General features: G+C 31.6%; 4 protein-coding genes across 6 annotated transcripts; 2 read left to right on the top strand and 2 right to left on the bottom strand.

The window, feature by feature from the left end:
* Window positions 1–1804: 1804 nt before the first annotated feature.
* On the bottom strand, window positions 1805–11907 carry LOC132737773 (kinetochore protein Spc25-like). 2 transcript variants are annotated; one of them, XM_060725117.1, is made up of 7 exons: window positions 11145–11174; window positions 10155–10317; window positions 8617–8682; window positions 4521–4667; window positions 3840–3941; window positions 3107–3208; window positions 1805–2083 (listed from the first exon to the last, which is right to left on the bottom strand). In XM_060725117.1, exons 1-7 carry the CDS (start codon window positions 11157–11159, stop codon window positions 1956–1958), a joined length of 723 nt encoding a protein of 240 aa, XP_060581100.1. In that variant the 5' UTR covers window positions 11160–11174; the 3' UTR covers window positions 1805–1955. The 2 variants fall into 2 exon arrangements, with proteins under 2 accessions (XP_060581100.1, XP_060581102.1); XM_060725119.1 differs by lacking the exon at window positions 11145–11174 and adding an exon at window positions 11768–11907 and having other exon boundaries at window positions 1808–2083.
* Window positions 11908–11910: 3 nt separating this feature from the next.
* LOC132737774 (ras-related protein Rab-18A-like) lies at window positions 11911–19629 on the top strand. The gene is made up of 7 exons (XM_060725120.1): window positions 11911–12076; window positions 13364–13419; window positions 13952–14013; window positions 16255–16327; window positions 17997–18115; window positions 18987–19112; window positions 19464–19629. The coding sequence occupies exons 1-7, from the start codon at window positions 12006–12008 to the stop codon at window positions 19572–19574; spliced, it is 618 nt and encodes a 205-aa protein (XP_060581103.1). The 5' UTR covers window positions 11911–12005; the 3' UTR covers window positions 19575–19629.
* A 10314-nt stretch (window positions 19630–29943) lies between these two features.
* On the bottom strand, window positions 29944–33375 carry LOC132737772 (cytochrome c, somatic A). The gene is made up of 3 exons (XM_060725116.1): window positions 33281–33375; window positions 31330–31498; window positions 29944–30517 (listed from the first exon to the last, which is right to left on the bottom strand). The coding sequence occupies exons 2-3, from the start codon at window positions 31496–31498 to the stop codon at window positions 30372–30374; spliced, it is 315 nt and encodes a 104-aa protein (XP_060581099.1). The 5' UTR covers window positions 33281–33375; the 3' UTR covers window positions 29944–30371.
* Window positions 33376–38398: 5023 nt separating this feature from the next.
* LOC132737777 (disintegrin and metalloproteinase domain-containing protein unc-71-like) lies at window positions 38399–109541 on the top strand. Of its 2 annotated transcripts, XM_060725123.1 has the most exons (25): window positions 38399–38583; window positions 45374–45522; window positions 45994–46076; window positions 59192–59258; window positions 71266–71348; window positions 81627–81693; window positions 84424–84564; window positions 85387–85458; window positions 85803–85874; window positions 86447–86613; window positions 88510–88591; window positions 88945–89032; window positions 90064–90090; window positions 97516–97567; window positions 98507–98612; window positions 98973–99044; window positions 99484–99579; window positions 100462–100657; window positions 101314–101425; window positions 101891–102007; window positions 102887–103055; window positions 103394–103625; window positions 103914–104016; window positions 104593–104718; window positions 105956–109541. In XM_060725123.1, the coding sequence occupies exons 1-25, from the start codon at window positions 38508–38510 to the stop codon at window positions 107808–107810; spliced, it is 4410 nt and encodes a 1469-aa protein (XP_060581106.1). In that variant the 5' UTR covers window positions 38399–38507; the 3' UTR covers window positions 107811–109541. The 2 variants fall into 2 exon arrangements, with proteins under 2 accessions (XP_060581106.1, XP_060581107.1); XM_060725124.1 differs by lacking the exon at window positions 90064–90090 and having other exon boundaries at window positions 38400–38583; window positions 105956–109540.
* Window positions 109542–120299: the final 10758 nt, after the last annotated feature.

Here is a 120299-nt window from a genome sequence, read left to right as displayed (position 1 = left end):
TGCAAAATGGTATTTAATTTGGGCTCTTATGTCTTTAATTATTCAATTACGTTCTAATATATAGTTATCAAAAAATAATCTGTACATCAACTTTTTTCTCTTAACCAGATGAATAATGTGTATAATGGACTGGCCCTGATGCTGGAACAATCCATTTGAATTTTAAGGGATTTCAATACCCAAATTATGCTAAACCAACAGTAGTCTAGCCAGACAGCACCAAGTGCCTCTATGCAGGTAATAAAAGCTAATCACTTTCAGTTCACACAGGATTAGAGTTAAACTGATAGTTAATTTAAGGAAGTATTAACAAAATCCAAAAAGAATCATGTTTATCTCACAATCTGAGTAAAATCAGCTATAAACAAGGCTCCGCTTTGAGATCCGAGCATGACCAATTCCAGTTATTTTATAGTGACCTTTCACACTGCCAATCATCGGTTACTTTCATAATTTTGAAAGCGATGCAGTTTCTAATAAACCAATACTGAGAAGGTAATTTTCACAATTTCGAGAACATACATGGCGTTGTTCATACTGCTGACAGGCAAACTGGCGAAACAATCTTGCCAATTTAAAATTGACTCCATTATTTCGAGTTAATTTGTTAAAAATTACTGCAAACATTTTTTTTTCTAACAAAAATCAACAATTTCTTCAACTTCCACGGATAACGATATTTTGATACTTCTTCTAATGCCTTTGCAAAAACTTGTTTGATGCACGACCAAAAACAGCTTTATTGGGAAATCTGAATATTAAAGAAGGCAAACATATATGGTCGTCATAAGATTTACATGAAAGAAATAAGTAGATCTGATCTATAGTCAGACTGGTTTATCTCATAATGGGTTTACAATCTATCGGAATTATAGAAATATTAACTTCAGAAAACTTTTTCTCCATGTCTAAATATGATCTTGACCTTTGCCAAAGCAATAAGGTTTTTATTTTGCATGGGACAAATAAACAGGATGACATTTTGTTAATACAACTGTAGTCATTTCTTGAATCAATTTTGGACAGGACAGCTCTTTTAATGTTACAAGTAAAAATAAAAATACAACAAACAACATCCTATTCCCATTTTGTTAGATTTATTTTCTTTTACATTATTTCATTACCTTTCATTCAACATACACAAGTTTACAGTGCAGCAATCATACTCTCATAATAGTGGTCATAATATATTGTTGGAACATTAACCCTTCACCTGCTGATCTTGTGCAATGAATTTCTCCTGCTTTGAATTTTGTACAGCCAATTTTCAATGTTACAGGAATTTAAATATCAAAATACAAATATAGAAAGAGTGTTATCAGATGGCATGGATGTGCAGGTTGGCCAGGCTTTACACTGGTGGTAAAGGCTAATCAATTTATGCCTTGGCAGGTTATGGGTAAAATGCTTTTCTGTTCATTTTACTTTCTCAATCGGTAAATTAATATCTGCAACAGGGTAGGTAACTCTTTAAATAGTTGGACTTACAGTACTATTTACTCCATTTTGAAAAATAAGTGATTCAGCAATTTTTATATGTTAGTTGATGAAAAACAATATATGTTTTCATAAAATAATAAACAATTTAAATAAATTGCATCTCACTAGTGAAACCCAGTGTTTTATTTCTTTGAATGCAAATCAAAGAAGGACACATGTAATTATTATTTGACAGTGATGATATACAGCGCAAATACTACATTAATTTTATTTTATATACAGTGTAATTCTCAATTAAATTTTTCCAATTTATTTTTTCAAAATATAACAGCCAGCTTTTCTACCTTACATCATTTGAAGCGAATAAAATTTGACCAATCCATCAATCCTATAAATTTATGATTTTTTTCCTTCATTGAACCTTGATTAAAAAAAATGTTCATAACAAGTTCATATCCACTAACAAGAGAAATACAGAATATACATAGATAAATAACAAGATAATAACATCACATTCAGCTAATTTTTACTGTAGCTTTAAATTTGCTTCTCATTTCCAACATAAAACGTCTCAAATTATTTGTTTTGTTCAACTCTGTTACCAGTTCTTCAACCCCATCAACTGATGGTTCAACATCACTTACTGGAAAATAATGATATACAAAATTGTTAAACATTTTTATCCTGTTATTTAATGATTTAAGACCATTGATACCCTAATCTGCTGAAATTTTTAAAAGAACAATTCTAGAGTCCTTTTTGGGGCCCTTCTTAGGTCAAAACAATTATTCCTGCTTAGATCCAGGAAGTACACTCAAAGGTGGTTCAAATAGGTTCAAAGCTTTCATAACAATTGAACTTATAATATTATAAAGGATATTAAAGTTGGCTCAATACAAATTTTTTAAATCATATTTTGCAAGCCTCTGGCAAGCATAATGTTGTTTTATTTAACAAATTCAATAAATTTAGTGTTTAACTAATCTATTTATCACATATCCAAATAAGAATAGATACAGACAAGAAATAGTCATTTTTTTTATTAATGCACCTACAGCATAATGCTTATAATTTTTATAAGTGTACCTTTATGCTATGTTTTATACACAATAATTTGTGTATTAAGAATAAATAATACTTTAAGTATGAGTAACTAAATGCATCTTTTCAGACAACATTTTTCTGTGTGCAAAAGTCAGCAGTTACAGTCTTTCAGTTATATACTAGAAACATGTTAATCAAAGCAGTGTTTTACTCTAACTTTTGTGAGCTGGCAGGAAATTTAGAAACTGTTAATTTATTTTAAGCATGTGAATACAACAAAAACAACATTTTTTTTATATCAGCAACAAAAGAACATTTGATGTCCTTCACTTTTAAGTTACCACTGAAATCACTGTTACAAATGTTCTTGGATTCTGTACCAATACTTTTCGTATTGTTTACATTTTGTAACTGCCAAACATTGCCACATGTATCATTAGCAACAGCAGGGGTTAATAAATGATATCAAACATGTAACAAATGTATTGTGAAACAAATTGACACTACTAAGAATTTAAAAAATACATTTGTAGACCAACTCAAGAGACTTAGTTCATGATATCTGTAAACCACACAAGACCTGTCTTACATGATGATTTGAAGATGTCAAAGTTATACATACCAACATATTTCCTACTAGGACCTTGAATTTGAAGGAAGAAATAAAAAGCCATCAGTGGATCTTTTTCATCAATATGAGTGAAAATAACTTGAATTCTACCACCTGAAGATAAAATCATAGATATATAAGTACCTACTGACAGACTAAGCACTACACACCTTACTCCAAATACTAGCATGTACACATCAAAGAGACATTTCCACTCAGGCAAACATTTTACCATTGAAGTTCAATATGACACATATGATATTAGGTTATTTGTGCATTTGGTCAACTTTAAAGCCTCTGGCAGATGACTTTTGAGTCTTTTAAGAATCATTATCTGCACATGTAATATAAATCTTGACAACCTTTAATTTATTTACATTAAAAAGTTTTCTATTTAATTTCTTTTGTTAGTTTTAGGAAACAAAAAACAACTGTTGGTATAAACTTTAAAGCTTTTACTGATGGAGGAAGACAACAGAATGATGGCCTTACATGCATTACTTCAAACACAGACAGATACCTGGGTAAAAATATTGACTCCATGCAAGCTTAATATCTTTCAGCAGTGAATCTACAGAATCCTGGTGAGATTCAAATCCAACAGCAACAACAGACAAACCTTTAATAGTCTGACAGTGTATTAAACCATATGGTCATAGACAGCCTATCTAAATTATATAAATTCTGAAAATAATACAAATGTGATGTGAAGATAGTATTTTCACAATGATGTGACTTAACCTACCATGTGTTTTCTTGAAGGACAATCCCAACATACTGCTGAATACATCACTTGCTTTATTCAGGTAATTTAACTCTTGTTTAGCTTGTGTTGGAGCATCTATGTCTGTAAAATCATCAACTTTTCATTATGATGTGTTCAAAATACAGCATCATCCCTACTTTTCATTTAACTTTAAGATGATGTGCAAAAAAGTGATACAGAACTAGTATATACAAGTAGAAACATTTAGTTTTAAATTTTGGTCTTGTGCTTTGAAATGGTTAAATATTATGCTCATTTTCCTATATTCATGTGCAATCAATATTTGATCAATATTTAGCCTAACACTCTTTTCCCTATATTTAAATGAGATTAATTTTCAGCCTAACAATCTGATCCTGCATAATGTATATTCAGATATTCATTTTACAGCCCAACCCACACCCCCCCTCCCCCTCCTATAGCAGGGGCCATTCACGGGTGTTTACCTAGGACTTTGTGCAGTTCTTTTTATTTTTATTATATTTCTTTTCTTTTTTCATATAAATCTAATGATGTAATGGTAAATTGCAATAAAATATGGATCTTAGTCACTGTATGTTTTTTTTTTTTTTTTTTTTTTTTTTAATTTTCAGTTGCCATTGGTGATAGTACCAAATGTAAACTGTATTAAATGTATATAAGATTATAATGGTGAGTTACCTTTCTTGATCTGCTCAATATCTGTTATCACTGACCTATTTTCTGCCTCATATTTAGCTTTTGTAGTATGCAGCTCTTGTGATATTGTGTAGAGCTTCTCAAGTTCTGTCTTCAAACTCTCCAACTGGGCACATTTCTCTTCCAATTCTGACAATAACAGATACCATTCTAGTTATATCTATAGAAAAATTCTCTTTTTTAACTTCCTGTTATTATATGATGATGGACAGTATTCCTAGATGTTATAGTTGTACATGTACTAAGCGGACAGTATTCCTTGATGTTATAGTTGTACATGTACTAAGCGGACAGTATTCCTAGATGTTATAGTTGTACATGTACTAAGCGGACAGTATTCCTATGTGTTATAGTTGTACATGTACTAAGCGGACAGTATTCCTAGATGTTATAGTTGTACATGTACTAAGCGGACAGTATTCCTAGATGTTATAGTTGTACATGTACTAAGCGGACAGTATTCCTAGATGTTATAGTTGTACATGTACTAAGCGGACAGTATTCCTAGATGTTATAGTTGTACATGTACTAAGCGGACAGTATTCCTAGATGTTATTGTTGAGCATGTACTAAGCTGACAGTATTCCTAGATGTTATAGTTGTACATGTACTAAGCGGACAGTATTCCTAGATGTTATAGTTGTACATGTACTAAGCGGACAGTATTCCTAGATGTTATAGTTGTACATGTACTAAGCGGACAGTATTCCTAGATGTTATAGTTGTACATGTACTAAGCGGACAGTATTCCTAGATGTTATAGTTGTACATGTACTAAGCGGACAGTATTCCTAGATGTTATAGTTGTACATGTACTAAGCGGACAGTATTCCTAGATATTATAGTTGTACATGTACTAAGCGGACAATATTCCTAGATGTTATTGTTGTACATGTACTAAGCGGACAGTATTCCTAGTAGGGATGGCAACGAATACAAAAATCAATACTCGAGTACTCGGTCATTTTTCCGATCGAGTACTCGGTTACTCGGATGATTTCCAGTGATCTTCAAAGTTTATCTCACAGTATCAACACCGTCCGCATGCTACTTTCGTTTTCTATTTAAATTCATAGAATTCGTAACTATAAATAGAATTGCACGGGAGACAAATTAATTAAAATTAATTCAACAACATTATATTTTACAACGTTTTAATTAATGCAATATCAAGTTTAAACATGTATCACAGTTCATATATATTTTTTCGTCTTGAAATAATATAGACTGATCGGCGGCAAGAAAAGTTTAAAAGGGGTCTAACATTCATAATAGCAATCGGCCCTTTGTTGTTTTCAAAACTGTTACTTCCGCTACAAACTGTTACACAATTAAAGGTAATTGAATATCATAAAAGCTGGATGACATAAGCGACACAGGTGCGCGTGTCAAACTGTTGATCGCCTCGTTAAATTTATGATATACTTTTCGCACCTCTGCAAGGATGTTTTGATTGCATTGAACAGGTATTATGAAGATATCTGCACATTTCCCAATTTCTGAACTAATTGGACACACCAATCTTTCTAAATCGTTAAAAATATAAATAATATAATTTCCGAGTAATCGAATATCAATTTTGTTAACCGATATTCGGACGTTCGATCGAGTACTCGGTTAACCGGTTACTCGTTGCCATCCCTAATTCCTAGATATTATAGTTGTACATGTACTAAGCGGACAGTATTCCTAGATGTTATAGTTGTACATGTACTAAGCGGACAGTATTCCTAGATGTTATAGTTGTACATGTACTAAGCGGACAGTATTCCTAGATATTATTGTTGTACATGTACTAAGCGGACAGTATTCCTAGATGTTATTGTTGTACATGTACTAAGCGGACAGTATTCCTAGATGTTATAGTTGTACATGTACTAAGCGGACAGTATTCCTAGATATTATTGTTGTACATGTACTAAGCGGACAGTATTCCTAGATGTTATAGTTGTACATGTACTAAGCGGACAGTATTCCTAGATATTATTGTTGTACATGTACTAAGCGGACAGTATTCCTAGATGTTATAGTTGTACATGTACTAAGCGGACAGTATTCCTAGATATTATTGTTGTACATGTACTAAGCGGACAGTATTCCTAGATGTTATAGTTGTACATGTACTAAGCGGACAGTATTCCTAGATGTTATTGTTGTACATGTACTAAGCGGACAGTATTCCTAGATGTTATAGTTGTACATGTACTAAGCGGACAGTATTCCTAGATATTATTGTTGTACATGTACTAAGCGGACAGTATTCCTAGATGTTATAGTTGTACATGTACTAACCTATTCATTATTTTCTAGTGTCAGACATATTGTTTTTAATAAAATCATATTGGAAAAACTCACAGGTGTGGAGTCCTCCAACTAAAGATGACAGATGGAGAATAAAACTAGTAGCATGATTATTTCATTTGGGCAACACCATGAAGACATTGACAAAACACTTTTTATTCAGATGATTCATTCTGCTTCCTAAACAAAGTATCCAGTAGAAGTGATACTGATAAATGAAGAAACCTGGTTTTGACACAAATAAGTCGAGAACCAAATATCTCCCAATATAAAAAATGGCTGCAAAATGATTATACTAACTTAAATAATAATAATTATTGATAATTATATATGCACTATTGCTCTACAGTTAAAAACAATACAAAGGTCACAAAATTGCACTTATTTATCAAGATTCCATAGATAGTGATAGGGAAAAATATATCTATTATATAAGGAGACAACTTTTAAAACAAGCAATTATCATAGTATTGCAAGCAATCCATAAGTCCCCACCGGTTAGAACCCCATCAACATTCTGAAGGGCCATTGGCCATTCACTAATGTTTCAATTTTTCTCTATTTTAAGTAAATTTGTTGGAAAAGTTCTTTAAAAGTGATCACAGGAAACAGTTTTTATGAACAGACAGACGGACTGAAGGACACTCTAAAGTTAATATTTGAAACATCCCTGTTACCAAAATATAACATTTTAAAAGCAAAAATTCTTAAAGAGGAGATAACTCTTGAATTAAAGATGCAATTTCATAAAAATTTTCAGCTCTTTTTGACTAATCACAAACATTGTTATATTTGCCATGTTTTAAGCCTATTTGTTGCCAAGGCAACTGATATTTTATCAAAATAGGAAGAACGGATAAGACATGCATAATCTCAAGACTGCTATCTACCCATATGTCAAGTTTCATAAAAATATTTCCAGTACTTTTTGAGTTATAACTGGATTCAGTTTATGTGTAAAATTTGCCATATTTTCAGTCTATGTGTTGCCATAGCAACCAGAATTTTCAACATAGGAAGAAAAGAAAAAGACATGCATAATCTCAAAACTGCCATCTACCCATACGTCAAGTTTCATAAAAATATTTCCAGTACTTTTTGCGTTATCACTGGATCCAGTTTATGTGTAAAATTTGCCATATTTTCAGCCTATTTGTTGCCATAGCAACCAGAATTTTCAACATAGGAAGAAAAGAAAAAGACGTGCATAATCTCCATACTGCCATCTATCCATATACCAAGTTTCATAAAAATATTTTCAGTACTTTTCAAGTTATCGCAAGATCCAGTTTATGTGTAAAATTTGCCATATTTTCAGCCTATTTGTTGCCATAGCAACCAGAATTTTCAACATAGGAAGAAAAGAAAAAGACGTGCATAATCTCCATACTGCCATCTATCCATATACCAAGTTTCATAAAAATATTTTCAGTACTTTTCAAGTAATCGTGGGATCCAGTTTTGTGGACGGACGGACTGACAGACGGACGGACGGACGTTCTCACAGGACAGTAATTATGTGGCTACTCTATTGTTCTCTCTATTGTTCTTTTAGCCACGCAAAAGAAAAATAGCCACATAAAAGCATTACGGAATGAATGACATCAAAGAGAACCTATTGTCCCTCTAGCCACATAATTACTCTCCTGTGAGTGCGGACGGACGGAAGGAGGGTAAACCTAAAGTCCCCTCCGGTAAACCGGTAGGGGACTAATAAACCAATACCATTGGTTGATAACTCCTAAGAATCAGTATTTTCTAAAAACAAAAAACTTACTTTTATCAGTTATAATATTCTCTTTTAGTTTGCTGGACATGATGTGCTCATATTTCTCCTTTTGATCTGAAATAATAAAAATATCAATACCAAAACAAAACTGTGTTGACAACCTTTCTCAACATACAAAAGTGAAGTTGATTGGATATATTCATCTCTACTAATGAAGAGAACTACAAAATAGAAGAATCAAAACTAGACAAACAATATTGGTAATAATTAAATTAATAGTATCAATTAATTTTGGAAATGGTCTCATGCCATGTACAGCTTAATTTAATGTCACTTGTCCATGCATAAATCTTCCAGTTTACATGTCTTTAATCAGAAGTGGAAAGAAACAAGAGGGCCATGATGGCCCTGAAATTGCTCACCTGTATATAGGCCCCTGGGCCATGGAAATTTTAAACCAGGGGCTTTTATTTGAACATATTTGGTAGACACCCACTAGAAGATTTTTCATGATAAATATCTAAGCTCTAGCTCTTTGGGATTTTTATGAGATGTTTTAAAGTTTTTAATACATACATATAGGGAAAAACAATGCCCCCCTTGGAGGGGCCAATTTTAACCCCATGTTTTTTATTTGAAAAAACTTGGTAGACACTCACTAGAAGATATTTCATGCTTAGTATCTAAACTCTAGCTCTTTGGGTTTTTTATAAGAAGATTTTTTAAGTGTTTACTATACACATTATGACATATAAGGGGCGGGGCCAATTTTAACCCAAGGGCCCTTATTTGAACAAACTTGGTAGACATCCATTAGAAGATGTTTCATGCTAAATATCTTAGCTCTTTGGGGATTTTAAAAGAAGATTTTTTAAGTTTTTACTATATACATAGAGGGAAAAACAATGACCCCCTGGGGCAAGCCAATTTTTACCCAAGGGCTTTTATTTGAACAAACTTGGTAGACCCCAACAAGAAGATGTTTCATGCTTAATATCTAAGCTCTAGCAATTTTGTTTTTTTAAAAGAGGACTTTTTAAAGTTTTTACTATATATACAAATAAGGAAAATCAATGACCCCCTGGGTCTGGGCAAATTTTTACCCCAGGGCTTTTATTTTAACAAACTTGGTAGACACCCACTAGAGGATGTTTCATGCCTAATATCTAAGCTCTAGCTATTTGGGTTTTTTAAAACAAGATTTCAGGGCATTTATTTGAACAAACTAGGTGGACACTGACTAGATGATGTTTCATGAAAAATATTTAAGCTCTAGCTTTTTCGGTTTTCTAAAAGAAGATATTTTATGTTTTTTCTTTCGGTTGCCATGGCAACCAGAGTTCTGCTTGGAATTAAATTCTTTGAACAATTTTTAAAGTTGACTACCAAAGGAACATTCCTGCGAAGTTTGGATGAAACTGGCTTAGCAGTTTATGAGGAGATGTTGTTTAAAGTAAATGTTTACGGATGGACACCGGACCGACGCTGGACAAAAAGCGATCACAAAAGCTCAACATGTCACTTTGTGACAGGTGAGCTAAATATAACCATTTACTGATTTACCATTGATTTATAACAGAAATTACCATTCAGGTCTTTAAGCACTTGTTCATGTTTGATACTTTGATTGGCAGCAAGTTGTTTGATTTCCTCCTTCATCCAAAAGTCTGTTTTATCTTGAGCCTGTTTCAATCTGACTTGTAACGTTTGTAGCTCATCATCTAGATCTGCAGCACCTGCCATCACTATCTGCAATTAGTTCATACACATGTTGAATTTAAACATAATATTAATTCAGCACAATGTTGTAGGCAAATTTCTAAACCACATTTAACTTTTTCATAACATCACAACCGATTGACAAAAATATGATTCACACTTTCAAAATTTTGTTCTATACTTGTGATTTAATTAAGAAATAATATATCCCCAACCGAGTGACTTTGCACTGCCAATTCTAAGATGCGAGAAATTATATCACGGTTATAGCTACGCATCCAAACAACAGTGATTTTATTCAGAAATTATTTCCTAAATAGGGGAAATTCGGGTTGTGTTATTAGAATATCATATAACGCAAGCAACTACCAACATGTGTCTGATAAAAACAAATTTTCATAAATATTCTAAGTTAAAATGGGGAATGACCAGTGACTTTTTTCCAAATTTCAGAACAATCTGTGGCTTTCTGAGAGGGGAAATATAGCGCAATAAATGAGAAAAAGGGGAACATCGGAAATCAAATTCCAAAAACTGAGAATGGAATTTACCCACACATTTTATAAAATTTTCTGTTTCTGAATCAATTAAATTTAACATCCATTTTACATAGCAATGGCTATCTATAGGGACAGCTTTCTGTCTTCTAGCTGATGCAAGTTACATGCTGTAAGTCATGGTTCTGGTGAAAAAGTGTGTGGGGCATTTAAGGGGAAAATATTAGCATTTATAGGGGAAAATATACCTATTTTGGGCTAGGGGAAACAGCCTTTATTCGGCTGTAAAATATAGGAATAAAATCACTGATAACTCATAAAACATTGATAACAGGATAATTCCCCTTGTCCTAGTCTTACTTTGTTCCTTGTCATTCTGCAAATTTCATGTTGATAACTTTGATAATTTGGAAATCATCCCATCATTTAGTATTAGATCTACCAATATTTTATAAATGTGACCCATGCCGAGTTTGTGTAGGGCTAAAATGAGTATGGGCAAATTACATATGATAATGAGGGTCAAACCAAAGATATTCTACTGTTCATTTACATTTGTGGAGCTCACTCCAATTAAGCATGAACAGTCCAACCCAATTATAGACAGTTAGGCTAAATCATAAAATCAATATTCAATTCCGTCAAACTAGTGTTGAAAAAGACTCAAAAATATGTTGAGAATTCTCTTTTTACCATTCTAAATCAAATTTTTAGTTGGAAGTCGGATTAATCCCGATTGTATGTCCAATAGTTACATGAATAATTTGTATAAATAATATGTTTTTATATATTGATCAGTCGAATTTGACATAGCCGAACACCATAACAGAAGATAATTAGTACATCATTAGCTTTTTTTACCCTGCGTCCAATATATTTGACATACACGAAAAGTATCTATAAATTCTAATACACCTTAAAAATCGCTGTACTTAATTGAAAATCTTAATAACATAAAAAGTCAGTTTTATATAGATTCTTACTAATTTTGTTTTTCAAAACAACCGCTCTTTGCAAAAACACACACCTTCCTGTAGTCGTCTCTTATACGGAAACTAACGGAAAGATACGAGTTCAATCATTAGTTGACCAATCAAAAGTCTCGTAGATGGGGAATACCATTGTGACGTCATTGTTGTATTCTCCATTTCCAGTCTGGAATGACAACAATACAACTTTTACGCAGCTGATAAAATAAACATATTCTGAGTTGTGGAAAGGATGGGAGACCCTGATGTGCTGACAACTTTAAAGATACTGATCATTGGAGAGAGTGGAGTTGGAAAATCCAGGTAAAGAATGGACCATTTTTGGACAATATCATGCCAGAAAAAGAAAGTAGGCCAAATTTTGGATTTTGGCAGATCTATCACAATCAGATAATGGTTCTAAATTAATGAATGATAAATCTGAGTATGAATACTGTAATGTAGAATCTTGTCTTAACTTATATGCAAACATGAAGTTTAGCGGACTCAAGAAGATAAATATTATTTAGCACACAAGTTTGCTTATGACAAATCAGCTTTAAGTTATATTTACTCTAACTCTATATTATCGGCGCAACTCTATTATCGACGTACACTCAGTATTTTGTCATGTGTCGTCATGTATACATAGAAATTAAAAAAAAATTGACCTCATTCAATAAAAAATGTAATGATTAGTTGAATTTGTACTGCTTTACACAGAATATGGATTATTAAACTCATCAATGAAATTGAATGCAGACATATAGGAAAAGTTAAGTACGCCGATAATACGGAGTCCCATGCTAACAACATAGCTACTATAAATATGAAGTAAAGTAATTGAAATGCCCTATTTGATTTTAGAAAATACTGCTAGAAAATGTAGAAAGGAATTGATCACGTATTTAAAATGAAACAAACAAAAAATCCCTACATTGGTAAAATTGTGGCTCAGCTTATTGAATAGCCCAACAAATTGTGCCCTTTAGGGCTTTTTATTATATAGACGATGCTCGCCCTAAAGACAGACATCTATGAAATATCAGATTATAAAATCAGTCTGTCTTGCAGTCGAATATTGAGACTACTTGTAAAAGCTACCTAGTCAAAAAAATTGACGTGCCAAAGCTTTATTCTGAGAGCAGAATCTCGCTTATAGCATGTCAGACTCCTAAGTCAGGGTAATGGTTTCTAATATCACAAGTGTTGATATTCTCTTGGTATGATTTAGATAAGTGGTTATGATACCTGTAAAGTGACTTAAAGCACATGTCTAAATTCCCAAAATGAGGTTTGACATTAATGAGAGGGGGATGTAATTCGCTTTGTCCAATAAAAAGGTCCTGAACTACTTTTGTTTGCTTTGTTCAATATTATATGGATCTTCACCTATGTCTTGTTAAAAATGTGATGTCGTGTAAATGTTTAACAATGATAAAAAACAACATATAGATTGTTGTAGGCCATTAACAGCAAATAGGTTACTACATACATGTACCAAGAATACCATTTAGATTTTTCTCAGCTAAATTGCTTACACCAGCAAAGTCTGGGTATTTAAATATATGGATTAATATATTTAAACAAATATGCTATGATGTTTTTCAGTCTGTTATTGAGATTTACAGATGATACATTTGACCCTGAACAATCTGCCACAATTGGTAAGATAATATTTATTTTGATTATATATCTTAGGTGTAGATTTTAAAAGCAACTTTATTTTTCTTCTCATTCTTATCCTGTTTTTGATGCCAGCAGATCATATTATTTTAATATTATATACCCTTTAGTGACTAAATTGATCGTTGGTGTCAGATGACTTCTCATCACTAAAATCAATAAATTTCATGTATGAAAATACCTGATATTCAGCTGGTTGTAGATAGGTTTTAGAAAAAGCTAGTGTTTCAATTTAGGTATTAGCCTGAAATAGTTCTTGGAGAGGCATCTTGGTCTTTAGATACCTAGTATGTTGCACTGTGACTACAACAATTATGATGTGAGTCTAAACTGGCTACCAACATGGGATGATATTATTATGAATAAAAAATCTTAACAACATAAATGCAATAAAATGTATATAATTATCAAGGTTATGCACAGTTATTGCAATTTTTAAATACACACCAATGTAAGACTTGTTTCTTTAATATTTGAGATGTAAAACTTTAATTACCTGTTTCTTTTATTTAGGTGTTGATTTTAAAGTGAAGAATTTGACAGTAGATGGAAACAAAACTAAGCTTGCAATATGGGTGAGTTTGATATTTCTCTGTCCCCAACAACTCAACTCTTTTATTTCATAGTTAAAGGCCTCCGGCCCAAAATATATATCAAACAATATAGCAGCATTTGTAACAGGTTATGTCAATATAGTATCAGTATTTATGACATTGTCTATTAACTTCAATATAATAGCAGCATTTAATGATTTATGACATTGTCTATTAACTTCAATATAATAGCAGTATTTATGACATTGTCTATTAACTTCAATATAATATCTGTATTTATGATATTGTCTATTAACTTCAATATAGTAGCAGTATTTATGATATTGTCTATTAACTTCAATATAATATCTGTATTTATGATATTGTCTATTAACTTCAATATAATAGCAGTATTTATGACATTGTCTACTAACTTCAATATAATAGCAGTATTTATGACATTGTCTACTAACTTCAATATAATAGCAGTATTTATGACATTGTCTATTAACTTCAATATAATAGCAGCATTTATGACATTGTCTATTAACTTCAATATAATAGCAATATATTATATGACATTGCCTACTAACTTCAATATAATAGCAGTATTTATGACATTGTCTACTAACTTCAATATAATAGCAGTATTTATGACATTGTCTACTAACTTCAATATAATAGCAGTATTTATGACATTGTCTACTAACTTCAATATAATAGCAGTATTTATGACATTGTCTACTAACTTCAATATAATAGCAGTATTTATGACATTGTCTATTAACTTCAATATAATAGCAGTATTTATGACATTGTCTACTAACTTCAATATAATAGCAGTATTTATGACATTGTCTACTAACTTCAATATAATAGCAGTATTTATGACATTGTCTATTAACTTCAATATAATAGCAGCATTTATGACATTGTCTATTAACTTCAATATAATAGCAATATATTATATGACATTGCCTACTAACTTCAATATAATAGCAGCATTTATGACATTGTCTAATAACTTCAATATAATAGCAGTATTTATGACATTGTCTAATAACTTCAATATAATAGCAGTATTTATGACATTGCCTACTAACTTCAATATAATAGCAGTAATTATGACATTGTCTATTAACTTCAATATAATAGCAATATATTATATGACATTGCCTACTAACTTCAATATAATAGCAGCATTTATGACATTGTCTATTAACTTCAATATAATAGCAATATATTATATGACATTGCCTACTAACTTCAATATAATAGCAGTATTTATGACATTGTCTACTAACTTCAATATAATAGCAGTATTTATGACATTGTCTACTGACGCCAATATAATAGCAGTATTTATGACAAATGTATACACAATAGCAGATGATAGGTTGTCCAAATTGCCCACCATATTTCTGTCTTTCTGCCTACAAATTATGTGATCACATGGTTTATGAATAAATAATCAACAACATGTAGATAAAATATGTCACATTATTTTCTCTATTGAATTGATGTGTCTATTATCATAACCTATATTATTTTCCTTCATATAAGTTTGAAATTTTGTTCAGAAAATTCAGACTTGTATAAAATAGATTTTTGGTATTTTACGTATATTTTACCAAGCTTGTGAAAAAGTACCAGTTCCTTCCACTGTTTCTAAACTATTCACAAACTTTTGAATGCAAAATCTTTACTTACAAACTACTTTTTGTATGGGTACATGGTGTTATGTTTTACCAGATAAATGTGACATAATAATGAATAATAATATATGTAATAATAAAGTCTTTTATTTTAAGAAGCTACACAGTTGCAACAAAGGCAATCTACCATGTGAGCCTCATAAAATTTACATATTTACAATCATGTTGTTTAGAATCTAATGGTTATCATATATATAAAACACTATTGCAGAAAGTTAATGCAAAATATATAGACTGTCAAAATGTTTTTGATTTAAGACAAAAAGTGCACAGACTATATTAAAGGAAATAAGTATCAAGAATTGCTCTCCCAATAGATCTAACCATCAATAATCTAAATTTTATCATTGATAATTGTTCTTTAAATGATATACATTGAACATTGTGTAATGAATATTTGGATAAAATATTATTAATGTTTTTTTTTTCAGTTAACTAATTGCTAGCAAATGCTATTAAGTTTAATTTGCTTTAAAGTTAAATTATCTTCTATAAGTTGTTAATACATACAATTTAATGGGGAATAAAATATGTACATATATTTTATGTTATGTTTTAACATGTGCAGGATACTGCCGGACAAGAGAGGTTTCGTACATTGACACCAAGTTACTACAGAGGTGCCCAGGGTGTTATCTTAGGTATGACTATAGTTGTCTTATACATCTGTACATTAGGTATAAATATAGTTGTCCTATACATCTGTACATTAGGTATAACTAAAGTTGTCTTATACAGCTGTACATTAGGAATAACTATAGTTATCTTATACATCTGTACATTAGGTATAAATATAGTTGTCTTATATATCTGTACATTAGGTATAACTATAGTTGTCTAATACATCTGTACATTAGGTATAACTATAGTTGTCTTATACATCTGTACATTAGGTATAACTATAGTTGTCTTATACATCTGTACATTAGGTATAACTATAGTTGTCTTATACATCTGTACATTAGGTATAACTGTAGTTGTCTTATACATCTGTACATTAGGTATAACTATAGTTGTCTTATACATCTGTACATTAGGTATAACTATAGTTGTCTAATGCGTCTGTACATTAGGTATAACTAAAGTTGTCTTATACGTCTGTACATTAGGTATAACTATAGTTGTCTAATGCGTCTGTACATTAGGTATAACTAAAGTTGTCTTATACGTCTGTACATTAGGTATAACTATAGTTGTCTTATACGTCTGTACATTAGGTATAACTATAGTTGTTTATACATCTGTACATTAGGTATAACTATAGTTGTCTAATGCGTCTGTACATTAGGTATAACTAAAGTTGTCTTATACGTCTGTACATTAGGTATAACTATAGTTGTCTAATGCGTCTGTACATTAGGTATAACTAAAGTTGTCTTATACGTCTGTACATTAGGTATAACTATAGTTGTCTTATACGTCTGTACATTAGGTATAACTATAGTTGTCTTATACATCTGTACATTAGGTACAACTATAGTTGTCTAATGCGTCTGTACATTAGGTATAACTAAAGTTGTCTTATACGTCTGTACATTAGGTATAACTAAAGTTGTCTTATACGTCTGTACATTAGGATAACTATAGTTGTCTAATACGTCTGTACATTAGGTATAACTATAGTTGTCTTATACATCTGTACATTAGGTATAACTTTAGTTGTCTTATACATCTGTACATTAGGTAATTAGGTTCAATGAAAGACAGAACTGTTGTGCATTCCAAAGGTCACAATTTAGAGGTGGCTTATGGTTAAGGTATCTGCCAGTTCACCCACAGATTTATGATTAAAGCCTGTCTGAGCTCACATGCATGTTTCTTGATACAACTCCATTTAGTTCCAGAGAAAAGACTTAAGTGAATTGAATAAGCTAAAAACTTTCTTAAGTTAATAACTTGAATAAAATGTAGCATTCTGTGTTTCACATTACATCATGTACAAAACATGTATTGGAAAATGCTTTATTTAGCATGAGTCTGTGAGGTAAGAAATATTATATGTCTGACTAACAGAGTTAAAGCATCTCTTGTTACATGTTACTTGTTACATGTTTTAACATGCTTATACATTGAGGGTGCATTAATTATTGATGTTTACATGCATTAACATACATACTCTTAAAAGAACCAAAAAAGTAGTATAAAAGACCATGAGGGGAAAAGTTTAATCTCTATGAAGAGAAAAAACAGAAATAATTTAAAGAAAAAATGCCAAGAATGTTTTGTGTCAAGCAAAAATATAAAAATTGGTAAGAAAACTAGTCTTGAAAATATAAAATTATAAGAATGTTTACTTATTTTATTTGACAGTGTATGATGTATGCAGCAAAAGTTCTTTCAACAAATTAGAGGCCTGGTTAAATGAGCTGGAAACCTTCTCAACCAAACACGATCTCATCAAAATGTTAGTGGGCAATAAAATTGACCAGGTAACTATTAACAGTAAACTATTGTACATTTATTCTTAGTTTGAAATATTCATTTATTGCTTTTCAATCAGATTTCAGTCACTCCTTACATAGTAAAACTATAACTTTTTGGCATTCTTCAGTGAAAAGGATTTTCCGAATTTAAAAAGTGATTTTGTGAAGATATGATTTAAATTCACCTTAAGTTTAAAAATCATAATGAATCAAATGCTCTAAAGAACAAATACTTCATTGATGTATATGAGCCTCAAATTTATTCAGTTACATTGTATCAAGTGTGGTAAATAAACAATTAAACATTAAAGGGAAGCTATAGTGTGTTAAATGACTAAATGATGAGTGATCCACTGTGTCTGGTCACTTGCATGTTTCCTAATTGACAACATTGTTTGTAATACAATGTATGATATATTATCTTGGTTATGATTAGTTTCAAATAACCGCCTCCGTGGTCGAGGGGTTAGAGTCGATGACTTCTAATCCAGTTACCTCTCTGGTGTGGGTTCGATCCCCGGGAGATGTTTTGGTAGTTTAGCGCGGAGGAAGGTAGTCCAGTACTGGTGTAACTCTCCAGGAACGATGGTTAGGAAACTACCCGCCTATATGACTGAAATACTGTTGGGAAAAGGCGTAAAATGAAACAAACAAACAAACAAGTTTTAAATAATTAAAGTGGCAAGAACTTTTTTCACAATATTGAATAAAGTTTGAATAATATATGTTAGAAATGACAGGCATAAAATATTTTGTTTAAAAAAAGCATTTAATAGTTTCTTTGAATATTTGTTGTCAAATCATAGGTTGAAAGAGGTATGCATGACATTTTGAGGTAGATCGGTATCACATTTTTCTGTCTGTCTTGTTTATTTAGCCAAAACGTGAAGTTAGTAAAGAAGATGGTTTAAAGTTTGCCAGAAAACACCAAATGTTGTTCATAGAAGCCAGTGCTAAAACAAAAGAAGGAGTACAATGTGCCTTTGAAGAATTGGTTGAAAAGGTAAATTACATTTTACTTATATAAAAACTTAAACTGTGCTTTTATTTGGCTTACAAAATCCATACTTTAACACAGTATGAAAGTATGTTTTGACAAAGTGTTCTGTAAATTTATAACATAGCATTATTATCTCTCTGAATGACAAAATTTAAAGAAAAAAATACAAGTGTAAAATTGATTTGAAACAGGCATATGCGTCAAATTCAGTCAAGCTTATCATTTTTGAATATATAAGGAGAACTTTTGTTTCTTATCTGTCTAATATTTTTGTTGTAACTTAAGAAGCAAAAAAATTATGTGAATTTGTATGGCAGCAAAGGAATAGCAAAATAATTTTATTCTATTTCACAGATTATACAAACTCCTGGTCTCTGGGAAACAGACACTAGACAGGGCTTTAACTTGGCAGGGAACCAGGGAGAGGCAGGTGCTGGGGCATGTGGGGGATATTGTGTCATATGATATGTCACATGCTTATAAATGGACCAATCATCATTAAGAATAATATAAAATAAAACAATAGATGTGGATATATTTTAGCAGAATTTGCTTACATTGTGTAAAAAGAAAGAATTTGGTGTTTTAAAGAAATTTGGAATAGTGGTTTTAAACTTATCATGGCATGAAGTGGTTATGTTTAGAGTGTGTTAAAAAAGCAAAAACAATTCTGATACATTTGAAATGCAATATTTGTTGAAACTATGGTAGATTATGTATATATTAGGTAAAAGATACAGTACAGTATACAATTTTAAAAATGATTGGAATTAACTGGAAAATATAATGATGAAAGAAGGGTAGTCTTACCATCAGGTATTTGCTATTGGAACAAATCTTTACCTACATTAATATGATTTTATTTCTTCTTATAATCAGCGATGGTGTATTAACATTTTTTCAGTTGATAGGAAGCAAAAACCTTTTCATTAAACATTTTGACCAAAAGTTCAGCAAAAATCTATAAATAGATATTTATTACTACATTTAGAATTATTTTGAAATTTGCTTGCATACAAAGATATATATTAAACTTGTACATAATGTTATAACAGCTAGCAACATAATTGAAATCGTATTTAGTGGACCAAAGCATGCACCCAAAAAATGCTGCACATTTTAAAATTGTAAGAATAGCGAAGAATAATGATAATATAGCACAATGTAATAATGATTTATAAAGAAAAATTATTTCATTGCATTGATATTACACTCACAGTAATATGGCACACTGGTGTAAGACAATTATTTTCTTGATTAATGGACTAATGGAATAAATTGGTTTGTTAGTACCAAAACTATAACGGCATCGGTCTTGATATATCTTAGATATATCTTATATAGTTGAATGTATATGATAAGCTCTGTCTCATCATGTTTGAAAAGTACTACTGTTGAGCTAGTCTTGACGTCATGGTTTTTATGTCATACAGTTTCATGATGTCATACATGACATCATGATGGTTTGACAACTATTGTTCCTTAAGATCATGATTAAGTGAAGGGTAACCTAAACCCTAGACACACTAGATAATCTTAAATGGATTTGTCTATCCCTCAAGCTGGACAAAACCAGTCATCGTTTGTAAGCGAAAAATTCAAAATAAATGCTGACAGACTTATGTGCTGGCTGTTAATTGTCTGCACTAGTGGCATGAATGAAGGTTTATGAGAGATTAGTAAGTAAGTAAGTAAGTAAGTAGCGACTTTATTTAATGAGGCTAGCACATTTGGTTTCCCGATCTTCCATGTGGGTCTCAAGCTGAACTATTGTAAACAGAGGAGGAAAGTGAAATACATGTATGTAAGACTATGATAGAATTTCTGGATGTAAAATAGCGAAATATAAGAGAAACTCTTGCTATAAGATGATTACTATTAGTGCTCGAGTGATTGTAATGTTTAGAAGAGACCGGTGATGGTTTGGGGCAGTGTAATTTCCTTTTATGTCAAAAGGAGTTATCACAGTCTGGCACCAATCCCTAGGTGCACACATTTATTATAATGACCTATCTGTACTTAAGATTGGGTGTAAATACCTATACCATACCATGCATTCTCATATTACCAATATGTTTTATGCTTTACAGGAATGATATTTCTGTGGAGATTTTAATCTGTGAAGGTGTAATTGTTGTACATAATTTTTATTTTATCACAAAGTTTTACTTTTTAAATGTATTCACAAAGTTTTACTTTTTAAATGTATGGGTAGGAAAAGAGAGATATAGTTCTTTTTGTAAATTATTTTTATTATATTGGAATAGATTCTATAGTTTGGAAACAGTTATGTTAAGTGCATATAGTTATAAAAGTAGTGCTTTGTTGATCATAGCCATGTAGCATTTCCATGATATATGTGACATCAGTTTAACTCTCTGATAATGAATGTTTAAATTAAAATCATCTACAACATGTACATGTAAACATCTGATCAGTTTTAAGATCTATTTTTGGTTTAAACATGATACATAGAATTGACGCTTTTTGTTGATCAACATGTAAACATGATAAACTCAAGAAAAAATGTTCCCAAAATATTTTTATTTTTTAAATAATAATTTGTTAATTTATTTATCTAAGTGGCATTGGTATTTTTATTTATTTGATTTTCAAAAGATGTTGAGTTAGAATGTTGAAGAATGCATAACTCTTACGAGCAAATGATGTTTCAATATCCAATGTTATTGTAGTTTTAAGCTCATACAAATAAGTTGAATTGTGCATTATCAGATTTTATTATTGTATTTGAATAAATTCAAGAGGAGCAGTGGTAAAGTTGTCTGTCTCTCCGCCAGTGACTGTGGGTTCAAGTCTTACGAACTTCACAACCATGGCTCTTCAAATGACATCAGTACTGGTTATTAGTTCCAGGCAAAAAAATTTCCCCTTTGTTTAAATTTACATAAAGAAAAAATCTTCTTTTTTAAAATGTAAAATAAAAAACCCTAACCCCCCCTTTTAACCCAAAAGACATCAGCCTTTGCCCCAAAATAAACCCGGCTCTATATCTGCTGGTCCCCTAAATTTTTTGCCCTTTGAAATTAAAAATCCCTTTATTTTTAAAATGGACGGGGTCCCTTTCAAAAGAAAGGGAAAATCTATACAAAAATACAGTGGTTGAGGGTTAAATTTCCCAAAACCCTTTTTAATTTTAATTAAAAAAATTGCTATATTTTAATTTTAAAAATGTAAACACGTACCCAGATGTAGCAGACTTCCTTAAGGAGTATATTTTAACTTGCCCTTGAAACAAATTTGTTTATGTTTCATATTTATCGATAGTTTGTTTGTTTTCTATTTTACTTTTAGCTTGTAGTGTTCAGGGTTTGTTTTATTTAACTAAAACCATATTTTAGGTGCTGTATTTTCTCCAATATCTCTGTTACATAAAAAGTTTCTAAACAACTTTATGTTGTATTGGAAAGTTTTGAATTTGTTAAGAATGTTATAGTCAGTGGAAATAACCTCACATGTTTTGAAGCAAAATTTAGTTATATGATGTCATGGTAAAGAAGCTTTTCTCTGAGAGAAAAAATCTTTCTCTTTGAATTGTGTTCTGTATTCATTCAAAGTATATACTAGTAAATTTTGCATTGGTATTATTTTGTTTTTGACTTGTTTTTCACTTTTATGTATGAAAATTTAATAGTTGTAATAAATTGATTAAGTTTCTATATTAAGTTATTGTCATGTTCAAGTATATACAAATGTACATGTACAAGTATGTAATTTTGACTCAAGTTGTTGGACACATTGTTTTTTAGCTACCCATTTTTTGGTTTGGAAATTTGGGTTTTTTAGGGGTTTAACAAAAATAGAAAAAAGGAAAAACAAAACCCTTTTTGCTAAATGTCAAGATTATTTGTAAACAGAAAAATTCCCTTTTTTCTCAAGTAAAAACCACAAACCACGGGATTAAAAATTTGGTGCTTCCCTGTAAAGGGGAATTTGGGCGGGACATTTAAAAGGAAAAATACATGAAAAAAATATTTAGGGATTTTACAAAAAGGATGTTTTTTCATATAGATTACTTAATTTTTTTAAAGAATATTTTAAGGTTTTTTTTTAATTTATAAAAAAAACCTGGGGAAATTTTTGTTTGAAAAGTTTTTTAAAAAGGGTTACTTTTGATCTACTTTTAGGGGGGTTTTAAAACGTAGGTCTGTAATAAATGACAAGAAATGCATTTTCATCACATGATAAAATTATTGTCAGATATTGCTTGGAAAATACAGCAAATCAATGTTTCTCAGGCTAATTTTTTATTACACATGTATAAAGAAATACTCAATGGTACATTACTATCAACAATGAAAACAAAAGCGATGTTATTTGATGAAATTGTTAAGAATTTGCTTCTATATTTCTTAAATTATGCAATGTAGTATATATATGTATATATTGTAAATGTCGATATTAAAAGTCACTGTTAATACTTAACTAGTCACGTAAAATAAAGAATAAAATTTCAAATATTAAAGCTTCATAAGTTAAATTTGAATATCACAGATTAAGCACTTAATAAAAAAACTGGGCGTACAATTGCATTATCCTTCTCTAGTTATCTATGACTTTTTACCGGGTTCTGAAAGTTTTTTGAAACATATGAAAATAGGGCTTTCAATAACAGGAAGACACTTTTTGTTTCTTTATATAATTTCTGCCCTATCAGCTCTTGGCCGATACTATTTAAATTTAAAAGTGCTTTCATTTTTGCCATTTAATTTAATAAATAAATAAAAGTTTCAACTAGAAATTAAACCATTACAATTTTTTATCATCTAGAATAAGCTCTACATTTCTTGTACTTTGGGGAGGGGGTTGGTTGAGGGACGGTTATTTATGTAATATTTACATAAAAGTACTGAAAGAAATTTGTCAGTTGTCATATTTTAGTGTGGAATCATGATATGTTAATTATTGGTCTAAAGTCACATTGACAATATGAAAATTTTGTGTGTTTTGGCCTTAAATTCATAGTTTATCACATCTGTCAAAAAAGTTCTAGGAGTAAGGAATGACTTTACTTGATGAGCAAAGAAAAAAGAATGATATTGGTTTTCTCAAATACATACAACTGAACAGCATCAGTTTTCTCACATTTACACAGATTTCATTTTAACCTTCTGGAACTTGAATACTAGTATAAAGCCAGGCCAGCCTGCATATTCCTGCAGTCTGACCATACTGTTTGCAGCTCAATTTTTAGCTTGTCTGTTTCCCATTATATGATCCCTGCTGCACCGTAATCATCAGGCAAAAGCTAAAATGTAGCCCAATTTTTCAAACATTTTAAAAGTTATCAATATAAACACTTGATTATGGTTAAAATTTAAGATGTAAGGCTAGTCATGCATGCTGTACAGAAAGATTTTTTTTTTGTCACTGAAATGTTAATGGCTAGCTTTTAAAGGGAAAAATTATGTAACTGTGTGTAACATAAGAGCGTAGCAGTGTTGTGTTTATAATATCAAGTGTATATTTTAAAGCTTTCAAATTAAATAATTTGTTAATCGATAGTGTTTGTTTTATATTCTTTACAGATTTAGCTGATACTTAACAGTATTCATGTTAGAGTCACAGCATAACCAAGTGGTTGATACGTTAGACTAAGGATTGCTGGCCACTTGGGGTTCAAACCCAGTCAGCAAACCATAATTTCCATGAACAAGAAACTAGACTCATTGCTTAGAACTGGTTGGTTCCAGGAACAGATTAAAGTGTGTTTGAATAAGCTTATAGCTTCCAACACATGTAGTCAAACTAAAAGATATTAGCATACGCTTACACTCCAGCACAATTCAGTTTAAACCCTTACTTTGCTAAACATCTTAAACGGAACAATCTGGACAAAACCATTCATTATAATTATCAGGGAACCTTTTAACATATGTAGTGTCACAGTAGTGATTGAATTGAATAGCGAGAAGTGCAGATTTTTTATGATCAGACAGCATGGATATGTTGGTCTACACTAGTCCCCTTGGTAGATTTATCTTTGTACTGGTCACCTGAGGAGATTTATCTTGGTCACCTGGGTAGATTTATTTTGGTCACCTGGGTAGATTTATTTTGGTCACCTGGGTAGATTTATTTTGGTCACCTGGGTAGATGCAGACTTGAGGTTAATACATTCACTTGTCAGGTTAATACATTCGATTTTTCTTGTCTGATCCGACTTCAGATTTCGATACAAGTTAATACTGCTCTCTTTGGATAATATATCTATACCTGCACACTTATGTTGCAAGGAATTGAGGGCTGAAATCTTGTTGCTATAGCTCTTCAGCCGTCAGGTTTTTTTTGTAAGGGGTGGAGAAGATTCACTAAGGGATAGTTCACATAGTTATAAGAGAAAATTAAATGCTGCACATAAAAATGTAAAACTTCGGATATATTGCCCATTTGATTTTTCATACTGTATTTATTATTGTCCAGAGCATAAATTGAAAAATTACTGAAGGTACATCAGCTTCACAAATGGATAGGTACACTGTACACTTTTTGAGTTAGCTGTTGTAATTAATTTTTCATACTTAATTTTTGTCTAGACTGTTTCGTCAAGACAAAATCATGTATCACAGAAAATCTCATAATATCCGTATGACAAGGTAATGGCACTATTTGTTGACCCACCATTAAAGCATTGTAACATGATATCTTGGCCAGGACAAAACTGTTGTGGTTCTCAAAACTGCAAAAACCTGTTCTGTACATCATTAAAACCAATTTAGAAAATTTCATTTATAAAAAAAACTGATAATGGAGTGTATCTAAATGGAAGTTGGAGAAGTCAATTCATGAACAAGTTTGGGGCTTATTAAACAAGAGCTGTCCGTAAGACAACGCGCTGTATTTTATTGCTTGCCAATAAAAAAAGTTTTTGCAGTAAAAGGCAATACAAGAATCTCTGTATTTTTAAAGTGAACAATGGCCATGAGCATTAAGATATTTGTGAAGAATTTATTTTATTATGACATAATTTATGGTAAAGTGAACAAGTGGATAGGAATGAATTTTTTTAGATTTTTTAAGTTTTTTAGTGCTTGCCTATAATACAAAACATTGACAGTTAAGGGCCATAATTCAAATAAAATCTTTGACAGAATTACCTTCTCCTGGACATGTTTGGGAATCATGATTGTAAACAAGTATTCCAACTTTCAAATTAATATCTCAAAACAGTTCAGTCAAAAAGTGGACTGGTACTAAAAACTTAACCAAGATTCTAAGTCGATAAAAGGCCTTAATTTTTTAAAACAAATCCTTGACAGAGTTACCTTCTCTTGCGTACAGATGGGGGGTAATGATGTGAAATAGCATTAAAAGTTTCAAAGCAATATCTCAAAGGGTTAAGGCAATAAGTGGATTTTACCCATATTCAATGTATTTTCTAAGTCAAAAAGGGGCATAATTCTGTCAAAAACCTTGACAGAGTTATGTCCTCTTGTCTGTTGATGAAGGTCGTGATGGTAAACAAGTATGGTCAGTTTCAAAGCAATACCTCCAATGGTTTTGAAATAAATGAGGTGGTACAAAAAACTTAACCAAGCTCAATACACTTTCTAAGTCAAAAAAGGGCCATAATTCTGTCAAAAACCTTGACAGAGTTATGTACTCTTGTCTGTAGATGGAGGTTATGATGGTGAACAAGTATGGTAAGTTTCAAAGCCATACTTGTAATACTTCTGAAATAAAGTGGGGTGGTACGAAAAACTTAACCAAGGTGTGACGCCAACGCCGACGCCGGGGCGAGTAGGATAGCTCCCCTTTTCATAGAAAAGTCGAGCTAAAAAATGTTTGTAGCATAGCAAGAATGTTGTACTATAATGATAACATGTATATGCCAGAGAACTTTCAAAATTGTTAACTCTTCACTTCAACAAATTTGAGGCTACATAAGTATTAAGCCTTGCCTTAGATGTTATCAGAACCAGGCAAACGGTGGGTTTTCTCAGCTGATACAATCACAGTACACATATGGTTTAACCAGAGGCATTGTCCATTTCCCAAATCACCTCTTTATTTAGAAAGAGACTTTTAAAAATGTTGCTTTATTTTCAGAGAAAGATTTATTTACATTCTAGCCCTAACTCCTGTGTTTTGAGCCAATTCACAGTATTTGTAGCTTTCAAAATTTAAATTTGAAAAGGTTAATGGTATGTATGACAAGAAAAAATGCCAATCAAGTTATAAAATATATAATATTATAACCTCTAATCAATGCAATAAAGCATGATATTGAATTTCAAGTACTAATCTTCTAAAGTTTTTATATAAGAGATTATTGCACCAATTGCTGTTATACAACATTTTATACCTTACATAAGTGCAGCTAGACTTGTTATCTAACCAAGGTACCCTTAGGCATTCTTTATTTAACACATTTACATTGGTAACTAGGGGGTATATGTGGTAATATTGCTCAACAAAAGATCTTGAAACACACAATGTCCATTATGACAGCTGGTCAATAATTTATGGTGTTATTATATACCAGTAGGTATTGGTCAAAACCAGAAAAATGATGATCAACATATATTGTTTTTTTTTAAAGATTTTTTTCTTCTGCTTACTTTACTTCATAACATTAAATTTTTTTTCTTTTACAAGTTAATAATCAGAATATAATTGTAGTAAGACTACATGTATGTGCAGTTGATGAATGGTGGAGGGCATAATTATGTAAACAAATTTCTTCTTTGAGTAAACTTTCTACATAAATGCTATTTTTTAAGTGTCATAATGCAGGCATCTATATTTACCGTAGACTTAAATTGTAACGCCATCAGAATGAACGATTTCAAGACAAATACATCAACACAATGGATGATTATTTGTATCAAAATATTGTATTGAGCTAAACAAGGGTTCTGCTTCATTGCCAACGAAAAAAAAATTGGAATAGGTCAAAGTAAATTAAAGCGGCTTTCATTCATGGACCTTTCCGGTTTTTCGTAGCGGAACATTTATCTACACCTTTTCAATTCATTTCTAGGTCAACTGCTCACAAACAGTAACACAACCATGTGTTTTTTTGTGCAAACCAGGTCAGCCAGTGACTATGTATTATCTCAGTGTAGCAATTGGATAACAAGTAAGCCAATTTACATAAAACTGTAAACACTGGAATGGTCCATTCGACTTCAACTCCAATCCCGACATAAATATCATTACGTAAGCTTTACAACATTCTAGCTTGGTTCTTGGCCAAGGAGTACATCTGACACAGAAAGTAATTTAAAAAGAAGAGCACCGCATGCAGTGTTAACGCTTGTCTGTTAAGGGCAAAAAACATTTTTCATAAAATATATAGAGGATATTTGTTTAGTTCAGTGTAAGATCGGAATACATTTCACCGAGTGAGCACCAAAAGGAAAATTTCACGAGTGGCGCAGCTAAACAAATTTTCTTTTTATTATATGCAAAGAAACGTTTTAAAAAGACATATAACCTAATACTGAATGAAAAGCGCGCCAAATAATAATACAACGTGACGTCATTTACGACGTCACATCATTAAGTTGGTACCCAGTATTGTGCACGCTGGTATTTCACTGAAACAACGTAAAGGGCTTAAATCAGTGAAATTATCAAAGTTGTAATTCTTCTGTTTCAAACAGTGAAATTACCAGTTTTATATCACTGATATATTTCTATAAACCACCGAAAAGCATGTAATAAAGAGACTTAATTCCTATAATTATTGCTTTCAGGACAATGCCCCTTGGCTTACAACTGTACAATATCAAGATAAACAAATAATTCATGTTGATATATGCCCATGTTTTTAAATCATTCTACTTAATAGGTAATTTTGACCAAAAAAAATCTATGTTAAAAGGGGCATTACAACAAATGCCTTTTTTTTGAAAAACAAAAATTTCAAGTTCCATGTTGATACCTTTTATTCTTTTTAAAAGATTCTTAGTTGAAAAGGGGCATAACTCCATAAATATAGGTTTCAGAATATTACCCCTAGTCTTACACCTGCCTCTTGTTGTGATAAGCAAGCCTTTCAAGTTTCATATTGAGTAAGGGGCTTGATTAAAGTTTCTGCATGAATATGACGCAGCGATCATTATAGCTAGACTTTTTCTTCGAAAACAGACAAGCTGAAAACTGAAAAATAAATAAGGTGGAATCTATATAATGTTCAAAAAAACTGAAAAATAATCATTCTCATGATCCTACTGTCAAACAACTAAATGTTTCCAAGAATCAGAAAAGCCTCGAAAATCAGATCTCTCCTAGAACCATCTTGACATCAGGGACTTTTTTTTTGCAGTTTTAAGTTTATGCTGTCATATAATTTTGATGTTTGGATTGGAACATTCAGATCTGAACCGCAAACAGGTTAAGATATTTTTTGCTGCATATTCTACCATATTCCATCATATAATAAATTCTTTACTGTACATCAACACTACAATTTTCCATGAAATGAATCATGTCATTACACTCAAAACTATTTTCTGACAAGATAACTTATGAAGTTACAACTTCATTCATAACGGCAAATTTATGTCATCCTAAGCATGCATTTTAACTCAGTTCATTGATAAAATATCATTAAATGACGCCATTGCATAGCACACCACTCAACTGGCAACCCCCATGCCAGTTGAAATTTCCAGCTTGGGCAAAAATAAAGACTTCTTCACAGGTGATCACTGGTCAACTTGTACAGTACACTCCAATGAATATGATGGCAGTGCACTAATAAAATACATTCTTGAAATACAGACATCAAATGATCCCCAAAGCTCACTAGCACTGACTGCCTAAAATGAACTTACATAATGATATAAGTGAATGTGAAAACTACAAGTAGTAATAAAAATTCAAATTTATTCACACATATAAATTACACTTATTAAAACAAATGATTTAGTTCTTTTAAAAACAGAGTACAAGTTAAGAGAGAAACATTTTAACCACTCAGTGGCTTACAAGATGATGTAAAATGATGTGGCAAGCCTTAGTTAACATATTAAAATGCTATGTATATAACTGGGTATGCAAGTAACAGCAGATTGTTAAGGTTTCTGTACTTTTATTATTTAAACATTAACAAAGACTCAACATTTGAAACCAGCAGCCATTATGAGTATTACCTAACAAAGAAAAATTATGTCAAGATGTCCAAATATTTTCTTTAAAAAAAAAAAGATGCCACTGTAAAAACAAATATATCACTGATCTTGTTTAAATTAAAAATCTTCAAAGTTTTTAAATTTGTTGCTAAATTGAGTCACGTTATTTTGTTGATTGTTCGAGATATGCAATCAGGTCCAGTCGTTCACTCTTCTTTTTCAGTCCAGCGAAAACCATCTTTGTTCCTGGGATGTATTTTTTCGGGTTTTCCAAGTATTCAAATAAAGTGTCTTTGCCCCATACAATTCCTAAAATAGAATGATAATTTCAATAAAATGTATGATCCTGGTCAAGTTCAAAAATATGTATGATACTGGTATTAAAGTTTTGATCAAGTAAATTTTTCTGATTTAGTGATATGCTTTCTTCTGCATAATGGCAAATTTAACCTCGGCTCAAACTACACTGGAATTCATTATTTTCATCAAACATGCAAGCTGTTTATTATTCAACAGTTTATATGTTCTTCATAACCAGTATCATTAACTTTTGATATATGTGTTAACACTAAAATTTGAACTTTTCATATTTAACAAAAAGAAAAAGTATATTGAAATTCTATACAATTAGCAATTATGTAAACTGTAAAGCACATTTACAATTGCAACACCTATTTCATATACTTTTGTTAATGATAATGACAAAGTTTCTATTTTTTTAAGATTTTATTGCAGTGCAAAGAACTAATACTTTAATGATTAACTTTAAAATCAATTAAACAAAACTTTATTTGACACTGCGACAAATTAAAGCTAATTTTATTTGTATAGCTTCTCTCCTGAAAGAAACTTGTCTCTAAAATATTTCTTTCACTTTTGGAACATATTTCAACCTTTGTGGTAAATTCAGTTAGACATTTTGACAGTCAATTTTACATTTAGTAATACTTTTCAATGAAACTGCTGGGTTTTTTTTAACCAGACAATATTCAATAAAGTGACATGCAGATCTTAAACATTCCAATATTTTCCAATTTTATTTAGTTATATCAGCAATAAGCCTAGGTTAAAAATTCCTAATGGCCAAAATGGCTATGCATCAAGTTTGATTGTAACATTACCTTTGTTTACATTAGCTGCTGTATAAGAAAAGTCTGCTGCCTGTCCAGTTTTTCTTCCAAAGAGACCATTTAAATTTGGTCCTGTCTTGTGCTTTCCTCCTTTTTCAACAGTATGGCACTGTGCACATTTCTGTATAAAGGTCTTTTTTCCCTTTTCTGCATCACCCATCTGCAAACCAAAAATACAAAAACATTGTTTGTGGTCTAGAAGATAACAATTTCAACATAATAATGTTATGAAATTTAACATTAATAACACTGAACAACATTTACATTCAGTAGTGCCAGAAAACCTGAAAACACTGTATGAGCATTGAGCATTATTTATATTGATGAAAAACATTTCCAGAAAGTTTTAAATATGTACTTGAGGCAAATGCCTGACAGCATGACTGTCACTTTTGTCTTTTGACTTCATCATTACCATTATTTTTGGCATGCACATTGACTCCTATCTTTATATCTTTTGATATTGAAAGATCCTGCTCATAAATATATAAGTATATTAACAGTATTGCAGCGTGTAAAAGGTACACAATCGAATAATGATTCTTCTTGATTTCTATTTGCTCACTAATTCATTCAGTCCAAATGGTTTATATTTACCAATGAATGTAATCATTATAGCATGTATAACAGATTACATTAACCAGGTCTAGTATATCGCCTGATTAGTGCATTATGGCCATTATGCACCAGTATGTGTATGATGCACTAATTGTTGTATTTTATGATGCACCAATTGGTGTACCAGACTTTCATTCAAATATTTGAAGACCCATTATTTTGTAAATATAGCAGTGTGAATTGTGGCACCTGCACTTACTATAGATAATATTCATAGAAATATCCTGAACTTAAAGCTATTGATGTAAACACTGGCAATTCTTGCACTTTTTTTGAAAATCTGCATGATACACTAATTGGTGCATCCCAAAATTGGAAGTGCTTATTTTTTTACTTTCCAGGCAAGAGACTATTTAAAAACTAAGTATACCTGATCAGAATAATAAGTTAAATACCTAGATATGAAATATGGAAATGAATTTATGTCTGCAAGTTACAATTTTTCAGTGGATGAAAACATTAAAATCTCCTGAAGTTCATTTAAATCAGAAGTGGTGTTTATTCTTTGTCAATAATACAGACTATCACCAATGTAATGTGCAGGTGCCAAAACATGATTATAAATAAACAAAGAATTATTTACAGACAAACATTTATCAAAATTTTATTCACTGATCGGTGTATGATTAAATACATCAATTTGTGTATAATGTACCAATTTGTGCATCATGCACTAATCTGGCGATATACTAGACCTGTTAACTTTCTGTTACATAAACAAGGTCTTATTTTCAAGTCATGTATTAACATAGGTACATGTAGATCTGCGATCATTTATGATGTAATAAATTAATATTTTATCAACGTACTTATTCAAATGAAAGGATAATTAAGATCTCTTTTATATAACAATACTGTTCAGCAACATTATAACAAATACGTGAAGTTACCTTTTAAAAAAATGTATGTATCCAACAAAAATAACAGGTTTATGCTTCACAAAATTAGACCAATTTTAAATAAGTGTTCTTCACCACTTGGAACTTAAATTTAACTTTAATGACCTTGAATCAATTCATGAATGAAAAAATCTTCTCTTTTCCACATAAACTTCTGAAAACAAGTAATTATTCTACACTGAAGATTGCTTTATATAAAGCAAAGCGGAATATGTTACGAAACAGTATCGTTGAATATTTATGTAACAAAAACCAAGCATTTCGTCAGATCAAGTTCGATGGAAAAAAGGTTCACCTTGGAACGTTTCCGCCGAAGTCTAAAACACCTTCCATGTTTTAACTTCAACGAACTAAAAACACTTATCTAGCCATTTCTGACTGAAATGAAAGCATTAAAAACGTATACTGAACGTAAAATCACTTACTTTTTCGGCTTGATGGTAACCCAAACGTGCGAGTTAGATATGCCGGATAAAAGGTCGAACAACAGTTGTGACGTCACAGATAAAGGATTCACTTAATTCATGAAGCAATAGGGGTGTAAGGAAATATTGATGAAAAATAAACATGCTTTTGCTTTGGTGACAGCAGATTTTGCTATATAAATATATAAACGTTTTGATTAATTACTAAATTAAATGTTTTCTTTATTGCAGTTTTTTGTGGAGAAGGTTTATTAAAACGTAAAGCAAAAATATGAACTGTATACCCCTTAATATAATAGAAGCGCCGAAATAACACGCATGCTTATTCGCGTTTTCCGGGCACGCGAAAAAGCTCTACCGTACTTCAATTTTTAATACTTCGGCAATTTCCGTCATACACTCATCGTCTATGGTATTGAGCGTGGCTATTTCATTGAGCATATAATATTTTGTCATTTAAGATCGACATTTTGATATGAACAGGAAACAAGAAACTTTACATACATAAAGTGCTTCATTAATAATTCGTACAGCCACGATATGGAACAGCTTACCTGCCTCCGTTGCAGAGGCCCCTGCTTGGTATCCTTCAAGCCGGGCTATCAGCCTCACATTTCTAAGTCCCTTAGGGGCCCAGCTACAAGTACCCACTAGTGATTATCCAAGGCTGTGCCGGCAGCGGCCACCGTAACCGGAGAGGTTTGGGTTGAAGAGGCGAAATATAGCTGGCCATACTTTTTGTCTATATCTCTATCTTTGTACTATCCAACCTCTTCTTACTTTCTATCATTTCTTGTATATTTCTTTTTCTTGACCTAGCACCACCCGTCGCGTCATAATCAAGTGTGATTGCGCCGACGTACAATGTAGATGTAGATCAACCGACACGATCAATACAATTTTAAATCTAACTAGAAAGTATGAATTTGAATATATAATGTACTCAACGTCACTAATTATGCGTCATCACTTATTTCATGTTATCACATAAAACACGGCGCAGGAGTGTAATAAAGTCATTTAATAAAAACGATATTACACTAGTGTAATAACACTTTGACGTGACGTCATTTGCGCTATATAGAAACATAGCGTTAAAGCGCGCTAATGTTAGCGTTACACTATAGGCGCGTCATTCGTGCAGAAAATTACTCATTTTAACAGTTTTACTGTTCTTAAATTTTATATAATGTGATAAAAGAATATTTTATTACATGCTTTTCGGTGGTTTATAGAAATACTATCAGTGATATAGAAACTGGTAGTTTCACTGTTTGAAACAGTGAAATTACCACTTTGGATAATTTCACTGTTTTGAATTTAAAGCCCCTTACGTTTGTTTCAGTGAAATACCAGCGTGCACAAGTACTGGTACCAACTTAATGACGTGACGTCCTAAATGACGTCACGTTGTATTATTATTTGGCGCGTTTTTCATTCAGTATAAGGTTTAATGTCTTTTTAAAATGTTTCTTTGCATATAATAAAAAGAAAATTTGTTTAATTTAGTGTAAGGTCGAAATATATTTCACCTTGTGAACACCAAAAGTTCATATTTCACTCGTGGCTGCGCCACTCGTGAAATATACCTTTTGGTGCTCACTCGGTGAAATATATTCCAATCGTACACTGAATTAAACAAATATCCTCTATATATTCGTGCAGATTCAATACTAAATTTATTGAACTCGTTAAATAAAACAATATTATGCTCGCCAGAGGCTCGCATAATATGATTTTATTCAACTCGTTCAATAAATTTAGTATCAAACTATACTCATTTAATATCCTCTATTTATTTCATGCTTTCCAGTGTTTTATTGTAATATATCAGATGATTATATTCTGATAAACCACTAGAGAAATTTATAAAATATAATTTTCACTGTAGCCGGACTATATATATCTGAATGCGGATGAAAAGAAAATCATAACTTTATGGAATAGCAGGCAGAAATAAATGCTGTCATACATAAATTTTGCTTCTTTAGGAAAAGAAAGTCGATGTCCCCATACATCATGTTAAAAATGTAACAAAATTAGAGAAATTTAACAGAACTATTTTTCAAAATTGATGATGTGACGTCATGATGCGATGACGTCACAAAGGAGAATGCGCGACGTTACGCGGCAATATCAGTAAAAAAAATACTTAAAATCACTTAAAAAGCATGAAATAAAAAGAAAATTTATTTGTTTTACATGTAAGATTGAAATATATTTCATTCGTGAACACCAGCTAATATATTTTCACTCGTGGCTACGTCACTCGTGAAAATATTGCATCTGGTGTTCACTCAGTGAAATTATATTTCAATCTTACATGCAAAACAAACAAATATCCTCTATGTATGTGACTTTTGTTAATATTGGTAAAAATTTACATGTTTTAGTCATACACCTTAACAACAAAGTTTTTGTGCAAAATGTTTTAAATTTGTAGATTTTTACGTAAAACAACACCATCTTACTAATTACTGCGCAAAATCACAATATCATAGTTACGTCTCATTAAACAATCGCCATTTTCTATACGTTCTTGTTTGTTGAAAAAACAAATGACTTTGAGATACAAAGTAAAGACAGTTTTAATATTTAAAATTTAACAATATTAATTAAATTTAGTCATTTTAACAACGTCCATTTAATGTGATTAATTTTTATTGAATATGTTGTTGTTTCCATGTGTCATACAGCAGAAAATTATGGCGGCTGATTTGGTACGCCTTTGTGCGCTATGTTGGCGGCTAGCGACAAACGAAAGCGCCAAAGCGCGCATTGTTGGACTTTTCGTTAGTGGTCCGTCGCTAGCCAACACGACAAAAGCACGAAAAGGCGGCGGGTTGTCGTCCTGTCTTTAGCGCGGGCACGCCAAATGGCCCTTTTGTTGCGGACGCGTTGTCGCCATTTCGCTTGGGCTTTTAAGGCCAATCTTCAATTTGAACCCGAAAGCGACATTAATCGGGACAACATGCCCGCACGACAACGCCCATTTGGTGGTGGCCGCCGCTATTTAAAGACGGCAAGACACAAGCGCGGACAGAGCGCCGCACAAAAAGCGTAAGCAAGAATCACTACCAACTAGAAAAATACCTAAAATGTTACAGCTTATAACAATTTTTCTTACTGTAAGTTCATTTCAAAATCGTTAAGTGCCGTGAATTAATTTAAGAGAAGCAAAGCATATAATGCTCTGAAAAAAGTACATCTTTTAAGATTCTTAACCGATAATTGCTTCTCCGGTCGCATCTTGGTTTCTTTTATTTTATAAGAATACCTTGGAAATTTGCTCTAAATTAGAGATATAGATAACTCTTATCTACATCTCTGATTAAATAAATAAGACATGTAATGTACCAATAGTTTTAATAGCATGATGAATATATGAATGTATCTACATTTTTCTTCAATATAATTATATTTGGCTTGTCCTGCATTCAAACGTTATAAGGGATATACAAATTATATCATTTCTACAGTATTGGAAGAAACATTTTTTCCTTCGACGATCTTTAAAACACACAGAATTAAATAAGAAAGGTAGAAAAATCGACCAGAATATAGGAAGCTGTATTTAAAAAACTGAGTTTTAAATGTTTGGGGCATATTAAAAAAAATTTTTTTTTTTAAAAAATTTAAACATAAAAGGGGCCCACCCTATTTGGGCCCCAAAAAAGGAAGGTATAATAAAATTTGCATGACTTTTTGGTCAATTTTCCCAAACCATTTTTTTTCTTTGAATAATGTGTCCCAGCCATTTCACGTCCCGCCCCCTGTTTTATATCAACAGATTTTTTGGGTTTCCCACAGCAAAATTTGGGCATTTATAAACTTTTTTTTCTAATTTTTGCTTGCCCAAAACGAAAAAAATTTACTTATTCCCCTTAAAAAACCTTTCTTTTGGGAACAAAAAGGAAAAGGGGTTGGTTTTTGGCCCAAATCATTGCTTTATCATATCTAAAAGCACACACCTGAATTCAAACAAAAATCATGTGATGAACTTTGCCAACTCACATCATAATACTTAAATTATAACATGTTAAATTTGGGAAATTGCATATCACATGTATTTAAACGAAGAAAATTAAATCAATTGAATATAAAAAATGTTATCTTGTTAGTAATATTACTTTATTTCCTTTCATTCTCCATGTGTTGTTATTATGTACAGTTCAAAGATGTATTTGTATCATTGCATGACACTTTGCTACTAAATAACACAGAATTGTATACAATCCATGTAAAAAATATAAACTTTGAGGATTACGTTTAATTTTATTTGAATGTAACATTTTATGCATTTTGTACACGTCTTATATGTTAGAAAAATATAGTTTCATCATCATCATAATGAGCTGTTTAGGGGAATTCCCCCTGGTAGATTAAATGTAAAAAAAAATTGTAGACTTTAACCTATGCATTAGCTGTTAAAATATTTTCTTTTTTTCTTCCAATATTAAGAATGATTGCTGTACAATCACAAAGCTATATTTAGAGAGTATTAAAAGACTCTAGTACAATTCATTTTTAGCGTTTGAAATGCAGATCGGCTAATGTCTTACGTTTATTCTTTCATCTGGGAAGACGTTAAAAGTCTTCCAAGATATTATAAGACTTAAATAAAGCGCTGACCGAAGGTGGCGCGATAGCTCAGTTGGTTAGCCCACTGACTGTCCACTGATTGTCACTCCTGGGGTTCCTGGTTCGATCCTGGGTAACACCCTTGGGATTTTTCAGAAACACTTTCCACCTAACTAGGTTTACTGGTACGAAACCCAGGTTATCCTTGTAGATCAGCATATATGTGTATCAGTGAGCACTATACACTGGGCATGTGAAAGAACCAAGGAATCTATTCAATAAGAGCTAGGGACTGGTTTCCGGATTCCCTTTTATCTCATAGCTGTCTAAAAAATCAATCAATCAATCCAAATTGTAAGCCCTTGTAGACTGAACTCTGTAGCTTACCCAATTGATATTCAAGGGGCTTAGACAAACTACGCACGATAAGTATCTAATCATGTAAGGGGAGGTCACTGCATGTGAGATTGTCTTTAAAAGTGAAAGGAGTTGTCTCTCTTTCTTATCCGTCATAAAACTCGAAAACGAGGCTCGTGTATCAGCGGCTCCTTTGAAGTTTGCACTTATTGTGTTGATAGTGTGTTTGACGGATGGATAAAATGTAGTGCTTTTGTGAATTTAAAAGTTTATTTGGTGCTTTGAAGAAATGAAATTAATTTCAGGGTATTTCTTGTTTCTAGCGATTGGATTTATATTTCCTGATACGGAATGTTTGAAAATTAGTAAGTATTAATTCGCATCATTATCAAATTAATTGATGGATAATTGATTTATTGATCGCGAAATCACATTACATATGTGAAAGTGTCATTTGTAAGCATGACTCACATGGTTGGAAAAGCGTGTACATTTGTTTTTAAAAGTTATTAATTTTTAATTTGCATGTTGTTATTTATTTTGTCGTATATGATTAATGCAATTGTTAAAACAATTTACTACCATGTTACTGACATATATAGTAACTAATTTGCACTAATTTTAGAGACTTACATATCCCCGGTAATATGATATTTTTACATATCCTGATTGGTAATTAACAATAAGATTTAAAATTGTATAATCAAATGTGTTTAATATTTAATTATGATTTTCTGATTCTATCAAACTTCAAAGAATAATCTGGTGCTCATTCAATCTAAATATTGGTCACCTTGGTAAATAAATTGGTTCAGTAACAGGTTAACTCCTATTGAATGGTATAAGGAGTTAACCCATTACTTCACTAAGAATATGTAATTACTTTAGCTATGACTATGAGCTAGATTTACAACTGCATAATGCATTGGCTAGCATCACACATATTTCATTTATTTATTTATTTATTTTGTTTTATTATTTATTTATTTATTTTGTTTTGACATATTTAGCCATTTCAAATCTTGTATAGTTTGGACAAAGTCTTCTTTACAAAGGGTTATCTATAAAAAATGTGCATTTTTTTCTTTTAAGCCAAAATACTGAAGATTCAATAGGTGCAAATGATATCAAAATAGCGGCTTACAATAAATATGGCTGGGTTGCACTGTGCAATTTGAATTTTACTGAAATTATTTGACTTCCATTTAAGTTTATATTCAGATCCTTATCTAGGCTTAATAGGCAATTATTTTAAACAGGTGTCATTAAGATTTCTTTTAATGATCAATAATAATGTTACGGAAATATTTTATCTTTTATATGTAGGAAAACAATTATCATTTTCATTAAAGAGATATCATTTTAAGTGTATTATATTTAAGAAAATTAACATACTATTACCTGTGCCTTTTTATCTATTTTATCTGCTATTCATTACCTGTGTATGGTGTAGAAATTACCAGTCATGTTATCAGTGATCAAAGAATTACATAATTGTTGATTGATTATTAGTTAAATCAATTATCTGATCATCTAACGTTTGAGGTAAGAAATTAAGGAACTTGATATCAATAATTGGCCACATAAATAATGGAAAAACGGGCAGGGTATTTTGCTTTTCTTGGATGATTTGTTTATACATTTTATTCTTTAATATATTTTATTACTGCGGGTATGAAGACATTAAAATTCACAGAATTTTTAAAAATATTTAATTTGACTTTGTGACTATAAATAAATTATTGATGCGTAAAAGCAATTTTTTCTATATGATTCATGTTCTACATTTTTAATCTACCTACATTTTTTGATTCAGCTAACATATATTAGATCTACCTAGTTTTTTTCTTGTTTTTTTTTTCTTAATTTTTTTCCTTTGGAAGTACTGGTATTAACTTCAAAATAGGTTGAAGGTGTAATTCTTAACCCACATTATGTATATAATAATTACAGAAGTTTCAAATTAAACAAAAATCAGATTTTGTAAATGAATTCTTTTTTTTTTGAAATTAGGGAAAAATAAAATAATTTTGGATAGAGTAAAATTGCCATGTATAGAAAAGGTTTTAACCTTTGTGGTAGACTTGTATACATGCCTGTACTAATTAATGTAAATATTAATATAGACAGGTCAATCTTATTCAAACATCTAATGATGCTGATAAGGGGATCTGTGCCCCCCTGTGTGCTTGTTATGCAAGTGGATTTACTAAAGACAGCATGTAACTCTTCCCTTTCATCATTTGTATTTATGACAGGAACATCTGATGTTCCTTACCTGCTGTTTCAGTCAGTTCAGTTGGTAAAATGCATTGTTTGTACAAGATTATAACACAATTAATTCTATTGAAAGATGATTTTCATGGAGTGCAGTGGAGGAAATGAATTGTATGAACTAGCTGACCAGTAATACCTATATACTTTCTTATACAATTACAATAATCTATCTCTGCACATTTGGTTTAATATGTCATGTACAGACTAGATCAAGCAGATTCTGAAGTCTGCATATTTTACCTATTTCTTAATAAAAAAAATATCTCCCTTTTCAACCAGTGTTCTATTCTGTGTTCAGGTACATGTAACTTTGTTAATTAAAAATATAACCTCTGGCAGGAAAAGTCATGTGACAGGCACCTGCTTTAAAACATGATAGTGTTTGCAGAACTCAAGTTCTCTATTTCATTTAATTCACAAAGAAATATGTTTATTTTATAAACCTAGCTGTGATCAAAATGCATCCTTGACAATTGACAATTGGCTGTATCCTGCGACATACTGTATTATGGCATTTATGAATCTGTTTTGATATTTGACTTTTTTGAGCTGCATTTGGAAAATTAATATGGAATGCTAGGGAAGCCCAAAAGTGCCACCTTAACAATAACATTTTTCAAAATTAATGTATTATGCTATGGCCATTAAAGATATTGTTTTAACTATTAATGTTTACAGTCAAGTCCAAGAATAATTTAGTTTTACCAGGTGTGGTTATAAAAGTCTCATCCTTTAATTAATTGACAATATGGTGCACAACAACATTATTATTATTATTACACGATTTGGAAAATTTTATGGAAAAGAAAATTGAAGCCTTGTAAATTAAGCATATAACTAGCCACCTTCGGTCTAATTTTATTATTGTTAACCACAATTTCAATCATATATAAACCAAAAAGAGAAAATCTCTTCCACTGGAAGCAAGATTGAAAACCAGTTTTAGAACTTCATATTTTCTGTAATGAATGGTTTCTATGGCAATTGCCAGTTTTGTTACTTTTACCACATGTGTTTTGTAAGTTATTGAAAGCTTTGATGTATTTTCCTCAGCTCATCCTCTCTTCACCTCAGAGTTTTCTATTCTATTCTCTTCATCTGTAAAAACTTCATACCCTTCGTGCATCTAGTAATTAATTCTTAGAAAGTACATAAAATTACCCTGTCTATGATACCTGCAAATTTATTCTTATGTGATATGAATTAATGACAGAGTTTTCAAAGAATATAAAACATGTGCATTATGAATCATTCTTTTAATGAACATGCAGATAATTATACTCTCTCTCTCTCTTGCAGCTATCGTAATAAGGAAAATGATAAAATTTCTCTTAAATTTTAGCTTTTCAGGCTTAATTATCTGTTGTTTTAATTGATGGATTTTGTATTCATGTTTCTTCATTTAATAATTCTTATATACCATGCAGATATCAAGAAATTTCTAACTAATTAATTATACAGAGAAAGACCTCACATGTAGGCTGACAATAATAAAAAAAACAAAACAAAAAAAACAACAATATTTTCATCTTAGTTTGGAGATAAAAAAATACATGTAGCAGATGTCGTAAGCCAGTCACGAGTCACGATGCACTGGATCAATCTAAGTAACAAGATTGATTTTTTTTATCAATACCAGTATTTCATTATTAAGATCACAGTTTTCTTCACAGATTTAATAGAAAAGTTGTTTTTTTAAAACAGGTAAAATCAGTTAATTACAGGAACAAATTATTCAGGTTAATCAGTTTCCACCAGATGTAAGTCATCATGGACATAGAAATACTGTGGAACTTCGTAAATGTAGGTTTTTCCCACCTAATCCTGGGATTCAAGTATAGGTCTAGTACGTATTTACAAAATTAAATTGGTCAGACCGACGCAGCCCAGCGACCAATTTTTGATTTTGTAAATTTTGTTTGTTTGTTTGTGTCATTTTACGCCTTTTTCCAACAGTATTTCAGTCATATAGGCGGGTAGTTTCCTAACCATCGTTCCTGGAGAGTTAAACCAGTACTTGACTACCTTCCTCCGCGCTAAACTACCAAAGCATCTCCCGGGGATCGAACCCACGCCAGAGAGGTAACTGGATTAGAAGTCATCGACTCTAACCACTCGACCACGGAGGCGGTTTATTTTTTAATACATACCAATAAATTTTAACCAGCTAAGTTTATAAACCGTTGATTTACTAGACTGATTGATTAACAGTTTGCTGATTTACCAAAGTAAATGTGTTGCATTCATTTGAAATACTGCAATCCCATTGGACAAAAAATTATTTCAAACACTAAACAGACTTTAATTGTTACAACTTGGTAAAACATCGATAATAAGCTCATCAGGTTCATCACTTAATTATGAACAGTAGTTCACCATGAAGCATATGGTGCAAAGTTGTTTGTACCCTTGTCCCGAAATTAGATGGGAAAAACCCATATTTTGTTGGGTTCCGGATACTTTTAATTTACATTCTCTTTAATATCTGAAGCCACAGTGACATGTAAAATCAGGAACCTTTTACCTGTGGGTTCAAAAATTAAATGGTGTGGAATTTTTTTTTAACAACGTACAAAACTCATATCCATCTCTGCAGCTGGAAAATTTGTGATGCTACTCAGCAATAACTGTCTTCTTGTTTTGTTTTTGTGTTTTGTTTTATTTTGTGTTCATCATTCATTTTGCTTTTTCTTCACAGTTCAGTCTGTCTGAAAAATCTTCAATGTTATGACATGATTATTGTCAGACTGTGATTTTAAAGTAAAGTAGTAAAGAAAGTGATATCTGAGCTATAATGAATAATCAGGCTAATGTACAAAATGTACCTCAGCATGCAATTGTTGCTTTTTTATCCAGCAATGATCAGTATATTGATCTCAAACTGAGAACCAACTGCCACTGACTCCAGCTTGTAACTCCTTACTAATTGTTGTTCTTGACAGATTTATGGATCAGTAGAGTCAATGAGTTATAATGTCAGCCAGCTTGATATTGTTTGTTGGAAGATTTGTTCCAGCAGCCAATAAATCAATGTGAAGTATTAAAATTGACACCAGCTGTGTGTAGGATTCATTAAATACAAACAGTATTAAAGTCATAGTCAAATACACCATATCCTGGGTGGTATTAAAAAAGAGTTAAACTCTGACCTTCTCAATAGATTTAATTCAAGTCAAATGAGCAAATTGTAAAACAGCTAGAAAAAAATTTACATAAAATTTAATTTAATTTATATTAAAGGAATTAACTCTTTTTTTGAAGACCTTGATACTACTTTATAATCAAGAAAACAAAACAAAACAGCAACATGTCGAAAAACATAAACAAAATGTATTTAGAATTAAAATACAGAATAAGATAAATATATAATACATATATTAAATTGGTAAGGTCTTTTGGAGACTGTATCTTCAAAGTTTTTAATTGTTTTATGTAAAGTATGAAGAACTAATTATGGCAATCTTTAAATTGTCATGTTTTGTACAATAAGGTAGGTTTGGGCTGTTGGAATGTAATTTAACTAATTATAGCATTGATTAGTATATTTTAATTTTTATTTCCAAAGCTTTTTGTTGTTTTAATATTTTATAAAAAAAAGTCTACAAATATGTATGAGAATTTAACATGCAGACTGTGAATCAAATTCTGTAATATTTAATGTGCCTCATTAAAATGCAGTATAATTATGTGCATGTTATCATTTGATCATATGATTATGATATCATTAATAATGTGACATCAATTAATATGTGACAATGTTATACATTTACCTTTCATTTAGAATCAAGTCCTTTTTTTGGAACAAAAAATTGTCACTAAAAATTGTTAAAAGCAACCAACGTGACTAATTAACTGCACAAGTGCTTGGTCAATACAACTTCAATGTCATGTACTAGCACTATTAGTGGAATATTTCAGGTACAGTGTTAATGCTTCATTAAAATTTACTAGTTGTTCATTGTGAAAACATCACCATCTGAATCAGCTCTTTTGTGTGAGTTCTTGCTATATAGATATTCCCTCAAAGTGTTTAAATCAATACAGAATATCCTGACAAAAGTGAGCTGAACTAACCATTATACCATCAATGCCATTTGTAATATTTGGGATGCAGTAGGAGATAAATACCATTACAGGCATTGATCTATGTCTTAAATCATGCAAGAGATGATGAGAGGAATTGTTTTGACCTGTAGTCTGAATTTCTGAATCTTCGCGGCTCCAGAGGGGGATTTTCTTGTCTAGGGGTTCTTAAAATTCTGTGACTCGCATTATTTTAGCATACATTTTGTGTATCGTATAATTAATTTATCATCCTGTAATAATTTAATTTATCTCTTGATTTTGGGTTGCTTGATTTCTATTATCTTGATACCTATTCTGAATTTTAACACTTTTAAGTTGTAGATCTACTGTAAAACCCATGGTTTACAATTCCAGAGTTTCCAGTAACGCAGCTTCTTGCATCCTTCACATGAAATTAAACAAAAAGGTCATTAAATTACAAAGTAATCTCTCCACAAAGCGTTCATAGTACAACGATTCCATTCATAACTTAATATACTTATAAAAAATACAATAAATAAAGAAAGTATTTTCGACAATTAAGTTCTAAAAATGCAATTCTTGAATGTAATACATGTATCTATTATGAGATGTTGTGACCAATGCCTTTTGAGTTGTGCTGGTGCTTGTTAGATAATCAAGTTTTTTTCAAGTACTGTTTGCTGTGTATTATTTATATTATATAACATACATGTACTATATTATGTTTCAGTCAAGGAGTCAAGACCTTTAAAAATGGTGAAATATTCAGGGTTTATATAATTATAAATGTTCATGTATTTATCTTATTTATATACTTGTTATTCATTTCAGAACGTGATGTAGGGAGATTAATGCAAGAATACCCTTTTAACCAGTTCTTGTTGAGAATGGTTCCCAAACCATTCCAGATAGTGTTTGTTAAGCAAGTAAAGAAACACAGTCTGGAACCAGTCTCAACAAGAGTGCGGGACATTGGACATGTAAGTTTTGTATTTAATTGGCTTACTACTTAAAATTATTTATCATTTATTACTACATTCTACCACTTTGGAGTGTATAGTATTATGAGTGGTCCAGATATTGCAGTTGAGATGGTTTAACTTTTAGTGATCTATTTTAGTGTCCCAGAGCCTAGACCCTACCCCAGAGCCTTAGACTTACCATGCACCATTATATAAAGACAGCTCACTGAGCTTTATAAATCACCATAGTTGTATGTTGAACACAGCCATTTACATGTACCAAACTCCTTTGGTTTAATGTGGATTTTAAATTTTTATTGATTGTTTCTTTTGTTAATTTTAACTGTAACATTGTAACAAAGTTGTCTTTTCTGTGACCACACAGTAGCATCAAAACATATTTAAAATTGTGTATTGAGAACCTACTAGTTTCAGGTATACACTATCCTTTTTCAGGGTGAAATAAAAGATATGTCACTTATATTTCAGGGAATGTATGAGCATATCCAGCAACTGACATTACAGATTATTATAGACAAAAAGAAGCACAAACTCAAATTACAGAGAAATGAGTAAGTAACTAGTACTGTGAATATAATTAAATGCCTCTATCTTTACCTGATGACATTGCCCAACATCACATTTAACCCATACTGATGGTAAACGCACATTTAACCCATACTGATGGTAAACGCACATTTAACCCATACTGATGGTAAACGCACATTTAACCCATACTGATGGTAAATGCACATTTAACCCATACTGATGGTAAACGCACATTTAACCCATACTGATGGTAAACGCACATTTAACCCATACTGATGGTAAACGCACATTTAACCCATACTGATGGTAAACGCACATTTAACCCATACTGATGGTAAACGCACATTTAACCCATACTGATGGTAAACGCACATTTAACCCACACTGATGGTAAACGCACATTTAACCCACACTGATGGTAAACCCACATTTAACCCACACTGATGGTAAACGCACATTTAACCCACACTGATGGTAAACGCACATTTAACCCACACTGATGGTAAAACGCACATTTAACCCACACTGATGGTAAACGCACATTTAACCCATACTGATGGTAAACGCACATTTAACCCATACTGATGGTAAACGCACATTTAACCCATACTGATGGTAAACGCACATTTAACCCATACTGATGGTAAACGCACATTTAACCCACACTGATGGTAAATGCACATTTAACCCACACTGATGGTAAACGCACATTTAACCCATACTGATGGTAAACGCACATTTAACCCACACTGATGGTAAACGCACATTTAACCCACACTGATGGTAAACGCACATTTAACCCACACTGATGGTAAACGCACATTTAACCCATACTGATGGTAAACGCACATTTAACCCATACTGATGGTAAACGCACATTTAACCCATACTGATGGTAAACGCACATTTAACCCACACTGATGGTAAACGCACATTTAACCCACACTGATGGTAAACGCACATTTAACCCACACTGATGGTAAACGCACATTTAACCCACACTGATGGTAAACGCACATTTAACCCATACTGATGGTAAACGCACATTTAACCCATACTGATGGTAAACGCACATTTAACCCATACTGATGGTAAACGCACATTTAACCCATACTGATGTTAAACGCACATTTAACCCAAACTGATGGTAAACATAAATTTTAGCCCAAACTGATGGCAAACGCACATAAATTTTAGCCCCAACTGATGGCAAAGGCACATAAATTTTAGCCCAAACTGATGACAAAAGCACATAAATTTTCACCCATACTGATGGCAAAAGCACATAAATTTATGGCAAAAGCACATAAATTTTCGTCCATACTAGAGCTGTCATGGATATCGACAATATCGATGTATCGTTGATATTTTTTTGTCGATTAAAAATCGATACACATTTTAAAAAATCGATACTTTTGACTTATATATTAAATGTCTAGAAATTATACAATTCACCCAAAATATATGCAGAAACAGTTAAGCTATGCTTATGTTATATAGTGGAATTATTTCATAGCAATGGTGACAAAAAATATATTGTCTGGTAAAAATTCATGCAGTGGACAAGACACTGTACAGGACATGTTTTTAACTGAAATCATTGAAACAGGTATGAAAGTGAATGACAGACAAGTGAGTATAGGATAATATCGATATATCGGTGTATCGTTGATTTTAGTCACTTGATATCGATATATCGTTGATATGCTTTGCACTGAATCAATGACAGCTCTAGTCCATACTGATGGCAAAAGCACATAAATTTTAGCCCAAACTGATGGCAAAAGCACATAAATTTTAGCCCAAACTGATGGCAAAAGCACATAAATTTTAGCCCAAACTGATGACAAAAGCACATAAATTTTAGCCCAAACTGATCGCAAGAGCACATAAATTTTCGCCCATACTGATGGCAAAAGCACATAAATTGATGGCAAAAGCACATAAATTTTTGCCCATACTGATGGCAAAAGCACATAAATTTTTGCCCATACTGAGTGAGTGTAAAAGCACATAGAATTTTAATAACAGCAATGCTGGCATCTATATACGGTACATGTATTATCTTTGCCACCAGTGTAGATCATTCATGTACTCTGAATTGTCACCTGTATTTTAATAAGAAGTGAGTGGATACTGCCAAATTTAGAAGCCAGTTAAATGGTTGGGTATAAGTCTTAGCCAGGGCCTTTGAAGTTTTTTCTCAATTAAGATGAACTTAATTGCTTACACAGGAACTTGCTCTGCGGGCAGTTGTATAATGAGAAAATCCAGGCTTGTTTGCCTCCAGGTTGCCTGGCTAGTGACCAGATATTTCTATTAATCTTTGTTTTTTCTTCATAAACAGTTCTTTTCTCTCTGAATCGAAGAATGATATATTTAGTAAACTGTAAATAACTCTGAACTTCTTACCTTCTTATGGTGTTAAATATAAGAGACAAGATAGAATTATAATCATGAAGATGTGATGCACTTTTGTTTTGAGGTCTTAAAGATTTACTTTAACAGTCAGAGCCAAAATGTTTTCCACGAGCCAACTAAGAATTGTAGATAAAAGTGTTGCAGCAACTGTGCTGACTCAGGGCAATAGCACATAAAATTTTAATGTATGCTCACAGCTTTAGCAAATTTGATCTATGTTGACAAAAATTAATCTCTCATTATGTAAAATATAATGTAAAATTCTTTATTTAGGTAAAATTATAAGTTATTAAAATTGTCAAACATCTTGTAAAATTTAACCAAACTGACGATCAGATGATCAAAAACATAGATATTCACTTTCCAAATTCTGTATAAGATGGCATGTAACTTTATATAATAATAGTGAGTAATTATGACAATATATCAGCTTTCATTCTGTGGAGTTGTAAAATATTGAATAATTAATAAATCAGTGTGTTCAAAAGCTTGTCCTTAGATCGTATAAACTATTTATTAATAGTAATTGCGGTCATACGGTCATATGTTCACCTGAAGTAAGGTCAAATTTTTGTAAAACTATTCCGTTCATAGCAAACAATCTGACTGGTGGCATTATCCAGCAACAACAGGCTGAAACAAAAAAACTGACTGTTATACATGAATAATTTACGTGAATACTGCCAGATTACCTTATGAATATTTGAACAATTCTTCTACTACAGACTGTGATGACAGCCATTAGAATAGGGGGGAAAAAAATCAGAAAACAAGAACCAGTCTGTTTTGATCTGGCAGTAATTAGCATTCTAGGATATTGTTTTTGAAAGTATTCAATCAGGGTGCAGTGTAATGAGCTAATTTAATTGAATTCATATATATATATAATATAATATATATAATCTTTATCTGGCTATAGAGGCCTCCAATCTAAGCCCAGGGGTTAATTAGAGGAGCATATTGCAGATCATTTGCTCTTGAATCTGGGGATTTGAATCTTGCTTTGGTCATTGCATCCAGGCAGCTTGTTAGCTTTGGTTGGTGGTTCTTAACTGAGGTGCATGCCTTAGCTTGAAATAACTAACAAGCAGAGTGTCATATAAGATCTTCCTTCAAATGTAAATCAATTGTTTAAGTTAAAGTGGTTGAGTAGAGTAGTCTACATCAAAGGGTCATGTTTATTGGCAGCAAATTATTTGTCATTCAATTTTCTCTAAAATTCAGAGGGTTTATCCAATAATATTGTGAGTCATGTATGAAATTTTAATTAGTTTAAAACAAATCGATTTCATTGAATCTGGTATTGTAACTTAAGTAATGCTATGTTATATTACTTATAATGGGTAGGGTGATTGTATGATGTTTCTCCTAAACACTGTATTTATAGCAGTTTTTTGAATGAGACTTAAAAACCAAGATGTCTATATGATTCCGTCAAAGAAATTCAAGTCTTGATATTTTTCTAAAACAGAGAAGATCTGCACTTGCATTTTCCTTTAAAAGTAAAAGATAACTATAAATACTACAACATATTGAATTAGTTTTCTGTATTTGTATTCTAGCTATGAATAGATGTATCTACAATGTACTTATTTTTGATACCAATTATTAATAACCGTTATTTTATAATTATGTGATGTAAAAGTTATGAAAATTTTAAAACTCATGAGTTGAAATGTGAATAAAAAAAAATGTTTCATTGACCTATATTAGTAACGTTAACTGTCAGTTTCATTGACTGGATGTATTCTTGACATTAAGTTATAAACTTATTCATGTTAATAGTTTATGATACAGTAATGTTCAGTGAAAGTAAGATCAAAGTAGATAATGTACATTTAAAAACAATTTAAGATGAAATTTAATAAAAGATACCAGAATGTGTTCATCAAATATTTATACTGTTCTAAAAGCTTAATGGAGAAATTTCAATAGTTTACAATTTATTGAAGGCTTTCAATTAATACAGTCATCTGATATAAAACGGAAAAAACTTCAGGGCATATTTTGTGTTTAAAAATAGCTTTTTTCTAGGTAAATATTTGATGTCTGGTGAAAAGAGCAATAAATGAATCGGTAATAAATTGTTTTTCCTGGCAATATCATGCATGAATACAACAAGTTTAAACAGTTTTTATTTGGCAATACACCAGAGGTGATGGAACTTCTTAAATTCTCGGAAACTTGTCAAACCTGACACCAAATTTGTGATCTGCTTGGCAATATTTCAGATGTTTTTTAAGATGAGAGGGCTGTAAAGGTATATTATAAAGGGTAATATCTGATTAAATCATATTTTGTTGTAAAATTTAAAATGAATTTTAATTTCAAAGTGGATAAGTCTACAATGAGCTCATTTTCCATAAGTATTTAAAATACATGTAATATATCAAACAGTAGAAATGTATAATTTGGATATTCTTATAAAATATTTCTTGAAAAAAAAAATGTTGATGAAGTTCTAAGTGATTAAGTATGAACTATGATGAAAAATAAAGTATTTTGTTCTGCTTTAAGTAACTTAGCCATTTCATTTGATTTTTGTGATGACTGTTTAAGTAAAGAATGGTGACCTGCAGGATGTCCTAAATACTGCTGACGTTTATGATGCTTTGTATGTTCTTTATACATACTTTTATGGATGGTTAAATGGATTAATTATCAAAGTTGAAATACACATATGTTATGTAGGTTGAAATTGTAAGGCTCTTGAGACAAAATTATTTTTTCAACAAGCAGTAATTTTGTTGCCTAAACAATGTAGTTTGTTTTGCCTTGTTTCACATTTTTTAGAAAAGACAGTTTGGCAGACAATCAGAGAAGCAAAATTTTCTCTTAAAAACATTATCTAACAGGAAATTATCAGATTAGACTTGTAAAATGTTACCCCCCCCCCCCCCCCCCAACAGGCAACCAACTCTAAAAAAAAATAACATTCAGATCATTAGTTAAGTCTGTATAGCGATGGCATGCTGGTATTTAGTCCTATTAACTATACTTTATTGGCTGATAAGTCTTTAATACAGTTTACTTTCACAACCCCACACTTCACAGAGGAAATAAGATGGGATTGATTAAGTGCTAGTTAATTAAGATTATGATGAAAATAGCAAGCATGTTTTCTCTCAGAGATATTCCTCAGCTTTTATAGTTCACTGTAAATTTTATATATAAAGTTTCATAATGTTATATTTTCCTATGTGTTTTAAAAAAATAAATACTTTAAAAGTTAAAGATAAAATAGTTTATAAATAAAAAGTTAGACCTCTGCCAAAAATCACCTTTAATTATAAATACCGTATGATATGCTAGAAAATTAAGTAAAACAACTGTCTTCAAATGATACAAATTTTTGTTTTCATTGCTTTACAAAACTAAAATTGATTGTAAAAATTATAGAATTAATAGTAACAAAAATAATATGTAAGATATTGCAAATTTGAAAAGAAACAACCCCTTGTTTGGATTGAAATTTACAAATAACAAAACAAATACAAAAATAACAGGATCAAAATAAGCAAGAATTAATATTTGGATCAACTGTAAAATATCCATAATTTGTAAAAATAACAATAAATTTATTCTAAACTTTCATAAACATATTGCTATTTCAAGTCTAATTTTATCAAGTTGATGGAGAATACTTGAGTTTTTAAATTTGGTGAACACGATAGAATTTTCAACAATCTTCTGCATGTAATTATAAGATCCATGCATTAAAATTTGCATTTTTAGCTCGACTTTTCTATGAAAAGGGGAGCTATCCTACTCGCCCCGGCGTCGGCGTCGGCGTTAGCGTTGGCGTCACACCTTGGTTAAGTTTTTCGTACCACCCCACTTTATTTCAGAAGTATTACAAGTATGGCTTTGAAACTTACCATACTTGTTCACCATCATAACCTCCATCTACAGACAAGAGTACATAACTCTGTCAAGGTTTTTGACAGAATTATGGCCCTTTTTTGACTTAGAAAGTGTATTGAGCTTGGTTAAGTTTTTTGTACCACCTCACTTTATTTCAAAACCATTGGAGGTATTGCTTTGAAACTGACCATACTTGTTAACCATCACGACCTTCATCAACAGACAAGAGGACATAACTCTGTCAAGGTTTTTGACAGAATTATGCCCCTTTTTGACTTAGAAAATACATTGAATATGGGTAAAATCCACTTATTGCCTTAACCCTTTGAGATATTGCTTTGAAACTTTTAATGCTATTTCACATCATTACCCCCATCTGTACGCAAGAGAAGGTAACTCTGTCAAGGATTTTTTTTAAAAATTAAGGCCTTTTATCGGCTTAGAATCTTGGTTAAGTTTTTAGTACCAGTCCACTTTTTGACTGAACTGTTTGAGATATTAATTTGAAAGTTGGAATACTTGTTTACCATCATGGTCCCAAAACATGGGCAGGAGAAGGTAATTCTGTTAAGGATTTTATTTGAATTATGGCCCTTTTTGACTTAGAAACTCAGTTAAGATTTTCATTCTTGTCCACTTGTTGACTTAACCATTTGAGATATTACTTTGGAAGTTGGAGTTCTTATGTGCCATCATGAGACCTATCTGTAAGCAAGAGAAGATAACTCTGTGAAAATGTTTCTTGATTTGTACTTAGAAATTCCTAGTTAAAGTCTTGTGTGCCCTTAACTGTCAAAGTTTTGTTTTATAGGCAAGCACTAAAAAAGTCGAGCGCGCTGTCCTTCTGACAGCTCTTGTTATTTGCTTTGTCTCAGTGTCTTCTAGTGTAATAATGCTCGACTATAAATCAATTTATTCCAGGAAATTTCTAGCATGAAGATCATTATATAATTTGCATGATTATTCACATTGTCTGTGTTTACTTGAGTTTGTTTTTTTGTGATTTGGCCGTGAATTGACTGGGAGACTAATGTCATTGAAGGCATGACATTTTGTTTACTAAAATTGGGAAGGAGCCAAATAAAAAATCCTTATTACCCTCAGTCTCAAGTCTTTAATTTCATTCTTAATTGGTTTATTTTACTTTACATGCTTCAAATTTTCCACTACCGGTATCCAATTTAAATGTAAAAATATCTTTAATCATGATGACCTGAGTGGCTGTGAGCCTGTACCAGTAGCTCTCTATTTTGGTGTGTGGTGGTCATTATTTATATTCTTTTTGTCTCTCTAGCATTTCATTCTTTAAATATTTAAGGAGCTATTAACTAACTGGCACAGAAGCCTAAAACATAAAAATTAAAATTTCTACATCAAATGGTGTTCTTTAAATCAAATAAATATGCAAGAGATATAGAGAATAACATGCTACTGTCTTCTTTTGGTATATGTCAGGCTGGTAATGGCTGGAAGGGGCAAAGCTTGAAATTGAAAAAAAAATTGTGGGGTTTTTAGTATAATTTGAGTTAAATATTAATTAAATGTTTTCAATTTTGATCATTTTGTACAGTTTAAAATTTTTTTTCTTAAAAAAAAAACTATAAGGGAGCGAATTATCTGAAAGTTTGCACACAATTCATGTAATTGGTCCAGGCCTACATCAAATTGTACACATCTTGGAAAAAAGTTTATCCAGTCCGTTTTATTTAAAAAAAACTCCATTGCATAGAGTCCTTTTTAAGATCAGTAGCTTTAATATTGAGTACAAATATAGAAGATGTTCAAATATCTCACTTAAATGGTGCCATTTCTGCCAAGTTGTATACATTAGAGCCATATCAATTGTTGTTTGGAGTGGCAATTTAGTGCTTCTTTTAAGCAAACTATTACCAAGGCTGGACTGACAAAGAATCTGATTAAACCATCAAATGTCTATGATGAAACATTGATTACAATTAACATTCACTCATAGATAAAAATCTGCAGAAAATTGTCGAGTAGGCAGAAAATTGTGGAGTCAGGAATAGCCGCAGACAATGAAAACTTTGATATATTATATATACAAGTACTGTACAAGAACATAGGTTTAATATACAATTCAGGGTATTATTACTCCGTGTTGTCATATAAATCACAAATTTTGTCAATAATAAATCAGATAAACGTATGTTTTAGTTTATATTTTAAGATGTTTTAGATATAAACATTCATGTTAAAAGATATGATTGGTCTTTTCTGTATATTAATAATATATAATGTTTATGAAAGGAAATTCTGAACACATGGTTATTTTCATTTTATACCAAAGATTTATATTTATCAGGAAATATATATGTAAAATTACTTCCTCTTACTTATAAGTATAATAAGATGTTTAATTCCTAAAAGGGATATAAAATATGAAATTACCTTGTAACTCCAGGGCATGATTTTAGTTACATCTCGTCTTCTTAATTTCACATTCATATACGTACCTGTAATTAATTTTCTTGGATTTTAACAGCAACACTGTAAAGATCATACTGCATCTTTCCATTACTTTATTGGTGAAGAAACACCAGACAGGTGCCCCTTGATCTTTAAGCATTTGTTATGCTATAAAAAATTAGCTATTTTCTTGTTATATTTTATATTGTGTATATTAAATAAGTGAGTGAAATATTTGTATTGAATTTCATTTTAAATTTTATTTTGTATTTTCTGATTTCAAAAAATTTATATATGATAAAAATAAATTATACCTTTTTTTCTTTGTTAAATCTCAAGTACATTTATGTGGTCAATTAGAATGTCTCAAACAGGTGACATGTTGTTACAGAGAAGCCAATGTGCTAAAAACCTTTTACACTAGACAAAGAATTGCAAAATGCTTGTTATATTAACATCTGTGATAAACTTTATTCTTTTAAAAACATAGACAATTAAATTTACTAATAGTGATTAGAAAATATGTAAGTTATTTCTCAAGTATTTTCAGAATTAAGCCAGATCTTGTAGTTCCGCCTCTCCAGAAATAATGTTTAATCATTGGTCAACTAACGTGTTATGCTATAAAAAATTAGCTATTTTCTTGTTATATTTTATATTGTGTATATTAAATAAGTGAGTGAAATATTTGTATTGAATTTCATTTTAAATTTTATTTTGTATTTTCTGATTTCAAAAAATTTATATATGATAAAAATAAATTATACCTTTTTTTCTTTGTTAAATCTCAAGTACATTTATGTGGTCAATTAGAATGTCTCAAACAGGTGACATGTTGTTACAGAGAAGCCAATGTGCTAAAAACCTTTTACACTAGACAAAGAATTGCAAAATGCTTGTTATATTAACATCTGTGATAAACTTTATTCTTTTAAAAACATAGACAATTAAATTTACTAATAGTGATTAGAAAATATGTAAGTTATTTCTCAAGTATTTTCAGAATTAAGCCAGATCTTGTAGTTCCGCCTCTCCAGAAATAATGTTTAATCATTGGTCAACTAAGTTAAACCAATGGACAGTGAGAGAACCCCTTAAAAGATCCCTTTTCCAGCTGGCAGATTCTGCCTGATTAGTAACTATATGTGTTGACAAATTAAATAAAAGCTGGAAAAGTGGATTAAACTTTCTTATATTTTTATATCTAGGTAAGTTGTATTTTTATTCTATGTACATTTTGTAAATGTTTGATGTTAAACAACTAAAATTTAGTTAAGAACACTAAGCTGTTCTTATTTTGAATACTTGAAAATATAATTATGTTATGTTAAAAACTTTGTTAAAAACTTCAGGTAACAAGATGTTACTTAATATATTTGAATATATTCTATTTTTGTCTTAAAAGCAATTCGAGTAAATGAAAGTAAAACTTACTTTCATTGATATGTCAAAATTTAAATATTATGTTATTATATTAGATCATTCTGCCTGATTAAACTATATGTGTTGACAAATTAAATAAAAGCTGGAAAAGTGGATTAAACTTTCTTATATTTTTATATCTAGATATTCCCCATTGTGAAAGATTGTGGGCTTCTGATTATAAGCACTTTTATAAGCTAAGTAAATATATAAGATTAATCTCATATGAATCATTAAGCAGGATTCAATTGGTGTTTGGACTTTACACCTCCTGGATGTTTCATCCCTGGACGTTTCACCCTCAAAACCCTGGTCTTTTCATCTCCACTTTATAAATTTGATAAATATGAAATAGTGAAAAGAGTCGACATTCACAAATAGTCACTTCAGTGAAAACAGTGAAAAAACAAATGAAAACTTGCAAGGTTGAACTAGTGAAAGTGTACAGTGTACAGTACATATTGTATTATAGTAATCATTGTGATTAGTCCAAAATGTTTTATATTATTATAGATTTTTAATATTTTGTATTATATACACACAGTATTATATAAAAGAAAATTCAATGTTAGTACATTTAATTTATTTACTTACATGATTTTTAATATTTTAACCTTTTTTTACAAGAGAGTATTTTTCTATTAAAGTATTTAATTTGAAATAATTGGTAATTGTTATTGTATAGTGCATACATTGTAGATATAGTAATTGACTATGAATAAAATTTTGTAATAATCTGATCATTTTGTTTTTATCTGTTTTTCATACATTGATACATATTTGGTAAATTTTATTTGAACAAGAATGTCATTTTTTAAATAAAATTTCTTCATTATAAATTTAAAAAAACAAGTATTCTCTCAATGTCTATCATGCAAATTTATATGATATTGAGTTATCTCAATCATCACTCAATATAATCCAATTAAGGTGTAACAACTAAGGTATGTCAAACAAGTTTACTGATATTAATCCATACAGTATACAATATTATTTATAAAAAAAAGTAGCCGAAACGTCTACGAGGTGTACAGACCAAAGGTGAAACGTCCAGGAGGTGTAAAGACCAAAGGTGAAATGTCCAGGAGGTGTAAAGTCCTGAAATCATTCAATTTAACCACAGTGATCAGGACAAGAGCAAGAAATCATGGACTTTGATCACTCTACCAATCTAAAACTTATAATTTAGTTGATTCAGTTATGTTACCAATTAGGGATGCTGAAGATTTTTATAAGGAAAATTATGGCCAAACAATTATATAATAGCTATAATACTTCAATTATACTTTACAGGCTTCTGAAAGAGATGTGTTTTATTTTATGAAAGTTGAGATTATTGACATTTTGTTTTATCCCTATTTTATGGTAGAGAGCACAAAATGTGACATGTTTAACATGGTAGAAAAAGTTAAGGTCCGGTGGTAAAGTAAGCATAATGTTTTAACATTGGGAGAGTATGTTGGGATTATATGATTTGTTGCATGAGAGAACAGATTGCATGTTGGCTATTGATTTCGAGAGTAAACAGCACATTCTGTAAAGAATACATCTGCCCACATCATTATGTTAATACATTTAATTTTAGTTATTGTTATCTGATAAAATGTTTAGCAAATCAGTAAATTTATCCTAATTTTATGTTTGTGTGTTTTTCCTTTTTTCTTTTCTTTCTTCAAAATAAGTAGGTACTGATTGCAAACCATTTACAATGATCAAGAATGTTGTAGTAAAAATAATCCATGGTACATGTATATTCAACTGCATCATGATCATGGTGTATAGCTTCTACCATCTATTAAATGCCTTCATGAAAATTAAAATGTTTTAAAATACCTTAAGATTATAGCCTAAAGTAAATTGGTAACAATTGAGTTAATTCAATGATAAAACGCACCTTTGATGGTGTACACAGACCAGTCATTATTGTGTAATATTATGCACCATTTAATTTGCTGTTCATGCAGTATTGATTGGATTCACCATTTTAACTATAGCTTCTGGAAAAGCACATCTGTGCTTTACATCATATTTAATTGCCAGCTTATAACATTATGACTGTAGGCTGTGTCTCTGATGGATTGATATGATTATTAACTCGCAGGCTCAGAATTTTACTCCCTGAGTTAGCCAAGTTACTGTTACTTTGCAAGCTTTAAAATACAAATGTTGAGTTACTGTTAGTTTGCAAGCTTTAACGTACAAATGTCGGTGATGCGACTATAAAGAATTGATTTTGAGCAAAAATCAATAACATAGTGATCCATGTAGATATTACATGTTTGAGCAGAGCTATTATGCTATTTGTACTTTATTGCTTCAGGAGCAAATTATCCCTGTTGTTGGGATATAGAGAGAAATACATGACTCACCACCAACCTTTGTGATTTTCCAATATAACACTGTCAAAGGGAATGAAATAAGATACACAACAGATAGTTTGAATGTTGCATTAATAAACAATTTAATGTGAAGGAATTCTGGGATTCCCTGAAACAGAATATTGAGTGTCTTCTCCATTTTCATAATGTTTGCATAGCGTCATACTTGATAATAATTTTGTATAATTTGTACATTACTTCTTCTCTATATTAAATTTGAGCAGAAATTGACTGGTTCCAGACAATGTAATTTTTAGTATAGTTATAAACGTATGCTGGCAAGTTTATTTACATAAAAAAAAGAGAAAAAACAGCAGCATCATCAGTCTCAGAAGTCTGACAAAGCTTATAGAAGGTTGTTTTAGTCATTACATCTTGTATTATGAATACAGATCAATACAGGAAACAAAGCTTATTTAAAATCATATGATAACATCACAAAGAATCTCTAATATTCTAAATAAAATCTCTGGTGTATGTAATACCTTAAAATACACCAGTGCCTATGTTGATTTTCAAATTTCAAAGGAGCTTGAAAATAAATGCCTATATCTCAATTTCGATGTTTCATTTACATACAATGAAAGTTCTATTTTAATTTTTGTTATAATTTTGTATATTTTCAGTGGTCTATTCTCCGCTGGGATTCAAACAAAGTACTTCAAGGAGCCGCAATCACAAGTTATAGAAAAGGTAAATTGAACACATATATCATATTGCTTGCAGTCAGGTCTTGTATATGCACAGTTCATCTCACAAATGTAACAAATAACTTGATCATAATTTCTAAATAAGGTATTAGTTTTGGTACTCATGAGTATCTCATTGTGCAATCATTTAGAGTTTTATCCAGCAATAAGTATTTATTTTATAGTGTTTTATCAAAACAAGACAACGTCCCTTTTACAAGAACATGAGGCTTGAAAAAGGTGGTAATTAAAGAGCCTTTTAGACCTCAAGAGTTTGACATGATAGCCACTTAGCTTAATCAGGGGTTCCTGGTTTGATCCTCAGACCTCCGGCAATTTACCTCAAGAGTTTGACATGATAGCCACTTAGCCAATCAGGGGTTCCTGGTTTGATCCTCAGACCTCAGGCAAGGTGTTCTCCATGACATTTGATCTCGAGCAATTAGTCTGATGGTTATTTTTTCTCTCACCAAGTTGGAAGTTTAAATTATGTGTAGGCTCTATATTGAAACACTGTCATCAATAAAGAAACCCTTTTAAAGTTTTAGAAGGTATTTTGATGAGTCTGACTAAAAATTAAAATGATACATCAAATTCGGTGTATGGTATAATTTATATGCATCAAATCAACAGCTTTATGGTCTTTCTCTAAACAACATATTTCTTTAACTTTCTGTCTTAATTGGCATTAAGTCCCTTTTATTAATGCATTATCAGATTTTTATACATTCAATATTAAACATTGAGGTACTTGATATAGATGTATCATTATATCAATATATCAATTATGCAGATTTAATTTACAAAATACCTAGAGAAAGGAATCTGTTACCAGGGAAAAGAATCAGTTACAAATTACCATGTAGAAGAGTACCTAGGGGAAGGTTACAGGTTCATGATGTTGATAACATGTGATATATATCAGCCATCAATGATATATTCTGTCATATATCAGGTACAAAGTTCACATCACTGAACTCATAACTGTCAGCATATCACAATATAAAGGAAATCTATCATTGTATCTAATATATATTTATCCTACAGGCAGTATCATTCTCAGCTTTAATTGCCCTGCAAGAAATTGGCAATTCTTGAAAATTCTACAATTGATTTTTTTTTCAAACTTTTCTTAATATATCTTGAGATTTTAATTGTCTTAACTATTAAATCTGAACCAAACAAGGACCATTGAACTGTGGTCTGTGGTGAATAACTTGTTCCCAAACAGGGCTGTGAAACTGTGGTCTGTAATGAATAACTTAAAAACAAACAAGGACAACTGAACTATGGTCTGAGGTTATTAACTTTGAAACAAGTAAGGACCATGACAGATAAGGTCTGTGAATGACAGAAAAGGACCATGACAAATCGTAAGGACTGTGAATGGCAGAAAAGGACCATGACAGATAAGAACTGTGAATAACAGAAAAGGACCATGACAGATAAGGACTGTGAATGACAGAGAAGGACCATGACAAATCGTAAGGACTGTGAATGGCAGAAAAGGACCATGACTGATAAGAACTGTGAATAACAGAAAAGGACCATGACATATAAGGACTGTGAATGACAGAAAAGGACCATGACAAATTGTAAGGACTGTGAATGACAGAAAAGGACCATGACAAATTGTAAGGACTGTGAATGACAGAAAAGGACCATGACAAATCGTAAGGACTGTGAATGACAGAAAAGGACCATGACAAATCGTAAGGACTGTAAATGATAAGAACTGTGAATAACAGAAAAGGACCATGACAGATAAGGACTGTGAATGACAGAAAAGGACCATGACAAATCGTAAGGATTGTGAATGGCAGAAAAGGACCATGATAGATAAGAACTGGAAATAACAGAAAAGGACCATGACATATAAGGACTGTGAATGACAGAAAAGGACCATGACAAATCGTAAGGACTGTGAATGACAGAAAAGGACCATGACAAATTGTAAGGACTGTGAATGACAGAAAAGGACCATGACAAATCATAAGGACTGTGAATGACAGAAAAGGACCATGACAAATCGTAAGGACTGTGAATGACAGAAAAGGACCATGACAAATTGTAAGGACTGTGAATAACAGAAAAGGACCATGACAGATAAGGACTGTGAATGGCAGAAAAGGACCATGACAGATAAGGACTGTGAATGACAGAAAAGGACCATGACACTATGCTTTATGGTAATGTACTTTGAAACAAACAAGGGGCACAGCAACACTTACAATAGTTTAATTTATAGTTAAAACAACATGATTTTATATCTATCAATTTATCAAACTTTGATTTTTTGTTAACTACTGAGAATCAAACAAGGACCATAAGACTATGGAAAATGATTGAGACTGACTTGTTTCGGGTATATGATTTAAAATTAAATATTTTTATGCCTGTTCTTAACATAAACAAAGAAACCTCTTGAAGTTTTTGGAAGATTTTGGTATTTTGTGGAATAATTTGAGACAAAGGACTTGAAGTTAAATGTGTTTGAACCAAACGATTTCAAAGAGCATTGATTTTAACCAAACTGAAGAATTTCAGTTCATGGTATTAAATGTTTAATTGAAAAAATAAAAATATGACTTTGTCAAATAAATTACATCAACTGAATAAAAAAAGTTTTGTAAATGTTATTTTTTTCCTCTTCAGTTTTCTTTTCAATTTTTATATTCAACAACAATGTTTTGGACATAAATTTTCTAATTTAATGATTAGATTTTAGTGCCATATTTTTATTATTTTATGATTATGTTCACAATTTTAAAGTAAAAAAATGTGTTAACTAAATTAGAAAATATTGTCAGTCAATAGTTTTAATGACAAAATTCTGTCTTATAACCTTTAACATCAATTATGATTCCTACCGTTAACTTGGTGCTCAAATTTCTGTCAGAAATGGAGCACAGCCATCACATCACTCACACTCATAACTGCCAGGCACGCTTGATTATATCTCAGAACAAATTCCATTGTGCTATTAAGTAAAAATTCATTTACTCAGAACAAGAGGAGAAACTTGTGTTTTTGCCCTACAATTTGCTGAAAATTCCAGGCAATCTCGTGTTCTGATGGTTTATGTTTTGTGAAGAAACTGTAAAAACCATCAAAAACACTCCAGTAGTAAGACCCTCTAACTAACAGAGGAAAAAATGGTATGTTTGTGATCTCTTTTATTTCTTACATGTTTGTTGTTTTTTGAGTCTTTTTTTGAGTATAGACACTATACTTTATTATCTTATGAAAAAGGGTAGAGTAGCAACAATGGTTGAATATCTGTTACCTTGCGTAAGGAAATTGTCATGGCAATTAGAACTGTTCACAGATTATTAGGAGCAGCCTGAGGAAACTAAGTTGTAGAGCTGCAGAATGGTAGATTTGAATCCTGGTCAAATTGCACAATTTTGTTGTCTTTCTTTGACATTTAGCATTCAACATTGGTTGGATATAGTATGAAGCTTCGAGTCAATTAACATTCTTAATATAAAAGAAATTCATGTACAAATTTGTACATGTATATAGTTAGGGAATAATGTAACAATATAGAATTTATAATTGGGCAAAAATGTGTAAGCAGCAATTTTAAGTAGCTTAATATATATAGACAGCCAGAAGGTCATGAGTTTGACTCCCAGTCAGCTTGTACATTTTTCTCATCCAGAGGTAAACTTGTCTGCTCACTAAGAAACATCGTCGGATACCCACGGCCGAACCATTAACATTCAGATTGCATGTTATGTAACATGTTTATCAATCGTGGGTATCCGACGATGGCTAAGAAACTGCCATTGATACTTTCAGAAGGTGTTTCTGTATGAAGTATTAATAATTTTTTTTTAGTAAAACAAACATTTGATTGTCTGAGATTAGACTGTGTAGATGTTGAATAATGGAATATTCTGTTGCAAATTGCTGAAGCGGTTATCATTTCTTTTTTTACATTAAAGAAATAACAATTAGGTTTTTGATTCAAAAGCTCGTCAAGCTATGTTTTCAGCACTTACATGATTTTCCACATGTTCATTATAACTTCTCATGAACCAGTGACTGTCTGCAGTCAATATGGTGTAGGACATTAAATAGCATAAGATATCAATATGTCTTAAACTAAGTCTTGCATGGCATTACTGTTTTGAAAAGTCATAAAGTTCACTTTCCAAATATACACGTAGACAGTTATAAATTTTATGTGAAATTCAACTTAGCCAAAAATACACGTGCAGCACCATCTGCAGGATAATTTTTTCTTTGCTTTCAGTAATGAAACGGCTTCTTATCTGAGGCAAAGAATATCAGATCTTTTTGGAAATAAGAAAGGCGTTTTCAAATAAAAAAATATTAATAGAAAAAATATTTTTGTAGGTATCTAGGTTAAAAGATTTATGCCAAGATAAAGGAAAATAGTTTTTTTTTTGTGAAGAAAAAAATGCAAGTTCTGAAAGTCTTTGAGAATTTTCATATCAATAATGTTGAACCTTGGTGCAATTTAGTGAAAACTATACTAGATATTTGCTTCAATATTAAATTTGTTAGTGCATTAAGCAATATCAGATTTGAAAGTCATCTGATTAACTTGAAAAACTATGATTTTCATTGGCTCATATTTTCCTATGTTAGAGTTATGCCAAAGAGATTTTATTGCCCAAGGTTTGTCAAGGTCTTAAAGCTAAAAATGCCATTTTTTTGACATACCTATTTTAAGAATTGATCTGAGATTATGGTCCGTATTGGGAACAAGTTATCCACCACACACTATAGTTTAATGGTCCCTTCTTATATACGTGTTCTCTTAATGATTAATAATGCCTAACACAACTATACAATCATGTTCCATTTATCATGTTTTCTTTATTCTACACAATCATGTTCTTTTTATCATGCCTTAGAAGAATACACAATCATGTTCTTTTTATCATGCCTTAAAAGACTACTCAATCATGTTTTCTTTATTCTACACAATCATGTCCTTTTTATCATGCCTTAGAAGAATACACAATCATGTTCTTTTTATCATGCCTTAGAAGACTACTCAATCCTGTTTTCTTTATTCTACACAATCATGTTATTTTTAGCTCGACTTTTCTATGAAAAGGGGAGCTATCCTACTCGCCCCGGCGTCGGCGTCGGCGTCACACCTTGGTTAAGTTTTTCGTACCACCCCACTTTATTTCAGAAGTATTACAAGTATGGCTTTGAAACTTACCATACTTGTTCACCATCATAACCTCCATCTACAGACAAGAGTACATAACTCTGTCAAGGTTTTTGACAGAATTATGGCCCTTTTTTGACTTAGAAAGTGTATTGAGCTTGGTTAAGTTTTTTGTACCACCTCACTTTATTTCAAAACCATTGGAGGTATTGCTTTGAAACTGACCATACTTGTTTACCATCACGACCTTCATCAACAGACAAGAGGACATAACTCTGTCAAGGTTTTTGACAGAATTATGCCCCTTTTTGACTTAGAAAATACATTGAATATGGGTAAAATCCACTTATTGCCTTAACCCTTTGAGATATTGCTTTGAAACTTTTAATGCTATTTCACATCATTACCCCCATCTGTACGCAAGAGAAGGTAACTCTGTCAAGGATTTGTTTTAAAAATTAAGGCCTTTTATCGACTTAGAATCTTGGTTAAGTTTTTAGTACCAGTCCACTTTTTGACTGAACTGTTTGAGATATTAATTTGAAAGTTGGAATACTTGTTTACAATCATGATTCCCAAACATGTCCAGGAGAAGGTAATTCTGTCAAAGATTTTATTTGAATTATGGCCCTTAACTGTCAATGTTTTGTATTATAGGCAAGCACTAAAAAACTTAAAAAATCTAAAAAAATTCATTCCTATCCACTGAACCTGCAGTGTTCAAGGGTATCACACAATTCAGTAAAATAATTCTTCACTAAATATCTTAATGCTCATGGCCATTGTTCACTTTAAAAATACAGAGATTCTTGTATTGCCTTTTACTGCAAAAACTTTTTTTATTGGCAAGCAATAAAAAAGTCGAGCGCGCTGTCTTACGGACAGCTCTTGTTATCATGCCTTAGAAGAATACACAATCATGTTCTTTTTATCATGCCTTAGAAGACTACTCAATCATGTTTTCTTTATTCTACGTAATCATGTTCTTTTTATCATGCCTTAGAAGAATACACAATCATGTTCTTTTTATCATGCCTTAGAAGAATACACAATCATGTTCTTTTTATCATGCCTTAGAAGAATACACAATCATGTTCTTTTTATCATGCCTTAGAAGAATACACAATCATGTTCTTTTTATCATGCCTTAAAAGACTACTCAATCATGTTCTCTATCATGCTTTAGAAAACTACATAATCATATTCACTAATTATGCCAAAGATTATTTCACATGTTCACTAATTATTCACATCTTCTTTTATTATGCCAAAGAAGACAACACCGTCATGTTCTCTAATTATGCCAAAGAAAACAACATGTTTGAAGACATGTTTGAAGACATGTTTTCATGTTATTCAATTATTTCAAAGAACAGCTTGCATTTTCTTATTTATTGTATGCGAAAATAGAAGCATATCTTATTCTATCAAGTTTAAACATAAGTTGCTTTGATACATTCTGCATTTTTTAACACATCTTTAGCCATAAATTATGCCTGCAAGCAAGTTTTGCATTTAACACTGCAATGATTCTGTTAGAAAGTTAAGAAAGTGATATCTGTTATAACAAAAGAGGAATATCAAGGTATTGATTTAAGGAGATTTTAATCTATTTTAAATGCATTTCTATCAAAGAGGTGTTAGGTATTATCTATGAAATATCTTTGGATACTAGGAATGAAAAATGAGATCAAAGGAATTTTATTTTGAAATGAACTAGACTGTGTAAAGTAATGGCAACCCACAAATTGTCATTGTGCATGTGCACCCATTGTTTTATTGTAATGTACTAGATTAAAATTCATTCTACAAGGTCAATGATTGAAATCTGTTTATCCATGACAAATATTGTTCTGTATTCCATGTATCAGTGTATATATTATGCTGTAAAAAATTTCTTATACATGCCCCTTTTGTGGCTGACATTACCCCTTAACTTGCACTTTTATTTCCATTTATTCAGCTGCATATCGTTTAACTATTTTTGGACATCAAGATAAAAAATTAAAGTTTGTCAGGTAAAAGTAAACAGCAGGCTGACCAGATTGTTTCCTAGCCTGTCTGAATTCCCTGGCAAAGGCTTAGGTCACTTCTCGTTCCAGCAGGGTAGGGTTGTCTTAATTCTATAAGGGTCTAAAACATTGATACACTTTTATGCGCACCCATTTTATTTGATTTTGTTTAATAGATAATGAAGCATAACTAGAAATCTTTTTTATAATTTAAATACAGGTAACTTGTAGTTTTAAAATAACATGTCTTACAATAGTTTTGTGATGAATATATTGTAATATAGTTGAGGAAAATCTCATTTACTTCTTAAAAATTTCATACTGGCATCTTCACAGAGATGTTCATTATTGAATAACCTTAGCCAGTCTGAGAGTACCTGTTAAAGGATAATAAAAAAGCAATCTACTTGAATTTTAATAGAGCAGAAAATAAGTGGTTGCACGAGTTACTAATTGAAGCTAAATTGGCAGAACTGATAAGCCACATTTAAATCAGACGGTAATTGCATTTAAATTACATATACTGTTGTGCTTTATGTTACTACCTGCAGTAAAATCTCTAGTCTGAAAAAAAAAGTCATGGAAGTGTATCATTGGTCCTTGACCTGTTACATTTGTATTATAATTTTGGCTAGCTCCATTTTCAAAGTATGAAAATATTCAATATCAAAATTATCTACAGTAATAGGTGGTTGGGGGATAAAAGAATTGTTTTAGCCTGTCATATTAGCATAGTGAACTTGTAAGGTGTTGATGTTTTACTTGACCAATTGTGGAGGGACATGTACTCATACAGATTGCAGGAACTCTTGTAGGCTGTAGGTATTTTACTTATTCAACAAAAAACTGCATGACCATCCAAATAATTTATTATATTACTGGGAAGACAAAATTATCTGTTATTTATATCATGTTTTTGAGAGATGACCATGATGTTTGGGTGGAATTGAAGACTCACAGGTTTCTGGTGGTGACTACTTGTTGCTCAGGCTGCAATAATAACTTAACCTAATTGCCACAAGTTTAAATTAAATTACATAGAATGTTGATTTTGGAAACATAAGCATTTGATAGTTTCAAATTAAATGACTGCAATTAATAAGACAATGTCAGGTTAAGAAAATTTCTGTGATAGACGTTATCAGATTGTCAGTATTCGGACATGTTCATCATTCGTAGCAAAATGGTTTAAAGATCATCCTTGTATGTAAAAACTATTTCTTTGGCAGTAATTGAGCTTAATGCTTATACATTTGCATATATTTTAGTAGAACTAATTAGTATCTTGTGTGGCAAGTGACCTTTGTGCAGTAATTTCTTCCCCAATAAACACTAATCATTGTTATGATTTCCCCCTGATTTTCTACAATAAAAGATAATTGGTGATAATTAAAACAATTTATCCTATCTATAAACATCAGGTGCTCTCAATTGTTTAGTCCTACATAAATACCTGAGTGAAGACTGACCACCAGCAATGGATAATTGTATAATGCATAACTTTATCAAGTTTATGTATGACCAGCTATTTCAATCAATTTCTTAATTTGATGATAATATAGTCATTCTGTATAATCATCAACAATATACATGTATATTTTTCATAATTGTTTTTCTTAGAATTTTATGATAAAATGTATAGTTCTTGAAAATATGTCTCATTTGTGATTTATTTGTAGTATTATAAATCTTCTGTAAATATTTTTACTATCAAGTAACTGAGATTATTTATTTGAAACTTAACACATTACTTCTAGCTAGTTTATAATTTACATTATGCCGTCTGTAAATCAAACTGAGTAAGTGTGTGTGGGGGGGAGGAACCTTGCATATTATAGCCAGTCAGGGATTTTTGTTATCATTTCACATAAAGATTCCTGTGAAGTCCTTTTCCTATAAGACCAGGTGTATCAGATAATGGTGCAGTAGTATCTTATATTTAAATTATTTCGATTTCCTGTCAAATTTAAAGGTTATCAAATCAGTACAATTACAAGAGGTATACATGTATCTATCTCAGTCACCAAATATCCTGACAGACTGGCATATTGAGTGAGATATATAATTTATAATGCAATTAATGCAAAAATATGTTCAAAAAGTATATTGATATATTTAAAATAATAAATGTTTTATTATTTATGTATACTTCCTTTGGTTATATCAGAAGATGCTGTGTAGCTTGGTAGTCATAAAAACAGTTGAAGCATATTCTAATAGTCCTAGGTTCAAGTCTTGTTCAGGCTTTCCCATTTTGTCCCACCCTTTGACAATCAAAATGTGACACTGTTTGAACCTTGGCACAGCAGCAGGATTGTTCTGAATGTTTTTGCACTGATAGTCATCTACTGGGTTCTTCCTATGTTAGTAAAGCTTGAATGTTGTCACTTGGATTATACTTTTGAATTTCATAAAGGGGAGCTTTTTCATCATTTCATTGTTCAAATTTGTTCTGGTTTAGAAAATTACTGACTGATTATAGTTAGTTTGAATATCAGTCGATTAAAAAAATCATATACTTGTTGATTTAATGAGAATTGTAGATTTTTATGAGGAGTAGTGGAGTCTGGAAGTCTTGACTCTGTTCTCATGGGGACAATTCCTCATTACGTTGCCTCAGTACATCCGTTGTTTGATGGAATTTTAATAGCAGTGTTTTACCAATAACATTCCCATACATCTAAAATGGAACATTTATTTTCACTTCCCATTATGGAAGTAATGTTTATATGCTGAAACAGTATGAAGAAATGAAGATATCAGATCATCCGGGGACTTTGCTGAAGCAATTTATAAACTGTCAGGCAGGAAAAAACAACTCGTAGATACTTCTTGACATTAACCCTAAATCTAAGATCTAAGATCATTTGCTGAAAAAAGAAATCAAGTTTGATGGTCACATTGACACTAGACATCATACGACCACTTTCCAACTTTAGTTTTTGTAAGGTGCCACTTCATATATAAAATAATACATAAATAATTTAATGTCAAAGAGGGACCATAGACGTTCCACAAGATAACTGGATAAGCTTCCTGACATTACCTTATTCCCAAAATATTTTGGGATACATATTGTTTTTGCCTTCACGTCTGTCTGCATTAAGCTTGTCTGGATTTCACAGCTCAATTTCAGTGAAACTTTATTTGAGTGGTCAGTACCATCCCCAGTTGTGCATATTACCGGCTTGTTCCGCTTCACTGCACAAAATGGATGCCAGAGCTATAAATAAAAATATCTTATCTGGCTTTCACAGATCAATTACTGCTGGCGGAATTTCGACCAGACTTCACAGGAGTGATCAGTACAATGCCTAGTTAAGAGACAAAACCCCTTCTAGTTAAAAGGTATGGCAATGAGGGTCAGTGACCCTCAGACCAGTGGGCTATAATAGTAGCTCTGTATTTAATATTGAACTGAAAAGTTACAAGTTAATTTTTACAGTATCAATATGATATTAGAATCAAATCAAAAAAGTAAAATTTATACACAATGCAGGCATATAATACTTCCTAAGAATTCTTTCAATGATCAACAAGAATAGGAAGACCAGCACTTTCTTATAAGAAAGATCAGAATGTTCATGGAAATGTGTGACAGGTTAAATCATTAGCAGTGATAAATTGCCCTCAGCACATGGTATTATTGGATTTTTTATCACACTACAAATCATTTATGGATTGTTAGAATGTGATTTGTGATCATCAACACAATGTTTTTTAAATGAGTCAAGATGAAGATTTTGATGATGGAAAAAAATGTTTTCCAGGCAAAGAATTCTCAAGGGATTGAGCTTTTCTATTACAAGTGATAAACAATTTTCATCATAAGTTGACAAATTTTTCCATTCTTTTTGTTATCTGTCAATTGACTTTTAATGGCTGCCAAGTTTTTATAAATGAATCAGATTTAGTGTCATATTGTTCAGGCTGACAGTTCTGAAATGTAAGACCTGTTGTAGTTTTTAGCCCTGGGGTCCTGGCTGAATGTGTGTGATAGGTTTGCCCAGATTTTAATATAGAAATGTCTAGTAAAAGTTAAAGGGATTTTCATGTCAAAATGGACTGCTGTATTAGTCTGATGGCAAATGCTAAAATCACAGTTGGTTCATGAAGGTTTAGGGTCAAACATATGGATGAATAGATTAAATAATCAGCTATATCAACCTGTTCTATCTGCTGATAGTGACATAATTTAGATTAAAATGAAGGTACATAAAGAATGAAGATTAATAATTTTCAGTTTGGGCATTAAATTTTTAACCATGTTTTGCCCTGTAAAATGTGTGTAATTGGCTGGTCCTGCTTTGAAAATACAAATTTTAGAAATAAAAAAAAATCAAAGTTTTAAAACTGAGCAACCCTATTGTTAAATTCAGGTGTGACATTGTATGTGTGCGTAGTCTATGCTTAATGAGGGTCCAACCACTTGTTAAGGTAAAAAAAGCAGCTTTCGTTGTTGAGTTTGGATCCCAGACTTGCCACCACTTAAGCCATTAAAGGTTTAATTTCGAAGCACAAAGTGGTGATAATGTACCTCCATGCAATTTCCATAGAGCGTAAGCCAAAGATATAAATTTTGAGCCAAACGTTTTGTCACTGTACTATGGTCAATCAGAACCAAATTGTACATTTACCTGAGACAATATGGAAAAAGGAGGTAGACCTTAAAAGGAATGTTGGTGCCAAGCAAAGGGCCTACCTTTCAAGCTGTCATTCGTATTAGGGGCTCATGCACCCTAATGCACCTTCCTCATCATCTTTGCCTACTTTGTAGGGCCACTGAGACAGATCCGTATATTTGTTCTTGTATGTACTATAAATAAATGTTGTTGTTGTTTCAGACTGTAGAACAATGTTACTATCAAGGTGTGGTCAAGAGAGATGAATGGTCTGCTGTTGCTGTGGCAACTTGTGATGGAATCAGGTAACTATTGTATTCCTTTCAGGGTCTTTATAATTTAGTTCTTTGACTGGTTAACTTGGCTAGGTCAAAAATGGTATGCACTGGAATCTTTACTATTACTAATCCTGTATGCCAGTAACTGCCATTTTGTTCAGAATGAATAAACATAAGATAATGAGTGGTTGTTAAAATAATAGACTGAATATGATAAGTGGTTCTCCACATAATAAGCATAATATGATCAGTCACTGTGGTTCTCTACATAGTTCAGACATAAGATGATAACTGGTTATAATTATGCATAATAACAAAAGATAGTAAGTGGTTCTCTATAAATAAAATAGACATAAGAAATAGATATAAGATGATAAGTGGTTTTCTATAAAATAGACATAAGATGATTAGTAGAAGACATATTATAATAAGAGATTTCTTGACATAATAGACATAAGGTGATAAGTGGTTCTCAACAAAGTAGACATAAAATGATAAGAGCTGCACTGCATGATAGTCATAAGATGATCAGTGGTTCTGTACCTGTATTACAGTCCTGCAAGATCTAGAGTCACCAGGTCCATTCTGGTACTGTTCTCCATGTTTCAATATGCTAGAAAATCATTTTAGTACTTATTAAAAAAACTGTAAAAGAACTCATTCAAGATCATCTTATGCATACAAATTCTATTGAATATTATTTTATTGCAATTTTTTTAAGCAGAGAAATTCAAAGAAAAAATCTAACATAGATAATTTCTAAAAAACTTATAAATGAAGTAAGTCCTGTTTACAACAACAACAACAACAGTATCAGTTCGTCCCGAAATAGATTTAACTTTTCTATGGCAACACTTCTATGAGCAACAACCAAAATCCTGATCTACCAAAGAGTGTTGCTCTTGATGTTATACTGTAACTCCCAATGATATAAGATACCTATTTACAAATGAAATTTATCCAAATACAACTGAAATAAAATTTTAAATAGCTGAATGACATTGTTGGGAATTTAATTGAAATCTGGTTTCTATAGTAACCATTTATAAACATTGTTTTTGCTTGAGACCAATGATCTTGCACTGATTCTGATAATGGACAAGTTGAATATAGATATTGTCAATATTTAATTTGTTAGTGCAGAGAATTAATAAAGGTATAAATGAGCCTTATATGTACAAGTGTATGTGTGATGATGTAATTTGCACCACTGTAATTTTTATTGTATCATATTCAATTGAGAAGGAAGGATGCAAATGAAATTATTATAGTAGTTATGACAATATCGTATTTATTGATATTTGATAATCTTACTTATAAGGTCACAATTCAGTTGCATAAGAGACTTATTTCAAAATAACATTTGCAACAGCCAAGAATTGAACTGTCAAATCCAATATCTATGGCCAATTGCATTGAGGTATTCTAATTAAATTTGAAAATGGTCCAAATAAGCAAACAAACTATAGTCCATGTAATGTCAGTTTATTGTCATAGTGTTGTCAGTGAATATGAATATAGTATAGCTAGGGGTGTGGATCGTCGGATAAGTGACGATCCGATCCGAACCACGATTCAGCACTTACGATTCACAAATCGAACCACAAATCTTTTGTTATCAAGACACCCATAAAAACATGTACATTAGTTATAAAAACATGTTTATTTAAGAAAAACAAACAACAATACTAAACATTAAACATATAAACTAGGTTTATGTTTTTATTCTTTGGAGGAGTATTTTTGTTGTGTTTTTTGAAACCAATTACTTCCTAGCTCAGCATCATGGTAAGTGGTCTTTAACCGGCAAATTGTATTTAGTTAAACTTCATATTATCATATAATTTAAACTCAAATAGTATTTTTCTCGATTTTAAGAGTGTGAGAAACAGTAAATGTATATAAAAAAATTAAATCGCGATCCACGATCTCTGGGCTTACGAATATTCAAACTCGATTTTTCACTTTGATTTGTGATTATCCGAGTACTCCGATACTCGCCCCAGCTCTAAGTATAGCATCATTGCCAATGTGTTGTCAGAGAACATGAAACTGACAGCAGCATTGCCAGTGTGCTGTCAGTGAATTTAAATCAGACAGCAGCATTGCAAGTGTGTTGTCAGTGAATATGAAACTGGCGAAGCAGCACATTTCCAGTATATTTTCAGTGAACATGAATCTGTCAACATCATTGCCAGTGTGTTGTCAGTGAATAATTAGAAACTGACATAACAGCATTGCAAATGTGTTTCCATGTGAACATGAAACTGCCATAGCAGCATTGCAAATATCTTGTCAGTGAACATGAGACTGCCATAGCAGCATTCCCAATGTATTGTCAGTGAACATGAAACTGCCATAGCAGCATTGAAAATGTGTTGCCAGTGAACATGAAACTGCCATAGCAGCATTGCAAATATGTTGTCAGTAAACATGAAACTGCCATAGCAGCATTGCAAATGTGTTGTCAGTGAACATGAAACTGCCATAGCAGCATTGCAAATGTGTTGTCAGTGAACATGAAACTGCCATAGCAGCATTGTAAATGTGTTGCCAGTGAACATGAAACTGGCATAGCAGCATTGCAAATGTGTTGTCAGTGATCATGAAACTGCCATAGCTGCATTGCAAATATGTTGTCAGTGAACGTGAAACTGGCATAGCAGCATTGCAAATGTGTTGTCATTGACCATGAAACTGGCATAGCAGCATTGCAAATGTGTTGTCATTGACCATGAAACTGGCATAGCAGCATTGCAAATGTGTTGTCATTGACCATGAAACTGGCATAGCAGCATTGCAAATGTGTTGTCAGTTCATTTACATTTGTCGTCCATCTTATTCAATGAAACATTGTAATTCCAGTGTTGACTGTCAGCATAGTCTTACTATGAAATATTTTTCCATAATATGTTATTTTATCAAATTTGAAAGACTTAGCCTCAGGGTGTTGACATATCATTTTTAGATTTTCATTTTTTTTCATCTCAAATTGCACCTGAATATTTTTTGAGAGATAGAACATTTTGAAAAAACAATGTTTTAAAACTTGTGAAATTATTGTTTGAAACATATTGATAATAATTATGATGAAGTTATTACAAAAGTAATCTATTATGTATTACATAAATATCAATTATGTAGAATTTTCCTTTAATACAGAGTTGCAGCAAATACTGAAACTAAAAGACATCTTTTATTGACAGAGTAGGTGGAAAACACCTGTCACCGTAGCTATCTACTGAGAAGCTGTTGAATAAATTAGAAACATGTTGATTTAATTTATAGAGATTCTGACAATTTTAACCTCTATCATTAATATCATAATTCACGCAATTCTGTTTATAACTCTTGGTTTTCACTTAAAGTCTGTTTAAAAATCGATATGGAAACAGTTTTATCATCTGATACGAACAAAGAACCATCTCTAATGTTATATATGAGTCACCATTCCACTAAAGGAGAACACCTTCTCATCATATCAGGTTATATTTTATGAATAATTTCAATGTTTTCAAAGTTCAATGTAGTAAAGTTATTGTCAAATAAAGTCATGAATTCTAACCGGACACTTTAACTGTTGTTGGTCAAATTAGTCATTTGATACTGAAGTCAAAACCATAATAATTGTTAGGTTTAATTTTAAAACATGACTTTAATACCAAAATTCACTTGTTTGGCGTTAGTGTTAAAACTATTTGAAATAAAAAAGAAGTCTTAGCTTTCCACATATTAACTAAATCTGTTGCATCAAGGTCATGTTCAGTTATGTTGGTTTAAGGCCGTCACCTATTTGATTATTTCCCAGGATTTCTGTAACCTTATAATTACAATTACAAACTGAACTGTTTTCATTTCCTTGAGGAAAGTGTTACATCTGAGGTTACAAATTTCACAAAATGTGTAAAATTTACTACTTCATACACAATATTTTATCCTCAGAGGGAGTAAATTCAAAGTTCAAAGAATCATAGACTCTTTGAAAGAATTCCTGGAACATGTGATGTATCATAGGCCCTTCACAGTGAACATATGGGACGGATTTGTGAGAATTAAAGAAACATTAATAAAATTCAGCAAGTCTTTCCTGGATGGATCTGAACAATTTCTGGCATTACTGAAACTGTCTGAGAGATAGGGGAAAACTTTATCTTATATTGCAGCAGATAGCACTTGAAAATATCTGATTTATGATTTGTTAAAATTTATTTGTTCAGCAGTTAAGATTTTTCTTTTGACTGATTACTTGTTCCAGTTGAAAAAAAGTATCTTTAATGTTACCCAATAATTATTAAAACTATTGTTATTTATTAGAATTATTTGAGAAAATATTGTGGGATAAAAATTTAAAAAATGGTTATTGTTGTTAAGAGAGTGTCAGTTGTTACAGACACAGACAATGTAGATATTCCTTAAATCTATGTGATGATCCCACAGGTAAATTCATAGGTAAATTCCCAAATTTGAGCACAATTTACAGTCAGAAGTGACCTATTGGTCATGTTATACAGAATAATGTCTATTTTATATATACATGTATTATATTTCAACCATTTCTGCCTTTCAAAGGCAAATGTGTGATGGAATTGCTAATTATCTTAGTTTGCAAGATCTGTAGCTGCTTGTAAAATACAACAACTGCAACACCAAGAGCACTACAGCATAGAATCTGGTCAGAATGAAAGTACATGCATGAATCTATTTTGGTGGCATAAACTTGCAGGCATGTTGTGATCAACTGCTTATAAGTCAGGAAATAATAAATTTTATGAGCTGAGATATTCTGTTTAAATGTCACCTAGCATCAGGTGTTTATATGAATTACTTCTGTAAAATAATCAGCCTTCATTTTTTTATTGCTATTTAAGGCAAAAACTTGAGATGGTGAAATGTTTCAACAGTTACATGTGTCACATTAATCTACGTAGGAGGCATGTATACATGATGCCAAACCATCACATTGTTTTAGCTTTATTATCAGCCTGTGCATTATTAAATAGAAAGGATGTAAGGTGTATTTTTAGCTTGACTATAAAAAGAAAAGGGAGAGCTGTTGTAGTCATGTCAGTGTCCACATCGCTGTCACACTTCCGTTAATAAATTTTTGCATGCTAGTTGGTATCTCCAAAACTACTGAAGGGAATTGGATTCTTGTTCTCTGTGATTTTTTAATATGATAGGCACAGGTTGTCTCATAACTTTTGAGTTGCCTTTGAACAGAGTTATGCCCCTTTTTCTTACTGAATAGTCAAGTGCTTTCTTACTGGCAACTCTTGTTTATTGAAGATATTAAATCGTATCTTTGCAAATTTCATGCTTAGTTTCAATCTGGAAAAAATCATTCATTGTTTTGTTTTTGGGAAGATTGTAAAATATATACATTGTACTGATCGAATATCAAAAAATGCTGACCATAATCAGTTGGGGCACACATGCTGGCTATCTTGGTCTGCTCTGGTCCAATGGTAGACAACATGCTGACTGTTTAAAACTCTGAAATCCCTAGTTCCAGGCAGAAATCTTTTAACTTCAATAAATTCATCAATTTATTTCTATGATAAGTTATTACTCTTTATTTTAGCAAAGATAAACAGCTGACCTCAACAACTGAGGTAATCTATCATAAAACAGATAAAAACCTCTCATAATTCTATGTAAGATTCCTCTAGCAAACTGTTAAATCCTATCAGCTCCGGAAATTATAGTATCTGTAGACATATCCTTAACTTTTAACATGATTACCTCATGCTGATCTGTTCCAAATTTTCAGAAATTTAATAACAAGTGTGTTTTGGGATTTTTTTAAGAAGAAAAAAAAAAACTAAACCCTGTTACTTCAGCAGGTTGTATTAGAAAGTGTTGTATTGCTATTTATGCTGTGCATAAATCAAGATTGGAGGAAGATTTAAGTATATCCCGAAAAAAACTCAATTTTTTAAAGTTTTTCTTTGTTCGTAAAGCAATATATTACAATCATAATATTATGACAGTTTGTATTTCCCTGTTGACATAGTTTTTCCTTTTCTTGGTGGACCCTTTATAAACATGTGTGTCAAATTGCTTCTGAGTCCTAATTTTCCAAAAATTTCAATTATCATTCAGTCACAATTTTGCATAATGTTAAAACTCACTTTCCTTATAAATTGGATTTTATGACTAAAAAAATCTTAGGTGGATTGAAAGAAGCTTGGAATTTTCATGTTACAATTTGAGTGCCAAAATCTTTAAGGTATTTCTTTAATAGCACATATAAAGTACTGTAGCCCAAAATGTAATACATATTATAAGTCATACAGTGTATCATATAGTTTACAGTGCTAGCATTTTACCAGACTGAATACAGTACAACCCATGTAGAGCAACAACCTTTGGGAGACCAATATTATGGTTGCTATTGAGAGGTGTTGTCTTAGAGTAGTTAATAAAGTAATTATGAAGTCTAAATTTTTGGCTCAGAGTAGTTAAAGTTATAATTGTGAAGTCTAAATTTTTTAGCCCAGAGTAGTTAAAGTTATTGTGAAGTCTAATTTTTGACTTAGAATACTTAAAGTTATTGTGAAGACTAAATTTTTGCCTTAGGGTAGTTAAACTTATTGTGAAGTCTAAAGTTTTGCCTCAAGAGTAGTTAAAATTATTGTAAAGTCTAAATATTTGCCTCAGAGTAGTTAAAGTTACTGTGAAGTCTAAATTTTTGCCTTAGAGTAGTTAAAGTTATTGTGAAGTCTAAATTTTTGCCTCAGAGTAGTTAAAGTTATTGTGAAGTCTTAATTTTTGCCTTAGAGTAGTTAAAGTTATTGTGAAGTCTAAATTTTTGCTAAGAGTAGTAATTTTTAAAGTTAATGTGAAGTCTAAATTTCTGCCTTAGAATACCGGTAGTTAAAGTTATTGTGAAGTCTATGTTTTTGCCTTAAAATACCTTTTAAAGTCTAAATTTTTGCATCAGAGTAGTTTAAATTATTGCGAAGTCTAAATTTGTTATTTAATTGATACTGTTGTTATGAATTAAGTTTATTGCTTTACTGAGTGCTGCTTTGCAGAAGTTCCACTGTATTAATTAAACTTTGGAAGGAAAATCGTTCTCATTGATGAAAACAAAAATAAAACACCATTGAAATCATTTTTCCCACTGGTATTGAATCTCATTCATTTAAGACAGTGAAATATGGAGGGTTGAATCATTGTAATTGATCACTTTTCTTTGTATCATTGTAAAAATACATGCTGTTGATTATTATCTGAACAATTTCTGCTGGAGATTATGATTAAATCTGTTGTCTCAGAACCGGAAACTTAAAATCACCGCCATTCTTAATAGTGGGAGATCTCAATCACCGCCATTCTTAATAGTGGGAGATCTCAGGGATTCTTTATTTGCATTGTAAACACATTTAATCAAAACTGTAAATGATTGCATTGTGTATTGTATTGGATATAATGCACAAAATTAAATATTTTTTTTTTAAAAAGCGTTTATTCTAATTTACCTTGTGCAAGTTAAATGAAAACACATTGAGATTGAATAATTTTGCTGTTCTTTTATGTCCTATAAATTGATGAAAAAATGTTAATTTTAACTCGAGAAAGATTAATTCAATAACATTGGGAAAAAAATATTAATTTTTTTTTTTGTCGTTTCTTTTATTTCACAGAAATAGTTTGTGCTTGTTATTGAAAAAAGCTTTTACGAAGCACACGTTATTGATTGCAGCAGACGTGACTCACACTCTACAATCCTTTTTAGGTTCACTTGGCTATCAAAGAGTGCGTGTAGCTGGAATACGGCAGATTCACGCAATATCGTAATGAATGCTCCCTCTCTAATAGCAAAAAACACAGCCAGATTTATGTTCTACATAGATGGGGGTACAAAAAAAATCTATGTTATTATTAAAAAGGAGAAAGTCGTGTTACACTACAAAATTAAACAGTATGATACTAGTTTAGATATGTCATGATATGTGAATAGATTACATCTGAATGACATTTTATAAATGAAGGTTTAACAATCTTGAGATTTTTTGTTCAGATGCTTGTACTTTATAGTTTATACTATTTAATTTTAGTTTAACTTAAAACCTCTTAATATAATATGTACCCATGTATAGTGTAAGAAACATAAGTTCATGTGATATAAAAAGTTTCATTAATCATGTAATTGGTTAGAGATTTTGTTGCCCTTCCCTTGCTCTTTGTAGCCATCTTGAACTTTGGTTGTGGCCACAATAAAATTGGCTTGTACCCATGATCCCTAAGTTGAAAGGCAGACACTTGAACCAGTACTCAGCGGCCAGTGCTGTACCAGATTTTACATGAAGAAGATATTTTTCATAGGAGTCACTATCATAATTTAACTATACATGTGTAATAAAGTATGATTGTCAATTTTCTACTCCAAGTAAAATTCTAATTCAAACTTCATTATAATTATGTGCATTTATAGTGTGATAGATTATTATCACACTAATGTTTATTAAATGGTTTATGAGATCAACAAATATGTGTATTAGAAAGATGAGCTTTACTAGGAACATTGCTGCCACTGCCTCTGACATATTTATACATATATAATTCATTATAAATTCTCTAGGGGGTGTTACATTATATCAGCAGTGACATTGCCACCGCCAGCATGTGTCATTATTTCTCAGAAAATAAACAAACAGTATAAATGACTGGATGGCATCAATTAACCTTTACCCTTGAATGTTTATGAAAGTAACATTTACTGCTTTGAATTAAGACCAGTTTATTCAACTTAATTGCCAGTTTTAAGGGAACTTTTTATTATCCCTTAATCACCAAGCTTAACATCTTTAATGAACTTGTTCATCTTTCAATCAGGACAAAATCAGTTATCATTTAAAGCAAACATTAAAATTTTAAAATAATTTACTTATGGAAGTGTCACCTGATCTTGTTCTGCACTGGTCACATGTCAATTTCAGGGTAAGACTTAAAAATACAAATACCAATTACATACTGTACAGAATCAATTCAAATTTGATGCATAGACAGGCTTCTGATATAATAGTTTGTAAAGTTCTTGTATAAAATTATAGAATGAAACCACAGGCAATTTCTTGGCCCTAGATCAATTACAAGATTTCAAACTTTTTGGTACTATCAGTGTGACTTTAAGTGTAAATGAATTGATAATGGTTGGTTAAACACAAATACAACAAAAACTTGAGTACTTATGGAAGAATACATGTGTATCAACATAATTTTATACTGTGTATTATGCATGCTATTATTTTATTAAAAACTTTTATTGAACATCATTACATCATTGACTCAGGTATCAACTTTGACGCAAGAAGTTGAAACTCTTGCTGTGATGTTATTTTGTTTGAAAATTGCTTTCAAGTCATCAAATTCTATAAGAAGAGTCATCAAATACTATAAAAAATTTCTGTCAACATGAAATGTTGCATGTCTGTGTTTCAGTATGGGATTTTAACTATCAGTGTTATTGCCTTTGTATGAATTGCTTTGTATTTATCAAGGTTATGATTAGCTGAATTTAGGACATGATTATAGCTGCATTTAGATCTAGTGGTACAAGAGTAGCTGCCCTTGTCTTTCAAATGATGACAGAATAGTGGCCCTTGGCTTTCAGGCATTACAGTCTGGTAATGGCCCTTTGTTTTTTCAAGTGCTACCAGAGTTGTGGTCCTTGATTTCACAAAGATTTCAGTCAGACTGGTAACATTTTGAGAACATTCAAATATATCAATTTATTTCATGCTTTCCAGTGTTTTATTGTAATATATCAGATGATTATATTCTGATAAACCACTAGTGAAATTTATAAAATATAATTTTCACTGTAGCCGGACTATATCTGAATGCGGATGAAAAGAAAATCATAACTAAATGGAAAAACAGGCAGAAATAAGTGCCGTCATGCGTCAATTTTGCTTCTTTAGGAAAAGAAAGTCGATGTCACCATACATCATGTTAAAAATGTAGCAAAAGTAGAGAAATTTAACAGAACTATATTTCAAAATTGATGATGTGACGCCATGATGTGATGACGTCACAAAGGAGAATGCGCGACGTTACGCGGTAAAATCAGTAAAACAATACTTAAAATCACTTAAAAAGCATGAAATAAAAAGAAAATTTATTTGTTTTACATATAAGATTGAAATATATTTCATTCGTGAACACCAGCTATTATATTTTCACTCGTGGCTACGCCACTCGTGAAAATATTGCATCTGGTGTTCACTCAGTGAAATTATATTTCAATCTTACATGCAAAACAAACAAATATCCTCTATATATTTTATTATTTTTCAGGGGTTTGATTCAGTTAAACAATGAGACATATATTATACAGCCACTGGCACAAGGAGAACAAACAGGGGTATGTTAAATACATTCTTATCAAAGTACTAAAATGATATTATAAATCAGTGAAATAATTATATTAATGACATTTTAGCTTCTTTTGATTCCAACATTCAACAGACCTGGAAGCTATGGTTTTAAGTCTCGATCTTTTGCACAATATTTTTTTCTGGAGAGAGATGTGTTTTTGAAATGTGTTTAGAAATCAATTTAGATCGAATTTTAAACAGCTTTTATTTAATCAGAGAATTACTGTTTGTGATGCAAATTTTTTGGTTATACAATAGATTTATTTAAAACATAAAATTTATGATATATTGGACACTATAGTTGCAACTTATATGATGTATGTGATGATGTACTATGTACAAATCAAAGAAATAAAAGTTCTGTTCTGTTCTATATTCTGATATTTCTTTCAAATGATATTATACATTAATTGTTTTATGATAAACTACATTAAAAGATTGAAGATTATAATAAATAAGTGATAAGTATAATGTAAGTCTGCATGAAAGGTATAGGATTCTTTTAATATGTGATATTGCAAAGAATTAGCAGAATTGAAGAACAAACTGAAGAAAGGCAATATCTGCATTTAACAGATTATTTTCATATCAAAAGTGTGCATAGTACATGTATGTAATAGTTATTTAAAACGGTTTAAATTATAAGATATACATGTAATAGTAATGCATACTTCTTTTTTTCTAGTAATGCATTATAACTCTTGCACAGAATGTAGGAAAGAAATAAAACATGCTATTTCTTTGACTGATTTTTGTTGCTGTATTTTTTTTTCTCAAAGTAATGAACAAATGAGCCGCGTCACGACAAAACCAACATAGTGCGTTTGCGACCAGCATGGATCCAGACCAGCCTGCGCATTCGCGCAGTCTGATCAGGATCCATGCTGTTCGCTATCAGTTTCTCTACTTGTAATAGAGTTGGTAAGCGAACAGCATGGATCCTGATCAGACTGCGCGGATGCGCAGGCTGGTCTGGATCCATGCTGTTCACAAACCCATTATGTTGGTTTTGTCGTGACACGGCTCAAATTATTCACATATAATGGAGAGGCATTGAGTTAATTTCTACAATTAGAGGAAAAATCTCTAGTATTTAGATTCATGATTTGTGTAACAGAGGAAAAATCTGCCAGTATTAAGGTGTGAACAGAATTGAGCGTAAAACTTAAAGAAAATGAAACACAAACATTTAAACACTCCTGGGAAGTTTTATTTCAGTGCAAAGTACTTGGCGGTGAAGTATTTCCAGCAAACATTGCAATTGTTTTTCTACATAAAACACATGGGATATAATAGAAAAAAGTAGCTCCCCCCATTAAGCTTGCTAGACTCTGATCAAACAATAATGATGTTCTATAACTGAAGTAATATCTGGGGAAATTTGTTATCTTATGCAAAATCTATATTGGTTTTTAAACAAAAAAACATTTTGTTTACTTGCATGTGTTTCTTCACATCCTTTGCTGGAATGGCTGGTATAAAGTTTTTTCTTTAAGCAAGTTTTTTCCCCCCAGAAAAATGCTATTATTAAGTAAAAAAGCTGAAAAAGAATGGAAATAATAATTGTAAAATGTATTTCTTTGTATGACTCATATTGAATATAAACAAGACAATTTTGTTGTATTTTTGCCTTTTTCTGGCTTTATAAAAGCATGTGAAAACAATCTTAATTTTTGTTTGTTTTCTAAAGAGTCACTAGATCATGCAAATGGTTTCTAATATGCAGTTTCTGGGCAGTGATATAAGTGCTGGACAATTACAAAAGTATTGGACAATGACGTAAGTACTGGACATTGACAGTGACATTTATTCTGGACCATTACAAAAGTACTGGACAATGACGTAAGTACTGGACATTGACAGTGACATTTATTCTGGACCATTACAAAAGTACTGGACAATGACGTAAGTACTGGACATTGACAGTGACATTTATTCTGGACAATTACAAAAGTACTGGACAATGACGTAAGTCATGGACATTGACAGTGACATTTATTCTGGACAATTACAAAAGTATTGGACAATGACGTAAGTCATGGACATTGACAGTGACATTTATTCTGGACCATTACAAAAGTACTGGACAATGACGTAAGTACTGGACATTGACAGTGACATTTATTCTGGACAATTACAAAAGTACTGGACAATGACGTAAGTACTGGACATTGACAGTGACATTTATTCTGGACAATTACAAAAGTACTGGACAATGACGTAAGTACTGGACATTGACAGTGACATTTATTCTGGACAATTACAAAAGTACTGGACAATGACGTAAGTACTGGACATTGACAGTGACATTTATTCTGGACAATTACAAAAGTACTGGACCATGACGTAAGTCATGGACATTGACAGTGACATTTATTCTGGACAATTACAAAAGTACTGGACAATGACGTAAGTCATGGACATTGACAGTGACATTTATTCTGGACAATTACAAAAGTACTGGACAATGACGTAAGTACTGGACATTGACAGTGACATTTATTCTGGACAATTACAAATATACTGGACAATGATATATTTCTGCACAATGACATAAGTACTGGACAATCACATTATTAGTACTGGACAGTGATGGAGAAAGAATCTAGAACAATTCATATAAGCTTATAGCTTTTGTAACGATTGATGTAAAATAAATATATTTCATGTACTGAATTAGATATTTGATGATTAGTATAAAATTATTGTGATTTTAGGGTGACCGTCCACATATCGTGTACAAAGCTACCAGTTCGGAGAAAGAGAAATGTGGGAATGATCATGGAAAATGGCTGCCATTTCACGAGTTACATAAAGGAGAATTTATAAGAAAGTTGAAATACCTCAATGCACAACGAGTAAGATTTATTTAAACCTTTTGAGCACTATTTGTGCCAATAATAGACCACCATTATGCTGTCAGGTTGGCCTACTCCTCTGTGTGGTCTTATATTAAATTTAGTCCTTTACCTGCTGAATTAATGTTATATATTTTCCCTGCACTTTGGAACAGTCAATTAAAAATTAAAGGGGATTTCGATATCAAAATTTAGCTGCCAACAGTGTAGAGCCTGGTCAGACTGCATGGTTTTGTAGGCTGGTCTGACTATATACTGGTAGTAAAAGCAGGTCACTTTTGGATACAGCAGGAAATATTTTGATACAGAACACCCTTGATATAGTATTGACCTGTCCAAATTCAAAGAAGGAAAAATTCAGTAAAGTTCGGTTAATATTGTCTGTATATATGCCATTGTAGTGAGAAGTTTCTTTAAAATCCTTTAAATCATAATGGATGTTTTGCAATACAAACTTAAAAGCTAAGTCTATCTGCATCTCCATCTAGTCTTGACAAGATGCATTTTCTTTGATGTTGAAATTTGTATTTCTTTGATCTACAATTGTGTACAATTATGTGTGGATCCTTTCAAAGTAAGATGATGGCTTATCTAATATTGAACCAGGCTAGAAATTTGCTAGCATGTAAAGATGCAAACATGCATGTGTCAAAATAAAAGTAATCATAGGATAAAGGTTAGTCTTGTTGCATGTAAGGGAAGTAAGAAAATCTGTAACAAGTTTGTTATTATAGATTTAGCTCCCTTTTAAAATTTTGTTATTTAATATCTTACTGACTCAAGGAGCTTGATTAATTATCAGTATTTATTTTTACATTACAGACTTTAAACAAAGATGCTGCCAAAGTGACAACAAAGTATATAAAACTTGCCTTAATTTTGGATAATACGATGGTGAGTTGATTTATATTAGTACATCAGATATAACGGATTTAACTGTTCTGGGTTACCTTTTTCTCATCAGAGTTCTGTTGCATTAATTCTCATGTATAACTCAGACAGGGGCAGCAATATCAATTGTCAATGTTGCCATGGTTGTCCCACGGTCTGTACGGACAAGTGATATTTTTTCTAGAATTTACTGTATAATTATAAATCATACAAGTAGAAAAAAAAATACTGTGATAAAACAGACAAGTAAGTTAAAATCATATTTTGCAAGCCTAATATTACCTATGTAAATTGTTTATCAGACTGTTGTATATCATGTGAGATAATTAACATAATTATATATTTAGTATTGGTCATTGAATCTGACAGTAAAGCAGGTGTTGGAGTTTGCCATACAAACAACAAATATTGTGGACATGGTATGTGAATATATTGTACTTAATTTAATTTTATTAACATACTTTTTCAGTTATAATCCATGAAAAGGAAGTTGGAAAATCTTGATTTTAATAGTTTAATAAAAAGCTTTTTCTTTTAGCTTTAATTTATAAGGAAATTATGTTCTGATAAGTACAATGTACCATTCTTCTATCTGAGTAAACAAATACTAGTGATAAATAAAGATCCATGATTAAAGTCCCAAATGGGTTTGCACCATGACCTGTGATACCTGGCTTGATAGTTTGTCACATTTCCAGAAGCCATTTAAAATCTATACTTAATTTGAAATGTGGGGCTTTCCTGACAAAATGGTTAAGGTCTCTCCTATCAACCTTTTACCAGTGTAGGTTTGTATCCTGCCAGGGACTTTATATTCTTTCATTTGAGGAATATTCATTTTCTTGAGGAAAAGCTTCCAACACAATTGAGTATCATAACTTAGTATAAACTACTAGTACTGCAGAGTTGCCAAATGGTGTAATATCAGTTTGACTAAAACCGTGACAAATTATATGACTTGAGAATAATAAGTTTATTATATTAATTACAGTACTACAAGGAGTTAAACATACGTGTTGCATTAACATATGTAGAACTCTGGAACCGTGGCAACAGGATACTTATATCTCCAAAGCTCAGGGAAACTCTGGAAAACTTCATGAGATATCAACAACATAATTTACGAGGTGTTGATCACCATGCTGCTCATTTACTCACGTAAGTTTATGTAAATACTCATGTAAATTTATGTAAATATACAAGTTTATGTAAATGTCGTCTTATTAGAAAATATATCGTGCATGTCTGGTTCTACTCTGTTGCTCCCTTGTGTCTAAAATAAAGCCTAGTAGGGCACCCTAGGTATTTTTTCATCAGTAAAGCTGGAAAGTTGCCATATTACTTTAACAATGTCTGTAAAATGTTATATTAGATGATAAAACAAAAATGGAAATTTGCCTTAGAAATAAATTTTTGAGGTAGATATTGAACAAATGTTGTTGGGAAAATCACTTATCATGCCTAGAGAAACACCTTTTAAGTAAAAAAAAAATCAAAAATTGACGGATATGTCACAATATGAAAACGTTGTTATTAAATTGGCACTATGCATGTCACATTGACAATTAACTTGGTTGAGATCCTATTTATATTAGTGGCTTAATGGTTTTGGATTATTTATCCCAGTTATTATGCCCCCATTTCGAAGAAAAGGGGGTATATTGCTTTGCACTTGTCGGTCCGTCGGTCTGTCGGTCCGTCGGTCCGTAGACCAAATGGTTTCCGAGTGATAACTAAAGAACCCTTAGGCCTAGGAACTTCAAACTTGGTATGGTGATTGGTCATGACCAGTAGATGACCCCTATTGATTTTTGGGTCAAGGGGTCAAAGGTCAAGGTCACATTGACCTTGTAAGCGAAAACGGTTTCCGATCAATAACTAAAGAACCTTAAGGCCTAGGAACTTCAAACTTGGTATGGTGATTGGTCATGATCAGTAGATGACCCCTATTGATTTTGGGGTCAAGGGGTCAAAGGTCAAGGTCACATTGACCTATTAAGCAAAAACGGTTTCCGATCAATAACTTAAGAACTTTAAGGCCTAGGAACTTCAAACTTGGTATGGTGATTGGTCATGATCAGTAGATGACCCCTATTGATTTTGGGTCAAGGGTCAAAGGTCAAGGTCACATTGACCTCTTGGGTAAAAACGGTTTCGGATCAATAACAAAAGAACCCTTAGGCCTAGGAACTTCAAACTTGGTATGGTGATTGGTTATGACAAGGATATGACCCCTATTGATTTTGGGGTTAAGGGTCAAAGGTCAAGGTCACATTGACCTTGTAGGTAAAAACGGTTTCGGATCAATAACAAAAGAACCCTTAGGCCTAGGGACTTCAAACTTGATATGGTGATTGGTCATGATCAGTAGATGACCCCTATTGATTTTGGGGTCAAGGGGTCAAAGGTCAAGGTCACATTGACCTCTTAGGTAAAAACGGTTTCCGATCAATAACTAAAGAACCCTTAGGCCTAGGAACTTCAAACTTGGTATGGTGATTGGTCATGACCAGCAGATGACCCCTATTGATATTGGGGTTAAGGGGTCAAAGGGCAAGGTCACATTGACCTTGTATGTTAAAACAGTTTCCGATCAATAACTAAAGAACCCTTAGGCCTAGGAACTTCAAACTTGGTATGGTGATTGGTCGTGACCAGCAGATGACCTATTGATTTTGGGGTCAAAGGTCAAGGTCACATTGACCTTGTAGGTAAAAACGGTTTCCGATCAATTAACTAAAAACGCTTAGGCCTAGGAACTTCAAACTTTGTATGATGATTGGTCGTGACCAGCAGATGACCCCTATTGAGTTTTGGGTCAAGGTGTCAAAGGTTAAGGTCATGACCAGTAGATACTTGATAACCCTTATTAATTGTTTGATCACTGGGTCAGAAGTCATGCATAATAACCTTATCACATGACTAATTGGCTGCTGATAGGGGGCATACATGTTTTACAAACATATCTTGTTTATATTTATCATAATCAATTGTATTTTTTGGAACATTTTGTTATAAATAACATTCTGTGAAACTTATATTTTGATATTTCAGTCGTCGGAAGTTTGAAGATAGTACCATAGGAATGTCAATTCCTGATTCAGTGTGTACAGGAAGAGCTGGTGGTATCAATACAGTAAGTACATCTCCTCTCATGTTCCTATGAAAATAAATTAATTACAAAAATGTACTCTATGTCTGTATAATGCAAATTACATCACGTCAAAATATATGCACTGCCATGTAACACCATTTTTACGGAGTCACAAAAGTGTCATGGGTATCTGAGAGATAATGCTTCTTGATATATAGTTCATTTTTATTAAGCATGTTTAATTAATGATAAAGTCAAGAATTTTGCAAGTGCGTTAAAAAAGTAAATCCAAAGCTCTTCTTAAGGCATTATTTGTGTTATTAGCCAATTTAATAGTTTTAAATATAACCGAAATGAGGTATTTTGAATTATGCACATTTTTTGTTTTCCTTTAGAATCCCAGTTATCTAGAGCCACAGAAAGGGGCAACTATTCTATCTCACATGATTGGACATAATCTCGGAATAAAGCATGATGAAGATGGTACGAATATTTATTCTATTTTTAGATAAAATTTGGGGGAGATACATGTATATGTAAAAAATGCGGGGAATTTCACTGCCTAGATTAGATTAGATATAATGCTTTTGGTGGTCTTAGAATAGAAAGTAGTTTTACACTTGCAAGCACCTTATGTGATACAATGTACATAGAAAATAACATTGTTTTAACATATTTTCAGTTGAAACATGTGTTTTGTTAATCAAAATGTTTTAAGGAAAATTATTTACTGTTGTTTAAATAAAAGCAAACTTTTTAGAACTGTTTGTTTATAACTTTAAGATAGTAAAGTATTAAAGGTTGTTTATTTGTGTTAGTTTTTTCTATCAAAATAAATATTTCAAAACATGTAGATTTAAATGTAGAATGGTCAACAAAATCTTAAGATAATAATGTTTAAATGATTTTGTATCTCCTTGTTGTCTTACCAGTCTATGTGTAGATAGTGAAAATTCAATTTTCTCTGTTTTTATTCAATGAAAATTAATTCAATGTATTTGAATTGAAATGTGTTATGATGACTTGTTACTAATAAAATGATAACACTCTAATATAAAATTATGTCAAAGACTTTCTTTGTATACCTCAGTCCTTTGTTTAACTTACTTTCTTATCAAGTTTGTATGTTGGTGAAAGTAATCCTGACAAAGTCAAGTTTTAAAACTGTTAATACTTTCTTTTACTTTTTCTGTTGGGAGGGGTAGGGATGCAAACAAAAGTAAAAAGACCCTTATGTTTCAACTACTACAAATTCATTGTCATCGCCACACTAAACTTTAACATGCTGGAAGAAAGCAGTCCAAATGTTTACAATAATGGCTAATCTTAGAAAGGCTTGCACGAAAATACTGAAAATGAGATGTCATTGATATATATAATAATTATTGATTTTTTTGTAAGACAAAATAAAACATTGAAAGGGTAGAGTGAATAAAAAGCAAAGAAATGTTTTTTTGGGTTTGTCTGAAACCATGTATAACTAATATGTGATGTATTTTTTAAACTGCTAACAGTGGACTGGAGATATTTGTATCATGAAGGTATTGTTATATTGTGATGGCTTTTATGTTGTTTTGATGTTGTTTTTCTGCACTATAAACAGTAACTGAAAGGAAACAGGAAAAAAGATACAGTGTAGTGGACAAATTTAGTGTTAAGATTATGTTATGAATATGTCCTGCTTTGACATGCCAGATGATTTAATTATCATAATTTCTAAAACCTGACCAACAGTATAAGGGTCTGGTCAGACCGGAGACAGATGTGCAAAGTCATCACGGCTCTATACTGAAGACTGAGAACTGGTTCTGTGTGTTCTTTGCTTAATTAGGATATATCTATCTAGGGAGTACAACATATAGCATTATACTATCAAGTACATATATCCCTGACACCTGTTTTTTTTAGCTCGACTATTCGAAGAATATGAGAGCTATTGTAGTCGTAGTCAGCGTCCGCGTCGGCGTCTGCGTTGGTTAAAGTTTTTTGTAAAGTCAAATATCTCAATTATTGCTTGAGATATTCAATTGAAACTTACAATACTTATTTATAGTAACAAGGTACATCAGATTGACAAGTTGGATAACTACCTACAATATTGACAGAATTATGCCCCTTTTTAACTTAGAAATTTTGGTTAAAGTTTTTTGTAAAGTCAAATATCTCAATTATTGCTTGAGATATTCAATTGAAACTTACAATACTTATTTATAATAACAAGGTACATCAGATTGACAAGTTGGATAACTCTGCCTACATTATTGACAGAATTATGCCCCTTTGAAACTTAGAAATTTTTGTTAAAGTTTTTTTGTAAAGTCAAATATCTCAATTATTGCTTGAGATATTCAATTGAAATTTACAATACTTTTTTATAGTAACAATGTTCATCATTTTGCAAAATTGCATAACTCTGTCTGCAATATTTGCAGAATTATTTGCCCCTTTGAAACTTAGAAATTTTGGTTAAAGGTCTTCAAAGATATTTACTTGAAACTTTACACAATCATGTACTTAGGGTCATAATTTGAGGGTCATAATTGTATGTCACTGACCAAGTTCCATAACTCTATCTTGCATTAAGGCTGATTCATATCCCCTTTTCTACTTAGTCTCCTGGTTAATGTTTACATGCAAGTTTTACATATCTCAATAACTATTAAAGATATTTATTTAAAACTTCACATATGCATTAAGGGTCAGAATTGTAGGTCACTGACAAAGATACATAATTCTATCTTGCATTTAGGCTGATTTTTCTTCCCTTTTTCAACTTAGAAATTCATGGTAAAGTTTTGCTTGTAAGCTGTTATCTCCATAACTACTAAAGGGTTTGTGCCTTTTTTGGGACAATTTTATGCATTCATAATAATAAAGCAGTGATTTACTTGATAAAACATCTTAATAACAAGCCTTTGTACCTTTTCTGTCAATTTTATGTATTCATAGGTAATTAGTATTATTATACTCAATAAAACACCATTGTGACATTACCTTCCAAATAGTCAAACCAATACTGTAATTAGACTCTCTCTAAGGCCTATTACATGAATTTATAAAAAAATTTAGCCCTTTTGTGAACTTAGAAAATTTAACATTGTCAAGGCTCTTTTACTATCAAGCACTTAGAATAGTCGAGCGTGCTGTCCTACCGACAGCTCTTGTTATTGCCATATGGTTTCAAAAAGTTGATTTATTACAGTGTTAAAGAATGGTAGAAGTTTTTGTGTTTGGTGTTAGTGGAAGGTATCAACATGTACTGGTGTTTGTATAAGTGGTGTTTCCTGCATATAATCTCATGCTTCCTTTCTTACAAATCTTCTCCTTCTTTCATAATGCAATATAATAGGCTTACAGTGCTGTTAAAGGAAACAGACTTCTTTCATAATATAATATAATAGGCTTACAGTGCTGTTAAAGGAAACAGACTTATTTCTTAACACCTCTTATTTACTATTATAATTGTGTACATAAGTTACAATTTATTTACATCCTTTGTCTAGGGACTTATTGAAATTTAAGTTTATATAATCCTGTAATTATGGTAACATACTGTAAAACAGAGATGAGACAACAATGAGAAATAATCTTTTGCAAAAGAAAATGTTATTTCTGCTTAATATTAAGAATATTTGCTAACTTAAATGATACTTAGAAAGCTTTCATTGCTTGCCTTGCCAAGCTTCAATGCCTACATTTTCTGTAGTATTTTGAACATACTTTTGAAAGAAATTCTTATGGTTTTGTTTACAATCTTGAAACTTACTTGCATCATGTTAATGGGTTTAAGATGCCAGTTGTTTTCAAAATCATAAAGGTGTCAAAAATAAGCACAGATTGGTCTTCCTAAACCATTTCGTAGATGGGCCTGACCCGTATAATTCTAATTATCAGATAAGTGGATACATTAAGATTTTCACCACAACATTTTTGTTAACTATTGAGCATGGGAAACGGACTAAAGCCCTCCTGGACAAAAGCCCTCCTGTCCAAAAATGACAATGCGGACAAAAGCCCTCCCGTAAAAATAACAAGGCAGACAAAAGCCCTCCCATGAAAATGACAAGGTGGACAAAAGACCTCCTGTGAAAATGACAGGGCGGACAAAGGCCCTCCCATGCAAATGACTGGGCGGACAAAAGCCCTCCCGTGAAATTAACAAGGCAGACAAAAGCCCCCCCCCGTAACAAAATATGTATGTATGTTACATGCCTGTGTTTTTTTCAATGCACTTAACATATTAAATTTGTAACATATATATTTGTTGTTGTTTTCTATTGGTCTAAGTATTTTTATGAGCTAGAACCACCTTTCATTCAGAATATACCTTTCAGAAATATTTAACAAGGTAACATTTTCACATGAATGTCGTTTTAAAAAGTCACTTTTAAAAGTAATTGACTCATTACAAGGCACATCATACATGTCTCGGACTTATAATTTTAGTTAATTTAAACTTTTTTTCATCATTTATTACTCTATTAATCTTAATTTTACATGGGAGTAATCCTTCATTTTTACGTGAATAAATAAATATGCACTTACAGATTTTAGCACTTATTATTCAGATGCCTGTCAGGAATGTGCTCAAGCTCATACAAACAGTCGCTTATGCCAATAGAAAACAAAAATATTCATGATTACAATTTCAATATGTTGAGTGCATTGAACTGAAAATACAAACTATTCAATTTACATATATGATTGTATTTTCTGCGGGAGGGCTTTTGTCCACCCTGTTATTTTCACAGGAGGGCTTATGTCCACCCAATCATTTTCACAGGAGGGCTTTTGTCTGCCCTGTCATTTTCACGGAAGGGCTTTTGTCCACCTTGTCATTTTTGGACGGGAGGGCTTTTGTCCGGGACGGCTTTTGTCCTATACTCAATGAGCACAGGTTGATGTTTGTGGTTCAAGGTCAGTGAATGTGTGACTTAAATCAGAAGGCTAAAGACTATGCCATACTTTTATCACCAACAATATATTGCTTTATTTTGTTGCATAGCAATTATACAACTCTGCCCCAAAAAAATTTTGATCTGAAATTGTAAAACATTGAAATACATTTTAATAGTACAACAGTTTTTGTAGTGATATAGGTAATTGGTCTTGTTAAATGTAGTCCAACTTACTGTACTGCGCATTGAGATATTGTGCTAGTTTGTGTATGGGGAATATCTTCCCATATAGAAGCGAGATTCTGACCCAGAACAAAAATATCTCAGTGTCTAGCTTTGCCACATTGAACTATTTTGACTACCTTAGAAGAGGTTGTTTTACTGCCTTGCTCTATCTTGTATCATTCTGTAAAGTTTTTTCGTGTATACAGAGAACATAATAATTATTTCAGGTTATAAACAAGCCAAGCAGTATATTATATATATTGTAAGACTGTTCCTTTTTAGCTCACCTGTCACAAAGTGACAGGGTGAGCTTTTGTGATCGCTTTTCGTCCGGCGTCCGTCCGTCCGTCCGTCCGTAAACTTTTGCTTTAAATGACATCTCCTCATAAACCACTGAGCCAATTTCATCCAAACTTCACAGGAATGTTCCTTTGGTGGTCACCTTTAAAAATTGTTCAAAGAATTTAATTCCATGCAGAACTCTGGTTGCCATGGCAACCGAAAGAAAAATCTTTAAATATCTTCTTTTAAACAACCCTAAGAGCTAGAGCTTAGATATTTGGCATGAAACATCTTCTAGTGAGTGTCTACCAAGTTTGTTCAAATAAAAGCCCTGGGGTCAAAATTGGCCCCGCCCCGGGGGGGTCATTGATTTTCCCTATATGCATATAGTAAAAACTTAAAAAATCTTCTTTTAAAGAACCGTAAGAGCTAGAGCTTAGATATTAAGCATGAAACATCTTCTAGTGAGTGTCTACCAAGTTTGTTCAAATTAAAGCCCTGTGGTTAAAATTGGCCCCACCCCGGGGGGTCATTGATTTTCCCTATATGCATATAGTAAAAAACTTAAAAAAATCTTCTTTTAAAGAACCATAAGAGCTAGAGCTAAGATATTTGGCATGAAACATATTCTAGTGAATGTCTACCAAGTTTGTTCAAATAAAAGCCCTGGGGTCAAAATTGACCCCGCCCCAGGTGGTCATACATTTTCCCTATATGCATATAGTAAAAACTTAAAAAATCTTCTTTTAAAGAACCCAAAGAGCTAGAGCTAAGATATTTAGCGTGAAACATCTTCTAATGAGTGTCTACCAAGTTTGTTCAAATAAAAGCCCTGGGGTCAAAATTGGCCCCGCCCCAGGGGGTCATTGATTTTCCCTATATGCATATAGTAAAAACTTAAAAAATCTTCTTTTAAAGAACTCAAAGAGCTAGAGCTAAGATATTTAGCATGAAACATGTTCTAATGGGTGTCTACCAAGTATGTTCAAATAAAAGCCCCGGGTGTCAAAACTGGCCCCGGCGGGGGGGGGGGGGTCATTGATTTTCCTTATATGTGTATAGCAAAAACTTAAAAATCTTCTTTGAAAAAACCCAAATAGCTAGAATTTAGATACTAAGCATGAAACATCTTGAAGTAAATATCTACAAAGTTTGTTCAGATAAAAGCCCGGAGGTCAAAACTGGCCCTGCCCCAGGGGTGTCATTGTTTTTAACTATATGTGTATAGAAAAAACTTTAAAAATCTTTTTTTAAAAACCCAATGAGCTAGAACTTAGATGTTTAGCATGAAACATCTTCTTATGGGTGTCTACCAAGTCTGTTCAAATAAACAAATAAAAGCCCGTGGGTAAAATTGGCCCGGGGGTGGGGGCCTATATACAGGTGAGCGACCTCAGGGCCATCATGGCCCTCTTGTTCTTTATAAATGTCAACATTATTTTCCTTCTGTTTTGTAATATGATAATTTTATTTCAGACAGTTAATTTATTATATTTTTTCATAAATTTTGTTGAATTGTTTAGAGATGTTGAAATATTTTGATTAATGTTAAAGGGTCATTATTTAACCCCTTTCAGTGCTAAATTTTTATAATGGACTTACCCGGTAACTTTGTATTGAATTTAGAACATTTCTTTAGTAGGTTAAAGGTTCCAGTACCAAAAATACATGAATTAAGCAGCTCTTCTCCAATTCTTAACTGCTGGCATAGTTTTGTTCTAATTGCCTCAAAATCCAAATTTTGATACAAATGGTGTGTTTTTTTAGCTCACCTGTCACAAAGTGACAGGGTGAGCTTTTGTGATCGCTTTTCGTCCGGCGTCCGTCTGTCGTCCGTCCGTCCGTAAACTTTTACTTTAAATGACATCTCCTCATAAACCACTAAGCCAATTTCATCCAAACTTCACAGGAATGTTTCTTTGGTGGTCACCTTTAAAAATTGTTCAAAGAATTTAATTCCATGCAGAACTCTGGTTGCCATGGCAACCGAAAGAAAAAACTTTAAATATCTTCTTTTAAAAAACCCAAAGAGCTAGAGCTTAGATATTTGAAATGAAACATCTTCTAGTGAGTGTCTACCAAGTTTGTTCAAATAAAAGCCCTGGGGTCAAAATTGGCCCCGCCATAGGGGGTCATTGATTTTCCCTATATGCATATAGTAAAAACTTAAAAAATCTTCTTTTAAAGAACCCAAAGAGCTAGAGCTAAGATATTTAGCATGAAACATGTTCTAATGGTTGTCTACAAAGTTTGTTCAAATGAAAGCCCTGGGGTCAAAATTGGCCCCGCCCCAGGGGGTCATTGATTTTCCCTATATGCATATAGTAAAAACTTAAAAAATCTTCCTTGAAAAAACCCAAATAGCTAGAGTTTAGATATTAAGCATGAAACATCTTCTAGTGAGTGTCTACAAAATTTGTTCAAATAAAAGCCCTGGGGTCAAAATTGGCCCCGCCCCGGGGGTCATTGATTTTCCTTATATGTGTATGGCAAAAACTTAAATTTCTTCTTTGAAAAAACCCAAATAGCTAGAGTTTAGATATTAAGCATGAAACATCTTCTAGTGAGTGTCTACAAAGTTTGTTCAAATAAAAGCCCTGGGATTAAAACTGGCCCCGCCCCGGGGGTCATTGTTTTTAACTGTATGTGTATGGCAAAAACTTGAAATTCTTCTTTGAAAAAACACAAATAGCTAGAGTTTAGATATTAAGCATGAAACATCTTCTAGTAAGTGTCTACAAAGTTTGTTCCATTAAAACTGGCCCGCCCCAGAGGTGTCTGTCATTGTTTTTAACTGTATGTGTATAGTAAAAACTTAAAAAATCTTCTTTTAAAAAACCCAATGAGCTAGAGGTTAGATTGTTAAGCAGGAAACATCTTTTTGTAGGTGTCTACCAAGTTTTCAAATAAAAGCCCTTGGGTTAAAATTGGCCCTGCCAAAGGGGGGGGAAGGTCATTGTTTTTCATTATATGTGTGTAGTAAAAACTTAACATCATGAAACATCTTCTAATGGGTGTCTTTGAAGTTTTTACAAATTAAAGCCCTGGGGTTTAAACTGGCCCCGCTCCGGGGGCCTATATACAGGTGAGCGAACTCAGGGCCATCATGGCCCTCTTGTATACTTTAAGGGACCAAAATAATGTTTGTATTGTAAATATACAAAAGATTTTATTGACACTAGCCATTTAAAGTGAAACATGTATTAAATCTGACACAATCAATGATTTGTTAAAAAGGAAACATAAGAGGTAATATTCCTTAATATTATGCAAAAAATATTATGCATGAGATATTGGTAGAAATAATAAAAATATTCAGCATTACTGTTATGTTAATAATTTGACATGATTTGAGATGGTTATATAACTTATATTTGACATGATTTGAGATGGTTATATAACTTATATTTGACATGATTTGAGATGGTGATATAACTTATATTTGACATGATTTGAGATGGTTATATAACTAATATTTGACATGATTTGAGATGGTTATATAACTTATATTTGACATGATTTGAGATGGTTATATAACTTATATATATGATGTAATTACAGGTGGGTGTAACTGTGGTGATGATTTTGGATGTATCATGTCTACTGAAGTCTTGTAAGTTTTATATTTCTTACTAATAATGTCAATACACAATGCAGTTCAAGATTTTAGATATAGCATTAATTTTGTATCCAAAGGTTTTTTGTGCACAATTTGCAAAAATGTTATGCAATGTATTTTGTTTATTGCAGTAAGTTTGTTGGGTTGTCAGTTGGTCTGTTGCATTTTACATGCAAGTAATAAAACTCAAAAAAACTATTCAAGGTTATTGATTTGAAACTTGGTTTTAATAGAGCTGTGTGGAAAATTCAATTTGAGGCAGTACAGTAATGGTTCTTATCTTATGGGCAGATTGCAGATTACATTTTGATATTCAATTTCTTTGTTATATTTATCATTGCACAAAGGAAGTTTTCAATTATGGATGAAATTTGATATGAGAGTGCATTGATAGTGCGGGGGAAATTTTAAGTTCTGATTCATCATTGGACTGACATGTCATGGTAAAATGTTTGCCATACTTGTTTACAGTATTACCTGTGACAGTTAATCTGGGACATTGAGTTTAATGGTCATTTGTCTCTCACTGCGGATTCAAAAATCATGTTGATAAGTAGTTTGTAACTTGCAGAGAAATTTGTATTTACTGGTTAGTTATCCAGGCTGGGTAGGTGGCTCGACCTCAAACATGTGACCAAAAGAAACGATAAACTCGGGATAAGAAATAAAAACATGAAAAATAAACAAATTTTATAGTAGAAGAAGTAAAAAGTAACATGAAATAAAACTAATACTGCTGTTAAACAGAATGCTCCAAGTATAAGATAAAGACATAGTTCATTAGCATAACTCTTTCAAGCAAAATATCTGGATTGTCTTCAGGGTGACCAGAGGTTGTAAATATCATTATGATTAATTAGAAAAATACAACATGTAAGTTTCCAGTAACTATAATTATGTATGAAGTGACAAGTTTGTTTTGTTTTTTTCCAGGGGTACTCCAGAGAAGCACTCTCGTATGTTTTCCTCGTGTAATGTCAAAGACTGGGATATTTCACTCAATATGGGAATAGCAGACTGTCTGAATAAAAATCCACAGGTACTGTTCATTTTTAAGGTTGTCATTTTTGGGAATAATTATTAATTTATCTGAAATTATGCAAACAATTGCACCTAAAGTCTTCCTCGACCAGTACAGCTAGAAAGTCATCGTATGACCTATCCTGTGTTGGTGCACAAAAAAAATTATCTAATTAATAAATACTTATTATTGAATATTTTATGAAATTGAACTGTGAGTAACAGAAAAAACTATTACAAGATTTCATTCTTAACTCTAGCAATTGTAAAGTCAATGATTATTTTCAGAGCACTCCTGTAATTATAGTTTAAGTTAATATAAATATGTATATGTTAGATAATAATTTCTTGTAGTTCACTGTATATTTATATATTTCAGCCAACATTCCCTCAGTTATGTGGTAACAAGCATGTAGAGAGAGGAGAGGAGTGTGACTGTGGTACACCAGAGGTAACATGTTTACTAATTGTTAATAACACATACTTCAATTAGATAAGTGAATGGTTTCATACAGTTAATTGTTTCATACTGAAGTTCATATGTTGAATATATTTCTTTTATATCTGTCAGGCAATATTAATTATTCTTGTAAGTGTTTGTTACTGTCAAAATTATCATTAGTACATATGACCTGAAGAGTGGTTATGATTTAAGTTTATGCATGTCTACAGTTCTTAATTACAGCCCTACAGATATAACAGTATAGAAAACCTGGGTGCAGTGGCTTAGTCATTAATTATCACAATTAAACTACAATATATCAATAGTTATAGATAATGTCAAGATCTTCTATTGTAAAGTTTAGTTGGGTAGACAGTTATGACAATGGTAAATTTATGTAGCATGTAACTACATGTATATGTTGAACTTATAATTGTCTATGTTGTAGGAGTGTGCAAGAACAGATCCCTGTTGTGACCCATACACCTGTCTGTTACGTCACTGGGCCCAGTGTAGAACTGGGTCATGCTGTCACAACTGTACAGTAAGTTTTCTCTTATAATCTTGTAAAACTTTGCATTTATCCTGTAAAATTTTGCATTTTAAAGCTACTGTCTAGTTGAATGACAATAAACCTATTTAAGAGGAAAAAAATAAATGGGAAACTTCATCCAACTTTTGGTATTATACATGCTAGAATTGTTAATTATATTATCTATAAAAAAAAAAATTTGAATGTCTTTCACAAGTTTTCAGACAATGTTTTTCGTGGTAATTTTAGTTGGTGCTTCAGATGATTAATGATTAATTACAGACGGTCAATTTGTTCGCATTTTTGTGCAATGTCCCTTTATATATAGACCAAAAAATGACCTTTATTCTCTCTAAGTTGCTACTTATTATATAATACATCAGTCTTGTTAATGGAGTCTGTATTGGTTTACACGTAAATGTAATGTTAAAAGAAAGTGAAAGTGTAAAAAGCACTTGTACAGTTGCAAGGAAATTACTGTTTGACATTTAAGACTTAATTTTTCTCAAGTCTGCGTCTTGTCACAATCATTGACTGTATTATATATAGAAGGAAGCCTGTCTGTATATTAGTACACTCATTACCGGGCTTTAAACTGATAGCTGCTAAATTCTAGAATTTTCAGTATCAAAAATTAAGCATGACAGATAAATTACACAAATTGACACTGGTCAAAGTTTATTAACCTTTAGTCTGCTGGTGGTAATTGAATATACCCATCGGACCATTGCAGACCAAGTTCACTAGAATATTTGTACCATCTGATCATGGTCTGCATTCAGTGAAATTTTCCCTAAATAAGATAAATGGTTCTGTCCAGATTGAAAGATAGACAAGTACAATTAAAATATATATATGACAGTAAGGGTTAATCATTGTAATCTATTCTTTCAGTACCTATCGTCAGACTATGTATGTCGGGAGAAGTCGACAGATTGTGATGTCCCAGAGTTCTGTACAGGTACAGACGGACAGTGTCCATCTAATAACTATGCCAAAAATGGACATTCTTGTAACAATAATACAGGTTATTGTATGGGTGGAGTATGTCCTACACTTGATAAACAATGTCAGCATATCTGGGGCAAAGGTAAATTAAAACTCCTATTGTGTAGCTTATGTCTAGATTTTGGCCATATTGTTTATATTTTTGGCCAGACACAGTATAATTTCTGGTGAAAGTAGGAACTCCAAATTCCAAAATTGAAAATGAATGACCTACTCAACGAGAATTCAGAAATTAAAAATATGATGACCAGAGATGGCAACATATGTAGATGTGTATATGTGGCAGTGATTAATTATGAAACTTATATAAAAAAAAATGTCAAGTAATAATATTTACAGACATTTAAGAGATAAACTACAAATAGATAAATTGTCTCTCTTGGCATTGACTGTTTTATCTTTCTTTAACTTGTTTTTAAATCAGAAGTATCTATTTTGTCCCTTCCATATTTGAACCAAAAGTTATTAGCCTTTGCCATTTGTATAAAGCAAGGCCAGCTTGCACTATCATGCAGTCTGACCAAACATTAAACTGTTGACTGACTAAATTGATTTCTCCTAATTTGATAATGGACAGCTCCAAAAATAAAAGCTGGACAAGTTTATTTCAGCAGATTATTGGATGAGAGAGCACCTGACAAGAAATACTTTTCTTCTGTATTTGAATAATCATAAATTAGTATCAGATTAGAAGGTACTGTTCAGACAGTAATTTGTTGTATATTTTATGTTTTACAGCTGGTTACAAGGCAGAATCACAATGTTTTGAGAGATTTAATCCAACGGGAAATTTCAACGGTCATTGTGGGAAAGATGACAAAACAGGCTCATATGCTAAATGCTTACCAGAGTATGTGTACATTGCTTCTTCTTTATTGATGAGTATTGTACAATTTTGTAATGTTTGTGAAGAACAATTAAAATTAAAGTTATGAAACTGGATTAAATTTGTTGCATTGTCATGATTTAAGGTTAAGATTTCAAGTTTGGACTAGCAGCTTTATATATGAAGTTATTGGTTGAATACTCAGAACAATATTTCTTGATTAACACATGCAATAAATTGCTATGGACCATGATTCTTTTCATGTTTTCTGTACAACTATGTGGGTTTTTTTTCACCAGTGTAACTAAGATCTATGATAACCATGGCACATGGACAATGCCGTTTCAAATCTATATGTTAATGTTATCTTTCAAAACCTTACATTATCTTTAGAGGGCCAACTTAAATTTGTTTAAATTTGTTTTCAGATTATAAAAGCATAATTTTCAGGCTATGTATATTATATATTTGTTTATGTTTTTCTCACAGTGATATACAGTGTGGGTTATTACATTGTTCTGGTGGTAACAAGATGCCATTGTTTGGACCAGATAAAGATTCCTCAAAAACAACATTTTCTTCAAATGGTCAGGAATACGAGTGCAAGTAAGTGATCAAATATTGATGCTTGATTGTTCTGGTCTTCATATTTCATATTACATGTACATCAGAGACAGTGAAGCTACACACTAGGATACATGGACAAGGCCTCAGTAATGAATGATTTTTTTCCTTCTTTAGAAAGGGCAAACATGAGTTTTATAAGATTTTAATTACGGTTTTAGAGCATGTAAATGCTCATCATCTGAAGAAAATATCGTTGAATGTAAAATTATATTTTATAAAAGTAGCAAAAATGCAAACAAAGTTAAATGTATATACAAAAGCACCATAACTACTTATTGCCAAAAAGCTACTGAAGCAAAAAATGGTTCCGTTAATTGGCCAGTTAGTAACATTTTAGAAGCTTTAAGAGGACACTTGAAATAACAAGCTTTTGAGAAATAAAAGAAAAAGCATTTCTGGGGCATAATGAGCCTTTAAAGTCACATTTGACAGTATACTGTATGTTACAGTTTCATAGAGTCAGAATGAAAACTGTGTTACAAACTTTATTGTAATTTTGAGAATATTAGTATGATAACAGGATCATTTTAAGCAAAGAAAAATTGTGGAACACCCAACTAGTTTTCAAGTTATCTGCCCTTGTTTTATACATGTCATATAGCTGACTTCCCTTTAAGTGATTGTGAAAAATTTCAAAAGTTGGTCAAGATTGGGTTGTTGAATTCTTTTTCTTAACCTAATCCTTTGATAATTTTATTATTTATAAACTTTTTACCAGTACAATTTTACATGAAATTCTTGATATTTCTATGGCAAACGCTTGTAATCTATGGCAAACGCTTGTAATATTGAAGAAAATAATGATACACAAAGAATAATGCATGTGAATTTATGTAACGTAATGATTTCTTTTTCTAGGACAGTTCATGGACCATCAACTCTAGATTTACCAAATCTTGGTTTAGTTTTAGATGGTACCAAATGTGGAAATGGTCTTGTTTGTATGAACAGGAAGTGCGTGCCACTTGCCAACCTGGACCCTTTAAACTGCCCAGGGTCAACTGATTCTATTTGCTCAGGAAATGGGGTAAACAAATGTTTTTTTTCATTTCATATTAGACATTTTTTTGGTATCACTACTTTTGATATGACAAAATAAACATGTCACAAGAGTTTGTGTACATGCTATTTAACTTGACAATTAAAAATTTTGACCAATGATATTTTGGAATTTAAGCCGGCTTCAAATATATGTTGATAGGGGATAATATTAAATCAATTATCATATGCATAAACATGTAAGTAAGTAAGTAAGTAAGTAAGTGAGTTTTTTTTGTAAAGATGATATTTGTAAATCAGATATATTCATATAAGCTGATATGATAAATATAGGTATATACATTGTATGATTTTATGATGCTGTAGATATGTACTAAGGAAGACACATGTTTCTGTGATGATGGTTGGGGATCAGAAGACTGTTCTGTCAAACTAAACACAACTCGTAAAATGTTATCACTAGATATGATAAAAACTACAACAACAACTACTACCATGGCAACAACAGTACAGAATGTGAATGTTATACCGTGGGATGTGCTACATAGCACAGCTTCACCGGCATCCACAGAACTGTCGTCTGCTGCAGTGGTACAAGGTATGTAAGGTTTTCAATAGTGTACAGTCTGTTTCCTTAGTAATTATTTAAAGGTTTTATGAATTTCTTAAAATAAACTTAGTCCTATAAAAACATGAGAATTTAAGCTAGTTGAAGTCTTTTAAGCTGCAATAGCAGATATCAAGTTTTATGTAGGTGAAATTCTCTAGATTAAAGTTGTCCAGACCAGGCTTTGAACTTAGAATTCTCATAAATCAAATTATACTATTTTGGTTCTTGTATATTTATGGACATGATTTTGAAATAATTAATTTTGTTATATTACAGCAGAGGAATCTGGTTGGTTAAATACTCAGTGGATGATGATAATATTAGCATCGGTGATTGGTGGTCTCGCACTTATTCTAGCATTCTCATTCATATGTTACAGGTACGTTACCTTCTGTTTTATAATGGGCCATTAATATTTCTGTTTTTCATTATAATATTTCTGGTTTTCATCAAGTTTGCCAAGTTGAACTTTGTTACATGAATATGTTCTTGTTTACTAGTCCAATAGAATTAGTATTGAACTCTACAATGTATAAAAGCCTCTTTATATCATACCACAATTTGTTTTAATATTTTGGCAGAATTTTGTTATTTTGAGTACAATATGGATTAAATATGGATTTTTGTACTTGAAAATAAAAATTTGTACAATATGGATTTGATTGGAAAAAAAATAATTTAGCCTAGATGGTGTACAATATAGATATAATATAGATCTTTGTGACTTTAAAATGAAATTTAGGCAAAAACATAATTTATATCGAATACTCACATGGTACACACACTGGAAAGTCATTGGATATACTTTACAAGATGTGAAATTAATTAGTATATACAGGAATCTATGGAAGATATAACATGTAAAATAAATTTGTATATATATATGTAGATACCTGAGGTATATATAGATACCTGAGGTATATGTTTATCTCTAATGGTTGTTTATTTTTTAAAGGAGAAGAAGTCCTGTGAAACTTGAGAAGAAGAAAAAGAAGAAGAAGAAATACAGTAAAGATGGGGAAGACAGTGATGTAGAAAGTGCTAATAAACTTATCAGTTTTGGAAGCCTGCCTTCATACAAGTATGTTCTTTATTGGTTACATCAAGTTGATAAAGAATTTGTTCTCAATTCTAGTTAGATCATGAAGACTCATTACAATTATACTTCACCTTTAATCTGTTGGAACCAAAAGTACTTTAAATACCATCAGTATAGAGCTAGACCAGCCTACTCATTGGTACAAATGTACTATGTAAACAACCCCTATACTGTTGGTTTGCTCAATGTTTGCATTTTGATAGTAAAAAAACTTGAAACAAGACTTTTCCAAATTCAAAAAGGAATGTTACAAATAATAAACAAGGCAAAATAGAATGAAACAAGGCAAAGCCATAACACAAATTCACCAGATTGAGGGTTATGGTTTATGTGAAGGTTAAACAATGCTATCCTTTTTTCTTAGCATCAAGCGATCAACAGTATAAATTGAACTCTAAATAAATATTTTAAATATTTATTACTTCTATGTGTGTGTATGCTGCAACAAAAATCTGCATACATTGTTTTATACATGAATTAAATGTTACTTGTACATTAAATGAACTGTAGATTTAATGTTTTATAAGCTATGTAGAAAAAGCCAATACAATAGTTACATGTGTTAAACATTATTAATGAGCAATTTTTTACAGGGATTACTTGTAAAAATTTCATATGTCTTCATCATATAACGGACAATTTTACAATGTACCTTATCAGATATATATTATATAGCTTTTCATCTTAAAGAATTAACCAGGGTTCCTACAGTCTTAAAAAGTGCTTAAATTTGAGTTTCTTTCTTAAAAAGTGCTTAAAAATGTAAAAAGTGCTAAAAGTCCTTGAATTTGATTACTCTCTTGAAAAGTGCTTAAAAGGTGCTTAAATTTGCTAAAGATGTGCTTGAAAATGTTTGAATCACAGAATGACATAGTTATGATAAAAATCAACAGTTAACAAAATAAAAAAAAAGATCAAATTCAGTATCAAAATCAATGAAATGTTTACTCAAGGTAACAGTAAGTGGACAAATTGCAGTTGTTTTGAACAAATCTGTATTTGATGCTCCCTTTGTTGTTCTTGTATAATGTTAGAAAATGTGTATTCAACAAAAAATGGTGAACAAACTATCCATCATAGGTTGAAGATTGTGTCGGTATATGTGCAACAAATGTGCTTGAAAAATGGGAAAACGTGTTTAAATAGTGCTTAAAAAGTCCTTGAATTTTGGCATTGGATGTCTGTACGAACCCTGTTAACTTTTTGGCTTGAATTTCAGAGATGAAAAGAAGAAAAAGAAAAAGAGAGGGAAAAAAGGCAAAAATAACAAGAAGGGAGTTAAATCTGATGATGATACTGATTTAGAGTTACCTCCTCCACCAATGATAATCTCTGACCCTCATAGTGCTAGACCTGAAAAAGGTATTCTAAAGGGTGCATACAATGGTGTGAAATATGCAAATGATAGACGTAGCAGTGAATCAAACACGGCTACATCATCGGGAAGAGATATGGACAGTGTCGGACCATATGACGAGATCGAAGAAGACACGGAAGCTGGCGAGATACAGGATATATTTAGTGGGAATTCAGACGAGCCTGAGAAATCATTAGATGGTTTAGATAACATGTTTGAATCGTCAAGTTTTGATTTTATGCTTCCACCACCTTTCAGTAACCTTGGACTTCAGAATCGCTCACCATCGCCACCAAGGAAGTTCACAGGATATGATATTCCTATGACGAATCTAGCCCATGCTCAAAGGCCAAATATGTGGAAAACAACCCTGGCCTCTCCCCCTAAATCTAGGGTTTTAAGAATGAGAAATTTAGATGAACTTTTACAGACCATTGATCGTAATACAATAGATCTGTCACCATCACCAGATGATCCTCCGGTACAGATTTCACCGTCAACTTCGGAGGATGTGAGATCCAGCTCAACTGATGATCGGCACTACACTGCAAGTAGTCATGATCCACAAAGTCCTAATTCTATAACGAGCGGGAGTACTTGTACAGCATTGAGGCCTTTACTGGGTAGTCAGTGGAGTAAATACGTACTACATCGTAACAATGGACAAACAGGTGAAAACTTTAATTTTGATGATATTGAATCACCTTTACCTCACATTAATATACCGCCACCTATGAATCCAATAAATATAAGAAGTATTTTCAACTATGGCCAAAAAGGCATTAGCAGGGATAATAATGATACCCCTCTGGGAAGCCAAAATGGTGAATGCAGTTCAAACAACGGTACTGCCAATTCTAGGAATGGGTATGAAAAGAGTTCTGGATATGGAAGTGAACATGACCCGGAAAGATTTAGTATCGAGGATATATCTCGGAACCAGTCTCGCTCAGGGTCTGCTTCCCCGCCAAATTTTAGTGCTGTTATAAGAACTGGTCCAAACCAGATTAAACTGGTTCCAGCTGGAAAGTATGGTGGATATAGTTATAATCCTATGGATAATGATCTACAGAAGCTTTTAGACGGAGTACCAAGGATTGATGCAGGGTGCTATGAACGTAGTCCAATCACAGGAAGTCAGGTCGGACCTATGACCGGCTTGAGCTCAAATACTGAAACTTGTAGCAGTGTGACTTCAGGAACCAGTACTCTAGAAACATTGAAAAATTCAATACCAGACTACTCTTCATCTGGGCTTAATTCTGAAACAAACACTCTTGTTAATTCGGAATATGAACCTTTGGATCTTTCTACAAATAGTGAAATGAAAAACAGTGTAGATGAAGGAAATCCTAACTACTCAAATATTGAAAATTATACCCCAGAATTGACTGAAAACAATAAGTTTGACAAACTGAACCAATCAATCCCAGTGCTAGCAAATGGACCCTTGCCAAACCCAAAGCCCCTTGGTGATCTTGATTTAGAAAATAAAGGAAGTGGTCCATGTATTGACAGAAGCTTGGAAGAAATTTCACAACTTGACAGTAAAAGAAATCATAAAAAGAAAAGGGACTCTGTAGATGCCCATAGACCACTAAGTTTGGCACTACAGAAAAAAATCGATTCCCCACCAGGTGCTAGTGAAACTGAGGAGTTGATGATAAATAGATACAGTGCAATTGATCCTGTCCCAGTCGATATTTGTGAATGTTGAAAATGATTAATGATTCAAAATTAATGTATAATGGGTTTTCTGATAAATATATTGTTACTGTATTGAATCATGTACATTTTGTGAATGTTTATATAGGAAAATAATGGTTTTGCTTGAATGTTATAATGGTACATTTGTATTTATTTTGTTTGATTCAAATCTTTCAGAAAATGCTGCTATTTTTTGTCTTGTAAAAAATTACATAATTTCAGATATTTTCATTTTAGTTATTCTTTTAAGATATACATACTGTAATATTATTCTAATATTTTATGGTATTGTATCCTGTCACTGTTTGTGTAAATAGAAAAAACAGTTCATGAGAAAAATAGAATCAATTTCGAAAGATTTGAAACAGACCTTGATGTGTATGATAAATGTGTTACATGTACTTTATTATAATTTTGTAATTAATATTATTATTACCTTATTTCCGCTAATTAACGCTCCTGAGCTCCTAATTAATGCAATTAATGGATTAACATTTCAAGCACATTGTGCATAGAGTTAATGGTTTATAACAAAATACAATGTACAAAAATTAGAATTCCTGGAAAGAAATGTAATAGTCTTTCTTTTAAGTAAAAGATATCTCAATGTGTCAAAGAATATTTCAAGGCACTTTAAGGAAGTGAATGTATCAGTGTGCAAAAGTTCATGTAAACTGTAGTTTTCTTAATTGTTGTTCTTTTTTTAACAAAAATTGATATAAATGAAAGACACTACATGAAAGCACTGCAATTTATCTAATTTGATTTTAAATGATTCGGTACAGAAGTATTTATTGACTTACTAATGTACATTGTGTTTTAAGGAGAGTTTCCAGAAATAATCAGCAAAGTTATCTTCACATGCATTCTCCTTAAACAAAATTATAATAGCCACATCCCATGTTAAAACATTAGAGAGCACCTGTTATCACTGGAGCAGTAATAAGGAGAAATATGGTATATGTAAATATTAGAATACACTGCCCCACTAAACTTATTGTCAAATATGGTGCAATTTATTTTCTCATTACTATCAACATGTTATATACAAATTAGTATTGTTCATCGTATAGATATATGATTACAGAAATGTGTATTTTTGGTTTTGTTTTATATTGCTGTAAATGTATAGCTTATGTATAATATATATACATATATGATCATAAAATTCTAGCAACTTATATAAGACTTATGATTCAAGTTAACAATTATTTCTTAAGACTTGTGAGTGATAATATTTTAACACTGATTTTGTTAAACATGGATTAGAGAATGATAATTTTCAGTACTTATTTTACAAGATTAGAGAATGACAATTTTTAACATTAACTTCTTTTTACAATTTGAGAAATATGATTTGTAAACAATGATTTATATAGAGTTTGATAATAAAACACTGATTTTCAAGGTTTGAGATTAAGAAAGATGATTTTAATACTTGTTTGTTAAGATTTTAGAATGATTATTTTCAAGACTGCTTTGTTAGGTAGGGTTTTGATTTTCTATATTGATTTGTAAAGATTTGAGAGTGATACTAAGTCTTGTAACACTGATTTTTTAGCTCGACTATTCGATAAGAATAAGTAGAGCTATTGCAGTCACCCGAGCGTCGACGTCGGCGTAACCACTTATGTTAAAGTTTTTGTAATAGTTCAAATATTTTCAAAGTCCATTGACATATGGCTTTGAAACTTTGCACACTTGTTTACCATCATGACCCAACCTGTAAACAGGAGAAGGTAACTCTATCAAGCATTTTGACAGAATTATGCCCTTTTCGACTTAGAATTTACGTTAAAGTTTTGTAATAGGTTTCAAATATTTTCAAAGTTCATAGACATATGGCTTTGAAACTTTGCACACTTGTTCACCATCATGACCCCAACCTGTAGACAGGAGGAGGTAAACTCTATCAAGCATTTTGACAGAATAATGCCCCTTTTTTCAACTTAGAATTTACGTTAAAAGTTTTTGTAATAGTTCAAATATTTTCAAAGTCCATTGACATATGGCTTTGAAACTTTGCACACTTGTTCAACCATCATGACCCCAACCTGTAAACAGGGGAGGTAAACTCTATCAAGCATTTTGACAGAATTATGCCCCTTTTTTCACTTAGAATTTACGTTAAAGTTTTTGTAATAGTTCAAATATTTTCAAAGTCCATTGACATATGGCTTTGAAAACTGTGCACACTTGTTCAATCATCATGACCCTAACCTGTAAACAGGAGGAGGGTAACTCTATCAAGCATTTGACAGAATTATGCCCCCCTTTTTCGACTCTAGAATTTACGTTTAAAGTTTTTTGTAATAGTTCAAATATTTTCAAAGTCCATTGACATATGGCTTTGAAACTTTGCACACTTGTTCACCATCATGACCCCAACCTGTAAACAGGAGAAGGTAACTGTATCAAGCATTTTTTTTACTATCAAGCACTAAGAATAGTCGAGCGTTGCTGTCCTACTGACAGCTCTTGTTAAGGGTTTGAGATTGATAATTTTCAAGACTTAAAGACTTATTTGTCTGTCATAGTTTTTTAACACTAATATTTCAAAATTTATATATACTTGGCAGAAGCTAGAAGATTGTTGTTAAAAGGCAGGCAATTTATTTAGAAAGCAGTTGTTGATTATAACAATTTTTATTACCAATACAGTTATACAAGTATTTCTTCTTATATTATAAATTTTTTTAAGATGATTACCCTTATTTTTTACATCCTATAATATTATTTTTTCAAGAAGATTATTTTTATTTAGATATTGAAAATTTTACATGCCAGTAACAGCAAACCTCTATATGAAGGGTTTATTTTTCATATATTCATTATATATACAAATTGTTCAGTATTACATTGTAAGATCATTGTGCTTGTCGGTGAACTATTACTGACTGTAACTGAGTGTAACATTACTACCATAGTATTAGATATCCAAATGCATGTGTTCCTCTTTCATAGAGTTGCCTACTAAGTAATAATATATCATATTTCTATTCTTGTTCATTTAACATAAGTAACATTTATTTCCATGACTATATATTACAGGGAGTATGTTATATAAAGATCTGATTTGTTACTTTTGAATGATTCTGTCTAAATTGTAAGTTTAAAAGATTTTCATTTGTTAATCTGCAATTTCTGAAGAAAAAAAAAGATTATTCAACATGGTATTAATAATAACATATAAATTGTATCATTAATTATTACTTACATCTAGTTCTTTACCTACCATGTTAACACACTAAGTTGTGATGGAGGTAAAACAAAAATTAAATTTCTTGAACATCTTGTATTAACCCTTACAATGTTAAATATCTTAAATGGACTTGGTTAATTTGGACAAAACCATTCATCATTTTTTGAGAGAAATTTCCAAATATGTTCTGGCTAAATAGTGAACAGTGCAGACCATACTGGGTTTTCATTAATAACAGATTGGGGATCCATATCATAGGTTGAAATGGTTCAAAAAATCTCTTGTATTTTCAATCTGTAAATTAAAATATCTTCCTTGACCCTTGGCTAAATAAGTTGATTACAATCTCAGATAAAAGAAATATGAAAACCCTGACTATGATCAGATGTCATAGATTTGCCAGGTGATCTTGGTTTGTACTGGTTACATTGGTGAAATCTGTCACTGCTAGCAGGGTAAGCGTGAATTAACTATTATAGTGTCACCTTTATTCTGTCAAGGTTATCATGGCTCTCTTGTTTTAAAAATCTTTTACTTTTGTGTTCTTGATATTTATTTTATTTTGTTTTTGTCCATGTTTGTCATCGAGCAGCATAATTTTTACTTTAGTGCCATCGATTTTACCAAATTTACAATACATCATACATGTACATGCATGTAATCAAAAAAAATTTCATAAAAGATGTATGCTTACCTTGAAATAATTGTATACTCTTGATACAGTAAAACCTGGGAATAAAGGTCATTCAAAGGTGAGACCTTTACGGACAAGTGGTCTTTTTTCAGAGTTTTCTCTGTTGTATTTGTATGGATGGAGGTTTGTTAAAGAGTTACCTTTATTTACATGATGGTCTTTATTTGGAGTTGGTCTTTTACATAGGTTTGGCTGTATTATATATGGGTACTCCTCTTACATTACATAAGATAACATAAATGTATAGACTGTACTTGTATGGGGTTTATATATTAAAGTCAGTTTCATTCTTAATTATTTTATGATTATTTACTTACACACATGATCATTTTTGTATGAATTTAATACCATAAAAACCAAACTTGTATATTTTCATTTTTAACATACCTCTATGTCTCAAACTTTTATCAGTTTTGCTATTTTACTTATTTTATTTTATTTTTTGTATATTTTTTGATGACAGATTTACTTTTTATAAATTTACAAACTTTTAAAACCACTTGAGCCAGGAGTGTACTTCATGATTTTAACATAATCATAAGTGTTTACTTTATTTATAGCTTTAGAGATAAATCATTTATTTTTAAAGCAAGGTTATTCACAATTTCTATCTGTTATCTTTTACATGCTTTTTTAATGTCTTAGATTTACTTGCTGTGAGACAATATTTTTATAAACTTTTGTTATGAATATTTTATGTTTCAGGCATATTTTTGAAATTTTTTGCATGTTATCATCCTGTTATCAATTAAAACAAGAATTTTATTTACATATTACGATTTGAATAAGGATAAAATAGGAAACTATCACAAAACCTTTGTATAAAGGGCTTTCTGATAACGACTTGTCACTGTAGATTCCAGCTGGGTGAAGGTTGAACTTAATGATCCCCAGGAGTTCGATCCCCGGGAGATGCTTTGGTAGTTTAGCACGTAGGAAGGTAGTCTAGTACTGGTGTAACTCTCTAGGAACGATGGTTAGGAGACTACCCACCTATATAACTGAAATACTGTTGGAAAAAGGCGTAAAATGAAACAAACAAACAAACATAATGTTTTTCATATTTTTTAACTGGTATCTGTTTTTATTTGTCATGTACCAAAGTTTTTACGACAACATTTTTTGTACAGCTATCTGATGTTTTATATTATCATATTTTGTAATAATAGATGTACATGTTAAGATCTGATAAATAATTTATGCTAATCTAGTCAATTACTGTACTCATTATCATTCATATATTTCAGTTTGTGTCTTATATGCTTCCATTTTTTGTATGCATTGGCTATCATTCACTATAGTGTATTATATAGGTACAAATAGAGCCCTGAGTGCTTAGACTTAAAAGCTTTTTAAAATATGTTTTGTTTGCTGTCTACAGTAAATATTAAATTCATGGGGCTTGTTTCATTATTTATATATGAAAGAGATAATGCATTTAAATGCATTAATAATAATTTTGTCTATAATTACCAATACAAATTTTGATTTTTTTTTTGTTCAAATATAATTACATGAAACCAGTAAATGTGAATATGGGATATCATGGGGTACCTAAGTCGTGTTTTTGAACTTTCATAGGTAGTGTATTTATTTTACACCTGAACAAATCTAATAGATATATTGTTGCGTAAACTTATGACTGAATTTACAATATTTGACTACAAGAAAACTGTACAGGAATTAATAAATCACAAATTGAAGTAGATTTTGTTATCTATCTTGAGTATCTTGTTCATAAATCATTGATATTTTACTCTCATGTTTAAGGATTATTTTGTGTCGCATAGTGTATGTAAAATAATGAAAAATAGTAATGTATTGACATTTTGTTGTGATGATTATATTATTTACATGTAATTGTCTGTTATAGTGTGACCTGTGCCACAACCAGTGTCAACTAAGAACATATGATATAAAACCTGTATTAAAAGACCACTTTGTATACACTAACCATTTGTTTTACTGACTACAACAATGGATAAAGTCAATGAAAGTGAAAAAAAATGTTATTGTATGTCTTAGTTTATATCAAATAATTCTTGTACATAAGAGTTGTAAATTCATCTTCCATTGAAGTTAATTATTACTGAAAGTCAGATACAAAATACAGATTTTTTTAAAGTTATCCACACAAAAAAAAAGTTTATAAAAATGTCAGCTGTTAAACAATTTTTATCATGTTTACTGGTCAGGACATATATTTTCAAGACTTTATTCATTAGAACCAGGTACTTATTACATGATTGTAATTTATAAGGATTTATAAAAGTAAAGTTATTTTACTCTTGTATATGTATAATTATGTCCCACTGTTTATGAAATATGCATTTATATTAGAATTGTACAAATTAGAAAACCCTAGAAATTTTAACCACAGTGTTTTATACTTGAAAAGTGATGGCTCGTATTTGACATTTTTATATTGTTTCATTTTGAAATTCAAAGTCAGAATAATAAAAGGTAAAAGTGAACTATCTTGGTTTTTGTTTTCTTTCTATACTGAAAAAAATACCACAAAAGTTTTTGCTCAAGTGCTTTAGTGTCCACGTTTTGGGGAAAGCAACGATTTAAAAGGAACCATTATCGACTTGGAGTTCAGAAGATCAAAGGTCAAGGACACCAATAATAATAACAACAACATGATCTCTTAGTGTTTGTCTTTAACTAATACATGACCCTATTAATTTTGAGGTCAATAGGTCACAGTGGCTAATGATTTTGAGTTAATGGGATCAAAAGGCACAGTGGGACGTCTTATAAGTAACAAGCAATTATCATAGTATTGCAAGCAATCCATAAGTCCCCTACCGGTAAGAACCCCATCAACAATCTGAAGGGCCATTGGCCATTCACTTGTGTTTCTATTTTAAGTAAATTTGTTGAAAAAGTTCTTTAAAAGTGATCACAGGAAACAGTTTTATGTACAGACAGACAGACGGCCTGAAGGACACTCTAAAGTTATTTTTTTAAACATCACTGTTATCAAAAGATAACATTTTAAAAAGCAAAATTCTTAAAAAGGAGATAACTCTAGAAATAAAGATGCAAGACGTCATACATGGTGCGAGTGTTACAAAGGACAATTAGTAATGAAGGTGTTGATTTTGAATTTCTAGTAAAAGAAAGTTATAAGAATGAATAAGAAAAATTCAAAGTTTAAGGAGGAAATAATTCTGGAAATACGGATGCTAGATTTATAAACCTTGTCATATTATTATGATGTGGGAGTTTGAAGTAATTCCTATAATGGATGAAGAAGTTGGAGTAAAAATTACCAATTTCTCGAAAAAAGTCTAAGTTCAAAAGGGGCATAATTCTGAAAATAGTCTTGCTAGAGTATTGAACTTTCTCACAAATGTTGAGTGATAATAAGAAACATATATATGAAGTTTGAAGTAGATACATTAAGAAATAAAGAAATTATTTTAAAAAAACATTTTTTTTTCATGATAATTCTAAGTTCAAGGGAGGAAATTCTGATAAATCTTGCGCTAGAGTTGTAAACCTTGTCACATATGTTGTGGGTGATGACTAGAAACTTAAATTTAAAGTTTGAAGAAAATACCTTTAGAAATAAAGAACTTATAGCGAAAAAAATGTAAAAACTAGAATCAGAAGTCTTGAAATTCAGTCTTTTTGTTGCCATAGCAACCAGAATGTTCAACATAGGAAGAAAAGAAAAGGATGTACATAAATTCTAGACTGCCATCTACCCATATTTCAAGTTTCATAAAAATATTTCCAGTACTTTTTGCGTTATCACTGGATCCAGGTTATGTGTAAAATTTGCCATATTTTCAGTCTTTTTGTTGCCATAGCAACCAGAATTTTCAACATAGGAAGAAAAGAAAAAGACGTGCATAATTTGCATACTACTTCTATCCATATTTCAAGTTTCATAAAAATATTTTCAGTACTTTTTGCGTTATCACTGGATCCAGGTTATGTGTAAAATTTGCCATATTTTCAGTCTATTTGTTGCCATAGCAACCATAATTTTCAATATAGGAAGAAAAGAAAATAACGTGCATAATCTCCATACTGCCATCTATCCATATATCAAGTTTCATAAAAATATTTTCAGTACTTTTTGCGTTATCGCGGGATCCAGTTTTGTGGACTGACGGACGGACGGACTGACGGACAGACGGGCGGAGGGTAATCCTAAAGTCCCCTCCGGTAAACCGGTAGGGGACTAATAAGCAGCAGTATATGAAACTTTGTAGGGTCAATGGCCATGACCTGTTGGAGATCTATATTGATTTTGAGGGACGCCTGAAATAAATGTACAAATGAGCAAGAACAAAAGTTTCCTAAGTCATGCAACTTTGTGAAACTTAGTACATGTAGTTATAACACTTATTATATATAGAGAGATTCTATATTACACAATAGTATAGCACTTGGCGTTTATTATGTTTTACAATTCGAGATAATTTATTGTATTCCCAAAGTGACGAACATAGTATATATTCTCATAATCCATGTTACCAGTAACATACACTATGTCGCATATTTTGGGAAATCCTTTTCTACGTGGTAAAACTAACAAAATGTGATGGTATTTTTTTAGATATTTCAAACTTATACATGTAATTTACTAATAGGAATGAGTAGGATACATTCACAAAAACTGCACATTTGTATATTTCATTTTTTTTCGCAGACGACACATATTAATTTCAGCTAACCGGAACATTCTTCGAGTATATACGATATTAAAGTCCTAATGATAATAAGTTATGCATCGTGGATTTGATGGATTTTTTACATATTCAATTTCGAAAATACTTTGTTGAAATCGTGAAAGGAAAATATAAATGTACTAGTAGCCCAGTTACCTAAATACCAATGATATCTGTTTAAATATCTGTTTAAGTTATTCTATTTATGGAAACATTATATCTATATAAAGAAGTTATAGTATACATGTAAAACGTTAGTGTTTTACTAAAATATTTGCTTTTTTATGCAGAGTAAAGACCAATGCACCAAACCTATTATATAAATCAAAGCACAGAAGGCGCTGAATTTGTTTGGGTCTCAGAATGCAAGAAAGTTGCAGGTTGTGAGATTATAGGTATAGTGCCACCAATGCTTTCCAGCGTTTTAATTGTAGTAAATTGGCTATAAGACTAATCTCAACACTGATATTCAATCCAATGTTTATTTGACTTTAACAATTTGAAAAAAAAAATGAGTTACCTTTACTGGGATTTGAACTCCAGACCTCTCGCTTCCTAAGCGAGCCCGAAAACCCTTCAGCCACGGTGAATTTATATGTGAATAGCCTGAAGAAAACCATATTATTCGAAATTAGGGCTTGTAACGACTTTTACTGTTTTCTAACACAGATGTAAATAATCCTGGAGCTTACTATAAGCATGTATATTTATAAAGAATCAAAGGGCTGCAAGTTCTGTGGTATTTTCTGATCTTTGCAATCTAAATCGTACTGTATATCTGTATGCATTTTCCTGTATAAGTTTATTTTTATGTATTATAATTCATTTTGCAAGGCACCAGAGTTTGATACATACGGAATTCTGCATAACTAGAGTTGCATCAAAAAATCATTTATGTTCATGTTTTTACGACAGCCACACTTTATCCTTGCATATCATGGCTACTTCCTTAACAAAGACACTTTAAAAAGAATTTAACAAAAAATAAAGTTTCCTTTTAAAAGGAAAGGCTTGCACAGTTGTGCCTTCATCCCAACATATTTAGTTGTTTTTATTTTTTGTAAAAACGAATATTTTTGTCAAAACGATTTGAAATCTATTCTCTGTTGTATAAAACTAATAAAGAAAATAATCAATCGTAAAAATACTAACGTGGGGCTCTATCTATCATACTGAAAGGAAACAATTGTGCACATTTCATTTCCACTTTTTTCGCAGAGAAATCATTCGTTTTGGTAGTATATAGCAGCTTTATAGACAAGTAAATGCGCTTTAATACTTCGTTACGCGGTACCAATTAATAAGCATGTTCACAGATACGATGCGCTATCTATAAATCATCACGCGGCAAGGTTAATGATATGCATGGGCTATTTTTAGATTACCTCACCAAGTTCAGTAGATCTAAATATAACTCGATCATGCACTAATATTCTGTGTGATTAATTTGGACCACCCTTTGAAGACGGAATACTACTACAGTCAACATCCTCTATTGTATAAAACCAATACAGACAAAAAACAATTATAAAAGAAACTTACTTTTGCGTCTTGAAAAAGAATTGAAACGGAACAATTTCGTTTATAATTTATTACGGTTTAAATCAATAAATCATCCTATTTATATAAACAAACTGGGATTACCGAAGTAACTAAAAATAGCTTAGATTTCCGTAATATTACTTCGTCTGATTCCGCAGTATGACGGAATCGCCCGAATTGTCACGATTGCAATCGGAACTACATCGGCTATTATCATTAATCCGAAGAGTGACGGAAAAGGCCGAAAAGTTGCGATTGGCACGATTTCAGCTGGTTTCCCGTTCAATCATGCACTTACAAATGTAAGCAGAAAACCACCTAACCGGAACAAGTTTTCCAAATGAAATGGCTTGCAGCCGTGGCTGCAAGCCAAAAAGTTTCCTCGACTGGGATTCGAACTCAAGACCTCTCACTCTCTAAGCGAGCGCGTTACCACTACACCACGGAGAAGTTATACATACAATTTCTGAATAACATCAAGTCATTCTAAATTTAGAACTTCCATTGCATTTCGGGTTTGTAATCCTTATTAATTTCGAGGTTTTTTGTTCAGGATAAACCTGTTGTTTAAAGTTGAAGTAAATATTTTAGCGAAAATCTTCTCGCCCAAACAGTCCGACATGTAGAATCTATATATTCCACTACTCGGTTTGTGTAGTATTCGGTAATCCACATCGCTAAAAATATTATTTTCATTGATAAAATCATATTCATCCGCGTAATTTGAGATTGTGCATTTATTGACAATTCTATAAGCCAACGCTATTGCTTAACTTTGAATGCGTTGTAATTTGTTGGATACTTGTAACAAAATAAAATATTTCTTTCTTTTAAATCGCTAGTTTTCAGCTGTTTTGAGAACTACTTGTTGTTAGGTTTGTCGTAAACTTCTGTGTCAGAGATTGAATGTCCGCTTTGTATTTACTTATTTTCGATAAGAAAATACAATAAAACAATATTAGAAATCTTCGACCATTCGGAAATCACTTTGCTTGAAAATAAACGCGCCTGTCTTTGACCATCTTTACGCAGTGATCTCCCCTGAATTTTTCGGCGTTAGTGTACATACAAAAGGGAAGTAACCGCTTCAAAAAAGTGGACTACTTTCGGCATTTGCAATTAACAACATTAGACTCTGAAATTTCGCTACCATTATTTGTTTGGTCTGACGACCCAAACAAATAACAATATAGTTTAACTTTATGTTTCCTTCTTAGGAGAAGTCGTATTCATATTTGATGTCGAGATCTATGTAATTTTGAGGAAAATCATGTTTTCTTTTAATATTTTAGTGTCATGTTTGTTTGGCTGTATATGCTTAAGTTATCTGAAAATGATATTGTTGTATGACATGATAAAACACGTCCCCTGCATTGTGTGGTACGTACTACATTGTAATCAAATCAAATCAAAATTTATTTATTGTCGGTATATCATATAAACATATCACAAAACCATAAGCTATGTATAGCTTTTGAACGACATACACACATTTAAAAATATAAAACACATAAAAGAAGCACATAATCTAACATTATGAAAATTAAGTAAAAAGAAAAATGTCATTCTAATTAAAATAATTAGAGTATTAAAGTGTGGGATAGAGTTATAAATAAATAATAATTATTACATTCTAGAGATAACATTCTATTTCCTGTACTTATTAGTAAAATAAACAATATATATAAATAAAATTAAACTCATACAAAGTTATAAAATCTAAAATTTATGTGGAGTCTGCTGATCTTGACCTTGTTCTTAAAAACTGCTTTAAGGGAAATAAAATACTGAAAAAATGGATCACAAGGGTGTGTCCAGAAGTGTTAAAAGTGAAAATTTCCCGAAAATTTCCCGAATCAAATTTAGGAAGGTCTGCTCAGCAGCCTCCTCACAGAACACAGAAATTGTATATGGAGCATTAACAAAAAATCAAGTCAAATGGGAAAACAAGAAACTAAAAGATACATGTAGGTAAGCATACATAAGAAACAAACAGAAAACAAACCTAGAGATGTTGCAGGTTTATTGGCAGAATGTGCATGAGCAACTTGCTCCATTCCATACAACAATTAAGCTTTTTTATTGGTCATAATTCACTTGTTGGGGAAATGAGTTCCAAAGCTTTGATGCATAGGAACGAAAAGAGTTGCTGCCATAACTATGGCTACATTTTTATATCTAAAATTGAAAGAATGTTAACAAGATCATGAAGATATGTTGGTTCTTATTTATAAATGATTTTATGCATTTCAAGTGCTATAGTTCTGATTCGTCTTAGTTTTAAATTTGGTAGTTTAGATTGTATCAAAAGTGAGTCATTGTCTGATTGGTATTGTCATCATAAATGAAATGTTGTGCTCTTTCTTTAATTTT

This window comes from Ruditapes philippinarum, unplaced genomic scaffold (genome assembly GCF_026571515.1).
Source record: "Ruditapes philippinarum isolate M1 unplaced genomic scaffold, ASM2657151v2 ctg24_1_1_1_1, whole genome shotgun sequence".
In the NCBI taxonomy this organism is placed as follows: Eukaryota; Metazoa; Mollusca; class Bivalvia; order Venerida; family Veneridae; genus Ruditapes; species Ruditapes philippinarum.
The sequence above is the reverse complement of the archived record's forward strand: the minus strand, read 5'-3'. Positions and strand labels throughout refer to the sequence as shown.

Excerpts from the sequence above, each read along its gene's own strand:
- LOC132737773 (XM_060725117.1), bottom strand. Across the intron at positions 3,942-4,520 it reads TATTGAGCAGATCAAGAAAG|ACATAGATGCTCCAACACAA; the intron begins GTAACTCACCAT and ends ATGATTTTACAG. Across the intron at positions 3,209-3,839 it reads GTCCTTCAAGAAAACACATG|GTGGTAGAATTCAAGTTATT; the intron begins GTAGGTTAAGTC and ends TTTTATCTTCAG.
- LOC132737774 (XM_060725120.1), top strand. The coding sequence starts at position 12,006 with ATGGGAGACCCTGATGTGCTGACAACTTTAAAGATACTGATCATTGGA. Across the intron at positions 12,077-13,363 it reads AGTGGAGTTGGAAAATCCAG|TCTGTTATTGAGATTTACAG; the intron begins GTAAAGAATGGA and ends GATGTTTTTCAG. Across the intron at positions 19,113-19,463 it reads TTGAAGAATTGGTTGAAAAG|ATTATACAAACTCCTGGTCT; the intron begins GTAAATTACATT and ends TCTATTTCACAG.
- LOC132737772 (XM_060725116.1), bottom strand. The coding sequence starts at position 31,498 with ATGGGTGATGCAGAAAAGGGAAAAAAGACCTTTATACAGAAATGTGCA. Across the intron at positions 30,518-31,329 it reads AGCAGCTAATGTAAACAAAG|GAATTGTATGGGGCAAAGAC; the intron begins GTAATGTTACAA and ends ATTCTATTTTAG.
- LOC132737777 (XM_060725123.1), top strand. The coding sequence starts at position 38,508 with ATGAAATTAATTTCAGGGTATTTCTTGTTTCTAGCGATTGGATTTATA. Across the intron at positions 71,349-81,626 it reads GCAACTTGTGATGGAATCAG|GGGTTTGATTCAGTTAAACA; the intron begins GTAACTATTGTA and ends ATTATTTTTCAG. Across the intron at positions 99,580-100,461 it reads CATGCTGTCACAACTGTACA|TACCTATCGTCAGACTATGT; the intron begins GTAAGTTTTCTC and ends CTATTCTTTCAG.